At 43.5% G+C, this 130,000-nt stretch overlaps 7 protein-coding genes across 17 annotated transcripts in view; 2 read left to right on the top strand and 5 right to left on the bottom strand.

Annotated features, from left to right (window-relative positions):
* Positions 1–15,466: 15,466 nt before the first annotated feature.
* atp2b1a (ATPase plasma membrane Ca2+ transporting 1a) lies at positions 15,467–50,660 on the top strand. 4 transcript variants are annotated; one of them, XM_031583301.2, is made up of 22 exons: positions 15,467–15,631; positions 25,044–25,617; positions 31,718–31,915; positions 32,178–32,435; positions 33,051–33,176; positions 34,356–34,496; positions 36,306–36,344; positions 37,827–37,982; positions 38,093–38,307; positions 38,618–38,860; positions 39,610–39,851; positions 40,245–40,482; positions 41,182–41,361; positions 41,515–41,602; positions 41,716–41,822; positions 41,983–42,174; positions 43,130–43,343; positions 43,576–43,787; positions 44,002–44,109; positions 45,057–45,245; positions 45,936–46,022; positions 48,405–50,660. In XM_031583301.2, the coding sequence occupies exons 2-22, from the start codon at positions 25,422–25,424 to the stop codon at positions 48,798–48,800; spliced, it is 3,825 nt and encodes a 1,274-aa protein (XP_031439161.1). In that variant the 5' UTR covers positions 15,467–15,631; positions 25,044–25,421; the 3' UTR covers positions 48,801–50,660. The 4 variants fall into 4 exon arrangements, with proteins under 4 accessions (XP_031439161.1, XP_031439164.1, XP_012679928.1 ...); XM_031583304.2 differs by having other exon boundaries at positions 15,468–15,631; positions 45,936–46,101; positions 48,405–48,670; XM_031583302.2 differs by lacking the exon at positions 15,467–15,631 and adding an exon at positions 15,669–15,923.
* Positions 50,661–59,621: 8,961 nt separating this feature from the next.
* On the top strand, positions 59,622–66,347 carry mest. The gene is made up of 12 exons (XM_012824451.3): positions 59,622–59,811; positions 60,171–60,366; positions 60,468–60,547; positions 60,695–60,772; positions 61,421–61,557; positions 62,279–62,337; positions 62,662–62,702; positions 63,559–63,629; positions 64,034–64,135; positions 64,707–64,783; positions 65,683–65,746; positions 66,039–66,347. The coding sequence occupies exons 1-12, from the start codon at positions 59,791–59,793 to the stop codon at positions 66,154–66,156; spliced, it is 1,044 nt and encodes a 347-aa protein (XP_012679905.2). The 5' UTR covers positions 59,622–59,790; the 3' UTR covers positions 66,157–66,347.
* Positions 66,348–66,468: 121 nt separating this feature from the next.
* Positions 66,469–77,968, bottom strand: copg2 (COPI coat complex subunit gamma 2). Its single transcript, XM_012824509.3, has 23 exons — positions 77,761–77,968; positions 76,900–76,952; positions 76,726–76,806; positions 76,558–76,629; positions 76,356–76,435; positions 74,695–74,770; positions 73,709–73,801; positions 73,530–73,616; positions 73,074–73,231; positions 72,672–72,805; positions 72,385–72,452; positions 71,986–72,174; positions 71,058–71,153; positions 70,189–70,432; positions 69,882–69,957; positions 69,603–69,706; positions 69,334–69,459; positions 68,980–69,048; positions 68,495–68,806; positions 68,163–68,260; positions 67,851–67,989; positions 67,287–67,385; positions 66,469–67,025 (listed from the first exon to the last, which is right to left on the bottom strand). The coding sequence occupies exons 1-23, from the start codon at positions 77,795–77,797 to the stop codon at positions 66,895–66,897; spliced, it is 2,622 nt and encodes an 873-aa protein (XP_012679963.1). The 5' UTR covers positions 77,798–77,968; the 3' UTR covers positions 66,469–66,894.
* Positions 77,969–79,822: 1,854 nt separating this feature from the next.
* On the bottom strand, positions 79,823–81,280 carry ucn3l (urocortin 3, like). The gene is made up of 2 exons (XM_012824472.3): positions 81,034–81,280; positions 79,823–80,715 (listed from the first exon to the last, which is right to left on the bottom strand). The coding sequence occupies exon 2, from the start codon at positions 80,704–80,706 to the stop codon at positions 80,260–80,262; it is 447 nt and encodes a 148-aa protein (XP_012679926.1). The 5' UTR covers positions 80,707–80,715; positions 81,034–81,280; the 3' UTR covers positions 79,823–80,259.
* A 1,496-nt stretch (positions 81,281–82,776) lies between these two features.
* On the bottom strand, positions 82,777–91,996 carry si:dkey-117n7.5 (uncharacterized protein LOC559444 homolog). Of its 4 annotated transcripts, none has more exons than XM_031582870.2 (18): positions 91,925–91,996; positions 91,287–91,322; positions 91,133–91,189; positions 90,607–90,776; positions 90,412–90,483; positions 90,244–90,279; positions 89,873–90,157; positions 89,669–89,722; positions 89,528–89,590; positions 89,333–89,395; positions 89,122–89,238; positions 87,901–87,978; positions 87,756–87,809; positions 87,582–87,630; positions 86,755–87,003; positions 83,804–83,866; positions 83,295–83,480; positions 82,777–83,169 (listed from the first exon to the last, which is right to left on the bottom strand). In XM_031582870.2, exons 7-18 carry the CDS (start codon positions 89,918–89,920, stop codon positions 83,153–83,155), a joined length of 1,041 nt encoding a protein of 346 aa, XP_031438730.1. In that variant the 5' UTR covers positions 89,921–90,157; positions 90,244–90,279; positions 90,412–90,483; positions 90,607–90,776; positions 91,133–91,189; positions 91,287–91,322; positions 91,925–91,996; the 3' UTR covers positions 82,777–83,152. The 4 variants fall into 4 exon arrangements, with proteins under 4 accessions (XP_031438730.1, XP_042566046.1, XP_042566045.1 ...); XM_042710112.1 differs by having other exon boundaries at positions 90,370–90,483; positions 90,705–90,776; XM_042710111.1 differs by having other exon boundaries at positions 90,705–90,776.
* A 146-nt stretch (positions 91,997–92,142) lies between these two features.
* LOC122133591 (collagen alpha-2(VIII) chain-like) lies at positions 92,143–94,655 on the bottom strand. Its single transcript, XM_042710078.1, has 8 exons — positions 94,538–94,655; positions 94,306–94,341; positions 93,472–93,498; positions 93,271–93,330; positions 92,775–93,092; positions 92,585–92,620; positions 92,417–92,476; positions 92,143–92,268 (listed from the first exon to the last, which is right to left on the bottom strand). The coding sequence occupies exons 1-8, from the start codon at positions 94,649–94,651 to the stop codon at positions 92,215–92,217; spliced, it is 705 nt and encodes a 234-aa protein (XP_042566012.1). The 5' UTR covers positions 94,652–94,655; the 3' UTR covers positions 92,143–92,214.
* A 2,913-nt stretch (positions 94,656–97,568) lies between these two features.
* col7a1l (collagen type VII alpha 1-like) overlaps positions 97,569–130,000 on the bottom strand; it is a 41,564-nt gene continuing 9,132 nt past the window's right edge. Inside the window, exons 13-78 of one of the 5 annotated variants that reach the window (XM_031583165.2) lie at positions 129,793–129,906; positions 129,549–129,698; positions 127,573–127,710; positions 126,998–127,144; positions 126,709–126,828; positions 125,192–125,338; positions 124,630–124,839; positions 124,354–124,493; positions 124,086–124,209; positions 123,629–123,772; positions 122,668–122,858; positions 121,755–121,835; positions 121,599–121,616; positions 121,365–121,391; positions 121,161–121,229; positions 120,536–120,616; positions 120,296–120,322; positions 120,020–120,064; positions 119,786–119,854; positions 119,329–119,424; positions 119,209–119,235; positions 118,912–118,965; positions 118,595–118,666; positions 118,452–118,511; positions 118,264–118,299; positions 118,125–118,169; positions 117,856–117,891; positions 116,928–116,972; positions 115,278–115,313; positions 115,088–115,123; positions 114,962–114,994; positions 114,527–114,598; positions 114,275–114,334; positions 114,148–114,183; positions 113,956–114,036; positions 113,779–113,814; positions 108,291–108,335; positions 107,863–107,934; positions 107,593–107,628; positions 107,240–107,269; positions 107,093–107,134; positions 106,841–106,894; positions 106,658–106,696; positions 106,443–106,502; positions 106,084–106,116; positions 105,517–105,582; positions 105,218–105,262; positions 105,070–105,105; positions 104,803–104,829; positions 104,632–104,700; positions 104,220–104,282; positions 103,816–103,833; positions 103,694–103,729; positions 103,495–103,533; positions 103,354–103,389; positions 103,086–103,220; positions 102,462–102,569; positions 102,168–102,281; positions 101,710–101,814; positions 101,293–101,337; positions 100,646–100,711; positions 99,331–99,390; positions 98,962–99,015; positions 98,745–98,807; positions 98,370–98,435; positions 97,569–97,818 (exon numbers count right to left, since the gene is read on the bottom strand). In XM_031583165.2, coding sequence (XP_031439025.1) covers positions 97,807–97,818; positions 98,370–98,435; positions 98,745–98,807; positions 98,962–99,015; positions 99,331–99,390; positions 100,646–100,711; positions 101,293–101,337; positions 101,710–101,814; positions 102,168–102,281; positions 102,462–102,569; positions 103,086–103,220; positions 103,354–103,389; positions 103,495–103,533; positions 103,694–103,729; positions 103,816–103,833; positions 104,220–104,282; positions 104,632–104,700; positions 104,803–104,829; positions 105,070–105,105; positions 105,218–105,262; positions 105,517–105,582; positions 106,084–106,116; positions 106,443–106,502; positions 106,658–106,696; positions 106,841–106,894; positions 107,093–107,134; positions 107,240–107,269; positions 107,593–107,628; positions 107,863–107,934; positions 108,291–108,335; positions 113,779–113,814; positions 113,956–114,036; positions 114,148–114,183; positions 114,275–114,334; positions 114,527–114,598; positions 114,962–114,994; positions 115,088–115,123; positions 115,278–115,313; positions 116,928–116,972; positions 117,856–117,891; positions 118,125–118,169; positions 118,264–118,299; positions 118,452–118,511; positions 118,595–118,666; positions 118,912–118,965; positions 119,209–119,235; positions 119,329–119,424; positions 119,786–119,854; positions 120,020–120,064; positions 120,296–120,322; positions 120,536–120,616; positions 121,161–121,229; positions 121,365–121,391; positions 121,599–121,616; positions 121,755–121,835; positions 122,668–122,858; positions 123,629–123,772; positions 124,086–124,209; positions 124,354–124,493; positions 124,630–124,839; positions 125,192–125,338; positions 126,709–126,828; positions 126,998–127,144; positions 127,573–127,710; positions 129,549–129,698; positions 129,793–129,906 — 4,577 coding nt within the window. In that variant the 3' untranslated portion in view covers positions 97,569–97,806. Of the gene's footprint in view, positions 97,819–98,074; positions 98,436–98,744; positions 98,808–98,961; positions 99,016–99,330; positions 99,391–100,645; positions 100,712–101,292; positions 101,338–101,709; positions 101,815–102,167; positions 102,282–102,461; positions 102,570–103,085; positions 103,221–103,353; positions 103,390–103,494; positions 103,534–103,693; positions 103,730–103,815; positions 103,834–104,219; positions 104,283–104,631; positions 104,701–104,802; positions 104,830–105,069; positions 105,106–105,217; positions 105,263–105,516; positions 105,583–106,083; positions 106,117–106,442; positions 106,503–106,657; positions 106,697–106,840; positions 106,895–107,092; positions 107,135–107,239; positions 107,270–107,592; positions 107,629–107,862; positions 107,935–108,290; positions 108,336–113,778; positions 113,815–113,955; positions 114,037–114,147; positions 114,184–114,274; positions 114,335–114,526; positions 114,599–114,961; positions 114,995–115,087; positions 115,124–115,277; positions 115,314–116,927; positions 116,973–117,855; positions 117,892–118,124; positions 118,170–118,263; positions 118,300–118,451; positions 118,512–118,594; positions 118,667–118,911; positions 118,966–119,208; positions 119,236–119,328; positions 119,425–119,785; positions 119,855–120,019; positions 120,065–120,295; positions 120,323–120,535; positions 120,617–121,160; positions 121,230–121,364; positions 121,392–121,598; positions 121,617–121,754; positions 121,836–122,667; positions 122,859–123,628; positions 123,773–124,085; positions 124,210–124,353; positions 124,494–124,629; positions 124,840–125,191; positions 125,339–126,708; positions 126,829–126,997; positions 127,145–127,572; positions 127,711–129,548; positions 129,699–129,792; positions 129,907–130,000 lie in introns of those variants that run through there. The other 4 variants (XM_031583161.2, XM_031583163.2, XM_042710073.1 and 1 more) reach the window with 4 other exon arrangements.

The following is a 130,000-nucleotide window of genomic DNA, read 5'->3' as shown; positions in this document are numbered from 1 at the left end:
ACACATAAAATTCAGTCAGTTTTGAACACGCTGAGTCTGAGGTAGCTCCTGCTGCTCGCAACCCCCCAACCCCCCAACCCCCCCTCTTGAATCGCCAACCTGATCCTGCTGCTCGGGCGTTTATTAATATCTCTGATGGTTATGTTTTCAGTCGGCGGCTTGTTTAATTTTAATGAGCTTTGGGTATGTGTCTCTCGGTTATTTATATCGTGTTGTGTGCCCGGGGGCATCACAAACACTGCCATATCCCCTATCCGGTTTCACTCTTCCCATATCCCCTAGAGCAGAGAAGAGCTCGACTGAAAGTGCAGAGAGACTGAGACATTGCTTTGCTTTCCAGGGTTTTCCTTTTCTTCTCTTCTCTTTTCTTCTCTTTCTCTTCTGTGGCTTGTGTTCAGTCGTTAATGGGAATAACAACCAGAGAAGACATCTGTTGCTGTGAAAGCATCTCCTTTAGCAAAGCACCTAATGAGCGCTTAGGAGCTCTGTTGTTGACGTGAGAGGTGTTCGGTTAAATGAAGATAGGGAGGGTTCTCTCCAAGGGAAGGGTTTTATGCCGGCAAATATGCTCGGATAAAAAAAAAGGCTATGCAGTCATTGTAACGTGGGATGAGATTATGCACTCTGTGTCGTCATCGCCAGCACTATTTCATTACTCGTGGATGAGGCAACGCCGAAAAAATAGGTCACTATTGTTTCATACACCAATCACATCATCAAGGATTATCGAAGCATATCCCATGAAGCCATTAGATATTGAAAAGTGACCTGAGGATTTTAGAGCAATGACAAGACGGGCCCCCACCAAGGTTATATGCCTCTTCCAAAATCTCAGGCTTTGATGGCCCCATTTTAAGTGAGCATTATAGAAGTAGCTGAAGAACACAGAGCACAACAGTCCCTTTATCCAGCTGTAGACCCCATGAAATATGAGGCTAGTGTGTTTCATTTCATGCCTTCGTCTGGATTTCCCCATTAAAACCTCCTCTGCATTTGTGTGCTGACTGAATGATCCATAATGTCTTTGGCCTTACTGGTATCGCAGAAGCCCTGTGCTGAGACCTGCCCATTCCCATCAAACTGTTATGCACACAGTTTACAATGCTTAAAATACATTTATACATTTTACCCGTAATATAAATGAATGCCATCATTGACATAGTTTTCTGCTTCATTGCTCTGTTTATCCTGTTAATAGTAATCCATTTTCATCCACTATCAATCTCCTAGTCTCATGTATATACTGGCTTGTATGCATTGTGTATATATGGCGCATGCACGCTAATACAAAGCTACAGTAGCCTATGTATTTATTTATTTTTTGGCCAATCTATCATGAGTGCTGGGCTTAAGATGGATGAAGTCAATACGAATATGGACAATATGAAGTCATATTTCTCCCTTCCCAGACTAATTTTTGAGTGTATGTGTATATTTGTGTGTGTTTGCCTTGATGGTTGCGTGCAAACGGGTTCATAAGAAGATTTAGAGATTAATCGGCTGTGTGTGTGTATGTGTGTGTCTGCTTCTGTATGTGTGTGTGTGTGTCTGTACAAGGATCTTAACCTTTTTGTCACAGGTCTCGTTGTAAATTCAGTGTTTGGCAAATAAGCTGTCCGTCAGGCCGTAGCAGGTGGCCATATGTAATGACTGGTGTTGAACTTTTTGCGGCAAGGTTAAGACAGATTTGTGTTTCGGGCAGCAGAGCAATGCCACTTCCGACAGGAACCTTCCACCACTTCCTCGCATTTAACACACAGTCTGCCCAAGTCCCCCTCAAACTCCCAGGTGACACTGGTGTTTAATTTAAAGCAATCAAGCCCGAGGCCACAGCAACAGATATTTCCTTGATGAGTCATCTGTCACTGTCACAGGGTCAAGTGTCCAATCACCGGGGACCTTGCTTGTGTCATGTCCAATCAGATTGATGGCTGATGTGTCCCACGCCCCTGGCCGTTCAGAGCGGACCCGTGATGGCCTCGTACACTTCATCACAGACACACTAGCACACTGCTCCCGCTGTGAGGATGCCCTGCAATACAAAATGAAGGTAATAAACCTCCACTCGAAGAGTTATCTCAGGTTTGCCATTTTAATCACGTATTGGTGAGATATAGTAATAACTTCTTCCTCAGTTTTGCTGTTCCTCTTCTAAGTGTGTTAGCTGTAAACAAGGCAATGAAGAGTGTATGGAAACCTGTTTAGGGGTGATGGATATGGTCATGCTGGGATACCATTTCACTCTTAATAGATTCTGCAGAAATCATTTCCTTGAGGAGACACCTCCATGCAATCAATGTATGCAAATTCAGCATATGCAGAGGATAGTGTCACAGCCTGAGTGGCATGTGTTTCAGTCACATGAATAACAACATGTCCCAATCACACTTCAATAAATATACACGGTTCCTTATTGATATGTCTTTTTGAAAGGCAACCATGGAAAATCACCCCACACACAATGAATCATTTTTCTACTCGTCCTTGACTTTTCTGTGCTGTTTTGTCAAGCGTGATATTCCAAACACAATGTCATCACAATAAAGAGGAGTTCTCACACACCTACACACAAGGACGGACACACACACACACACACACATGTTTGTCGCACGCACAGTCATGCTGAAGATGATCTTGTCCCATAGCTGTCAGCACACACACACAGAGGCGATGAGAGGGGGAGAGACACAACAAGAGTGGAGGAGCTCTTGACATCCCTCACACTTTTCAAATTGAGGGGTGGCGGCGCTGTATGTGATGAGCGGGGAAAAAACGAGAACAGAGGACCAGGCAGAGACAGATGGAAGGGGGATAAAAAAGAGAGAGGGAGGGGGGGAGAGAGACATTGAGAGATAGAGAGAGAGAGAGAGAGAGGGAGAAGAAGAGAGAGCTAGAGAGAGGGATAGAGAGAGAGAGAAAGAGGAGAAGAGAGGAAGAGCGAGACAGAGAGAGGGATAGAGACAGAGAGGTGACAGGGGGCTCCCCAGAGAGCGGGGGACGGTGGGTGAGCGGCCCACCCTGCCGAGCGAACATGCCACAGAGCTGCGGGATGGAGGCAGACAGACGGGATGCATCCTCCCCTGACCTTTCCCTTAATCCCTACAACCCCCCACCCGCCTCCACCTCACTCCCAGCCTCTGCCTCAGCCTCGGTCTTCATCCGCATCCCCCATCCTGCCGGCCCCCTCTCAGCCCGCCGAAACATCCCTGCCATCCGCCGTGTCGCCGCTGTGTTTGAAGTCTCCACATCAGAGGCCATGAAAGGGTCTCCTCAACAAACCATCCCACGCACAGATACGCTGCTCAGTGTTTATCCCCGGCCACTCATCTCTCCAAACATCCACCCACCCAATGCTCCCCCCCTTCCCCCCCCCCCCCCATGCTCATAACTTCAGAGTCCTTCAAGACTTGCTGAAAGATGCCTGTGGCACTGTGGCCAGAAGTCTGATTGATTCGCTTCGCCCATTGGTTGGCATGGGACTGCGCTCATGGCATGGTGTGCCAGCATGCCAGGGTAATCACCCAAAGGATGATGGATCATATTACACCCTTCCTCTTGGCCCCAATCGCCTCTGGCAACATCTGCGCCCGTACGGCTTCCATCCAGAGATGTTGTGTCCTTGACATGCAGAATCAATGGTCATCTTTGAGGTGTGGTGCCTTTAATAAATTGAATGAAGGTTGTTTATTTATTCATTTGCTTGTTGTTGTTGTTGTTGTTGTTGTTTTCCTGGGTATCAGAAGCGAGCACTGTGAGCAGGTGCTGCACAGGTGTCAGGCCTGCAGAGGACAAATGTGGTCAGACTGCACTGACTGCAAAACTTTCAGACCCCTCTCTTTCAGATTTTGGTTTAGTTTGTTTTCTTTTTGTGTGTGTGCGTGTGTGTGGGGGGGGGGGTGCTTGTATTAGTGTTCTAATCTTGATTTAGAATACTTTTTATGATGTTAAGGAATATTCTACTTATATTTATAGAAGAGAAAAAATGGCTGTGTAGGAAAAAAAAAAAAAACCCAAAGTGGTTAATTATCAATCATGTGTCCAAGCTAAATCATTTATTTGTTTGGCTTCTCATATTTAAAGTGAATGACTTACACCTGAATTGCTAATCTGTTCGTTACCCATCTCAAGTAAATGTTATGGAAGTGTAATGATGGACTACACCTCAGACATTAGCTCAATAAAAAAAGGGTTTTCACATGCATTTGCATATTGCCCATATGGGGAAAGGAATGCACCAGTCTGAAGCTAGAAATCCAAATGTGACGTTTTATGCCTTTCCACATGTGTTTAAACACAATTAGCGAGCATGCTGGGACGCCCTTTGAACTGATTTTTTTAATGGATACCTCTCCTGCCCTTAATGTTTACCACTTTCCATGAGAAAGTGTGTGCCTGTGATTTATATTGCGGTGAGGCTTGCATATGAGTATAGTACTTCGGTCAGCTTGTAGCAGTTATTAGCGCTAGTAATGTGCAATTGTGGTTAGGCCCAGCTTTCAGAATAGCAACATCTTTCTGCACTCATTAAAATTGTGCACCGTTCAAAAAAATAGCTTCAGAATGGTAGAAGCTGTAGTCTTTTTTGCTGTGAATGACTCCCACGAGAAACTGAGAAGCAATGTGAGACGGACTTCTGAAGTGCTATGCATTACAAACCCCAGCTGATTTTAGGACGCGTTTTCAACGTTCGTCACAGTTTAATCCAACAGGGGATGTTTGTGTTTAGGCAACCAGCTTCTGCCAAGCCTCCCATCAGACACTGACATTATTTCATGGTCTTTTTTAAACAGGGGACAGTCTCTGCTGCCTGCATCTTTGTTTGTTTGCTTTATTGCTTCCTTTCCATGTAGCTCAGCTGCTTGGCCTTTTCCTGGGTTTCGATTGGGGTGGAGATGGCGGACAAGGGGAAGAAAGGAAAAGAGAACACGGCAAGCCAGGCCACCGGGTTTGTGTGTCCCACCACATCCTCGGGTTACTCACCGGCCTCATCACATCTATTATTTGGGCCCTCGTTCATTATTGATGGCCAGGTACAATGCATACTGCTCCAGACTTACTCACTCTGACCCACATAAGCAGCACCAAAGGCCCAGCGAGCTACCACCTTATATGGGGCACAGAGAGATTTGAGATGATGGTTGATGGTGACATTGATTACAGCCCATCATTAAAAGCAATATGGAGCTCAAAACAAACTTAAGCACGCTCTCATTTTGGCATGCAGCACCACTTAAGGTAGTAATGGTTGAACACAGCGCTCTGTCTGTCTTTAAGTATTTACAGTGGACGCGGCCTGGGTCATATCTGGAGATGACGCTTTGCAGAAGCCTATGCTCCTCTGAAACTCCCCTCTGATTTCTTGCCTTATATAGGAAAGGTGTTGTTTCCAGCCAGAGCCTTAAGGAGTGTAGTTTTTGTCACCTCTCCTCAACGTTTGACAGCTCCGAGGGCTCTTGTTTGACTGAGGTGAGCGGCCGCCAGATTCCAGCCTGTGCTCTGCGTCACAGAGATGGACATTCAGCAGACCGGGGCCTGGAGCTGGCTTTCCGTTCTCCGTTTGGCCCGTCTGACTGGAAGTTTCATTCAGTGTTGCCGTGACACTCTGGCAAGGCTTTTTCCTCCCTAGTGTGGAAGGTTGTGATGTGTGTCTTGGGATTCACCTGTTCCGTTTGACATCTAGCAGGCACTGGACAACATCTGAGGTGTACAGTATGTCAGGTAAAGCATGTACATTACGAAAGGTTGTGTTTTGTGAGGCAAATGTAACAAATACACCACAGGCTTCCCTTCAATCCCCAAAAAGTACTTAATCTCTTCCTGTGCCAGTTGATAAATGGCAGGAAAACTCAAGGAATAAACACATAATTCTACCCAAAGCACTTACTCTCAATCTCCATCTCTCCCCACAAAACTGGATCCCCACAAACGCATTCTGTAATTTTAACATTTTGTGTTGCAGAAGTGTTGACTGGATGGAAATTCAAAGTGGTAGCCATTTGTGGTCCTATAAATGGATGTAGCCTACATTCAAAGGGAAATTTAGTCAAAATGTATTTTTAGTGAACCAGGAGTGTGTGAGCTAGTTTTGCGCTTAGCGATGTTTTTCTGAACGGGTGTGTCACTGGCACGAGGCCCTCCTCCTCATGAAAAACAAAGGGCCGCCTGTTTCTATGGTTTCACACTTATGGGTGATCGGGATGGAATTTTGCATGGAGGAATCCATGCATGCGTTGAGACCATTTCCTTTTCCAAAAATATTATAGTACCACATACTGTTGTGACTTATGTAATGTCCCAAATATTATTGGTTTTTACTTTTTTCCCTTATTTTTCAAATTTTCATGACGAAAAGAGCAGAATTGGCCAAATATATGTCCTATATGTCACCATTCAGGACTCTGGACATCTACCAGTCCTGAAATGTTAACTTCAAATGCTTTGTGCACTCATCAGTGGAAATGATGCTTCTTAAATGTGCACTGGAAAAACTCTTAGGCTCAGACAAAAAGAGAGAGAGAGAGAGGGAGAGGGAGACTTTCCACAAGTTGTAGGCCAATGGTAAGCATGGAGGCATCACTATACCCAGGCACCAAACCCAGTACACTCAAACCCACCACACTCAATCCCAGTAACCAAATATGGCGGTGTGAAACAGACACCCATGTCCTGCCTCCCTGCTGCTCACTTACCAGTAACCAAAGGTAGGTAGGGCTAGTCTACTAACGTAGGATGCTACATGCCAGATGTACAACTAAATCAGATAAGCAGGGGTTAAAGTGACAGCTTACCTAACTAATATAAACAGAACATAACTACATGTTACAGTATACAATACATGGCAAGTATCAGTACATTGGCTAAAGAAATGCTTTCGTTTCATTTATAGTAGTGAAATACCATTATATCAAAACAATTATGATCTTAGTGAATTTTGACTACACAGTCATCCAATTATCCATTGTAGTTGCTTTATGCACTTGGGTTACTTGATTAATTCTATAATATATTTCAGCAAAGACTCAACTTAAATGCAACATTTGGGTGTTCAAATTCAAACATTTTGCATGGTCTTCATCAATCAGGCACGTTCACTGTTAGTGGGAGTTGGGTTACGGACACAAGATTCATTTTACGTCCCATTTTAAATAGGCTTTACCCTGTAAACCCACCAATGACTGAAGCAGAAGTGCTACATCATTGCTGTAGAAGCTGAAGCCTAACCCCAGTGTAAATATTTTCACATCTAAGCTATTTCATGCACAATAATTTGGTCATACTGCTGTATCTCGTCAGTGATGTTTGAAAAAGCCCCAGTGGCCCTGGTGCAATTAGTTTCTCATGGTGTTAGTTAGTTTCTCTTGGTGGTTCTTATGAAAGGCTGGCCGAAGCGACAAATTTATCAGCGCTAAGCTAACAGCCTGCCCTGGACTGAGACCACCACGGCTTAATTTAGCTTTAGCTAGTCTACATTAACAAAGGTAGCTCACACAGTATGTATACAGTGAGCTACCTTTGTTAATGTAGACTAGCTAAAGCTAAATTAGGCTGTGGTGTGTCCTCTTTTTCACAAACTCAAATCTGGTCACCCTACCTGATCACACAATCACTTGCATTCATAGGCGGAGATCCCGGGGGGGACGGGGGGGACGTGTCCCCCCCTACCATAAAGTTGTCCCCCCCAACAATCATTGACATTTTTTAATTTTTGAAAAAAAATAAAAATACGACAACACAAGCATTGCTAATTATAGATGTAAAACAATGTGTTTTTTAAGTGTTGAAAAATCATGTTCCCCCTATTCCTCAAAGTGGTTTGGTTCACATGCTGTTTCCAACGGGCAGGGCTACCGGCAGCTCCTTGTTTCAGTTAATCAGCCCAGTAGCCTACACGGTCAGATTGTCAGACTGTTTCCTACTCTGTCCCCTGTCGCTGCCGCTATGATACACGATATGTAAAGAGATTTACCTCATTCTCGAACGCAGTAAGAACATGTAAAGAAGACGTTTTTTTTCTAAACTCCATTTACGAAGTTCCAATCGATATGCACAAGTATACATAAGTTTATTAATGGATTGGCATGACAACGTGAACGTTTGCCGATAACACACGCATGCCGGTAATTAACACAGTTAAGATAGCTAGCTAGACAGTCTAGGACACTGTCCTGTCAGGGGCAGGTTCATGCTAGTTAATAAACGTAGGTCTACATCTCAGTGCCTCTCCAGATTTGTTAAATTATCTGAAGTTAAATGAATGTCATCTTTTTCTGCGGTCCATGAACTATGCTAGTATTATAATATGGAGTGACAGTGGCGCAGGAGGCAGAGAGGTCGTATTATAATCAAAAGGTTGCTAGTTCGATTCCCTGTTGAGATGTTTTATAACTTATTTTTGAGCATCAAGTTCTATTGGACTTTGGACATTATTTGTCTGTGAATAGTTATTTCGTGTTAGTACATTTAATGCTGTTTAGATCATTCTAAAATGACTTCGAATTTCTGTTTGTAAATGTGATAAGAGAATTCGGTATTTAGCAGTTTATGCTAGCACTCGTGAAAGCAATTTTTTCATGTCCCCCCCCCCCCGGAATTACACTCTGAAATTTGACCATGTATTGTCCCCCCCTACAATTAAATGGGATATCCGCCCCTGCTTGCATTCATATAATTCATCATCAGTGGCACAGCAGTCAAATATAAGGTGTAGTAGGAGCACATTTTCCAACATATGAGAGTCAACAATTACATTGCTATAGATTTCAATCCCTGATACCACTACATAACAAAGAGAAACCTGTACTCGCCCATTAGAAGTTCTTCCTATGGGCCTTGCGCTCACCAAAGTCATTAGCAACACTGTTCAAGTCCAAATGCCTGGCTCTGCTGTCCTCTTTTGAGAGTATAGCCAATCCGCTCCGTCTTTCTTGTCCCGTTGCTTTTAATAACATCTGTCATTTTGGAACATTTTAATTAGGACAAATACAAATCTATAAAAGAAGCCTATGACTCAAAATTGTGTTATACACAAGGTTGGAAGGTGCAGCATATAATCACAAGTACTGGCTCTTGTGGTGATAACCTCAAATGGTTATTTGGAAGACTGAAACAGTCAATGTACGAGAGGGTCCACCCACAATAGTAAAGCAGCAGAAACCACCTTCCTAAACAGGCCCCTGAGAGCCTCTCACCCATCTATAGTTACGCCAGTGAGTTTCATTGAGGTTTTGGCTACGATGTTTATCCATCAATTAGTAGGGCTCTGAGTAAATGTCAGATGATTTTCAGAGTGTGTTTCATGAATCGCGGGCAGCACTTTTGAAGGCTTCCTCCGCGCTCCCTTGAGGACTCCGTGGGGTTTGAGCAATGGGGACTGGGTGGGGGGTTTCGCTCCCAGTGAATTTCCGCTCAGCTTTTTTTTTTTTTTTATGGGTTGTTAACCGCACACGCTCCCTCGCTCCCCGGTGTGCAGCTGTGGGCTGGATCACTACGGTCGTCCTCCGGGGCAGGCCGGGGAAATTCGGCCAGTTTAACTGAGCGAACTGTGCAAAAACAGGCGCTGACAGCCTCGGATTGAACGTCAAGATTATCTCTCTCTCTCTCTCTCTCTCTCTCTCTCTCTCTCTCTCTCTCTCTCTCTCTCTCACTTCCACAGAGGTCAAGGCCACTACCTGTCGGAGGATGAGGCGTTCAATATTGGGCTCAGCATGGGGAAAGCAGGGTCTTGTGTATTAGCCAGTTCGCCCTTCCCCTCTCGATGCCCTCAGTTCCCCCGGGGGCAATGTGGTCCATGTGAAGAGGGAAGACCTAGGGGGAAAGGGCATCCAGTCCCCCTTAGATCACCACTTGCTGGCTCAGTTCCTCCGGCAGCTCAAAGCATGGCCCGGTCCACCGCTGTAATTGATGGTTTTAATAAAAAGAAGTTGCCTTTGATGTGCCAATCCAGCTCTGTTGACTCTCAGCACCAGGTACGCTCATTTAATTAATCGCTGCTTTTCCTCCTGGCCTGTAGTTACATGGGGTTGAATGATGAGTTGGGGGATGGGGGGGGGGTGTTTATGGGCCTGAGCTGTATGCTTAAATGAACATCTGATCATGGTGAAAACGATCGGTAATTATGGGAGTTACTGCCAATTTAGAAACCCTCCACCCCCACCACCACCCTCTACCAACGGCACACCCTCTGTATCAGTGTTATGAGTATATCTCTCCACAGCTTAGCTAATCCAGTAGGTGTCGGTCTGCAGACAGACCCATTAATTTGGCCCTATTTCAGCCGCTGTGCAGGAGTGAATGTAAATATGCTCTGTATCAACGGAAAACAGGCCATGGAAAAATAGGATACAAGTGGGTGGGGTGCGCAGCATGGCCCACTCTGGCGGTCAGGGCTGTGGCTCTGTCCTCACAGGCACACAGTGGGCACTTGAGGTGAATGATTGTTTGCTAGTGGAAACTTGGCCCTGCTGAGGCTCTCCTCTCCTGGCCCCCGTGCTGAGTAAGAACACTGTCTTCTTTCTGTACATCACTCTCCAACTCTCTCTCCCACTCTCTCTCTCCTTTGGCCGCTGTCTCTCTCTTCCACTCTCTCCCTCTCTCTTTCTCTCTCAGTCAGTCGGCCACTCTTCTCCTCTGTAATACTCTCGCACAGTTAGAGACACACATGCACGTGCATTCACACACACACAGAAACACAGACACACACACACACACACACTTGCAGATTCAGTACAGCTGCAGTCTTTATCCTCTGGGCTGTTCACCTCTCTGCTCATGCGTTGGCCAGCTCCTGCTGTAAATTCCAGGAGTTGTTGGAAACACAAACATGCCGGAACCTAAAACGAGCAAATGCTGTTCCCTATGGCTCCTCTCCCTCTCTCTCTATCTCTCTCTCTCTCTCTCTATCTCTCTCTCTCTCTCTCTCTCTCTCTCTCTCTTTCATTCTCTCACACTTCTTTGGCTTTTTATGCTTCTCCTTGTGACGCTTCTTCTCCCAAATCATACTACCTGCTTCACTAACTTATTGGCTTGGCCTGATTACTCCACTGAGAGGGCCCTTTGTGAGTCTGAAGTTTGAAGGACCTGACCGCCCCCTGACTGAGTGTTTTCATCACTGTGCTGGCTGCTGCTGCAGTGGGGGGAGAGACCGAGAGGGGGGCGTTCGTGCTCATGTTGCCCTGTGTCAGCACTGCATGAGAGTTTATTGTGGGAGTTAATTGGGGGAGTCTTACAACGCACAAACCCCACACACACCCCCATTCAAACATTCCAGGGGGCAGAAGCCATTATGGCAATTACGGCTGATGATATGGTCGCTGTTATGAATGTTTTTCATTAAACCCTGCACTCTCCTCGAGCAACCTGTACACATTTTCACTGTGAGATGGCATTTCCAACAGTGGGTCACCAGGTCACCTTTTCAGCTGTGCACTCATCTGGTTGCGTTTGACAGGCATTACTTTGGGCCTACATTGTGTCTTTTTTTTTATCTAGGAGGGGTGGCTGTGTTTCATTTGTCTTTGATTTCATGTGACTTTCCCTGTCCCTGTCTCTTTATACCCTTATTCTTTTCCTCTCCTTTTCTCTCTCTCTCCCTCTCTCCGAGGTTCTCTAATAAGGAGGAAGTTCATTTCTGACATGCTGACAGAGTGGAAAATGCCGGCTCAAGAAACATAGTGATGAGGAGAGATTGGTGGCCAGAGGAAGTAATAATACAACATGTCCTGACTGATAGTGCCCTTGCGTTTCTTGTGTGACATGGCTAATGAGCAATTTCCAGCCTCACAGCTTTTCTGCTTGCTCAACATTGATCAAGTCACATGATCTGCACAAGCTACATGGAACATGGCACCTTGCCACATGGTCTGCATTTCAGCATTTTTTCCCCTGCAGAGGTTGGAAAGTTGCTCAAATGCTTTTCTTAGTCACATTAACAAGTGTGTTTGTGTGGACATGTTTGGTTGTCTGTAGTTGCCTTATCAGTCTTACTACATGTTGTGGTCAAGGCCAAAATTGCAAGAGAAGAGAATTCATCCTCTGTTGTAATTCAAGTCTGCTCAGTTGATCTAGTCAGAGGTCTGCCATTTTACTGTATGTTTGACCAAGCTCATCCAAAACCTTTTCATGCTCATATTTAAAAAAAACACACACTGGGTTGCTTTGCTAGTTTATCATCTGCCATCTGTGGTGTTACTTGTCATATCCCCAATACCACCCTCTAAGTCCACTACAACCCTCATTCACTTGCCTGTAAAGGACATCAGTGAGTAAGGGGGTCATATAATACCAACAGTATTTAAAGACATTCTGAAATATCTCGGGGAAATAAAACTAGTATAATGTTGTTACTGGTGTTGATGCTGCCCACCAAAAGCTCAGTGGTATTTACTTCTATTTTGAGCTGTGAAATGAGGGCCTACTGCCATGCATTACATTCAGCAACACTTGACATTTAGCCATTTTCTGTTAAATGCAATAAGCTCAAAGGACAAAAGATCAAATCACAGAGACTGGTGCTCACACAGAGAATTTAGTAGACCATTTGGGTTCGCATTATTAAATTATTTGGCTATACGACCTAAATCAAAAACTACATTCATTGCTCTATTAAAATATGGAATGTACTGTTATCTGACCATTTTCAAACTCTTATATGGACTGAAGCCATTTACTATTTTTGAGATAACAAGCAAGTCTTAGCCTAGAATGCAGTTCAGATTGATCTCCAGTCAGGCCACGTTACACGACAGAGATCACGAACATAGCTGTCCGTGTCAGTAATAGAAACACAAATGACATTAGAGGGAGAATCCTAGAGAAATCATGGTATGGATTAGAGAGCATGATACATCACAGTGAATATTTGACTTGATTTGTCTCACTTAATGAACAATTAATGACTTTTCACTGCAGCCATTTCTTCCAAACAGCTCAATAAAAGACTGAGAGGGGGCACAGTGAATGGGTTTATAGATGTCAGTGAGGCACATGGGTATAACCTTGCCTGGATTGAACCATAGGAAAGCTGTTGCATAGCAGCCGCCTCATCATTGCAGCACCCCACAGTGGAAAGGGCTCTTGAGAGAACAGAGCTGGGGCTTTGTGCATGGATGTGTGAGTGTGTGTGTGTTTATGTGTGTGTTATGCACAAGCGTGTGCCATGCTGTGTCTGTCTGACAGGGTGTGTGTGTGTGTGTGTGCTGTGTGGAGCTCATTGGCAAAGGGGGACGGAGGTCAACCGTGTGGCTGTCTGCATTAGGGGGGACATCTGTTCCAGGACCAGGGACAACAGTGCAGGTCACCAATGACAGAGACTCCAAGTGAAAAAAACTCAAAGCTGGAAAATGCACTAAGAAATATAGGATGTATGTTGTGCCCTTGCTTTGGAAACCAGCGAGGAAACTTGTTTGTCAGTCTCCTGTGGCAAAGCAAAATGTACAAATTGGTTGAAGTCCAATGCAGCGCTGGCTAAGGAAAGCTATCCTTACAGGCACTGCATTTTTACTATTATTAATAACACTAAAATATGTTTCATCTAGCCTTGGATTTCAGTTCTCTAGCTTAACTTTACACAGCCAGTGAACTCAAATTATATGCGTGTAAGGAGGTTAAACATTTGTGTTCACAAGCTGAGTGGGACTAACACACTGAAAACATGCTTCTGTTTAGAGATGTTCCTTGTGTTAATGTTGAAACCCATTACATGTCAACTGGTCAACTGCTCCCTGCGAGAAATGTTGTTCTCTGTTTATCATCAACTTCTCTCTTCCCACCATTACCTCTCTAAGGATCCACTCACCAGTAATAAAACGAGGACAGGGTAACCCTCTCTATGAAAAATAATCATTGCAAGAGGGTTCAACACATGGCTTGGAAGAAGTGAAGTGGACAAGTTAGCATGAGAAAAGCCATGTGTGGCATGAGATCTGTGTCAATTGCATGAGTTTCACGCTCAGTGTGTGAGAGTTTGCAGCCCTGTAAACTACGCAATGACAAAAGTGGTAATTTAGTTGAAGGATCAATCTTCGGCTTTCTCTTACATATTTTTAAAAAATATGGCTGTTATAAACGCTGATACCGATAGTTCATCAATTAGCTTATGTTGGGCGATAATATGAACATATTGATTTACCTATTGGACTCTAGATCAAATCCATTTGAGGGTTAACTCTATCATTGCTTTGATCATTGCTTTTCAAGATGTTGCCATGATACAAGCTAACTAACAACCAAATCCTTACCGAATTTGTCAATAAAACAGGGCATGCCTTTTAATAACTGAAAATCATATTCATAAGCACCTACTCTTCAGCAGCCCAATTATATCTACCTCCAGCATAAAGACCGTTTTATATTATTCACCTCCAGTTAATTGGAAGCTGATACATGAGTCACGCCATTGGCTTTCTGATACAGCTTCGCATAGAAAAACCTGTTGATGCAACTGTAGCTTAATTAGCAATTTTGCAGGCATTAAGACAGTGATATTCATATGATATACCTAAGCTTTACCACAAGAGTGGTCTGGGTTAGCTTGACTGTGCACTGTGGAGACAGAGCAATTAAGAGAAAGCCTGGCTGAAGCTGTGTCCAGCAGCGCAATAAATGCATAGATCAATATAAGCCAGATGACAGAACAGGGAAAACAAAGATCAATGACGACCAGATGTCATCACACTCATTCACTCACATACACACACACACAAAGAGAAAAAGAGTTTAACACTAGACTGAATGACCAGTATTCTGTTGTGAAATCATCTTGAAAATATAAGAATAAGAATATAGCCTATGCCTAAAGGCTATATGCAAACAAATCACATATACTTCAATCTGTCATAGGCTAAATTCAAGTAGGTAACACTATAGCAATTAAGTACTTTCTGGTCATTGCAACATTTTAAAATGAAAATCTTCTTCATCTACTTGTCATACTAAGTGTCATGCCTGCTCCACCGAGTAGGGTACTGTCAGACTAGGTTTTTTCCGCCAGTGACGGCATACATGTCCACTGCTTTGAATGGCTATTGCATATCATCTTGCAAAAGCGTCCCTCTGGCTGTTCCACTCGGGCTGCAGAGAGAAGAGATCAGACCTGAATAGCGAAAATAAAAACGCTACGTCATGGAAAGAGTGACGTCAGGTTTAATTAGCCGCCGGGGAAGACTTGTTCCGGACTGTGGTATCGGCAGCACACCACGTTGAAACGATCACAAATAAATCATTAGTAAAATATGTATCAAATCATCCGAATGCAAATTGGTGCTTCACTTGACCTCAGCAAAGATTATTGCAAAATCACATCTATGCTTGACTCACAGAGCTAGAACAAGAGATTCTCCATCCAGAGCGACTGATGTGCGAGTTCAACCAATCACCAGCAGAACTAAAGACAGACAGCCTCTCTCCACCAATCTTCGCAGATTTTAGCGTCTACTACACAACGTCCCTTGGGACATGTGATTCACGTCAGGGGGACGGACGCCAGCCTCGTAACGTGAATCACATGTCGTAGACTACGTTGTGTAGGGGGCGGGATTTCTGTGCAGATTGGAGGAGGGAGTCTGTCTGTGGAGAACGAGAGAGGTTGGGAGAAGAACGAGAGTGAGGGGGTTTCAGGGCACCATTCGAGAGCGGAGTGAGTATTGTTCTTCAACAATTTTGCCTCAATGTTTTTTGCTTTTGCCATGTAGCACATTCAGTGTCTCCGTGCTTAACCTCGACCTTGCGTAAAGCACCATCTCATTCTGATATGAAATGATTTTCTGTTCACCGCATCGGACGTCAGCAACCCTACGTTAACGTTAGCCAACTTGGCTAACGTTAGTTAATTGCCGTTAGTTCGTATTTCTTTGGTAGCTAAGAAGACGGGCAGGGAAGGTGTGCCTTCCTTTCATATCCAGCTGTAGTGAATGGATTATCATGTCAAGGTAAAACCATACAGATTTGTGTTCACCCACTACGATGAGCTGCTCTGGACAATAGAGTTTCGTGCACAATGGAAAGTTGCTGGTTGGCTTATGAATATTTTGAAATGTGTTACGTTACACTGCACGCGGTTCAGTTCTGGAAGAGCTTCGTTATCTGAATGTGGAGGTTGACGTTGCCCGTGGAAGGGGAGAAGAAAGTCTGTAGAACACATATCAACTAGTTAGCAAACGCTAAAACCTGCGTTAAAATAGCCAAATGTGAGTATACATGTCTTGTCAGTAGACCCCGAACACTGTAATGTAAAAAAGGTCAGATAACAGTAAACGTTAGGCAAAATAAGGCCAGCGAGCGAATTTAACATAAGATAGCTATCGACACTAGGCAACCTCAACGGTAACGTTATTTTTGAACCAGCTCGTTAGTTAGATTCGCATTTAGAAGCATGTGAAGGTCTATGGCTAACATAACAGTACGTTAAACTGCCAACCAAGTCGGCGGTGAAATAACTGATAACTGATAGATGAACTGTAACTGGATAAGCAGAAACGAAGCTACAAATATTTTGTCGCTAGGATAGCTTGATAGGTAAGTAAACGTTAAGTTAAAGTTACGTTAACTTTGTTAGGAGCATGGTTTGACGTTAATGACAAGTTAACAATAGTTAGCGTTTCCATAATCTGGATACGAGAGCAATATGGTTGTTTTAAAAATATCAGTCACCGACCAAAAATGTATGGATCAAAATTGAGGTGCTTCAAGACCGTTTGGAGTTGATAAAGAAGCCCTTTCATTACGAACATGTTAACGTTAACTTACATGCATTCAGTTAGCTGACTGACATTTTCTTAGCAGGAACACTTTCTTACACAACGGCTAACGAATCAAGCAGTTGACAGGAGACAGTTTGTCTGCGTCGGTGGGTCAGTGAATCGCTCAACTTGTTCCACGGTCACTCTGCTGACATTAACGTTAATTCAGCACCGTAGCTATTAAAAAATATTTAACGTAAGCTAAAATCAATATTTATATATAGATGTAGATATACCACATGCTCTGTTTACCATCAGCATAACGTTTATGAGCCATGAAGTTAAGATGTAGGTAAAATTACATTAGAGATTCATGGATCGACGTCCAGTTTCTGATATTGTGAGTTCACATCAAGTCTCTGATCTAGCTATGGGGAAGACCTCTCCACATAAACGGGCTAACGTTTATGTGCTTCAAACCCACTCATGGTCACTGACATATTAAACCGCTCTAGCTTGCTAGTGTCCATCTAAATGAACTCTGTGGGACAAGCCATTCATTGAAGACATCAGTTCTGGCTGCCGATCTATCTACTTACTTAACGTTAGATAGCGTTATCTGCAATGAATGAAACATTAACGCCGGATGGCAGAATTATCTTTTTTACTTTGATAAAAGAGTGGTATTCGTCCTAGTTGTTAGCTGAAAGACGGTCCGGTCACCAGTGCATTTGATGTGCAGATTACTGTGTTTTCTGAAGTCCAGCATATTCCATAACGTTAAGTACTAACGTGACTAACGGTTCCTGTCATTGGAAGTAGCTAGTGGCTTCCCTAATGACATTTTTGCGGCATTTCTGACGTCAACCTCAATAACCCGTATCTGTGGTTAAAACTGTAGCTGCAACAAACCGATTTTCATTTTCATCAAACTGATGTATAGACAGCCTGCGCAAGTCTTGAATCATGCGATGACAACATTCTTGACTCCCTGATTGACTTCATACATAGGGTGCCATCAGTCCAGTGAAGCGTTGTGCAGTTGTTTTAGTGTCTGAAATGTCAGGCAACCATCAGCTTCTTTTGTCTACATACCATTAGCCTACAGACCGCAAGAAGCTTACAGTTTCTTGCTGGAAAACACTTTGTGACATTTTGGTGTTTGTGTGTTTGTGTGTGTGTGTGTGTGTGTGTGTGTGTGTGTGTGTGTGTGTGTGTGTGTGTGTTTTATGAGGTTGCATGGTGCTCTGCATGTAGATTCTTGAGAGAAATGTTTGTATTTCTATAAATTCAGACATAGGTTTAATGATTTACTTTATCTATGAAATAAAGTAACCTTTGACTGTGTGTCAAATAAGGTTCTGAGGCCTTTGGACTACTGTTGAGGCTGCACAGGAATGAAACTATACCAGTTTAGAGGACTGCACATGACCATTTGGAAAGGAGTGCTTTTTCTGAACTTTCTCGCCTTGCTATACATTATGGAGCATGGTCTTGATGGTGTACCATGTGCAGTTAGGATTTGTTTTCCTAATGCTCAGATGGTGAATGCAAATTATTTATTTTGCACTATACAAGTAGTACTGTGGAAGAGTGGAAGGCATACAATGAAGTATGTTCCTCAAAGGCATAATATGGAAAGTTTGTAATTGAGCCTCCACACAGTTGTACTCGTTTATGTAAGAGGCAACAGAGTCTTTGTCACATTAATCTGAGGTGACATTCAACCCTACATTGGCTATCATGGAAAGCTAAATATAGTCTGCTGTACTATTAAGTGCATTTGAATCATGTATTGTAGCCATTAACTGCACATGGAGCATCTTTCTTTATGTCTCATTACATTTATATCAGTTATTGTCGGACTATTGTCAACTAAATTAGCCCTACTAAAACCTACATCAGATGTTGTCTTCAGTTTAGCATGGCTGATTCTGTTGGTTTTATTAATTTTTAAAAAGTGATTACTTTTAAAATAAGGTTACAGAAAGAGGATACTCTCTCTGCTGAAGCTGGAATATATGAATAATGGAACAGTCCTTGTTCCCTTTGCAAGCTGCCATGGCATGGAACCTGTCACAAATTCCAGCTGAGTTGTGGGACTGATCTGCAGTAATATTTGACTCAGTATACCACATATGCAGTTACATTTAACACGTCTAGATCAGCCTCCTGATTCTCCTCTTTGTCAAAAGTGCTAGATCCGCTCCTTTTTGAGATCGAATGGAGTGTGCAAGTGACAGTCGTCTTGTTGTATGCTGCGGCTTAGCATTTTTGCGAGTTACCCTACCAGAGAATGAATGGGGTTTTGGAAATTTGACAACATAACGCCTGTGGAAGTTAAATAACTCCTTAAGAGACCCCTCTATAGACAACCTGTTATATCTAAAATATGTCTGTTGCTATCCCTCTGCCAACGGCGAAAAATTACCGACTACAAGGCAAGTCACTTAGCTAATGCCCTACCAGTTTTTTTTACAAGGTGATCAGAAACTAACCATAGCTAGCTTTACTGATTGGGAATCACAAGTGTTCCCACAACAACCACACACTGAAGACATTGATTACTTAAGGATTTGACAGCCACAAGCTGTTGCATAGAATAAATCAGATGTTTTAGGTGCTAGAGCTATGATGTTAAGTTTCATAAGAAACTGTGTGGTGTGATGTAAGAGTTATCTGTAACCATGGCTACCACTCGAGTCCCACATGCTGCTTGAGGAAAGTGACACGATGTAATCCATCTTTTTTCTACTTGATCATATTAGTAGCAACATATACATTTTTACGAGACGAGACAAGTAACAGTTACAAAAGACCCACTAGACTAGATTTTAACCTGATAAACGGTTTGCTTAGGTTTTCTACTGGCAATGTTTCACTCAGACCTTGTTTTTGCAGATTTTGCGAAAACTCTTACACTTTTCCATAGGGATTTTTTTTCTTTGGAACCAGGAATTGTTACAATGCTAACACTGAAAACTACTAACTTCCGGTCGACATGTACACTCTATAGACTATAATATGGTTTTGGAACAGTGTGTGATGAATAGTAAATGGTATTGGGTGGTACAAACTTTGCCTCCCATCACAAAAGATCCCTAAGGTCCTCTTTCAGGCTTGGCACATGAAATCGTTGGACTTTTGGGGCAGAAACACAAAGAAGGCTCTCTTTATCAGTGACCCTTCCTGACGTCAAGAGGATATTTTTGCCTGTTTTGATTTTGTGGAACTAGTATCTGACTATGTAGCAAAGTGTCAGTATAAATAGCTATTCTCCTGTTTTAAGCCCTTGTCCTGGATTGAAGTACTCTGGAGAGGTGAGGGGGATGACGTGTGTGAGCTGATGTGTGGTGTTGAGAGTTGGCAGGCTGGATGGGGTAGAAGTACTCAGCCACCAGTGTGAAGTGAGGGCCTGAGAGCACTGAGCTGTGTAGAGCGGTGTGTGGCTGCTTTGTATCCTTCACAATTACATGCCCTGACCCACTTCATTCGTAGCTGGCAGAGGGGAGGGGGAGAGGGTAAGAGCAGAGAAGAGAAGAGCAGAGAAGAGAAGAGAAGAGAAGAGAAGAGAAGAGAAGAGGAGGGGGGCAGTCTGGGGGCCACTAAAAATATACCCAACCCCTGGCAGCTCCTGAGTGGAGGGATCCCTGGAATTGCTGTCCTTGACACACAGCATTGGCACATACAGTAAAGAGGAAGGTCTTTTTAGCAAGCAAGATGACAATTTAATGATTTCTATGCATTGACACTGTCAACATTCTGCCAAGTAGCATAAATACATTCCATCAACTCTGCGCATCATGGGGTATCTGTCAGCCGATGTAGTTTAGTCTCCCCCAAATTAACAGGCTCACTTGGTCATTTATATTTTAGGTCTTGTTTGTGAGACCCTGAACCAGTTATATGCAACTCTTCAACCTCTTTACACCAGGCCTGGTTCGTGATGCCCCTGCATGGAAAGGGTTAAATCGCCTCCTGTCGTTAGTCAAGCAGACCATGCCAGCTGTTAGTCCAGAGATCCAATCACAATGATTTTCCACTGTTGTGACATGTGACCTGCGTTGCAACCCGAAACTGTCACTGCGCAGCAAATGTTGGCACTTCCCTCATCTTGGCATTGTGGCTGCTGTGCATGGAGAAGGGGAGCATGAGACGTGTGGACTGGCTAATGGAGTCGGCAGAGCCCCTTTCGTTCTGCAGACAGCTAGCCAAGCACTTCCCCCAATGCTCCTTACACACCGCCACTGCAATTTTGATTTCATACCGATATAGGTGCATGTGTTTTTTTGTCTTTTTCTTTCTTTCTTCATTTTCATTTTCAGACCGAGGCCATAGAATGAGTCACAATGGAAAGGTTTGTAAGGGTTGTACACGAATTTCACTTCTGTCTGTTTGTGTGCTGAAGTCAAGGACACGTCTTTGGAAGTGCATGAACTGTGTGACAGCTGGAGAGAAATAATGATCGTTTAAATTGTGAATCTGAAATGTAGAGTTTATATGTTCAAACATTAGGCTGAAGCGGAACAGTTTAAGGTCTCAGAAGGAATCAAAAATGTTTAGTTGTTTTGAGTGTGTGTGTGACTTCTTCTTCTTGCTCTTCTATCTCTCTCTTGTAGTCTTCTCTTATTTAGCATGTGCACAGACATTCAGGCAGTGAGTAAAACGGACTCCCCAGCTGGTGGTGTCGTGTTAACATTCCCTGTGCAGGAACTGTGTCCTGTCTGCACTGGGTCAGTCCTGGAGGGAGCCATTATGCAGTGAACCCCCCCCCCCCCCCCCACACACGTCTGCACTGCTAGTCCACACTAAAGTCACCCAAAACAGTTGTCTCATTCATTCCCGTTTCGCCAGCTGTACCCTAACACACATCTCCATCTAGTTTTCAGTGACACACACCACTCTTCCGTCTAGCATGTGTGTTCATGATTAATCTGACATTGTATGTTTTGTTGCGACAATTCAAAGGAACTGATCATATTACATCCCCTGTATGGAAGATGGAATACACAAGAGCCTGCACCATTTGAAGTCAGCAGTCCTTTTACATACTACATAGAAAGGACTCTGAGGCAGCAAAGTGGCTCTCCTGGATGCCACAGTTTGTCTTATCAGATGAAATGGATGGCTGTCCTAAAAGAATGATTTAGTGAATGAGTTGCATTCCAGGAAAATGGTACTGATGACCATGTAGATTAAAGCTTCCAGTTTAGTTTTTCTCCAAAAGGTTAATCAGTTGTATCTGATCTAATCACTGCCAGTATTATGTAAATACTGTACATTCAAAGATCCTGAAGTTTTGGGCCTACCCACATATTCTACAGAAAGTGAATACCATTTGCTGGGAGGTCGTGGTGACTTCCACTGTGGAACTTTGCTCAGCAATGATCATCCCCTCCACTGAACAGTCTAATCTGCTTTAAACAATACTCTTGCGTCATAAAGACCACCAGAACAGTCAGGCGATATATTTTCAACGACGCAGCTCACTTGTCACAGATGCGCAACACACCACTCGACTCGACTCGGTGCACAGGTAGGGAAACGGCGAAAAAACATCGGTATATAAACATACGGGATGCCGGGGACAACACAGGTTTTGACTTATCTGAGCTGTCGTGTCGTTCAACAATCTATTAGCCGCAAGGGCGACTCGATCAAATTGTCTGGGCTACGCGGTGCCATGTGCCAAGCGTGACAATCTTCTCTAACATCCAACGTGTGCCATTAGACGTTGGAGATTGTCGCTGTCTGTGAAACTCCTTATAAACTCTAGATCTGCTGTAACGAAACGTAATGTGTGAACGAACTGCAAGTGCCCTAATGGAGAACGAAAACGCCCCTGGTTAGCATTGTAAGTTTAGGACAAGAAATAACCTTAGCATAAACAATTGTAGGTGGCCTCTGGGTCCAAAGTAAGGCAGCTAAAACAAATGTCTGCTACCAAAGTGCCCTGATTAGCTAAATATGTCTAAGCTGACTTGAATGCAACACAAGTGACCTTAGCTACCAAGGTAAACTAAAAAAGTGGCGAATATTATTTCAATTAGTTTTTTTCCCTAAATGATCAAACCATGACTAAGATCAGAGTATGGGTTTATTCTTTTCTTAACAGTACTGGATACTGTAACAACACCTGAATCTGAGTTATTTGCTAGTGATCTTCTCCCGACAAGCACATGGTATAGATGCACTGCAGTGGAAAATGCTCAAATGGATTCAGTACTTGTAGTTATGGTAGGGAACCGATGACGTGAAATTGTCCACCATTTAATTGAAAGTGGTTGGCCAATGCCGTCGTTGAAATTGGTAAAACGGGATTGATTGGCAAGCTAAACTGTAAAGTTATTCTTTGAGTTTCTCTGAGCCACGGATTGCTTTACAGGCAAAGGGTAACCAAGACACTTTAGAAGGGAATATCTCTAAAGCTGCCCAGATTGTTTAAACAAACAAAAAAACATGCATCATTTACCTTAATTTAAGTTTAAATTTCGCTCCGACCCAAGTTAATCTAAAGGCATTATTAGACCTAATCGTTTTATTCGATGTTTTTCATTGAAATACTTGTTATTTGCCATTAGTATTTATTGTTGTCATTGTTGCTAGTGCCCCAGAGCACTTCTTATAAATAGATAGATTACTCTCCTAAACCGTGATTCCTGCTTCCAAACTAACTGATATGGTCTTGTATAGTTATATTTTACTTATTTACCCTATTACCTTACATTTTTTATTTAACATGTTTATTTTCTCCCATAGGTGATAATTTCCCCTCCCCTTTTAAAATCTAGCCTACAAGTGAGAGTGTGGCAGAATGGTGCACAATGTGCTTCTTAGGACCTGCTGTGGAGTGGAAGGCAGCCTTGTCTCCACCTGTGCATGTGCTCTCTCTCTCTCCCTAGACCGTTCCAATATTGATATTGCATAACCCTCAATAACTGTTTAGTCGGCTCCTGGTTAGGATATATGCGTCATAAAGTGTGTAGTGATAATACTATGACAGGAAGATTAAGAAAGTGAAGGCAGTTGGTTTTGTCGTGTTAACTCATTTACAACTTTGTTAAATCAGCGCTGTTTCCCTGTTATAATATTGCGTTCATTGCCCATCTGTCTTCAAAGCACATGTGCACACATACTTTGTTTAACAGAATATACAAGAATACAGCAACAGATTGCTGTCATACTTACATAAAATGTACTGATAACTAAAATCAGTTGTGTTTTGGAGAGACAAATTTATGTGATGGGTGTGTGTATACTGCTGTCCCTGCAGAGGAGATTCTGTCTGATACTGAGTGACAGATAATCTCATTATTACCATCTGATTACCAATGAAATCTATGCATCGATATGTGTACTTGTATACTAAACACAGCTCTGTCACAATTTTCCTGTGCACTGCTATTATTCCTGTGTATGATCCAGTTACTGTTAGTGACCCTATACTACTGCTGAGCAATAAAACTGAATTTTTTTTGTGGCAGTGCATTTTAAGTTTTACCTTACTGTTCATTTTGAACTGACGTCAATGTGTTTACTTAGAAAGAGTTTGGTCTTCAAGTTCAGTTTCAGTTCAAGTGGTATTAAAAAGGTTTCAAAACGTCTTAAATGTAACTTGTTTATACCCGTAGGCACCGTGGCCCACTCATTTGTGTACTCATCCTGCACGCCCTCATTTCTCTAGACTTGTATACCAATGGCCATGTTGCTGATGCCCTCTCATAATAATAATGGAAGGAAAATATTTCTAGTCCTTTTGTAGAGTTGGTTTTGTTGCAGCTCCTCTTTTGATCCAAGCCATTTTCAGTGGCATAACTTGAGGGACCATTAGAGAATTTTTTTGGATTTTCTCTCTCCTACTAACTGGCCATATTTTGTCCATTTTGTACTGTATGTTAACTGTGCTAGCTTGAGAGAGCATGGAGACCTCCAGAGTGCCAGGTTGACTTTGTAGCTCCTCTCGGGGCATGCCTCACATGCATAAGAGTCAAGATGGCAGAGTGGTTCCCACGCTACTCCTCAAATAAGCCCAGACCCCCTCACCCCAGCCCCCCCACTTACAAACACTAGAAAGGGGGTAGCGTATCATATTGAACCCCAGCCAGTGACCTGGGGATCCTGCCATGCTATTTTAAGAAGTAGTGGCAAGCTCTCCCGTTTTATTTGTTTTTGAAGACCTAAACGTAGGTGTTCCATGTTTGTGCTTTTTTTTTTTGGCCATCTTTTCTTCCATTAGGTATCTTATCCTTTGCAAGTGTTAGTGACAACTTGCACTGTATTATGTAAATATTCACTGAATAACCTTGCACCTTCTCTCTCTCTGTCTGTCTGTCTGTCTGTCTGTCTCTCTCTGGTCTGTCCGTCTGGCAGGTCTCTGAGGGCTGTGTTCTCTGGATCTGCGACGCGCTGCTGGACAGGCATGAGCAAGTAGGCATGTGGCGGTCCAAGGGAAATGGCTTCTGAACTGCCTACATCTCAGCGCCTGCTGCACGGCCTCCTCCTCCTCCTCTGAACAGCTACTGCACAGCCGTTTATGGGATCTACTGACTTCCCCTCACTAAGGATTTAATACTCCCCTCCCTTTTTTCCTTTACCCCCTTTTTTTTTATTTTCCTTTCCCCATCCCTTTCCTCCTTGCCCAGTCCTTTTGCCCTCTGTACTATCCCACACGGGAGAGGAAAAGGGAGACGGGGACGACATTTCCATCCACGCACGCTTGAAGCGGGGCGGCCAGCCGAGGAGGGCCTGATGGCAAACAACTCGTACAGCGGGGTGAAGAACCCCGGGGCTCAGGCCAACCATGATGCCGCGGACTTTGGGGTCACGCTCAAGGAGCTGCGCTCGCTCATGGAACTGCGGGGGGCTGAGGGACTTACCAAAATCCAGGAAAGCTACGGTGGCGTTCACGAACTCTGCTCCAGATTGAAATCGGCGCCCATTGAGGGTAGATATTCCTTCGTCACATTTTGTCCTGCCCGCTTTTGAAATAACCACATACTTGCTTTAAAGGCATTGTTAAAAAAGGAAAGTACACTAAGAATCAGTGCTGGCATTTGCACTTGTAGGATTGCAGGATGTGTAACGGGAAGCGAGGATGCTCAAGTCAATATTACTGCCTGGATGACCAGCCACACTCCTAGAGCTGATGATGCAATTTAGAGTGGCAAATCGCACTAATCTTGGTCTAACACACTTTTATTTTCTATGGATGCCTGTGTTAGACCCCCTAGCTGATTGTGGAAGTGACCTTTATGAAATGGCTCTTAGTGTGCACCTTTGTGATCTGCTTTATCTCCCCTCAGTGTCTGGTAAGAATTTAGCAATGAAGACCTATGCATTTGTAGTGAAGCATGTCCTCGAGTCGCATGTCTGTGACCTCCACCTCTGCAGTCATTGTAGGGTTAAGCTTGGACCATCTCCTTTGAGGTTGGAGTATCCCTCCTCCCTCCATATAGCTCTGTCATATATAGCAACTGTGTAATGGCTGTGCTCTAACCTAGATGATTAGGGGTGGGGGGTATGAATGGGAGGGGCTTTTCCCCGGTGACTGCAGTGCCTCAGCAGGTAGGGGGGGGGGAGAGTGTAGAGTGCAGAGTCAGTCAGCTCGCAGTGATAGGGGTCCATGGTGGAGAGGTTCCCGGGCGCTTTATTGCCTCTTCATAGACATCCAGGCGTAATCGCAGGCGTGACCTTGATTGAACTCGTTGAGGGAAGGGATTTTCACTTTGATCCCAGATTAAAACAGCACCCTGTCCACAGCAGTTCAGCTGGTCTCTCCCTCTCCCTCTGTCCCCTGCAGAGAGGAATGCAAATAGACGCATCGGCTGCAGCTGCTATTCTTATTTTCTTTCCATTGCATTGAAAAGCACCTTTGGGGGTAAATGGCTGCAATGCTCTTTACTTGGGCGTAGTGTCAGAAATGTTGTTTTAGGATTAAATGTTGCTCCCTGCAACAGGGTACAATACAAGGGCTCTACTCATCAGTTCAAGTGAGACGCATAGGGTATTATTGGACATAAATTTGTATACTCTAATGCTATGCAAACTATTGTCCGCTGTGTTCTTTACACACTGACTCTCCAGACGGAACAGGATGGAAGAGACTCTCTGTTGCTCATACCTCAGGTATGGAAACCGCTCGGCTCCTGTGTCGGGTGTCAATTCCTGTCCCGTCCTGCCCTTACACGTCTTTTTATTGTCTGCTGGTGAGAGACACTCACCACACACGTCTAGAATCCCAGTGCGAACGGGTACACACGGGGAGACCAGATGGCAGTATCCACCACAGCTTCTTGGTGGTGAACTCTGCGTCCTTGTTCTGGTTCCTCTGCGAGACTCTCACTGAGTCACTCTCTGCCGTTGTATCGGGGGTGGTGTGCGGTGATAAGGCTGTAATGGAGTCCTCATGGGTGCCCTCGGCCTGTTACAATAGCCCCCTGGCCGGTGGCCTCGCAGTTATGACATGTTTTATAGTTTTAATCAGCTCATTCAGCTTTGGCGTAGGAAATTAAGCAGTCATTCAAGATTACCGCAGCTTTGACAATTGAAAAGGGATTTCTAATTAGTAAGTAGGCCCTTTCTCCATTCTAAAGCAAATCCTTCCCTAATCTTTTCAATCACTTCCAGTGTGAAGAATTAGTAGCAGCGCTTCGGGTGGAAATGATGGGGGGGGGGGTGGGTGTGTAGAAACCTGCTGCTATATATCCAGATTATTCCTGAACATAGACATAGGAAGACCTAGAATGTCAAAGTCGGTGACGTCAAGGTTCCCAGCGAGTTTGCTTAGGTGGGAGAAGGAAGTGTTTTGCCCCATTTAAATTAATGTGACTATGTGACTGTGCTCTTCACTTCATACCTGCTATGAATTCACAACATACAGATGTATGTGCGTGTTACTTCAAAGAAGAACCACATTATTTTTTAAATGACCAACACATGGGGGATTTTATTGGTATTGATGCTTAGCTTAGTTTAGCAAGCTTGCTATACGCTAGTAGCCATCACGTACGTCTAATAGCACACTAAACTAGCAGTTATTGCGCTAACTCCCAAACACTCTGATATGTTGCTGAAACCCACTTAATGCTAGCTACCGTCCCTGCAAGACCCAAAGCTCCCTGGCACAGTTGGCCAGGTAGTTAGCTATCCTGTTATGCTAATCTAGGATATAGTTGACTCTTGTTCCCATGCAGCTACTTTGAGTTTGCTTGTGACAAAAGTGTTTTTACTGAACATCTTTGAATCCACTCGGCCACGGATAGCAGGGTAACATCAGAATCAGTAAGCTGCTGAAGGGCTTAACCACGTTACATGACTCCATAATTAGATCTAGTTGGTTGGCTTGTTGACTGACGATGACTTTGTCCAATCAGAATCCCAGAAATTAGTTTAAGAACAATTTTTTTTTTTTTTTACATTTATGTAATAAAACACACCAAACATCATAGATTATGATCAATTACGAACTATACAGCTAACCCAGACCAGTGAATGGCGACATTATGGCGAAATATTTCCGGTCCAGGTCTTTCTATGTCTACATACCCGAACTGATACATTTACCATTTCCTGTTTGTGGTTGTCAACTTCTGACTATTCTGTTAACCACTTTTATGTTCACATGTTCACTTAGATGTTTAAGTATTGCTACAGTACTATATATAGCCTTGACATTGGAAATGGTATGAAGTTACTGACCCGCAATCCTTTTAAAACTTGCAGAAGAATGTAATGGAACTGTCCCCCTATCCATCACAAATTTCAGAAATTAAGGATTTTGTGAATACATCCTAGTCGTAGTTCCTCTCTCTCTCTGTGCTGAGATTATGGGAGCATTAGGCTCAGTGTAACAGCCGCACAGCCTGTCTCTGTTTCTCTTCCTATCTTTTTCTTTCACGGTCTCTCTCTCTGAAGTTTGAAAAGGGGAGGACAGTGTACCTGTTGTTCACTAATCCCTCCCTGCAGTCCACAGAGGCAGGCTGAAGTATCCTCTACTCCTCTGCCCCGCACTCCCTCGCTTCATTACGCCGGCCTGGCCTGGCCTGGCCTCTGCAGTGCCCGCCACAACCCCCTCCTGTGTCTGTGTGTCTGTGTGCGCACGCCTTAACAGAGTGTAGTGTAGTACCAGCAGAAGGGCTCAGCATGTCTGGAGGCCGGTGCAGTCCGATCCCTGGGACTCGCGCCAAATGTAGACCTACAGCAGTGAGATGCAGAAAAGCACCCCCACCCCCGCTTTTTTTTTTTTTGACTCCCTTTTATTGTAGCCAGCACTTTCAGGTGTCCAGTCAAGAGGAAGCAAATCGATACCGTGGCTGGATGATTTTAACCATGTGTACGGGGGAGGCCGTTGGTGTGGAAAAGGTGGCGGTGAAGCACGCTTTAAGATGTGAAACTATCCCTGCCTGATGGCGAATGTTTACTCCCCTAACACCAACAGTTGTCTGGAGAGCGAGGAGCTGCGTAGAGGGGAGGGGTGGTGGTGGTGGTGGTGGTGGTGGTGGTGGTGGTGCGTATGAGAAATTAAATGGGTATTAGCTGTCAGCATGTTTTCATTGGATGTGGTGAGAATCAAAGCAAACTGTGCAGGCCGGCGTGGCAGGCAGGAAGCGGAGCCCTCCAATGGAGCTGTCAGCCCTGAGTCATCAGCACCTCATCTCCACACAGACACACACTCACAGTCCCTAATCCGCTGTGTGACGCACACACACAAAAACACACACACACACACACACACATGGTCACACCAGTCTACGAGCAAGCACACACACATGCTCACTCTTGCTGTCATACATAGTCATACACACACACAATTACACCAGTACACCAATTACACGAGTAAGCACACTAACACATATGCTCACTTTTGCTTTTGTGTGTAGTTGCGCGCACACACTCAACACTGAAACCATGAGGATTTGAGAGGGAGACGGAGAGAAAAAAAACTCCTGCAGAGACTGCAAGCACATGGTCACTGACCAGGCACCGAGAGGATCAGCTTTGCTTGTGGAGGGGGAGAGAGAAAAAATCTCGAGAACAAACAGTGCAACCGACGCGATGAGGAAGCCGCCACTCAGCACTTATCAGCTGGCGCGAGTCCGTCTGGATTAATGCGGCCTAATCAAATGCCTGTTGGCTCTCCCTGCCTGCTTGTTTCCCACTAACAGAGTCTGATGGTAGTTTCTTTTGTTCTTTCTTTGTTTCTTTAGTTTTTTGTTTGCAAGTCCCCCTCTAACACAAGTAGCGATTTTGTCTGGCCCTGTCAGAGTAGAAGGGTCAGGGGGGCTGCTTATTCAACCAGGGGTTTGTTGTGCCACGGAGCGCTCTCACTGGGCTGGACACAGTGGGGGGGCTGGTTGGGGGACAGTGTGTGGTGGCAGGCACACCCTTATCACTGCTTGCTTGGCCTGGCCTGGCCTATGGACAACTCAATGGCACTCTGCCCTGCCTGTCCCCGACGCTGTCTGTCACTGTGGCTGCTGAGTAGATATGATGTCAGTAACGTGTTGTGCTGAGGCATCATGGTGTATGTGTGTGTGTGTGTGTGTCTCTGAATGTATGTTGGCGGGAGACCAGTGGCTACTGCTGACCAAGCTTCAGTGCTTCTCACAGCAGCTAGGCCAACTCAACAATGGACCTTTGAACCAAAGGCCAAACTGACTGTCATATCCACTCATGTGGTATGGTATAGTAGTGTACCTCAAATGGTGGCTGACTGAACCACGGTCAGACTTTAGTAACCTATAGTCTGGTTCAACTTTTTTTTTTTTTTTGACAAGATGAGTCCTTCCTTTCAAATTATTTGTCAACTTATTAAGTTTCATTCATTGTTATTACTTGAAGACCCAGAGTCAGCATTGAGTAGCAGTTCAAGCCACCAGTGCTTGTGGGTTAGCTTATTTTCCATCCAGCCTTTTTTTTCCGCTGTCTTTATTTAGGCCTTGTTCTCTGTGGCCTGTTTGTTGCTCTTCTGTGGGGAATAATGCATAGCAACAGTGCAGACTCTTTTGAATGGAAGCACCAGTCATTTGAATGAAGCCGTTGTGCGCTACATTGCCCAGCCGTCACAGCATTCATGAACAAAAATGTCTCAGTCATTGTGTGTGTGTGTGTGTGTGGTGCAGACAATGCCCTTTTTTTTCCCCACTGTCTTGTGTGCTCATAATTCACCTGGTCACGGCAGAAGAAAGCCATATTGTTTCAGTGGCCTCACTGCTGCACTGGCCAGTGACAGAGGAAGGATGTGCATTGTCCCAGGCTGCTTAGTGAGCCATGAGCCGTGGACAGAACTGCTGATTCTGGTGCAGGCTTGTTGTTTTTGGGAAGCCTTCTTTGCATAATGCACCCGTGACCTTTTGGGCCCTTTCCCCACTCAACAGCACACTATATCCCACTGTTTCCCATGTAGCAGGAGGGACGGTGGAAAGCATGTCAATGCTACTGCTGGGCCACTTTACCTGCCTTTTGCGTTTTACTTCCTCAATTTCTTATCTTATGCTGAGACGCTAAAAGAGCCATGTTAGTTGAAGAATAAGTGAGGTCCTGTTTATTGGTTTCCGTTGTGGAAAGGCTTAGCTACGTTGACTGAATGGTGTTCATCCAGTGACCTTCTCTGACTGCTACCCTCTGCCCTCTAATAAAGAAGTAATAGGAGTCAGTATGTTGATGTGTCCAGCTCTGATATAATCCTTCGACTGTAGATGTTGTACACGGTAGTAACTTGTTTGTCTGTTGTCATCTCACTCTTGAGTTGTGTGGTTTGGCATTTGCTTGAGCAGCCATAAGGTGGGTTTAGGCCTTTGCAGATGACCCCTTGATTCCAACTGAAGTCACAATAGCTGCAGGTCTGACTGTGTTATGATGCTGCTGGCTTCAGGCCAGTGTGTGTAGCTGTGGAAAGCCACATTACAGCCCCGTATCTTTATTTCTAGCAATGGAATGTGTCTGCATCAAACAGTAGAGTACATAGCTCTCACACAATCATGGTAACATTTTTGTTTCTCTCTCTAACCCTAATTCTCCCCCCCCCCCCCCCCCTCAAAACACAGGTTTAAGTGGGCAGCCTTCAGACATCGAGAAGAGACAAGAAGTGTTTGGGAAGAACAATATACCTCCAAAGAAGCCAAAAACATTTCTTCAATTAGTTTGGGAAGCATTACAAGATGTGACGTTGATTATCTTAGAAGTGGCAGCCATAGTTTCATTAGGCCTTTCATTTTATAAACCTCCCGAGGCCGAGGATGTAGGTAAGCACACCCTTTCTGTTCTTTTTTGCCCCCACCATCAGGCACACTCACACATATGTTTGTGATTTCACCCACTCGCATAAATGTAGCACTACTATTTAGCAATACAACACCACTGTAAAGTGATTTTCATTGCTCGTTTACAAACGCCCCTTAATGTGTTTTTAAAATGTGAAAATAAAGTTATAGTTAAAAACTGTTAACCTATGATAGGGATACGGATGACATGTATTTTGCTGATGGTACATACTTGCATGTGCAGACTGCGGGAAAGCAGCTGGTGGTGCGGAGGATGAAGGCGAGGCGGAGGCTGGCTGGATCGAGGGCGCTGCCATCCTGCTGTCGGTCGTCTGTGTGGTGCTTGTCACAGCTTTCAATGACTGGAGCAAGGAGAAACAGTTCCGTGGCCTCCAGAGCCGCATCGAACAAGAACAGAAGTTCACCGTCGTACGGGGCGGACAGGTCATCCAGATCCCAGTGGCCGATATAGTGGTCGGGGATATAGCACAAATCAAATATGGTGAGGGCAAAGTCCTTATAAACAAGTCTCGCCACTCTGCAGACATTTTGGTTATGCCCCCAGACAGCTACAAGATCAGGCTCCTATCTAAATTAATGGGGAGAAATACGTAAGTTGGGATGGTTGAACAGACGTTAAAAGCACATCACGTGAATCCGCATTTAAATCTGACACAAACTGCCTTTTTCTTCCCCCAACTACTCAATTAAGGCAAAAAATACTTTTTCATGATTTTTCATGCTGTCTTGCTCACTGGGCAGGCAGCAAATTAGTTACAAATCTGCTGTTTCGCCATTCATTTTAACATTAGTTATTTACCTCCTCACTTCTAATGTCTAATGTGAGAGCCACTACTCTTTCAACTCCTGAGATTGCATTCATGTGGCTTACTACCATTTATGACTGAAGTCCAGGTTGCATTTATATGTCCACTTTGAGTCAAGGCTTCCGGCTTTTATTCCTTGGTGCTATACAGAGATTTTCGGGTATTTTTCAGGCCAAACCATTGGATGGGTTGCCACAGTGGCTCATTTTCACCACGTCTCTTAATGGTTATGGTGTGCTTGGCTTCAGTCTGCAATTAAATTGACATGTTGTAAATGTAACGGTTTCCAGGTGACCTTCTCCCTGCTGACGGCGTCCTCATCCAAGGGAATGATCTGAAGATCGACGAGAGTTCGCTGACGGGAGAGTCTGACCACGTGAAGAAGACGCTACAGAAAGACCCCTTGCTGCTCTCAGGTATCTTGCGCTTGCCCTTCTACCACCCACCCCACCCCCCCTTCCACTTTCTAAACAAAATGGTAAACAACCCTGAGTGTGGCCTTGGCCGGCCGGCTGGCTGGCTGCAGGATTCCTGACTGGAGACTCGCCCTGCTAAAAGGTTTCACCAGACCCAAGCCTCTCTGCAGTGCTGCTGCTGCAGTGATGCAGAACCAGGTGGAGGGGGGTGCTGAGGGGAGCCGGAGGCTGCAGAGCACAGAGCTGGGGTTGCTGTTCTGTTTGCTATTCACCCCTGCGACTTTGGCTGGTGCTTGTCGGCCACTAATCCCATTTTATGAAACAAGTTGATCCTGTGCTGAAATGGCTCTCTTCTGTCTCTTCCCAACCCCCCCCCCCCATCCTCACTCCTAGAGGAGTGCTGGGGGGATTTAAGCGCTTGTTTGCTTCTCCCAGCCAGTGTGGGCACTCCTCCAATAGAACACAGCACCGCACAGCACAGCCTGTCTGCTCCTGTGGAAGCCCAACACACCCTTTGCAGATCCCCCCCCCCCCCCCCCCCCCCAGCCCCGCACCCAGTCTATGTAGCGGTGCTGATGAAGCTGCTGGTGCCATGATGACCTATTGGCCCCATACTCACAACTCCAGTAGCCTCTCTCTTTCTTCTGTGTTCTCTCTCACTCTTGCTCTCTCATGCTGTGTCTGTCTCTGTGATTTAGTGGTAGGTTCAGGTTAGCCTTCTCATTGCTCTGCCTAACAATAATCCGTTGATTAAAGCCCATATTTATTTGTAGAGCTATCTTTGGCATTGTGCTTTCCCCATCATTATTCATGATACTCCCTGCAATGAGGTCAAAACAAGTTAACGTGCGTGTGTACGTACGTACATACGTTCCAGTCTCCGTACCAATATGGAAGATTATGGCCTTTCGGCTAAGGGATGTTTACTATACCCATACAATTGTAATAATATACTACAATGATTGCAGTTATTATAGGGATTATGGTTATTCTAGGATGCTGGAGAACTGGGTATGGGCATTACGGTTTTGACAACGCCAACCTGTATAATAAGTTAATTAAAACATCACATTTTTCTGCGGAATTGCTGAGAGTAAGGTTGTCCAAGGGGGGGGTGTGTGTGTGTGTGTGTGTGCGCGATACTCTAACTCAACCTCATCTGGCCAACATCTTCCACAGGAACCCATGTCATGGAGGGCTCTGGAAAAATGCTGGTCACTGCCGTGGGAGTCAACTCCCAAACTGGAATAATCTTCACTTTACTGGGGGCTTCTGAAGACGACGAGGACGAAGACAACAATAAGAAAGAGGACAAGAAAAGTAGGTCACGCATTGTTTTGTTCCCCTTGCCATTTTGCTTATTTCCTCTTGAATGGAAGTTTTTAGCCAGCATTTTCCTGTGACACATCTTTGTGTTTTGTTAGGTGCCAAAGGCACAGTCAGGTGAGGCCAGGCAGACAGGCAGAGGTATCTGTGAATACACACACACACACACACACACACACACACACACACACACACACACACACTCAAAACATTCACTGTTAGGAGGTGAGAAAGCCATGGAGGAAATTAGTCGTTCATTAACCTTATGTGGTGGTCCATGCTTTTTTCAGTTTCAGCTCAGACGTCAGAGTTGCTATTTGACCTTGGGGTGAATTGAATGGAGTGATATTGAATCAGAAAGACACCAAAGTATGAAAGATTTGTCTATAGTTTGTTTAGACAAATGTCGTGCTGAGGTTAATTACATTAATTATGTCAGACACAAAATGAAGGCCTCATAAACCTGGAGCTTTAATCAGAACTGCTGATTATAAAAGTTCACTACAGCAAATATGAAGGGAAGATTCTGCTGGCAGAATTTTTCTTAAGGACAACATCACAATTGGTCACACTGGATGGGATATTTTTCAGTATTATGTTAGAACCGATATAAGAAATGGCTACGTTTCCCGAAGCCTTCTTAGCGCTATGTCATTAAGTAAGTTATACTGTAAGCTATTCCTTAATGTATATCCTTATGTGGGAATTGTTTAATTTTTTTATTTTTGATAGTCTGAGTCATGGGCATCAAAGTAATCACACACATGCTCAAACCTACGTGAAAGACAAAAAACGATGTCAGAAAGATAGATAGATGGATACTTTATTAATCCCGAGGGAAATTTAGGAAACATCGATTCAGCATCTTAAGGTAAACGTAGGAAAGTTTTTTTTCTAGGGAACTTTGGGAAACAAGCATAGAAACGTAAACACCTTTGGAAAGGCATACCTGTGGAAGTCTTCGTCAAAAGCTTAGAGATGACATATTCGTAATATTGAGAATGCTTTAACAGGCTACGCCGGTTTAACAGGGAAGAACGATGCAGCTTTCTCTCTATCTCTCTTGAACACACAGATTATTGACATTTTTCCTCAGCATATTGATATTGAGTTTCAGATCTATTACATTAACTGGAAATGACTTGCCAAACCACCCTCTTTAGATTGACAGCTTATGAAAATGTCTGCAAATGCCAGATTCTGCCCTTGTGCCTGTCCCACACAAATACCTTTCTTCTGATTCCTATTCAGTTCCGTTGTCTTACTATGTACTTTCTGCCTATTTATTTTTCTTATGATGCTGCTGGCCATTGCACATTTGCCCAGTGATTCATAGCAGTGGTTACATATACAGTGATTTCTGCAGCGGTTCATTAGCTACCAGTGCTGTAATGACTCTTTATCGGTTCACTGGTAACTTGTGGCAGGAGGTCAAATTAACACCTGCAGTTATTTCAGCAGGTCCCACTCCGCACTCATTCAAGCAAGACGGCAAGAGCAGCGGGTGGATTTGTGCTTGAAATGGACATGATCTATGTGTGTGTGTGTGGATTGGAGCAAGCAATAGCTGTGGATTTGCATGTCGGAGAGCCGCCGAAGAGCCCACATTCGTCTGTTTGCATGCTCATAAAAATTCCAGGGATCGTCTCTCACTCTGTTAAATCAATGGGAACATTTACATAATTGAAAATATGTTTAGACGCTCGCAGCCTTGCGCTTTCTTGCATAATGGTGTCTAATGGCTAAGTTACTGAGTGGACTGTGTACTTCATGTTTCTCTCTCTCTCTACCTCTTCTCCACAGACAAAAAGCAGGATGGCTCGGTGGAAAACCGAAAGAAAGGTGAGTGGCCCTGTTGACATGGCGGCTTAACAAGCTCTTGATTAGCCCTGCTGCTCTCATGTGGTGCAGCCTGCACTTAAAGCCGTCTCTTTAACCCGTTAGCACTATTGGATCTTCATTAAAGCTGCCCAGATGAAGTGCAATAGGCCCTAATAGGTTGTGCGTGGGAGAGAATAAGAGGGACAGTGTGGGCATATGCATACATATACATATACGTGTGTGTGTGCGCTGCGCGATAACTTGTTCCATGCATGTGTTAGTGTGTCATTAGCGCTGTGGTATGAGCGTTAACACCCGTGTGCTAGACAGGTGCCGCTGAATCCAGTTACGGTGATTAGCGCCCAGCAGATTAAAGCTCTTAAAGCATCCTGAGGGAAAAGAGCAGTTGCCTCCCCAGGTCTGTGCTCCAAAATGATGCCCAAATCACACAGGCACACACCTCTGCAGCCCACTGGTGTGTGTGTGTGTGTGTGTGTGTGTGTGTGTGTGTGTGTGTGTGTGTGTGTGTGTAGAAACAAACTCACTGCACCAAAGTGCTACTTGTTCCCTGACAACAGCAAATTTGAAGCTTAATTATTCTCAGTGGTTAAGGCCATTTGGAATGGAAAAAAAAAACATGCAAGCATATGCCCACAATATCCTTTTCATACACGCGCACAAAATCTGTACACACTCTTTAGACATGGTTTGGGTGGATCCCAATGCTGTTTGTGCCACTGAAGTATGAAATGAGTCTTGTCATGTATGAGTGTGTGTTATATATGGGGAATTTGGCTATATTGGGTTGTGTGTGTGTTTGGAAGGCTGGCTGGCAGTAATGATTTTTCCACATTGATGGATGGTGTGGGCATCAGCCCTTTGGCCTCAGCAAAGAGGGCTTTGTGTCTCCAAGGTTACTTGGTTTGATGCGAGGGAGCGTGTGTGTGTTTGGACAGACTGAATTGAGCTGGAAGGGAGACGAACATAGCTTTAGAGGAATTTAAATGGTGTCTGTCTGGCCAATGTAGAAAGCCACAGCCCGAACCGCCAGCAGAGTGTAGACTGGAGTAATTAAATTTCCACCTCACTTAATTACATTTTTCGCTCAGTGAAATATACTTAATTAGTTTAACATTCCCTGAGTCCTGGGGAAAATGGGTCTTCGTTCTCTCCGTTTCAGAGGGAGAAGGAGGGTGACTGGGCTGAAAAGATTCGCCCCGCGGTATTGTCCTCTGTGCCCGTGCTGACCCAACCCGCAGTGACAGCTTCCCAACGCTCACTGCTCACCGAGCATGACGACAGTCAGACTTTCTGCATTTGTAATGTTAACATTTAATTGCAATAACTTGGGTCCAATTAGCCAGTAAAAAAGTCAGATCCAATTATCTGAAGCTACAACTTGTAGTACATCAGTGTTATAGAGAACGGAGATGAGAGAAAGGCATCCATGCATGGACCTGTTTGTGCTGTGGCTAATAGCCCTCTCAACACCATCTGTTTCAGCCAAAGCCCAGGATGGAGCGGCCATGGAAATGCAGCCCCTCAACAGCGATGAAGGAGCCGATGCTGAGGAGAAGAAGAAGTCCAGTATGCCAAAGAAGGAGAAATCTGTTCTCCAGGGGAAGTTGACCAAACTAGCTGTCCAGATCGGCAAAGCTGGTAAGACCAGTTTATTTTGGGCTTGTTTCCCCCTTTGTTGATGTATAAAATAATAGCAGTTGTGTAAATGATGATGAATTAGAGTTTGTATTTGTGTTTGTTCTATCCAGGCCTGTTTATGTCAGCCATCACAGTCCTCATCCTGGTTGCTCTCTTTGCTGTGGACACCTTCTGGATCCAGGGACTGTCATGGGCCAAGGAGTGCACTCCAATCTACATTCAGTTCTTCGTCAAGTTCTTCATCATTGGCGTCACAGTGCTGGTGGTGGCCGTGCCTGAAGGCCTTCCCCTGGCCGTCACCATCTCGCTGGCTTACTCCGTTAAAGTAAGAGCCACGTCACGTCGCCTTCTGAAGTTCCCTCTTTAGCGGCTTAGCACGGCACCCTTGTGTCCGTGACCAATCCTCACTAAAGTGCCTTAAACCAACACTCACTTATCCTCCTTTGCGGGGCCACACCGACTTATCCAATAAAGAGCTGACTGCCTTCTGCTGGCGTCAGTAATCAGCTCTTTCCACCACGAAAGACACTAAATATGTACTGATTTAACTTACAATGAATAAGTAATTTTACCAAGTGCAAGTTAATAAGTAGTGGTGTGTGGTTTTTTTGTGTGTTTGTTTTGTTGTTTTCCAGAAAATGATGAAGGACAACAACCTGGTCCGGCACCTTGATGCTTGCGAGACCATGGGCAACGCCACTGCCATCTGCTCCGACAAGACGGGCACGCTGACCATGAACAGGATGACTGTGGTGCAGGCGTACTTGGCTGAGAAGCACCACAGGAAAGTGCCCGAGCCTGAGGCCATCCACGCCCATGTCATGGACATGCTCGTTCTAGGCATCAGTGTCAACTCCGCCTACACTACCAAGATCATGGTGAGGATCCCTGGGCAGACTGGTATCATCATGGAAGCTGTGGTTAATTATCTGGGACTGTCATCTTAGCTAGAGAGGGAGAAATCCAGCACCAACTCCTGAAATATTCAAAATGCAGTACTTTCAGCTTTTGTGTTTATGCACGTACCTTTTTGTATTTTAAGTTATGCAGGTAAAACCTTGGACCTGTCCCAAAGTGTGTTTGGTTTGCGCTTCAATTAAAAACAAAATAGTTTACAACATGAACGAAGCAGACGATTGCACAGAGAACCAGCCACTCACTTTCTCTGTGGGTGGGGCTGGTTGTTTATTTAAATATTTAGTTTATATAACATGGTACATTGTGATTGACACAGTATTTTGTCAATAATTATTTCCTGCCTTGGGATGTGTGTAAAGCTGCTCAGTAGTCATTTTCCATATCGAACAGAGCCGTGTACACCTTGCATGAGTTGCATATTACTTATCCTCCATATCTTTGAGCTCAACTGGAAGCAAAATATTCAATCCATGCTATCGATCCTCATTCATCCTTGCCTTAATGTGCTGTCTGGCCTTGTTGGTGCCTGTGTTCATCTTCCACCACCAGAAGAGCTAGTATATTAGTTCCGACACACTGGGTCTGAGATCCTAACGGAGCATTAATGGACTGAGGCATGTGGAGCTCAGAATGACTGACTGAATCACCTCTCGCTCTCTCTCTCTCTCTCGCTCTCGCTCTCTCTCTCTCTCTCTCTCTCCACTCCCAGTCTCCGGAAAAAGAGGGTGGGCTGCCTCGTCAGGTGGGCAACAAAACGGAATGTGCCTTGCTAGGCTTCGTGATGGACTTGAAAAAGGACTACCAAGCAATACGCAACGAGATCCCAGAGGAGAAACTCTACAAAGTCTACACCTTCAACTCTGTCAGAAAATCCATGAGCACTGTGCTGAAAAACTCTGACGGCAGCTACCGGATGTTCAGCAAAGGCGCCTCAGAGATTCTCCTCAAGAAGTAGGCAGCATTTTTTTCCCCCCCTTCTCTTTTTCACATCTTCACGTTTCACCTGGCTACTTACTCTTTGCTACTGTGAATTTCACTCTGAATATCTGCTAAAAGGCCCAAGTAGGTTGTGTTTGTTTACACTAAGGAGCTTTGCAGCAAGGCTTTGCACTAAAGCCTTTTCCTCCAGGCTTGGCAAAGACTGCAATGAGAGCAGCAATTTCCCCCAGAGATGTGCTGGTCAAATGCACTCCTCTAACGAGGATGCTGCTGCAGGGTTTCTGTCTTATTACCTCAGGGGAAATGGCCGCACGCACACACACACACACACGCACACACACACACACACACACACACACACACACACACACACTTTAAAACTCTTGCCCCTCTCTGATGTGCCAGGTGTTATAAGATCATGACTGCCACGGGTGAAGAGCGGGTGTTCCGGCCAAGGGACAAGGACGACATGGTGAATAAGGTGATCGAGCCCATGGCCTCTGAGGGCCTGAGGACCATCTGCATGGCCTACCGTGACTTCCCCGCTGCCGACGGCGAGCCCGATTGGGACAACGAAACTGACATCCTCACCAGCCTCACCTGCATCTGTGTGGTGGGCATCGAGGACCCGGTCAGGCCAGAGGTAATTGCCCAGACGTGGCCATGGCTTCCACAGACTTGCACACAAACTCAAGACACTGTGTTAGAACATAGTAAGGTGGTGCAGATAAGCCACGTTGCACACCCAGGTGTTAGCCTCCCTTTGAGTAGTACTGGAAAATGTGTTGGTTACCAGTGATGGTATGGGGATTTCCTTACCCGAGTCACCCACAATATATTGCAATACAATCAGCTAAACTTCTAGAGTCCTCCTGTTTCTAGGTTTTAAATTCATGGACTATTAAGTGGTCTCGCTAACTGGGTCTGTGGTGGGGCAGAAGTGATCTGTTATTCACATGCTTAGGAGGCTCTTATCAGCCATGGCTGCAGTGAAGCACCAAAGATGTCCAGCAATTTAAATGTGAGAGGGGGGATTTGGGGGAGTCATCATAAACTTAGGGGAGCGTGTTTGCTTAAAGGAGCACCAGTTTGCTATCCCACTAATTGGCAGTATATCCTTAGATATTTTTCTGAAAAAGCTTTTAGGTGGGGCATAACTGCACACACATAAGCCTTTTTCCGATCACCAGCCCTTAATGCTTTGATGTGGCTGTAATGCCTGTATGTTAAATGTTGGGCTATTGAAAATTGGCCTTGAGAACCAGTAGTATTAAATCCTGTTTTCAGTGACTTGATATTTACATGCTGGTGGATGCTAAAGCCCCTGTGCGCTGCTCTTCAGGTCCCTGATGCCATAACGAGGTGCCAGCGTGCCGGAATCACTGTGCGCATGGTCACAGGGGACAACATCAACACGGCCCGCGCCATAGCAACCAAGTGTGGCATCCTGCTGCCAGGCGACGACTTCCTCTGCATGGAGGGCAAAGAGTTCAACCGCCGCATACGCAACGAGAAGGGAGAGGTGAGGGCAAAACAAATGACTGTTTAAAATCAGCTAGAAATTGGTTAAATTACTACTACGTGATTTAATTATAACTATTCCCTTAATTGCAGTTAAAGGGCTAAATGTTGACATGGTCTGAGACTTGTGTTGATATATAGCTGTCTTTTCCAGATTGAACAGGAGCGCATTGATAAGATCTGGCCCAAGCTGCGAGTACTGGCTAGGTCCTCCCCCACAGACAAGCACACGCTAGTGAAAGGTACAGTCATTTTATTCACTCTTATCTCTCGCTAACACACCAGGGGTGAATTTGGTGTGCTGTTGAAAAACACTGTAATGGCACTGTGTTGAAGATGGCGATTCGTTTCGCAGGCATCATCGACAGCACTGTCACGGAGCAAAGGCAAGTGGTGGCGGTGACAGGAGATGGCACCAACGACGGCCCCGCCTTGAAGAAAGCCGACGTTGGATTTGCCATGGTAATGTGCCTGTCTGCAGCAAATCCCCTCTGGTCTCTCTCCAGCATAAGGACTCTTAGAAGAGGGCATGCTCTGTTGTGCTGCTAGGGACATATAAATGATACGCGATGGGCATGTTTGCTTGACAGGTCTGACCGTGTGTGTGTGTGTGTTCTGACAGGGCATCGCTGGGACGGACGTGGCCAAAGAGGCTTCGGACATCATCCTGACAGATGACAACTTCAGCAGCATCGTGAAGGCAGTGATGTGGGGGCGTAATGTCTATGACAGCATCTCCAAGTTCCTGCAGTTCCAGCTCACCGTCAACGTGGTGGCTGTGATCGTGGCCTTCACTGGAGCCTGCATCACACAGGTGCAGTCCCAGTACATTTCAGTGTACATTAAAAAAAGTCCATATACATAAACACACACACATTACGATGCTGAATGAAGCCCTTATATCCTAAATTAGTGGAAGAAATGAGTGTGTAGCTGTCTTGATCTGGATAATCAGGTCAACATGCCTGTGCGACACCATAGTAGGTAGAACCATGCATTAAATTATCATTTGGACCACAGGCAGTCAGTGAATGGACATCTTTGTTCTTTTCCATTGAGTTTAGTTCAGCCTGTATGCTGGTCCGGTTCTGATTTCCGAAGACAGTTCAGTTATCGCTAAGCGGAGTCATCCATGCAGCCACATTCTTTCAGAGGGAGTGGGGTGGGGGGGGCCTGTGTCTGTCCCTTGCTCAAGGTGGCAGCTGCTAATTACTGCTCAGCCAGGCTAAAAGTGATTGGAAATGGAGGCTGTGAAATGGTGATAGATGACAAATAGGCGGTTGGCTAGCGACCTGTGCGCTGACACAGAGCTCCAGCATGGCGTGATAATGCTTGGGCCTGGTGGGAAGGAGAGCCGAGGTCAGAAACGTATTTATTTTTTCTTATCCAGCCAAATCGTTGTGACATGATGTAGGTTGTGAGGCTGCTGTGAGAATTACTGATTGCTTTAGTGGAGTTGCATTGAGGACATGAAATAAGTCTTGACATTCTGCTGAAAGGGAGTGCAGGGATTTGAGAACCTCTGGGTTACAAGCTATAGGGGTTGTGTAACACACTATTTACATACGGTTACTTCAAGACCTCTGTTTGCACTACAATTGAAACTTCCTAGTCCCTAAACACAGATCTTGTTTTTAGATATATATTAATTCTATAATAATTAATGCTGTTAATAGTGTTCCAGCTAAATTCCTTGCTACTCTCTGTAAGTTGAGGGCATGTACTTTTTACACTTTTTGTGTGAAACATTGTCTGGGTTCCCTGTGCAGGACTCTCCCCTGAAAGCGGTACAAATGCTGTGGGTGAATCTGATCATGGACACCTTAGCCTCCCTGGCGCTAGCCACCGAGCCACCCACAGAGGCCCTCTTGCTCAGGAGGCCGTACGGACGCAACAAGCCTCTTATCTCGAAGACCATGATGAAGAATATATTGGGCCATGCCGTCTACCAGCTAACCATCATCTTCTGGCTACTCTTTGCTGGTAAGGTCCCTGCAGCACAGCTCATTACCAAATCACGAAAGCCATCATTTCATGTATTTCATGTGGGAGAACCCACTTCTCAGTTATTAAGTTATCCTTACTTGTGTTTGGTTTTGACTTTTATGTAGAAACGTACTCACTCCAGAACTCTGTATAGTCTGTTCAGTAGTGACTCCCCTTCTCTTCTCCTTCCACGAATTGAGTTGTTCTCATGACAACTTGTGTTTCACAGGTGAGAGGGTCTTTGACATCGATAGCGGCAGGAACGCCCCTCTCCACTCCCCGCCCTCTGAGCACTACACCATTGTCTTTAACACGTTCGTCATGATGCAGCTCTTCAACGAGATAAACGCCCGCAAGATCCATGGCGAGAGGAACGTCTTTGACGGAATCTTCAACAACCTTATCTTCTGCTCCATCGTCTTTGGGACTTTCATCATCCAAGTGGGTGCCTTTCTTGACTCTTCAGCTGAACTTGTTAACCACAGCCCTAGTAAACCTCTTAGGGGACGATTATGTGTTTTTACTGCAGAATATTTAATTTTTTTTGCGCAGAATATGTAGATTTTAGCTCAAATTGAACAATTTAATTATTTACATTCTTCCAGCATTGTTTTCCCTCTTCCCCTTTAAAAATGAGTCATCTTCCTCTTGGCAGATTGTCATTGTGCAGTTTGGAGGGAAACCCTTTAGCTGTGTGAGTCTCACTCTTGACCAATGGCTCTGGTGCGTCTTCCTGGGCTTTGGCTGTCTCCTCTGGGGTCAGGTAAGCCTCCAGACACGCTTTTCATCATCACTGCTGGCCACACGTTGTTGACCTGCAAGGAGTGAGGTTTTGACTGTGGTAGTGGTGCCCCCCCTTGTGGCTAAATTGTGTCAAGTGAGGACAAATGGCAGAAATGCTCCAGACTTAAAAATAAACATGGCTGGCAACCATCGGCAAGTGTTCAGATCTTCTAAGCATCTGTAGTATTATAAACACTGTATTAGATGTGTTTTGGTTTACAGCACTATCGCTTTACGGCTATTATTAGTCGTCGAGCCATGCGTTGGCTGAACACAAGGCAACACTATGTTCTCTCAGTGAGCAGACTGAATATGATCATCTGATCCTTTGTTTACAACCTGATTTTAGTTTTCAATATTACACAAAATATTGCTCCCTAGTTATTGGTTCAGATGTGGATCTGAACAGGCAGGAGGAAGAACACTGATGGCCTATTTGTTAAATTAAGGCTGAAGCCTAGTCTATGATATTGTGCCTAGTTGTCTGCATAGCGTTAGCCTAGCGGTTTGCTTAAAATCCTCTCTGCATACCTTTGTTGTTGTTCACTAGTTTTATTGTGGTAAATGGATCTAATGATTTGTATGAGTGAGAAGGTTAGTACCAATGCAAAATCAAGCAATTCTAGTAAGTAATGTTAAGTTGAAGGCATCAGTAATTGTATCAGTTACTGCTAGTGTTACAGAAACATGAATGCACTATAGCCTGTTACTATTCTTAACAGTTGTGGTATATACACCTGTTGCAATGGTATATTCATGGTATACTACAGTCTCTTGGTTTCTGTGACTGAAGACTTCAACAATCTATAAGTTGGTCTTTGATCTTTTGTTTACCCCTATTTTATTCTGCACAGTGCTGCTGTCCTCAGTGTCCAATTGTAAAGTAACTACCTCACTCCGTTCACTGTTGTATTTGCTTTCTGATAGATCATCTCTTCAATTCCCATGAGCTGGCTGAAGTTCCTTAAGTCGGCGGGCCACGGCACGCAGAAGTGTGAGATTCCCGACGAGGAGCTGGACGGAATGGAGGAAATGGAGGAGATCGACCACGCTGAGCGTGAGCTGCGCCGCGGCCAGATCCTCTGGTTCCGCGGCCTCAACCGCATCCAGACCCAGGTACTGCCTCCTGAGACAACCAATAGCCACCTCTCCTCTCATCTTCAGTAGCCCCCCTTTACCCAAGCCCCCTTCCACCTCCACCTCCTTTCCTCATCTAGCCAAGTGGTTTCTCTACAAACTACAAGCTAAACAGTATCCCCCCATTTGTTTATACCCCAAATCTGTTACCCTCCAATTCCTCCTGACTCCTCAGTATTTTGTGCCACTCTGTACCTTTCATTTTAACATGTTCCATGTCACTGAGCCGGAGGTAAAGCCATACCTGTAATGAAAGTTTGAAAGCAGCCAGCAGTTACCCATTTGGACATGGCTAGATTGAGCAGAGCTAAGGGCTACCCTCCTGGTCAGACTCCTTAAGACTGTTAAGCAGTGCCTTTTTCCCCTCTCTCTCTTCCTCTTGACTGCTGTTGTCTCGTACTTATTTTACCCTCTGGGCAACCACTTTAAACTGGGTGCCTTTTTTTCTTCTCTTCTGTGTTCTCTTCTGTGCTTCTCTCCTGCATCTCTCTTTACTCTGATTTCTATTTTCTCTTTGCTCCTTTTCCCTCATTTCTTTTCCTTCCTCTCGATCTCTTCTGGTCTACATACCACTTTTTCTCTTCTCCGCTCCTCTCTTTTCTTCCTCTCCTCTCCTCTGCTATGTGTTGTGTGGGTTCTACCCCTGTCACGCTCTCTGATTCCTTGCAGATGGATGTAGTCAATGCGTTCCAGAGTGGCTCTTCCTTTCAGGGGGCCCTTAGGCGCCAGCCCTCCAGCGCCAGCCAACAGCACGATGTAACCAATGTTTCTAGCCCTTCACATGTAGCCTTTTCTACTGCCACTGCTGCCAGCACCGCTTCTGCCACTGTGGGGTGTGAGTGCGTGTTTCCTTAGTGCATGAGATTAACAATGTCGCCCCTTGGCGACATTCGCCTAACGTTCTACATATTTCTCCCTAATGCCCCACTCCCATCTCCTCAACCATAGCACCCCCCCCCCCCCCCCCCCCCCCAAAAAACAAATACGCAAACATGCTCCACATTGCTGCTAGTGTGCGACGGCTGTTATCTCTCTGACTGTATGTACATATAAGTGTGCGTTCCTGTTCTGTACTGTGCCACATGGACGCCCCTGACGTCTGTCTATCGTTCCGCTCTCTGGCTTGTGGCTGGGTCTCTCTCCCCCCCTCTCAGGGCTAGATTGACTGTGTGCTTATGTATAGATATAGATATATAAATATATACCTCCCTCCAGCGGAGTGACTCTGTGTCTAGTCTGTCTGCAGCTGCTGTGCCTCGGCCATCCCCCTGTTGCCGCTCTCTAGTCCCTCTGTTTTTTAAATGTATTTGAGTATACGCCCATGATCACCTCCAAAGGCTATGGCTATATATAAAAGATGAGAGGAAAATGAAATGAAATTGGTTCTCCTGTGGCTGTATCTCTTGATTGTGGTCAGAACTAAATAGAAGTGTGGGGAAACTCTGCGTGTGTGCGTGAAAGGCCATGATGGCTGGTGTCTCTGATGGTCACCAGATTTAGAATGATGAACTCAAAGAGAGGATGACCTGCCGGGACTAATAGGTTTCTCCTGGGGCTGATATCCTGAATGCTGTGTGTATTTCCAGTGAGATGAGTACTGGAGGAGTAGTAGATAGTTGTCGTAGATTTTGTTTGACATTTTAAGTGGTTCAGGAATGTCTGTGGTCTACTTCTGAATAGATTTTTTTCAGACATAGTTACATTAATCAGTTTATCTGAGTCTTCCCCAGCTCCTCTCTTTTTCGTTCTTCTTTCTTTTTTAAAATCATGTTATCCTACACAAAGGGCTGTCAGTTTTGCATTAACTGTTCTCTTGCAGGTTTGGAGATGGACACGTTGGACGTAGTGGGGTTCTGTTTCACTTTGTTCTCTGTTCAAGTCTTGATAGAGATTTTTACCCTCAAAAGACTTCTGTTAATACAGTCTTATTTTTCTCCCCCAACTCTCATGAAGCTCCTATCCCGAGATGTAACTGAAGTGCTAAAAGTGTTTTCTTCTAGGTACCCTGCTGATCACTACATGTTGATTCTGACTGCTAGCCTTGACTCTAATATAACCATGTTTCATCATGTAGTCTTAGTGTGTCCTGCTATAAAGTGAACTGGAAAAAGTCAGTCAATCAATCAATCCCAACCCGCATAAGCCATGACCACTGACTACGCCATATTCCTCCTTAGATTCCTCCTTAATGCAATGTGTCATGGGCTATACTCAAAGGTTTACTACTGTTGAAGGAAAAGGTAGCACCGCTCTGCATGGGTCTCTCACTTTCTCTCTCTCTCTCTCCCTCTCTCTCTCTCTCTCTCTCTTTGTCCGAGTCTCGTTTGTCAGTTGTTGTTTTTTCTCCGTTTGTGCTGTACAGCTTTAGATCTGCTTGGCTGCTCTCTGGAAAGTTGTTGTTTTTCTGTTTTTTTTCTTCTTCTCCACAACCATAATCAAATGGACTGATCTCCCTCCCTTATCCTCTCCTTCTCCTCCTCCTCAAGCATGCCTGACAAATAACTTCTGTCCTCTTCCTGACATTTACTCATTGGTAGATTTCACTCTGTCTCTGTCCTTCTCTCTGTCCTCTTCAAGCTCTTTGAATAAATTTGGCCAAGACTCTGAGTTTCACTAGAAATTACTTAATTGAATGTATCAAGATTTATATATTTATTTTATTTGGATCAGTCTCACGGTAAGAAGCAATCTTCCTTTCCCTATCCAATTCTCTTCTTCTCTCTGCCTCTGTTTTCTATCTCTTCTTTCTGTCATTGCTTTTGCTCTCTCTTTGAATCAGGGTATTCTGTCTCTCAAAAAAGAGGAGTAGCATATGATAAAACATAGGAAGTTGTTTCAACTCACCAGCCTTGGGAGTGTGTATGGGTGTGCGTGTGTGTGTGCTCATCCTTGCATACTGCATGAGGTGGCTCTAGCTGACACTTCACACACCTTCTGGGAAGTTGTAAGAGTGGAACAATAACTCACAGATTGTCCCAGCCAACAATATTAATTGTGGAACTAATATTAATAGTACTGAATTTGAAATATCACAGTGAGTGTGTACACGTTTGTGCGTGTGTGTGTGTTCGTAAATACAGTACTGAGCAAGAGATGACCGATTACTGATTATATGCATTTACTGCCTCCCCCCTGCAGATCCGCGTGGTGAATGCATTCCGCAGTTCCCTGTGTCCTTATGACGGGCTAGAGAAGCCAGAGTCGCGCACCTCCATCCACAACTTCATGAACCACCCAGAGTTCCACATTGAGGACTCCGAGCCGAGCATCCCCCTCATCGATGATACGGACGCCGAGGACGACGCCCCCACCAAGCGCAACAACAACAACAGCGGCAACACCGCCTCTCCTAGCCCTTCGCCTACTCCTACTCCCACGCCCCTGGCCACCACCCCGCCGCCACCCTCGCCCAACCAGAACAATAACGCTGTGGAGAGCAGCCTGCACTTTTTCCTGGATGCCGGCAGCGGCAAGCCTCAGGCCTCGCCGTCGGCCCCCGCCAGCCCTCTGCACAGCCTGGAGACCTCCCTCTGATCTCGCACCTAGCCGACCCACGCCGCCCCTCCACCAACATGCCCTGGGAGGCAGGACTAACTGAGGCGGGTGGGAAGGAGGGATGGAGGAAAGGGAGTGGGGCAGAGAGAGGTCAGAGCGGAGGGAAACGCAAGCAGAGCATCCCACCTGGAAAAGCTCAGCCCATGCTGGACTGAAACCTAAGAACGCATTCAGCAGAATGTAGAGTCTCTTGTTTGGATCTCACTTTATCGTTAATTTGTTTCTTATTTTATTTTTTATTTTATTTTGGCATTAATTTTGGTCTGCTTAACACCTCCAAGAACTAAGGGTCTAAACTCTCCAGCTCCCTCTCTTGTTCTATCTGCCTCCACTCCCCTCTCCTTAATAAATCTGTTTTAACTGCTATTGTTTTGTTTTTTTGTTTAGTCTTTTCTTTTGGTGTTATGGGAAGGATGATTTTAAACTCAGAGTGAAAGTGACCTGATTTTTGTTTTGTTCGCCCCCCCCGCCCTCTTATTAATACTATTTCAAACGGGGTGGGGGGTGGCAGTCGTCTTGGTGACATAAGGACGGACTGTAACAAATGACAAAAAAAATCCTTTATTGTTTTCTTTAGCTGGATGGTGTACATTTTTCTCTGGTCCTTTTGCTCATTCAACAAACACTTTAATCTTCTGCTCTGTTGGCTGTTCATATTTTGAAATATTTATGTTTTTTGTTTTGTTTTTTAAGCAGGTCTGTTTACAAAGTTTGTAGATACTTTTCGTTTTTCCTTCCGTTGGTTGGTTGATAGAGCTTTTCCTGTTTGTGATGCAGGAAAAGTAAGAGTTTAAAATGCATTTAAAAAAAAGAGGAAATATTTCAGATACTGCTGTATTTTCAGGAAAAAAGGGTGTTTCTATGGAAACTAAACTATTTTTGCCTGCAAGTTTTATTCGTTATATATTTGTAGATAAATAGAAACCTTTTAGCCAAATAGACAACACTAAGGCTTGTACAGCATTGAGCAGAGGTGAGCAGGTCCAGGGAAGGTTGTGGTGATGTGGTAGCGTGAGGTTAGCATAAGGGATTTTTTGGACCAGGGCCTCTGTCATTTTACATTTCTATAGTTATCCATCGCTTTCAAAAGAAAACATTTTAACATTAGCTTTGTGTTCCATGTTGGTGGGACCCACCGCCCAGTTTCTGGTTGTTTTTTTTTTGTTCTCCTTTTCCTCCAGTGGTGTGGAGAGGATCCAAAGGGAATGTCACGGACACAGCCGCAACAGGAGTCTCCTCATGTTTTTAAAAGAGCTTTTTACAACACAGGACTCTTACATAAGATGGCTGTCATCGGCGGGGAAAGTATTCCTTTATAGGACTCTTGTTTTCCCCCTCTTGAAACGAGACTAAGAATAGTCCACATTTCATTTGGTGATTCATCAATCCCTGCCAATGTACCATATTAAGGTTTGTTTACTCAGGCTTAGGAAAAGATTGAATTTGGAAACAATATAAAAAAAGGATACTATGATATAAAGAGAATTTTAAGTTTTAACTTCAGGAGTTTATGTCTTTAGCTAGTTCAACTGTCGTCATGGTCAATGAAAAAAGCGTGGGTTATTTTTTCGAATATTGTTTCATTGTTTTATTATTTTTATATTTAAGGTTTCTTTTCGATGAGAACTTTAAAGCTCCCTGAAACGTTCTGGTTTGTTGACATAGAAAAAAAAAAAAGTAAAAACCAAAAAAAATGTATAATTTCTTTCCCCCTCAGACTCCGACCAGTCATCCAAATGTTGCTGCAGTTGATTTGTTTGTAGAATTTTGTTTTTCACACCTGATATACTGGAAAATGGCAGAATAATCTACATGAGTTTTTTTTTTTTTTTCAAGCAAGGAGAAATCTTAAGCATACACTGGTAGCTCTGCACAGGGTACTTTATTGAACTACACCTCCCTTGGAAAATAAAAGCAACCTTTTGATACAGACAAAATACCACATAGATGAAATGTATCTTTGTATTTTTATGGACAAACTCATGACAACTTTTAACCTACTGAACCAGAAGAGTGTGTATGGGGAGGGATGGGAGATATTTGATGAAAAATTAGTCACAATTGGGTTCCGGGTTTCACTACAAACGTGATTTGGTTCTGTTAGGAATCTTTTCTACTCAGGGTGGAGGATGGTATGAAAGGAAATGGGCTTTCTAAAAAAAATGCCTATGGTTATAATACTACCACACAGTTCTGTTATGTTGTGTTCCATATTGTGAAGTAGCTGGTAAACTACAGGGGCGGCTTTAGAGGTAAATCACCAGGCTACATGTTTGGACTGTTAGTCCCTTGTTCAGCTGGTTCTTGAAGGGAAAGGTGTGGAGGGGGGTGGGGGGATCGAATGAGGTAAGGGATATATTGTTCAGCAGGTGGGGTAATCCCACAGCTCTTTGGGGAGGGAATACATTTTTTTTTTGTTTCCTTGTTTTGTTGGATAAACAAACAAAAAGCAGCTTGAGATTTGCAAATAAAAAGGAAATGGAATGAAACAGGAATCCATACATTTTATTCTGTAGCTTTCTTCCTGTCATGGGAATGAATGTTTATCCATCTGTTTTATGGATTTATTATTTTTTTATCTTAACATTTGGAAAGAAAATAAAAAGTACTTCATGTCTGTTTATCTTGAGCAATGTAAATGATTATCGTGATTTTGATTTACATTTGAAACTTGTTGAGTAATGTGTATGGTTTTTAAGAATAAAAGAAAATAATAGCCTATTTGCAGGACCATGGCCTTCCTTGATACAATAGTACAATTGTTTTATTGCTGTTAATTGCAAAAAGGATTTTTAAGCACACATGGAATAGAACTTCACTGATCTACCTCAGATTGTCGTAAATGCTGGGTTCAACATGGGACACTACAAACCAGAGTTTTCCGTTGGCTAATTGTCATGATTGTGGTGGTTGTGCAATTACCCAGGGAAAACCACTGCTTTCTTTTTATGTCTGGGTAGGCACAAGTTATGTGTAGGAAGTTATAGTTTCACCTAGAACAGTCTTCCACAAATATTAATTATGGGACCAATCTAATTCAATTCAATTTTATTGATATAGCGCCAATAACAATTTCAATTTTCCCCAGGCAAAACCCAGAGCCTCAACCTCTCAGAGCAATCATTAGGGCGACATGGCAAGGAAAAACATGCATGCGGCAAATACATGATACATACAAGATTGACTGGATAAATGAGAGAGCCAGCATTCAAAGTGTTGGTTGTAGAACAGCTTAGTGGGTAGACAGTGTGCTCATAAGGTTACTATTATAAGAATAAGCAGCTATGAAGCAGAAAACTGTCAATGATGGCATTGGTTTATATAACAGGCAAATAGGCTGCCACACAAAATGTATAATTGGATATTGGATATTTTCCACTAGACTTTCCTTACCTGAATGCCCATTGTCATCAGTCATTCATGTGGTGGTGGACAGGTAAGTGTATGGAATGGGGCCTTTGATAAGAATTCCCGCTGCGCAAGTGAATGTTAAATTCCAGCAGGTGGCACACGTAAACCTTTCCAGATTGAAACGATTGTTGAGGGTAAAATGATTTTAAACACAATTGTATAGAATTCCTTAGCCTCGTAATGTCGAAAGTATATTATTTTTCTCCAGAAGGTGTATAGTTTGTTGGTGAAAATAAAATGGTTTTCAGAACGCTTTAAGGCAGTTCATTCATTCGATGAATTATAGACATTATAGCTTGTTCAGTAGGGGTTAAACAATTTCACGAAGTGCGATTATGCTTAAAACTGCTTCTGTATCACCCTATGTCACCAATGGGTTTATGTTTGAAGCGAGAAAATGGGTCTACAACAGTTCTATTTTTGAAGTGAGCAAGTAATAAACGTATGTAAGTGGTCACATCCAGTGTCATTTTATTTAATAGAAATTGAGAACAGTACAATTGTCAAGATGCTAGCAGTCAACTGCGAATTCGTGAAATCGAATACATGGACGAAATGGAAGTTCTCTGAGAATAATTGCCCCGCAGATGGACAAGGATTCATCAAATCACCTGAGGAGTCAATTTCAGCAACATTCTAAGCAAATGTTCACAGGCCCCGCTCAAGAGAAAAAGTACAAAAGGAAAAACTGAAAGAAACCGTTAAGACTTAACGGTAAGTTGGACACAATACTGCACTGCAGACTGCACAAAATACCTTACATCCAAAGCAAACCCCATAAATCGTAATTTTTTAAATTTTTTATAAAAGTATCGGTTCCGGCACCGTTTAGGCACCGGTATCGTTTTAAAAGTATCGGTTATGTACCGGTATCGGATAAAAACCAAACGATACCCATCCCTAGTCATGAGTCGAGCTGAAGCTATCTGCCAAGACTGGTTATATAAACAGTCAGTGATGAGATGATCCGAGACTGAGTAGTAGTGCTGACAAATGTATTATGAGTGCGCGAAAGGCTAATTAGCCATGGGTCAGAGCTAACGCTAAATCAGGCGATATATAGGGCGTTCTCCTGAGCTAGCTCAGCTTAAGTGAAACGGTAATGACAGCCTTGAAGTGCCTGCTGCATCTCAAAGGCTATTCTGATTGTTGAGCTGCCTCAATACTGTACACTTAAGTGGCTTTTCTGCCTGCAAGTGATGCGTGTGTGTGTGTGTGTGTGTGTGTGTGTGATAGGATATGAGTTTGGTGGAATGTGACACCTCCCCACAGGACTTGTGAAGCAGTTCCCCTCACTGCATACTGCATGAAATTTAAATTGGCCAGTCGATAGCTCAGCTTTTACAACACAGTATTATGGTAGGCTACTAACTGCCACTAACCAAAATATCAAACCTTGAACGAGTGGTTTCCAACATGGGAAATTGTGGGAAACACCAGGCTATCTCTCCACACTTTTGGGTTGTAGTTTGGCCAACACTAGCCATGCACTCCGCCTCCATCGCATTCATCACATCCATCATTCAACGCATCCAGCGCATTTATCGGATCCATCACAGAGCCGCAGTGACCTCCACACTGAGGCAGAATCAACACATAAGGGGCTGTTTTGGGGTCTCTGCAGAGCCACACTTAGGCAGAATCAACATATAAGGGGCTGTTTTGGGGGCTCCGAAGGGCCACACTGAGGCAGAATCCCCTTTGTCCCCCCCCCCCTGGCTGCCTCCGCTCATGCTCCGCTGATGACGGCCGCTCCCGCTCCTGTTCCGCCGATGACGGCAGCCCCCCCTCCTGCTCCGATGACGACAGGCGCTGCCTCCGCTGTTCCCGCGGCAGCCACCGCCTCCACAGTTTCCGCAGCAGGCGCTGCCGCCGAAGTTTCCGCCACTGTCGCTGCCGCCGTGGTTTTCGCAACAGCCGCCGCTGATGCCGACAGCGCAACAACCATATATACATGTATACATGTATACATGTATATATGTCTATGACAACAACCCCAGCTGCTGGTCCGGCAACCCTAGCCGCCGCTGACCCTCCAGTCCCAGGCGCCCCAGTCCCAGGCAATTGTGAAACTATGCAAATTACTCTGAAAGTGAAGTTTTGCTAACTCTAAAATAACTAGACTGGGTAACAATCAAATGGCTGTAAATGGCTAAATGAATGTGCAAATTTGATATAGAGGCCAATTTCTGGCAAATCTATAATACGTCAAGTAATACTTGGGTGCCACCAGGGGCGGCCCTAGCACATTTGGCGCTCTAGGCGAGCTTCACTCCTGGCGCCCCCCCCCCCCAAATAAAAAATATTTTTTTCCCCCACGAAAACGGAATTGCAACTTTCAAACGCTATTTTGCCCTGTAAGACTGAATTTCTTTCACATAAACACAACAACGATCGCGACGATGAACAAACATTAATTCAAGAACAAATCACTGAGAAAACGTCACGCCTGTGCTGGACTACGCTCCGGCCACGCCCCCTGTTCAAATGTTTATGGACACACACACACACACCTCCACGTCATCTTCCCAATCGCCTGCAAATAATGTTTTCTTAGTCTTCTAGAAGTTAATCTAAAATGATATAACAAAAGTATGTATTATCATCATTTGTTAAATGTAGCTATTAAGCATTTTGGTATATTTGGACAGCCTGGCATTTTTTTATTCCAAGATGCATAGCTCTTGATTAGTTTAATCATGTCTAATTAAACTGGCTAGCTCGCTCCACCAAAACTAAAGCTGTCCAAATTTGATTACTCAAACTTTTATGACGCAAAATTACGCAAATTGCGGTACAGCTGAACTTGAACTGATGTTTCGACTGAATGGCAATAACAAGGAACGTCACAAGTCACTGGCTAGCTAGCGTTAGCTAAAGTTGACAATACAACACTTGGATTTTTACCAGTATTCCTCACTGAAGTTGCCGTGTTTGGCTTCCTTAATGGGTGTGCTATGCAACGAGTAAGATATGTGTAGTGTTGTTGCATTGGCTATTGGCTTTATATGTGCGCCCCTATTTTAATCATGTCTTTTTTGTATAATGTAGAATAAATGGACATATCATTTTTTATATACCGCCTCTGTAAAATCCTTAAAGAACTATGTGACAGGGAGTAGGAAAACTTTCAATGATAAGGTACATCTTTTCTTCTTAACTCCACTAAAGTGCCGGGGCAATTCACGCATTCGTGAACGTTTTCTTATCTGGAATTCATTCTAGGCTAGAACAGGATTTAAGGATTTACCTTTCTCCTTGGCACGTTTCTCTTTTCTTCATAAATTGCGCCCCGGATGGCTTTTGCCTCTTCATTATTTTGTTCTTCAAAGTTTCTTGAACACACACACACTCTAACCAAACGCCTCACTGTGCTCGCATGTTCTGACAACACAAAGGACGTACGTACCTCTTCCGTTTTCGATTTTTGGCTCATTTTAACCTAATGTTAGATTATTTTTTTTATGTCAAAATTTTGGTTGGAAATATAGAAGGGGGCGCAAAAAAAACTCTGTCCAGCAAAAAAAAAAAACACAATTCTTTTTTTTTTTTTTTTTTGCTGGGCGCAGTTTTTTGCGCCCTAGGCGACCGCCTATAGGAAAAACCGCCCCTGGGTGCCACAATAGGTATGACTGCATAAAATGCAGCCAAAGTTTTTGTATTATCATTTTTTGATAGTAATGTGGGTGTCTCTACTGTCAGATATGTAATTGCAATGTTATTTCTAAAAGACAGTCACTGCCAAAACAGTAGAAGATGACACCCAGATGAAACCACATACATAGCCAATGGTATTTATGGTATATATCTTGTATAAGTTATAGTATGTCATACCACAATTGGTTGTCATTATTTGTGCAGCATGTAAAAAGATAATACATGTAATGGCTTGATTGTTTGTACTGTAGGCATAAGGAAATGTGACGTTGGCGGCGCGTAAACACGCAGCGGCTGGGGGCTCTCCAGACTAGGATTTTGTTTTTGTTTTTAGTAATTGTTTAGTTGTAGTTTTAGTTTAGTTTTAGTTAAGTTTTAAGTGTAATAGCGGCTCGGGGTTCTCCCGATTATAAGATGCCATTGTTTGTAAACTGTTTCGTTGTAGTTTAGTTTAGTTTTAGTGAAATCGCTTAGTTGGTTGCCATGGCGACATGTACACAACTTGTACACAACTTGACTGTCTACAGTCGCCAGGATCTCCTAAACATTGGAGTACGGAGTGAACAATCTGTAAACAGCGACTTTACCCACACACACAGCATACCAGAGGATATAGCCCGGACAGCAGGCTCTCCGTGGATTGTCATTCCCACGGGCAGGAGGAGGAGGCGCCGAAATGAAAGGAGACAAAAGCGAGGCTGCCGGGCTGGCGTTTACGCGCAGCTGAGAAGACGACCGCATAAACTGCCACTTCCTAGCATCTTCCTCTCAAATGCCAGATCCATCACAAATAAAATGGATGAGCTGAAGCTACAGATGGCAGCAAACGGACTCGTACAGGACTGTTGCATTCTGCTGATAACGGAGACCTGGCTCCACTCATCCATTCCAGATACGGCCATAGAGCTAGCAGGACGCACAGCTCATCGCCAGGACAGGAACAGTAACTCCGGTAAGAGCAGAGGAGGGGGGCTATGCATTTATGTCAACAACAACTGGTGTACCAACGCCACGACCATCGATAGCCACTGCTCTCCAGACCTCGAGTATTTAACTGTTAAATGCAGACCCACGTACCTCCCACGGGAGTTTACTGTTGTCATGGTGACTGCTGTGTATATACCACCGGATGCTAATACCAAGTCAGCCCTTAGTCACTTGTACAATGCCATCAGCCTTAAACAAAACACCTATCCAGAGGCAGTACACGTGATAGCAGGCGACTTCAACCATGCTGATTTGAAGGTAGTGCTCCCTAAGTTCTACCAACACATAAAATGTGCTACCAGGGGAGAAAATACACTGGATAAAGCCTACTCAAATATCAAGCATGGTTACAGGGCTACACAGCTACCCCACCTTGGCTTGTCTGATCACATGTCCCTACTACTCTTACCGGCATACACCCCCCTTAAGAAAAAAGCACCCACAACAAAGACTATTAAGACTTGGCCTGATGATGCCTCTCAGCAGCTGCAGGACTGTTTTGAAACCACCAACTGGGATATTTTCAAGCACCAGGACCTGGAAGTGTACACCTCGACTGTTTTGTGCTACATCAAACACTGTGTCGACACTGTCACAGTGGACAGGCGCATCCGGGTGTATCCTAACCAGAAGCCCTGGATGACAAAAGAAGTCAAAGTGCTGTTGAAGGAGAGGAGCGGCGCCTTCAGGTCTGGGGGATGAGGCACAGTACAGGACTGCCAGAGCCAACCTGAGGAGGGGCATCAGGGAGGCCAAGACAGCATACAAGAGGAGGATTGAGGACCACTTCAGCAGCAACAACATACGGCAGGTGTGGCAAGGGGTCCAACACATCACCAACTACAGGTCCAGCAACCTAACTGCAGCCGACGGTGATGACTCGCTGGCTGAGGGGCTAAACTGCTTCTTCACACGCTTTGAAGTTGATACACCGGATGTGACCACGCCACTTCCACTAGACCCCTGTAGCCACACCCTCACAGTGCAGGCACAGGAGGTAAGGCGTGTTCTGCGGGCAGTGAACCCAAGAAAAGCTGCTGGACCAGACGGTGTGACTGGGAGGGTGCTGAGGGACTGTGCAGACCAACTGGCTGGTGTGTTCACCAACATATTCAACCAGTCCCTATCCCAGTGCTTGATTCCACCCTGCCTGAAGTCCTCCACAATCATTCCTCTACCAAAAAAGACCACTGCCAGCACCCCTAACGACTACCGACCAGTGGCACTGACACCTATCATCATGAAGTGTTTTGAGAAACTGGTCCGGAGTCACATCACAACAAGCCTGCCACCCACTTTTGACTCCCACCAGTTTGCATACAGAGCAAACAGGGCTACAGAAGATGCTATTGCCACGGCTCTCCACACCACACTTACACACGTGGAACAGAGAGGGAATTACGCCAGGCTGCTCTTCATAGACTTCAGCTCTGCTTTCAACACGATCATACCAAGCAGACTGGTCACCAAACTAATGGACTTAGGGCTCTCACAGCAAATCTGCTACTGGATCAGAAATTTCCTGACAGACCGCTCCCAGAGGGTTAGAGTAGGATCCCATCTCTCCTCAGCTCTCAGCATCAGCATCGGCTCACCGCAGGGCTGCGTGTTGAGCCCCCTACTCTACACCATCTATACCCATGACTGCACTCCCACCCACCCGAGCAATGCCATCATTAAGTTTGCAGATGATACAACCGTGGTGGGGCTCATCTCAGGAGGAGATGAGACTGCATACAGGGAGGAGGTGCAAAGGCTGTCGACATGGTGCACCTTGAACAATCTTGTCCTCAACACCTCCAAGACAAAAGAGCTGATAGTCGACTATAGGAGGAAAAAATCGGACATGCAGCCTATTGCCATCAATGGGGAGAGAGTGGAGAGGGTATCAGACTTCAGCTTCCTGGGCACTCACATCGAGCAGGACCTTTCCTGGACCAGAAACACCATTGCACTGCTGAAAAAGGCACAACAGAGGCTGTATTTCCTGAGGTTACTCAGGAAGAACAAATTAAAAAAGAAACTGTTAGTGTCCTTTTACCGCTGCTCTGTGGAGTCAGTGCTAAGCTATGGCATCTCGCTGTGGTTTGCCAGCTGCACGGCAGCAGAAAGAAAGGTACTCCAGAGGGTCATTAACACAGCGCAAAAAGTAATTGGCTGCTCTCTTCCACCTCTTGAGGACATTTATAAAACACGCTGCCTCAGAAAAGCCCACAGTATCCTCAGAGACTCAACACACCCTGGTTACCACCTATTTGAACTGTTGCCCTCAGGGAGACGCTTTAGGACCATCATAGCAAAAACAGACAGGCTGAGAAACAGCTTCTATCCCAGAGCCATCATAGCACTTAACAATGCACAAAACTGACCTGTATTTGTCTCTCTGTTGTGTTATATGTCTTGTGTTTTTATAGTGTAAATATGTATATATATATGTTCAATCTATATTTTTATTGTTTTTGTGTCTGAGAGCTGCTACCTCAATTTCGTTGTACTTGTGCAATGACAAATAAATATATTCTATTCTATTCTATTCTAAAAGGCATTTAGAATTTTCAAGATTTGATTCAAACAAGTGAGAACTAATTATGTCATATTAGGCTACGTCTAGTTTATATTCATTCCACAAAGGCTGGCTACATAAAAAATAACAAATGTGTATCACCACAAAGTAAGTTTATCAGAAGGATTCTCCTCTCTCATGCTCCTTTAAAAATACGAGGCGGGGTTTGCAGATGAGCGCCCTCGTGGAAGTGCACACACTGGAGAACACGCCCCTTGGAACGTCACAGTGTGAGATGGGGTTCCTGCTCATGGACCTGCCTCACATATGCAATGGGCAGTAACACGCCTGTAACCCAGAAAAACTCTGGTAGACACGCTGCTAATAAGTAACCAGGAAGATTAGAGTAGGATGACCCGTCGCGACTCAACCGTACGTATTGTCCGTTTCATTTTTGCATGTTAAACTCCATAAAAGGCCACGAAACCAGACTTAACTTAGCTAGCTCCCTGGCTAGCGTTGAGTGGCTTGACGTAAACAATCCCTTGTTTGCCTTTGTTAGCTTTTACCTTAGTGACAGAGGTCAGTAAGGTGTGACCTACAGCTAGTGAACACTGAATATACTGAGAACGAGGCCAAGTAGCCTGTCCCTAAACCCCTTTCATGGTCACCTTTGCACTTAGTTATCGCGCTGGCTAGCTGTCATGATATATGACTCGACAAACGAAACGAAACCCCATTTAGACAAACAGTATAGACTTATTTTGTAAGCTGTTGTCTACTGTCTGCAGAGTGACGAGAGCGAGGACGACTGCGAGTCTTCCCGCAGTACCATGAAGGAATGGTGGGTACATGTGGGTTTGATTTGCGTGCCGCTGGTGGCGGTATACTTGCATGTCCCTCCGCCTCAGTTGTCTCCAGCGTTGCAGGCATGGCGCTCGACCGGGGACTTCTTCACTTTCAGAGGCAGCAGTGTATTTTACAGAGGCAAGTGCTTCGGGTCATTTTGCTTTATAGCAAATACTTTTCGGTAGCGTACCTTGCAATTAAATATCGAACGAATTGGTGTTTGCTTTTGTTCATAACAGAGTCTTTTGGAGCTCGTGGAAGCTCTGATGTTGTCATACTATTGCATGGGTTTCCTACCTCCAGTTTAGACTGGTATAAGGTACGTTTATTGTATTGTAGCTCGTACATCACCATCTATGCACAAAATTCAGAATTCGTGAAGTTCCAGTTGGCTGCCTCACATTTGGCCTATAATAAGTATTCATCTTTTTTTTACGTGTGTTTTTTATTTTATTTGTGTTTGTAGATTTGGGAACCTTTGAATCAGCGTTTCAATAGGGTGATAGCATTAGACTTCTTGGGCTTTGGCTTCAGTGATAAACCTGTGAGTACCTCCCCCTCTCTTACACGTATTACATGTGTGAAAAAATAGTTTTTGTGGAACTGGTATTTTCATAAAGGGGATATTTAGGATATAGAACAAGTTTATATAAAAATACACACCTGTTTATAAAAACCGATTTAACAGTGTTAGATTTACAGTGTAGATTTTTTTGTTTTAGACTACTAGTCCATGAGCAGTAGGGATTGGGTTTGCGTAACAACAAAGAGGACACACACTACCATTTGAGTACGACAGTATTGCTACGGTTTAGGGAAATACTGCACTGAAATCTGTTTTATTAGGACTGATGTGGATAAAGTCATGCAAAACAGAGAGCAGAGAGTCATAGACTCTTATAAGAATGGTATGGCTCATCTTCTTACTGATTCCATACCACAATGAACAGTCATTATGGGTTTGCTAGAGACAGGCATGTACATGGACAAAGTGGTTTCTGTGGGAGAGTTACTCCCTCTGGTGTGTGCTATGGGCTTTGTAACTTTGCAGACCATTTACATGCACAAAAGGCTTTATAACACACTGAAAGAAAGGGAGCAAGTGTCAGAACTAGAAAAGCATAATAGGTCCCCTTTAAAGTGCCACATGAATATCAAATCGTCTTTACACTGTCATTATCCTTTGTGACAGAGACCCCACAGATACTCCATCTTTGAACAAGCAAGCATTGTGGAGGCGCTGGTTTCTCATCTTGGCCTTAATGAACACAAAATCAACATTCTGTCCCATGACTATGGAGATACTGTAGCACTGGAATTACTCTTCAGGTAAGATCACACCTGCATTCCTGTATTAGTGAAATGAAGCAGGTTGGTTATTGGGGCCTAAATGTTACTTAAGCACTCTCTAACTAGACTACGTCTTGGATTTTGGTAGTAGATTATAATACCAGCTGCAGCCAAGGTTAGCTTTCCTTTTAAAACCTGCTTGCAATTCGAGAAGCCCAATATACCATTGTATATAATTTTACTAATTGATACTGGCCCTTTTAGCTTAGACTAAGACACTATACACACTAGACACAGATATTTCAAACTCTGTTAACCCTCTGCTCACCCACATCTAAACTTAAAACTTCATGGCTTTCCCCAGATGTACTGTATGTCATAAGCGTGGTAATATGTGTGGCCACTTGAGAGTAGTTTATAACTGACTAGCAAGAACATTGGGTAGACACAGCATGGGACTGTTGTATGGGCTGTGCTTAGAGGCACTTAGGAAGACGCAAGTGTACAGACGCTAGTGTATTACACCTGTGATTGACACACAACTAATTTTAAGACACCCACACACATCCCCAGCTAGTATGTGTTTGGTTATACCACCGATTATACCACTTCCTTTACACAACCCTTATAGTTAAACTGTATGCATTTTTAAGGGTGCTTATAGGGGGAAGGAGATGTTACATAATACCACTTGGTGTGTAAGTTTCTCCTTTTCTCTCTTCCTCTTTTTCCCCAACCCATTCTGTGTCGACATATGAAGGAGTGACCACAATCGAACAGGACACCTGACAATTAAAAGTTTATGCCTCTCCAATGGAGGTAAGAGTGGTAGTGTGTAAAGGTTAAGAAAAAAAAATAGTATAAAACAAAATATTGTGATTGTGTTTGAGTTTGTGGCTTGAAGCAATGCTGACAGCAGTTTTCACAATGTGTCAAGTCACTACCATTACCCCTGGGTTTGTGCATTTAGCATTAAAACTAATGGAAAGGAGTCTCTGAGAGAAGACTGGAATGATGTTTACTGTGTCCAAAACTGTGTCTTCCGTGTGATTTCAACGTTTTCTTTCACTATGGGAAGAAGAGGAAGTGTGTAGAAACACCAGTGTTAACAACGCTGTAAATGTCTCTCATGTTCTTTTGTAGGGATATTCCCCGAGACACACCACCCAAGATTCCTGCAGAAGGTTAGTCTGAAGAACTTCTATATTTCTCCTCAGTAAGCCAGTGGGATCACGTAAGCATCCCAACCATGCGTGGGTCTGAAGTGCCCACGGATGCCCGGATTTGAACCAGACCTGCAGTCAACCCTCAATCCCACTCCCAATCTCTCTCCCACTCACTTCCTGTCAATCTTCACTGCCCTATCAATAGAAAAACAAAAAGCCCTAAAAAAAAAGGCACCGGCTACAGATACGGAACCAGACTAAAGTTAGTGCTCTATTGCACTATTGCAGCAATAGTTTGAATACTATCAATCCGGAATGGTATTTTTTTGCCAAAAGTATATCTACGGTTGCCACAGAGGAATTTTCCGTAGATTTCTTTCTGTATGGTTTATTCTCATTCCGTCGCATTAGAGAACATGGTGTTTGTCAGTGGAAAGGGTTAGAAGAACGGTTGTCTCCCTCGCTGTGGTGAATTCTAGTCAATGCCGGGGCAATAGGGTACTGCTCGGCATGGGCCCTGTCGAAGCGCCCCCATGACATGACTTAAGATTTTATATTTTTTAAATGTTACCGTTCAGCTATTCTTCCATCAAATGGGGGTCTTTCTGATTTTTGTTTTGTTTTAGACTTGGACATGTGGAGGTGCAGTAGTTTGACTGTCATTGTAGATTATGTCATATTGTTTGTTATACGCTGAACTGAATGGTTTGTGGAGGAGTGCAGTCTGTGTCGGACTGCTCACACACACATGGGAGACCTTTCAAATAGCTGTTTTTCACAGTCGCCCCGAGAATCCAATACTAATCTTGTTATTGCACCTGAAGCGAAGCTAGTGGCCACACACCTCTATTCAAACATCCATTCCTCTCCACAGGTGTTGAAGGATGCTGGCTGCCTTGCCCCTGTGCTCACTCGCCTCATGAACTACTTGCTCTTCTGTAGAGGGTGAGTGGCTCCCACATCCTCCATCTTCTGCAGCCATAGTAACCAGATCTGGATAGGGCCTGTACAGGTGAGGCACACTGAAAATGCTGCCACAGTGTGTCACCACAGAGCCTAAGCTGCTGGTATGTCTTTGTTATCTGCAGAGCAAAGTATGTTGTGATTGCAGATAAGTGGAAGTAAATTAGGTCAAGCCCATGGAACAGGGCCCTACCCAAATCTGCCAGAATGCATGCTCGTCAATATGTTCACAGCAAGAGACCACAAATTATACTTAGAATCATGTGTGCTTTCTGGAGTGGTATTGTTAAGAGATGATTGGTTGTGACTGCTCTTGTCACTGTTACTGTAATCACTGTGCTGCAACCGCAGTGGAATGATTTCAGTGCACACCTTTCTTTTTCCAGCATAGGGGACGTTTTCGGGCCCTTTACCCAGCCCACAGATCAAGAGTACTGGGACATGTGGACAGGCATCCGCTTCAAGGATGGGAATCTCGTCATGGACAGGTAGAGCTCTGTCCAGACTAATAAACTAAAGGTAAAATCCCTCAATAGAGATAGTTGAGGGATTGTTGATAGTTGTGGAATGGAGATTGGTTGCATATGTAGTCATCAACGTAATATTTTACATTTCGGTCATTGGCATACATGGCAAGTGCGTGTTTAGCACAGAGAAGGCATCATCATAGTATCAGGAGATAAAATTGCCTTAAATATGAGTGGGTTAACTGAGCTTGACATTTTTTTTAACCTGTCCCTTTTAAAGGGGTAGAAAAAGAAGCAGCATTAGTTCTTGTCCACGCAGGTTTGAGAAGGAAAGACAGCCTTTTTTGTGGTGGTTTTGCCTGAATCCACCTTAAACAACTGAATTTGTCCCCAAAAGCCCTTTTCACGATGCTCCACCAGAGAGCCATCTGTGTGGCAACAGATTCTCTAGGCACAACACTTATCTAACACCAGCACTCTGGGACTCTTTTATGACTACAGGCCACTACTGCCCATCTTGCTGATAGCTCATTAACACATGATTTTACTGTTATTGTCGCCAGGGTTTGATCATTTGCCTCTCTGTCGTCAGTATCTTGCAGTTCATTAACCAGAGGCTGAAACACAGAGAAAGATGGGTGGGAGCTCTCACGTCAACACTTGTCCCTGGTAAGATGGCAGAATGCATCCGCAGGGTTGGGATGAACTTTGGGGTACCTGCACATCTAAAGTGATGTCCCTTATCCAAGTCCCCTCATCATGAAAGGAGGTTGTTTGAATTTTAGAAATGGAAGACTAGAACATATTGAGAAATCCTCTAGACTGAGGTACTGCTATATGTATTTGCCTTGGTGAATGGCAGGGCATTTTGGCAGTGACATGTGTTACAGACTGCAGATGTACAGGCATTTCTGTTGTGTATGATCAAGTAGCTCTCTCAATGTCTTGCATTACCTTGACCATTTTTACTCCTCACACTTTATGAAACATATAGCTCTCATGATTATGCTCATTTTGCTCATTATCCTCAGAAGAAGAGCTACATCACACCATAGCCTGTGAATTATTATAGAACCTGTTGAGTGTGTTTCACAGTGATGTCATCGGCCACATCAGTCTATGAATCAATCACAAGAGTAGTTACTCGTGAGCTTTAGCATACCAGAGTAATGAAAGAGAAACTAAAGGTGGCGTTTCCTCAAACTCTTCAAGTGCTAGAGTGATTCATTGAGACTAAGCTGCTTGCCTGCAGGTAATCCCCCAGAGCCTATTACCCCATCTGCAGCCTGGTGACTTAACCACTAGGGCACTTTGGGGCACTGCGGCTCTTTTTCCTTTAAGGATATACACCCGGGTGTGTGGATTTATGAATTAAACGCAAGAATGCAGGACTTGTAACTACCATGGAGGTATTACACCATTCTGTGTGGTGCAGTAGGCTAAGTTGTGGGAACAATGAGGAGGAGCATAAGAGGAAGTCTATTAAAGATACTTTAACATGCACTTTAACAAGAACTTTCTAGAAACCTCCTCTGTGCTTACGTATGTGAGCCTCTTCTGTCCTCCAGTCCATATGATCTACGGCCCACTGGATCCGGTCAACCCTCACCCAGAGTTCATCCGCCAATACCAGTGAGTTCATCCTCGTAGCCTAATCCTCATCTTCCCCCTCCTCCATCTCCAGTACTGCAGTTTTTTTTTTTTTTTACTTTTTCTTGAATGAACACTTCAATGATTAAACAGAAGGCATTCCCTGTCAACACTGGGATCATGTATCTGAGTGTTCCAAGTCACATTAAATACTGAACTAAATTAAAATATATATATTAATTGTAAAAGACTTTAGGTTCTGTGTTGAAATACACAGTACTGACTTTGCCTTTCATAACCTCTATCTGAGCACAGCTTCTCTTCCTCTGCTTAGGAAGCTGGTTTGGAGATCCACAGTGTCCGTGTTGGATGAGCACATCAGCCACTACCCGCAGCTAGAGGATCCCACAGGGTTCACGAACGCATATCTCAACTTCATCAACTCCTTTTGAGGGTCGGGAAACATTTAGCCACAAGTGGATTTGACACCAGCAAACTCCTCCTTTGTGCAAATCCTCAGTGCTAATAAGGATGAGCAGCTCACTTTTGTTCCCTACCAGAATGCCCAGTGTGATGTGGCTATGTACAAATCTGTTAATGTAACTGATCATGATGCCTTTTATTAAAAACATATTTTCTAAAAGTGTGATTTTGATGTGAATTCTTAGTTTTAAATGGGGGAGAACACATTTAGCACAGTTCAAGGCAAAGGACTCCCCTGTTGCCTACTACACACAAAAAAAAAAAACAATCCAACACTTACATTTATACGATCTTCATCATTTATTTATGTGTTAATATATGAAAATGAAGAGGCGTAACAGCCCACAATGAAGACCAGAATAGGAATCCACAATGCACAACAAAAGGGAACATACAGCCCTGACAGAAAGGCAATACATAGATCATTTGTGAGGCATTGAAAATAACTGTTGGCCAGACACAAGCATGTTTTTTTTTTCAGCTTAAGACCGACTTGATTAGAACTCGACAATTTTTCTTTTACGTCCCATTGGTTCTCCCTTTTGTAGCCGATTGCGCTGAAATAGTCACCTGTGGGTGGAGAGGGGAAGGTAGCAGTGGAGGATAAGAGTCCTTAAAAGCACGACTGACTACACTTTTGCTCTCTGAGCAGAAGAGGAAAACAAAACGATCGCCCTGGGCCCAGTCAAGACGTCCGGTCTGGTCGTCTAGCCCACAGAGGCCAAGATGACGTCTACGGCGTTCTCATCTGTGCTCCTTACTGTCACCTGCATGGTCACGCCATCTGCCAGGGCCAGACGAGCTCGCACCAGCACGTCATGACCGCCCCGGAACACACCTGCCAACAGAAAATCACACACACACACACACACACACACACACACACACACACACACACACACACACACACACACACACACACTCACTCATCAGAAGCTGTAACAACAGTATATCTAAAATACGCACTTGAAAAAGTGGAGCTCAACAAAGTAAATTATACGATTTTGCAAGTAGTCAGTGGAATACTGCACTTGCATATGTTCATTAGAAATTGAGAAAAGGGGGATGTGTGTGTCAGAGATGGAGTGAGTTCTCTCACCGCCGAGGAAGAGCACGTGTGAGTTCTTGTTCTCTGGGACCTTGTCAGAGCGTTCGCATGGCTGCATGCCCAAGAAGCTAATGATGTTGTTGACGGCCTCTGTGGAGAAAGACACAGACACATGCAGTGAGTCTAGATGTGCAGCAAGCAAGCAGTTGATACCTTGTCGTCGCATTCCAAGTTGACAATACAAGTCAATACAAGTCCATATAAGGGTGAGTTACTACAGCGCCAGCTCCTGTAGGGCATGAGGAGTATTGAATGATACGGCATCACAAGCCACTACTATCCAAGTAGTGACATTTGTCCTCGTAATCTATCACTTTTTCCACAGTCCAATGCGTGACGACAGTGCACCTTAAATTCAACTAAGCAGTGTCAAGTTGAGACACTTTTGGTTGAGGTGTGCAATTTGCATATCAAAAAACTATGATAAAAAAAAACAATACAATTGTATTGCTGTCCCAGTTGATCGAGATAATATATTGTGGGACCCAGAATCAGTTCCCATCACTAATGTATGGTGTACAAATACTGTGCATTGACTTGTTCTGTGTTACTTACCATCCAAAGTTCGTACGGAGGACAGCGCAAACGTTTCCTCTTTCTCAAAGTCATCGCCCACCTCCTCCCAGGCGGCGCCGAAGTTGGGTTTCAGAACCTTCTGGATGTGGTCCGCCACCGTTACCTCCAGATCCTCCAACTAGCAGGGAGGAAAAACGAGAGACAGAGAGAGAGAAAAAGAAAAAGAGTGGAGGAAGGATAAAGAAAACGATGTTACGTTAGATTTATATTGCTTTGCTTTGAATAATACATTGTGTGGCAATTCTGATGGTTGAAACCGTGTAATACGACACAAGGCTTTTGTTCACGTACCACATATTCATCATCGTAACCGTCATCATCTGGCTCTCCTGTGTTGGGGTCACAGTCGCGCACCAGGTACTTCATAGTGCAGCTGAACGTGCAAGAAACTAGAGACAGAGGAACATGTAGGGAACTCAATCCACATGACTAATGGAAAAGTGACTAGAGCTTTGCCACAATAGATGAAATATTCTTCCAAGTCTACCAGTTTGAAGGCCGACACTGAGGATTACTTCTGGAAATTTCAAACAACTGATCTGACCACATAAACACACCCATACACCCCCCTACACCACACAAAACACCCATAATTCCCCTGACAAAGACACGCGTGGTCTGACCTGCGGTGGGGTCGTCCTCGGGCAGGCGCACCAGTGTGTAGCAGGAGCCCGGCTGGCTGTAGGGTAGGTTGGCGGCGGGCACGTAGCGCATCACCTCGTAGGCCTCCGACGGCTCCATCTGCACCATCACGCGCTGCAGAAGCTGGTCGTTGAGCGTGTTGGTGCAGTCGAACTGGAACACCAAGTGGCCGGCGAACGTGTGCTTGACGCAGCGCACCACGTACTCCGTCTCGGCCTCCGTCAGCTGCACGGGGTCTGACGACTTGAAGAGCGGACCCAGGCCCTGGAACTCTGGGATGCCCGACAGTTGCTCTGTGGTTGGCGGGGGGGGGGATGAGGATGGCAAGTGGATGTAAGACAGAAAGATGTAAGAGAAAGTGAGAGAAATCCAAAAAAAAGGATTTTATTGTTAGTGACAAAGCAATAGCTTAGTTTACTCAGAGCTGTAGAGCTAGCTGTAGAGCTTATTCTGGGAATGAGCTAACCTTGGTAGATGTCCTGACGCGATGGGGCCATCTTCTCTGGAAGCTTGCTTGTAGCGACTGGTGCGATTTCTGGAAAACAAACGCCAAACAGGGGTTTGGAAATCATTTCGAAGCACACTGAGCGTATCTGGGTAAATCTCAAGTTAATAACAGCTTAGGCAACAAACAATGAGCAACTTGCAGACACACTAAAGACCCCCTAAAGCCTGCTTGTCACGGCACCAAAAAAGGGTGCACTGAAGGTCATATTGTTGTGAGGTAATTTAGGAATTTGGCACAGTGCCAGTTTAACCGGCTCCAGGCACAGTAACCCTGGGCCTACTAGCTGTTGTGTTAGGAGCTTTATCAGTATACCGGTTTTCTGTTCGGTGATGGGCTGGGTAGCCAGAGGGACAGACTTCATGTCAAACGGCTTCTCTGCTGGGTCCAGTGTGTACTGGTGCAGAGACTTCTCTAGGCCAGGCACAGACACCGACAGCCCTAGAAAAAAAGAAAGAAAAACAAAACCCCACCACAATGAGATGTACACATGTATATACACAAAGCACAAGTATAATGTTAATGTGTGTTCACACATTTGATTGATTTGCCTTCCAGGCAGGTATGCACACTTGGGGCCTCACCGTTAAAGATGTAGGCAGCATTCAGGGCCTTCTGCTTCTGCTGCAGCACGTTCATATAGAAGGTGGCTCTGTCTCTCACCTCATCATCACTGTCCATCATACACCTACACACACACGTAGGGATGAGTCACACTTTAGACACACACACACAGACCGCTTCCTTTACCCCCTATAGTCGTCCCTGTGAGTGTCGATCTAAAATCTCTGACAATCTGTGTAAAACATGATCATACAATGGCCGTGATTACACTGAAGTTGTGTAGGGAGTCGGGTACGTACCTGTGCATCAACACTAGCACACTCGGCAACAGGTCGTCGTTTTGGGCACCGAATTTGGCCAGGGCGCTTACGGCAGCTGGAGCGGACACACAAAGACAAACACAGAGTGACTCAAATCCGTGAACTTCAGCATCTCTAAATCGGCAATGAACTGTGGAAGGTTGGTGATGGCCAGGGCCAACAGAAGACTTGTTAACTGTCAGTGGGGCACAAGCCAAGAGCAGGTGGCACTTGAGGTGTGTGTGTGTGTGTGTGTGTGTGTGTGTGTGTGTGTGTGTGTGTGTGTGTGTGTGTGTGTGTGTCTCACCAGCGCGGACAGCCTCGCTCTCCAGCACCACGCGGTTGAAGATGAAGCGGATGTATTTGGAGGGCGAGGGGGTGCGCGGGCCCTCCTTGCCCAGCAGGTGCAGGATCTTGGTGGCCAGCACCGTGTGCTCGCAGTCCTCGATGAACTCGCACAGGTGGGCCAGGCCCGTCTCCTTGCTCTCCGGGTTCTCCTCGATGATGCTGATGATGCAGTCCACGATGGCCCGCTTGTAATCAAAACCACCCTGGAGGGACCGGAGGGAAATTTGAAATTCTGTTATTTAAATAAGGTTTCCAGTTATCATTTCCATGCATTCAGATTTTACTTATACACAAATATAACAAAATAGAGGTATCGAAACGACTTGCAACCCAGACATTCACAACACACATTCTAGGTCTTTCCCCAAAATGTACCCAATTGTAGCATGGAAAATATTGATACTAAATTATCTGTTGAACAAACTGGTATTGTTTGAAGGATTACACTGTGAACAGCACAGTCCTGTTGAAATCTCTTGTATTAGTGGACGTATTGTGCAAGTCCAAACACAGAGGCCCCCTTCAGGTGCTTTTCACGGCGCGTGTTGGTTATAACGCACTCACAGAACGGCTCACCTCGCCTGACACGGTGGGCCCGCTTGCTTTTATTAGCGATATTAGCTGGCCTCTCTTTCGGGGGAAATGTTGTGGAATTAAAGGGATAGAGGCAGATTAGACGCGGATTAACATTTAACCAAAGCTCCTGAGGAAAGAGGGGGGGTTTGTGATGGTGTGGGTGTGTGTGTGTGTGTGTGTGTGTGTGTGTGTGTGTGTGTGTGTGTGTGCGTGTGTGTGCCCCCTACCCCCTCCCCCCATACACACACTTACATCATCTCGGAGCATGTTGGACAGGAAGTTCATCATGACGCTGTGCTTCCGGGGGTACTTCTGGCACAGGGCACTGATGGCCTGGACCACCACCACCTACAGAAACCATAACACACACACACACACACACACACACACACACACACACACACACACACACACACACACACACACACACACACACACACACGCACACACGCACACACGCACACACGCACACACGCACACACGCACACACGCACACACCACACAACTCAGAACAGAACAGACATCTGCTGGATTCACCTGAGTCTACACACCCACTCAAGTGGCTGGTGATGGGATGATATACCCACATGTGCTTCTTACTCCACACGACTAGAGGAAAGCAAACAAAAATAAAAATGTCTTGAGTGTTCCTCCGACTGACCAGGAGCCAGCTCTACATCAGCTCTGCTCTATGCCTTGCATAACCCAAGCTTCTCCTGCAACTGATCCAGCAAACACACCTAGAAGCTTATTGTCCTTTCTAGCTTACTGTATTTATTGCATGTAAAACTAAACCGATGTTTAATACAGCCCTAATTCCAAAAATGTATTGAAAATGATGTGTTACGTCCCTGATTAAAGTACTTTTCTAAAGCTTACAAGTGTCTTTATCATCAGCATTGGGTTTGCCTTTTGGTATGAAATGTGCTATATAAATAAAGTTTGATTTGATTTGGTCAGAGAATGAAAAGCAACAGGGGGGGTTTCATCACTACTGACCACTATATTTTCTCATACAGTACTGTATAAAATGGACCCCTTGCGGAGCACCAGAGATGTGCCTGATGTGCTTTTGAGTAAGACTCAGAAATGGGAGGAAATCTTCCCAAGACTAAGGACGCTGTCAGTGAGAAGTGGCCACAGGAACCCAGAGCACGGGCGCGAGGCAGGGGTGGCTCACCTTGAACTCATCCGAGATCTCCGAGACGAAGGAGGAGATCTGCTTCATGAGGCGGTCCACGCTGCTCTCGCTGCCCGTCTTCAGCAGCGTGGTGATGGCCAGCGTGGCAATGCTGCGGTTGGAGTCGGTGATCAGGTTCTCCAGGTCCAGGTTGCAGGCAGTCACTGCAGATGGGTGTTTCATTGCCACCTAGTGGCCACAACAAGTATTGTATTTTTTTGGTCTGCAAAGTAGCTTGCATCAATCTTTCAGTCCAAAGCTTAATAAATATTTTGGATCGAAATGAATGAGAATTTTAGACTAACTTCATGTAACAAGACTGTGTGTGTGTGTGTGTGTGTGTGTGTGTGTGTGTACATGCAGGCATTTGTACATAGAAAAAATGTAATAATGACTTACCTTGTTGAGGGTCCTGACTGCAGCATAGCGCAATGCAGCCTTGGGGGAGCTACAGAAGAGCTGGAGAACTGTGGAACACACGAACACACACACACACACACACACACACACACACACACACACACACACACACACACACAGGTCATCAAACAGAGCTCTTACAGGTAAATGAAAGCCGGGAAAAAGAAAGATAGGAGGTATGGAGTGACAACAAAGAGGCAAAGCATAAGTAGTTACAGAGAAAGACAACCCCAGAGACAGAAGGAGGGAAATGAAGAGGCTCTCACCTGACACAGCGGGCGCTAGCTCCCTGGCAGTGCAGTTTGGCATGTGGACAATGGCAGAGGCGGCTTCATACACCACCATCTCATGCTTGTTCCTCAGACAACTCTCAATGAAGTCAAACAGTGGACTGTCGTGACTATCAAACAAACACACACACACACACACACACACACACACACACACACACAGAACAATAAGACTCAAAATACCTCCACTCAAACATGGTGCACAATTGGCTCTATAAATCTAACAGAGATGGTCGTATATATATTCACTGGCACACAAAAATGTTGGCTAAATGAATGTAACTTAATTGATTCAGATTATTTTTCTGAAACATTGTTTAAAAAAAAAATGAAGATGTTTTGTATGGTTCATGCACATACTACAAGACTGATACGCACCCTCCCTCACTCTCCTCCAGAAGCTTGCTGGCAATGCGGATAAGCATGCAGTAGGCAAAGGGGGACTTGAGCCCTGATTTGGTGAACTTGTTGAGCATCTTGGAGACAGCCAGGCGGTCGTTCTTCCTCAGGTGGTAAAGAAGGCCCAGTGCATGGTACTAGGTAGCCAGATGGAGACCGTTAACATATCAACTCTGAGCACCACAAAAGACACAGCACTGCTCACAGATGGCCACCGTTTCTTTTGGTACAGTTACCAGTGACTAGTTTTCTAATGTACGCAGCCGCATTCACAAGCCTGACAACAATGGCAAATGACTGCAAATAGATGCCTGCCACATGTCACATTACTCTTTCTGTGTGTGTGTGTGTGTGTGTGTGTGTGTGTGTGTGTGTGTGTGTGTGTGTGTGTGTGTGCGTGTGTGTGCGTGTGTGTGTGTTGAGTAGTTCCCTCACCTGGACCATGATGTTATCACTGGATGCTGCCTCCTGTGCTTCGTTGACCCAGCGCTTGACCACGTCGTAGCTCATCTTCACCATGTGCTGCACATCAGGTCAAACAATTAGCCTGCACCGCTAAGACAACCATACAAAAACAAAACCTCTCCCAATCTTAATGTGTGTGTATATCTTACCAGAGATGAGACCAGTGCTGAACTGGACACGCTGGGCACCTTGTCAACAATAGCCTGCTTCATGTATCTCTCAATTCCCTGCAGCATGGTTGTCTGTTGTAGAGGATGAACATAAACATGAGCATTACATCACTATTTCCACAGAATGGGACTCACAGATTATGAAACTTTGGTCTAAACAGAGAGGTGTGATCAAAAAGTTCCGGCACTGTTCCTGTAGCAAACAAACGGAGCGCGGCATAGTAATGTGCAGGTAGCAGGTGCTTGCCATAACTTTTGTGAGTAAATATTCCAAGTTGTTGTTCAAGTTCAAGTGTTTTATTTGTCACATACAACAAATGTAGTGAAATGTGAAAGGGTCTACGCTCCACACTGTGCAAAAATAAAATTTTGTTGAATAAATATAATTATATGCAACTCTGGAGTCCTGAGGTAACTTGAGCGAATTGTCACCTAACATAAGTATTCCAAGTTACAGCTTTATTATCATCAGCATCTGTGTTACACACGTTTTTGTGATCACTGGTACATTCGCATTTGCAATTTAAACATGGACCTCAAAGTGGAGTTGAGAGCAAACAATCACATTTTGTGTCAAACTTGGGAAAGTCGGCAACGGAGACTCTTGAAATGCTTCAGGAAGGCTACGGTTCCAAGAGTGGCAGGGGAGCTGAGAGCGCTGCCCAAGGTGACTACTTTGAAGGTGATGGCGGCCAAATTTAAATCAGGTACGTTTTTCTGCTTTCTATTGGTGCAGTCCCGGAACTTTCTGATCGCATCTCGTAGATGCTTGTGCAACTGTGTGGTTTCCTGCAGCTGTAGCTAGAGGTATAAACTTGTCTAACAGCTTCCTTGAAGGTGTCAGCATGAACACAAAACTAAACAGTTCACCTTGTAACAGAGACAGTCTTCAAATTATGTGAATCAAACAGACAGTGGACTAACAGCTGGGGAAAGACTAGAAGAAAACAAGAATGTACACTCACATCGGTGATCCTGCATAGAGCTCTGATGGCAGGCCCCCTGTACACGTCCTCCTTCCCAGTCATGTCCTTGGTCAGACTGAAAACACACACACAAACATCAATATCCTCAAACATGGTACCACTAATGCATGGTATGCAATCCAATGTATGTTTAGGCATGAATAACCAAATAAACATAACAACATTACAAAAATAAATATGTCAAACAATAATCTAAACTAGAAAATGCATTTCCTGAAGGAAATACCAGTGCATGAAATGCAAAAGTTAAGAAAGGACGAAGAAAAGAAAGAAGATTGAAAGAAGTAAAGAAGAGTGAAGAAAGGAAAGAAGAGTGGAAGAAGGACAGAAAAAAAGAAAGAAGAGTGAAAGAAGGAAAGAAGAGTGAAAGAAGGAAAGAGTGGAAGAAGGAAAGAAGAGTGAAAGGAAAGAAGAGTGGAAGAAGAGTGAACAAGAGTAGCTATGGATAAAGACAGTAAAGAGAGAGTGAAGAGGGAAAATACTGAAAGAAGGAGAGAAAAAAGGACTGAAAAAAAAGTAGAGTATGGAAGGTGTCTCTTAATATATAACAGTTGAATAGAGAGGGACAGAGAGAAGAGGAGCCTTGGAACCTTGGCGCAGGTGTCAGTGAAGCACAGGTGCAAGCCAGTTTAATGACCCTATTATGATGTCATAATGGCCCAATGTAAGTCACTGTGAAAATTTGTATTCGTTTTCTTTAATATCTTAAAAAGTATTAGGTACATAGCATAAGTGTCCTTTACAAGACCTACACGCCCAATTTTGAACAGAGTTTCTAAGTTAAGCGGTTCGAGCTGAATTAAGTGCAGAAGTCGGTACAAAGAATAACTAGAAAATGCATTTCCTGAAGGAAATACCAGTGCATGAAATGCAAAAGTCAAGAAAGGCAGAAGAAAAGAAAGAAGAGTGAAAGAAGGAAAGAAGAAATGAAAGGAGAGTAAAAGAAGGAAAGAAGAGTTGAAGGAAAGAAGAGTGGAAGAAGGAAAGAAGAAAGGAAAGAAGAGTGGAAGAAGAAAGGAAAGAAGAGTGGAAGAAGAAAGGAAAGAAGAGTGAACAAGAGTGGCTCTGGATAAAGACAGTAAAGAGAGTGAAGAGGGAAAATATTGAAAGAAGGAGAGAAAATGGAGTGAAGCAGAGAGATGGAGTGTGAGAAAAAGTAGTGAGAGGGATAGAGAGAAAAAAAAGTAGAGTATGGAAGGTGTCTCTTAATATTCCTAGTTATACAGTTGAATGGAGAGGGACAGAGAGAAGAGGAGCCTTGGAACCTTGGCGCAGGTGCCAGTGAAGCACAGGTGCAAGCCAGTTTAATGACCCTATTATGATGTCATAATGGCCCAATGTAAGTCAATGGGAGAAATTGTATTAGTTTTTCTTTAATATTTTAAAAAGTATAAAGTTTGGAAAAATGTAATTTACAAGACCTACGCGACAAAGTTTGAACGAAGTTTCTACGTTAAGTGGTTCAAGCTGAATTAAGCGCAGAAGTCGGTACAAAGAATAAGAAGAAGTATAAGAAACGAAGGAATAACAATACAGGGCATTTCATGCACTGTAATAAAATGTTACGAGTAAAAGCAAATGGAAATGCTGAGGTTCACAAAACAGATGAACTTCTGTAGAATGAAAGGTAGACTCCTGACCTGCTGGTCACAATAATTACATCCTCAGAGATGTTGGCCATCTCCTTGATTGTCAAGTAGCACATCCTTCTGAGTGTTTGCTGATAAAAAGACAAAAAGAGTTTATGTCCAGAGTAACACAATGTCCATTGGGTAAGAAGACGACAACTTGACTGGGTGAAGTAATTAAGGCGTATGCATTTTAAAAAGGTAGGGTCCTTACATCATTGGATTGGAAGAGTCTCGTCATGGCAAAAAATGCCTCAGTGGCCTCAGTCGTTCCAAAGTGCTCCCCCTACAAAGGGAGACAGACTTGTGTAAAGTTGGCATCCATGACAGCTATGTACAAAAACATGTGACTGACAGACAAGGCCAGAACAAAATCCTCAACCTGATTAAGGAGGTAGATAATTTTGGTGAGGATATGGAGACATCTTCGTGGGTTGATGGGAGTCTCGTTGAAAATACGAGCCTACAACCAAGGAATAAAGGAATGACAGTAAGCCCGTGCAAGCAAAACTGTAAAATATTAGTGACAGCAGGCAACTTGGCAATTTAAACGTACCTCCTGCAACACAGCACTCTTCTCCAAGTGCTGAAATGGATTAGAGCCACTTCCTATATGTTGTAAAGAAAGATATTTGTTATTTCCCATGTTATTTGCCTGCTACCAAGTTTGCATTTGATAGATAGATACATGTTTGCACGGTGACTCAACCAACTGTCAACGTCATCTAGCGAGCGAGCTAGCTAGCTAGCTAGCGTCATGATAATGATAATTCCAGGCAAACATGTAATGAATTTCCAGAACAAACAGGGTAGCATCTGTACATAATACTTCACCACTGATAGGAGGTTCATGTTAACGTTAACGTTACGGTACCTCAAGCCAAATACAGCAATAGACTTCCGTGGACTTATGGACTTCAAACGAACTATCCGCTTGATAGTCAACATTACTTGAATGGCAGTCGAATTACATAAACACTTGGTTCTGCTCTGGTAATATCACTTAAAATATGTGGACTACACAGAGTTCGCCAACGTTTAGCGTATGTTTACAAAGAAATCCAAGATAGGCAGCTAACATTAGCTAACATTGCTGTACGTGTTTAAGCAGTTCGCTAGCTTGAGAGCAAATGCCACATTCACGGATGAGCTGTATGTAAATATTTTACAGTATGCATTATGGCAAAACGGTGCATGAAACGACTCATCCTCAACCTTTACCCCATATAGTATAAGTTAAGTGATTGAATGGTCGAGGCCTGTAACCTTTTCCTTCACTAATTTAGCTAGCATATGCTACGTATCTAGCTGAGATGGGAGCTTCAGCTAGCAGTATCAAGATTGTTGTGGAACTGATACAAGGCATAATTAAACATAACGTTGTATAGCCACTCTCGCAAACCGCCAAATAACTTACCTGACTCCTCATCCTTCTTGTCAAATTTCTTAATCATTTTGCGGAATGTTGTGAGTAACTGTTGGTCTTTGTATGCACTCCTTCAGATCATAGGTGTCGACTTCCACGTCGTCAGCTGGAGCAGCTAAATTTTTGCTACACGTCAACGGAATCAACGTCACCACGTCACACGCAGCGTCTTGATTTCTTCTTCATGCAGCCAGTGCATGTGAGTGAATGGTAACCTACTGCGTGTTACACCGCCACCCCTTAGAATAGCGAAGGAAATGCACTCAACTCATCTGATTTTTCACAATTACTTGTCTTGCCCCAGTTCCAGCACATATACGCTGATTTCAAGCATATTACACATTTGTAATCATAGATTAAATCCTCATTTGAGAGGCCAATCAGTTCCCAAGAGACCTATGACGGTAGCAATATGCTCAGATAACACCTTGTTTAGGATGACTGGGCTTTTTTTTAATAATAGCTCCAATAAATAGTCTATAAATAAATAGTCTAAGATAGATAGAGTAGGCCTACTTTATTGATCCCCAAGGGTAAAATGTAGAAAGAACATCTCTGGGACCTCCGTGTGTTTAAAATACCTTCCACTGTAAAGCCACGTTTAAATGAAAACACTCACTCTCTCTCTCTCTCGCGTCTGCCCATCACTTTTTAGGGAACCTTTAGGGTCTCTTTTACTCCGGTTATAACATATAGGCACAGCTTTATGCAGGTCGGTTATTGTTCGTTGACAACTTGACAACAGCAAAATTCAGTGTCTGGCAGGGATTTTGCAGTACCCCTACATTTGTTTCATATTGCATTTGTTTCACACATTCGGAGCATTTTATGTTTTTGTAAACGACCATGGTGTCTGAAGTATCTTATCTTCTGATATAGCATCTCCGCGTATATGCTCAAACCATAACAAATCCCACCCCCAGGTTGTTGCTTAGGCTATATTACTTACTAAATTACTCTAGGAGTGTCCACTGAAAATAATTATGCATTATACAGATACGCCATAAAAATTTCACTTTGCTTAGTTGATTAAATTCATTAAGGACACAATTAATGCATTCATAATGTCGGCTATACTGTGGGTTTGATGTTGTAACTTAATACATTTCCCTTGATGATCTGCTGATCTGTGAGCCATCTCGACTTCTATACATTAATTGACTTAATGACAGAAATGTTCAAGATACAGATACAGAATGAGATAGTCAAACGTGAGATGGACATGAAAATGAGATGAAACTATGTTTATTTCATCTGCCTTTATTTATTAAAGGAAAATAAATAGTCCTTCCAAATATAAAAATATTCGATGATTTTCCTCCGTGCGCTCATTTTACTTAAGTATAGCCTACATTTATTATCATATTACACATTGCGCCATCACCATTGTTTGCGCCAAGTAAACAACTTTTGTCAACTTTTAAGTCATAGGGTGGACTGTTATGAGATATTTGTCTCTCTGTAATCCACAATAGAGAATCGAAATTAAAACGCAAAAGTAATTCGTGTTTATGTAACTTCATACACATGAGCAAAATAGCAAAACGTCTAATAGTATGAGACTTATGGATGAGTACTTCAGCGGTGCAGATGGGATTTTTGAACTAGGGGGGGACGCTAACATCGCCTAATCAGCTGTGCAGAGTTATTAACTGATAATTGTCGCCTTACGTAGGGAGAGTGGTGGGGACGGATCGGGGTCACTATGAATCTGGGGGGGGCATGTCCCCCCCTGTCCCCAGTGCCATCTGCGCCCCTGGAGTACTTACATTTTATGTCACTAAGCAACACTATGCACCAATCTGTCACTTTTTAAGGTGTGTTTTTTATGAACAACTACTTTTGGTATCAAATTAAGTTTGATGGAATCTGAAAAACATCTGTTGTTCCAAATATGTTGTTCTGTGGTTCGGGTCGGTACCCCGCGAAAATGTAAGAAAAGCCTTCACAGCACATCACCAACAATATCTCCAAAATGCGCCAACAAGTGCCAACTGGGCTGTTGGTGGTGTTTGCAAGGTTTTTGTATGCTTTTTAGACCAAAACTCCATAATGCTTCCTTAATATAAAGTTTATTTCCATATACCCAAGCAGAGCCGACTGAATGGCCACATTATTCTTTGTTGCCCCTTAATAAGATTTGATTTCAATTATTCAGATGATTTTATTTCCTACCCTGCTTAGGCAGAAAACAATAGTCAGTGTTATTCTTCATAACTTCAGCGCATTATTGCAAGCATGGAGATGGACTACAGGGTTTATGTCCGTTTTAACAACGAAGCTGAATGTCCATGAATAATTTTCTCTTTTTCTTTGCGCACATGGAAACGTTCACAGACGACATTTATCAGTCAGGATATGCCTGTCTCTGTAGGCTAACGCTTGTCGGTCAAGCAAACTTGTGAACTCAGAGATCTTCGCCAGGATAAGAAAAATGACACAAGAACGAATAAATGAACTATCATTAAAAGTCATTTGGTATCTATTGATTCACTTTCTCTTTCCAATCTTTGCCATCAAACGAGCGTTGTCTGCCGCCTTGGCTCGCAGGTTCTTGGCTTTGGCAATGTCGAAAAGGATGTTCATGATGTTGGTCGGAACATCTAGGGAGAGGGTAACCTTACTGCGCCGGTTGCCCTTTGCGCTGTTCCTGTACATCTTACTCCTCAGCTGTGTGTGGCTGAGGAATCTGTAGTTAGGTGCTGGGTATGTCCTTTTTTCGCGAGATTCCGCAGATTCGGCGCCGTTCTCTTCGGACCCAATGAGGAAGCCCCGTCTGTCTAAAAGCACGTTGTTGGGCTGCTCATTACTCTTAGCTCCGGAAAGGACATCATTGCTGCACAAAAAGTTAGATTCGGTTTCATACAGTCGGAAGCATAGACTTGAGCTGGGTGCGCAAAGGACAGCCAGAAGGAGCAGCGTTCTCACGAGCGGCATTGTGCTGTTCTGTGGATTAAATGCAGCATTGCAGTATTAGATTTCTAGTGATTTTATAGACCATACCGCAATAACAATAGAAGGTTACAGATTTGTAATATTTTTTAAGATGTTACCCTACTGATTATGTGCGTAACAGTAAAACATCAACTTAACTGCACCATTGGGACAATGCGCACATGTACCCAAAGACGTACAAATGGTTATCTACCCAATCAGGCACATTTTTTATAGTCATCGCTACAATAGCACCACGTCCATTTGCTTTACAACAGTACGTGTTTAACCTGTTACAACTCAAATCTTGGTCAAATCAACTCAACTTACCTTGGTGTCGCTCCTCTAGTTGCACAGTACACGTTGCAAACAGGCTCAGAGATGGCAAGATGACTACAAGAAAATAGTGATAAGTGACAATCCCAAACTGAAATGTATGCTATCGTCCTTTCAGAACTGTTTCTCAACTGTATTTACCAACCAGTCTCGGTGGCATCCATTTAGTACTGTTCAATTACACGGCGCCCGTGCGCCAGCACAAACGTCATACGTTATTGGTTACCTCCCAATACAGATTGACGGCGGTAAAACGAGCTTGCGTCCAGCAAGTTTAGTTTGTTCGTTTAGTTTATCGAGATAAGCTATAGTTATACGTAATGTTTAGAATACAGTGGCCCTCAACTGCGTAGGCTAATGTAAGGAGAAAATGTTTCCGGCGCCAAATATAGCACTGGACAGCTCCTTGCGCACGAGACTGAAATCTCCTGGGAGGATATTCAATCGAGCAGGCAGAATTAAATTGGCATATCGACGATATATGTTTCTTTAGACCTCATAGTGTGAGTTTATGACAAGTATCCGTTACCCTCTATAACATGAAGGAGAAGATAATTACTTTTTATGTGTGGAGAAGTACCGGTGACAGCCGGACAATGACGACTCAAACTTGCCGATGTGTAATTATGAATTACTGCATTAGTCTGTAACATTAACCACGGACATAAAGTGCCCATGATTGAGTGTTCTGCTTTGTACCATTTGCAGTGGTGTCATCGCAGCATTAAACATACACTTAGTAAAACCGTTTTTATCAGTAGCAAGCATAGCATCTTTGGAAAAAGTGGGATAAATGAAACCAACTGATATTTGCGCGTTTTGGGAATGTATATTGCGACTTTAACAGATCGTGGAGGTTCTTTGAGCGTATTAAGTATCATATCGTTCTAATATAGAAAGATTATTCAAATGTACACGCCACTGTCCCATATTAAATTGCCTCTCTTGGCACAGTCAGGTCTCTCCGGGAACGAAATTTCTTGTGGTGTGTGGTGGCATGTCCTCTGAAAATGACATGTAGCTCAGATCACCTACTGCGCTCTAATCTGGAGAACAGCCTGCCACGGCGGCGCCCCCTCCTGATAGGACATATGCAGACGTTAGATGCACTGCACTCTTCAAAGAGGCCATTATGGTCAGGGGTTATATAAGCGAGGTGACTGTGAAGGTGAAATACACAAGCTCGGGAATATCATTAAGGTGAGGACACCACCACAGCAAAAGGCACCAGAGAAAGCATTGATAGGCTTAATATAGTTATTTTTTCTGTACAACAAGTATTTGGAGCACCGTCCCATGAGGGTTCACTGTGGTCATAAACAGACTGCCCAAATAATGCCAGCAAGCTGGAGGGTTCTCCCACAAGCTAGCTCTCCAGAGACTCTGTCCAGACACGACCCAGGAACAACATGCTGAAGAGGAGCCAAAGTGGCAACCTCCACACCATTAACAGGGCCAAGCTTGGATACGACTGTCCAAGAATGAGTGTGGGAGAGGTCACGATCGCATCACACACACACACACACACACACACACACACACAAATTAAATTGAACGTGGGAGAGATCACGATTTGATCACATGCCAGTTCACAAACTCACACATGCGTACGCACATGCTCACAACAAACCAAAGATGTGCCATATCATTGAGTAAATTGATCACACAGGCAGTACAATGTATCACTAAAACACCACTGACTCATTCATATTTGCCTTTATTCATTAAACTGATGATTTCATCCACACCCACGTACGAATGAGGTAGGGTGCAAGGAAGGCAAAGAGTTGATCCCGAAGGAAACATTGAAATGAAGTGCCACTTATTTGAGTTTTAATTTCAACATATTCAGACAGTCAAGATACAAAATATAAAAGAGATAATACAAATAAAACATGAGTACCAGAGTACCGCTGACAAATTAAAGTGTAACAAATTCGGAAGACTTTAATTGAAACGTCATATAGTGCAACAGTGCAACGAAAACATAACAGTTCCATTACAGTTTCTCATATTAAGTGTCAGTGGAATTCAACAATAAGACAGACCAAGACCGTAAGGATCATACAGTTATTATTTACATAGACTGTGAAGTCTATTCGCAGGATTATTTTCACCTGGACTCTGAAGCTGTGAAAGAAAAGACACAAGCAGTAATGTAAAAAGGGGTAACTTCTTAAAGTCCTAGCCCCCAAGATTGGAGAACTCATTATTAAATCTTTATTGGGAAAACACCACTCATCTTCACTGCTTACCTTTCTGACCCTGGACACAAAGCATCTGACATTCCTGTTTGGAGGTAAAACGGTTTCTTGTCCCCCCACAGCCACCGTAGACGAAAGGGCGGCACCCTCCGGAGCGCAGGTGGTAGTACCACAGCAGAACGTACTCAGAGCAGTGTCCCTCAGACATAGGCTCCAGGCAGGCATCTGTGGAGACGCCTGGGAGGAAGGGAACAGATTTGCCCTTGTTTTTGCCTTTACCATTGCTTTGCCTTTGTCTTAGCTTCCATCTCAATATACAAGCTGCCCAGAGGCTTAATTCTGAAATACCTCATTTGTCTGCCTGACTTATATATTTATAAACCTACATATAATCATTCTATTCCTAATTTATATTTCTATTGGATTATGGTAAGTAAAACCTTAGTGTCATAGTTTCTCTCCCTCTCGTTCTTTATCAGCAAAACATCATCAGACAGGAGTGAGAGAGTGAGAAAGAAAGGAGGTAAAAGAAGTACTCTCCTGGAGGATGTCTGGGCTACCTGAAGTGTGTCGGAGGACACGTCTCTTCTCTCCTCGCTTCTTCCTCGTCCTTCCATTGACGTCTATAAAAGAAAATGTGTGAGTTTAGCGCATTCAGAGTGATTCAGTAGGTTAAGGCTAAGTGTGATGTGACGCAAGCCTCTCACACAGTCATGGTCAGCTCTGCTGGCAGGTTAATAAATAATGACGGAACGTCTGCAGAGCCTTCTCACGACTGGCTATAATGTCATTAGAGGCACTGTAGGCTTTCCCCTTCACAACATCACAGTGTTTGAAAAAGTTCTTAGACATGGAAATCTTTGATAAAAGACTATATAAAGAGACATATCTCTTTGGAGGCTATCAGTTCAGTCATTTTATTATCCAAGGTGCAAAACTTGGCTTGCCGTCGGGTGCACAAGATAAAAGACAACAACAAAGTACAAAAAAACAACTACACAAATACAAACCAAAAACACAAATACAAAAAGTACTATTCACAGTTGATATTGCATATATAGAAATCTGGTACCTGTTGAGAAGGAAATAGATATCACTATGCAAACATTAAATACCTTGCCAAAGACAGAAAGACTTGGATTGGATTTATCAGTTAGATACAGACTATTAGAGGTGTTTCACCATACATGATAAATGCATTGAATTATGTGTGGAAATGGGGACATCCAGTGTAACTAGCTGTCTAGAAGGAAAACTCTTTGGGCTTTTGGTACATAAACCACCACCACAGCTCCAAAAATAGTGCTCACGTATTTGTCTGATGACCAACATCAATTTGCTGAATAACTCATATGTTATTTCCAGTCTAGTTAATAATTTTTACACTGAACAGACATGATGCCATATGCAGCTATTACGAGTAACTGTCCCTAGATTTGTGAAACAGGAAATCTAACAAGAAACAACAAAGGGCTGTGAGTGTTCCTGATGAATGAACATAATGTACCTCTCGAACATTTCTATATTTCTGTTTCATTTCTTTTTTCTCTCCAGTCAGAATGAGTGGAGGGGGATTGGGGCTGTCACAGACTGTGCCTGAAGGCTGGGCTCTCCATTGAGCCATGCAGACACTCAAGCAGTCGGACTCCTGCTAATCCAAAGATAACTCTCCCTCTTCATGTCTCGGTCTCGATCATTCACACAAGGGGCCCTAACGTAGTGCCAGGGCGGAAACGGCTGGTGAAAATGGCAGCACATGCGTACTTTGTTGCACAAAAAAGAACACGTGGTAACACTTTCTATGACGCCTAGCTTTATAAAGCCCTATAAGGGCATTATAAGGGCCTTAATAATGACTTATAAAGTAGCTATAAGTCATTGTAGCAATCATTATAACTACGTATAATGTCTTCACAATGACTCATAACCACCTTTATGATACATTATATCAGTTCATTATGAATGGTTATAATTTAAGATGGAATAATGCATTATAAATATGTGATCGTCAGTCTATCTGTCAGGTAACACTTTCTATGAAGCCTGCCTTCATAAGGTCCTATAAGGACATTAATGATGACGTTAAAAAGTAGCTATAAGTCATTGTAGCACTCTTTATAACTATGTATAACATCTCCACAATGACTCCATTATACCCAGCTGCTGGTGCAAACCCTGGTGAGTTCCCGCCTTGATTACTGCAACGCCCTCCTAACGGGCCTGCTGGCTTGCGTGGTGAAACCACTACAAATGATCCATAACGCGGCGGCGCGTCTGGTGTTTAACCAACCGAAAAGGGCACACGTCACCCCGCTACTCATTTACCTCCACTGGCTGCCTGTAGCTGCTTGCATTAAGTTCAAGTCACTTATGCTTGCCTACAGAGTGCTTGATGGTTCTCCCACCTACTTAAATGCTCTTGTAAGGGCAAATGTTACACCCAGGATGCTGCGCTCTTCTAGTGAGCGTCGTTTGGCACTGCCGTCTGTGCAGGTATGATTTTTTTCATTTTGTTATATTTCTTATGTAAAGTAGTATTTATTGTTACACCAGGTTCTATTGCTCGTAGCTTGACTATTCTCTCCCTTGTACGTCGTTTTGGACAAAAGCGTCTGCTAAATGACTAAATGTAAATGACTCATAACCACCATTCTGATACGTTTATAATGCATCATTCTATCTTAGATTATAACCATTTATAATTAACTGACATAACGTATCAGAAAGGTAGTTATGAGTCATTGTGGAGATGTTATACATAGTTATAAAGAGTGCTACAATGACTTATAGATACTTTTTAACGTCATCATTAATGTCTTTGTGGTGCGTGGGAAAAATTATCTGAAGCTTTTACTGCAACAGCATATTAGGATGTTAATTAGATTACAATGTTATCCTTAACATGGCTTTTTTACTTAGAATTATTCTGGGAACAAACTTCAGGCTATTTGGTGCAGTCGATGCATTCAGCACTCCAGCAGAGCCAAACAGGTGAGTGGAAGTGCTGAGCACTGGATTAATGGGAGAGAGTGGTCATATACAAATCTTTGCGTTTGCGTAACACAAGGCTACAGTCACGTATGTGTCGATATACTGATGATATGGGATATCCCAGAGACAGGGAAAGAACCTGATGCATAAAACGTAACAGCAAAAGTGACCAGTAGCCTACATGATAGGGAATGCATAAGATATGGGAGGTTGCGAGCTAGGTTTATGTTGATACATTTGAACACTTGGACCAACATGAATGTAATCTCTTTCTGCATTTCATTGTGACCAAGAAAAAATGTCTTTTGTGCAAAATTTGCTGGTGTTGTGTGGCATTTCTCTTTCTGCCTTAGTCTAATCAGACTACAATATGTGAACAGAAATAACGAGATATGTCATTATAGTGTATTTACATCATGCATGACTGTTGACTACAGGACTGTTCCTATACCTATAGGACTGCTCATTAAAACAACCCAGTGAAGGGAAGGCCAAAGAAGGAGTCCTTCAGTCGGCTCACCTGTTAGGTTAGAGGAGGCTGTTGATGCCTCTGTAGCTGGGGTGGTTGGACTAACAGTAGTTGCCTCGTGGTCTTCGTTGTTCAGTCTGGCGTCTGTCTGCTCCTCTTCCTCTCCGTCTTCATCATCATCATCATCATCATCTTCACCAGGCTCGCTGCGTATGAGAGTGGAGAACATGGTCCCAGGCAACCGGTCACTCTCCTCTGCATCTGGGTCCTGGGAGTTCACCAGCACCAAAATGTCCTTCCCTGAAAGAGTTAATATTAATCACACAAAATACACACAAACAGTGAATTTCACGTTTTAGAGACAGTTATATCTCTCAGTTATATCTCATATCTCAACAAAGTTAGCATAATAAAAATGACACTCTAAAAACATCTGAATTAATGATGACATCTCTCTGTAATACTTTTTTTTTAATTTTTTTTTTTACATTAAAACGTACACTTTCCAGTGTTTAAGATTGTCGGTTATTTGGTGGAATGTATGTTTAAGTGACAGCCCTTAGGCTAGTAGTTGTTTAGTGCGAATGGGTTTGTTTTTAGTGAGGTCAGTCTTTGTGAATGGTTGCAGCCCCCCTGGTTTGGGCAGTCTGTTCCACAGTGAGAGAGCTGAGGAACACAACAGATGGCGCTTCTTGTGGGGTTTCCATGCAACATCAGCAGGGGTTCCAGAACAGACACAAACACACACACACATACAAACACACACATACACACACACACATACAAACACACTCACACAAAAATAAAGGCACACTTGTGAACTGACCCTCTCACACACACACACACACACACACACACACACACACACACACACTCACCACACTTTTTCACCACCTCATCGGTCACAAGCTCCTTCACCTCTTCCACCTAAAAAACGAAAAATTGTAAACATCTCTCTTAGCTCTCACTCACAAGACTAAATCCTACGGAACAAAGTGCTACAGGTGGGTCTCTAAAATTGAACCATCTGTTGGAAAAGCTGAGATACCTACAGAGAGTCCTGTTTCCCCTTTTTCTCCTTTGGTTCCTTCTGGTCCAGGTTCTCCCTGTCGAGAACCCCAGAACACACAACACATCAATCAGCCATCCTTCTTTCCATAGCCACACTACTATGATGAGAAAAGACTTCATCCTTACATTTTGCCCTCTTTGTCCCGGAGTCCCAGAAAGGCCCCTCACGCACGCCTTGCCCCGGCCTCTTCTGCCCTTCTCCCCCTGAGAGAGGAGAGTTTAAGAGAGACGTTACACACCACACCAGACAGCTACGAAGGACAATATGGACGTTCGGGGAGCACTGCTGGGTGCAACAAACACATTTTGTCGGCACTGCAAACTCTGATTAAATATGCCTGACCACTCAACAAAACCAAACTGTTTGCTTGGTCCTACAGAGAGACACTTGGAGAGTGCTTTTGTGATCCCACTTTAGCAACCAGCTTTACAGAATTTCCCCATGTGGAATCACCGGGGTGAACCAATAGCTAGAGCATGCGGATAGCAATGGCATGGTGGCTAGTGATATTTCAAGAGAGCAGTAATATGTAGAAAATGTATTCCTTCGCTTTCCTCTTTCCTCTACTTGGTTACAATGTAAATATGGGTATTAAACAAAGTCAAGTCTTCGAGGAACACAGAGACAGTCTACTGTTTCACAAACTTCAATGAAATACATAACTCAGCTGCTGCTAAACAATAACAACTGATAAACACAGCGCAAATGTAATTTAGTAGGTAAATATTGTTTGAAACAAGCAGACCTAATGAGCCTCACAGGACTCCCAGCCATTAATTATTCCTCTCTGCACTGTAGATGAACCTATAAATACACATTGCTGCATGTTTTTTTCTCCCTTCGATCTCCCCGAGACCGGAAACCATGATCCACTTCAATCAGCGTCAGGAGGCTTCTAATTGTTGCTAAACAGGGATGTTTGTCCACTGCTTTGTCAGGGATTTCAGTACCCATCTCTTCAGAAATAGCTGATTAATGCCACTATGTTAATTACAATGTCCTACTTCTCCCCTTCGCAACTGCCATACGACGGGCTACTTTTATCTCCTCCCATCCTACTGGCAATCCACTGTGACGTGAACACGGCCGTAATTAAGTCTGCCTTGCTTCGTTGCCATTACGGCTTCTTTTGTGTCAGTGAGCTCAAAAAGTCTCAGAGACTGGTTTCTCTAGGTCAGAAGACTGACTGGTGGGCATGACTATGGATAAGTGAGCTTTTTTTCTTAGTTTTGTGTGCATGTGTGTCCATGTGTATGTCTCTCTCTCTCTCTCTCTCTCTTTCTCTCTCTCTCTCTCTCTCTCGCTCTCTCTCTGTGTGTGTGTGTGTGCAAGCGCGTTGGCACTACCTTTGGTCCTGTGTCTCCTTTGAGGCCGAGTGGCCCCGGGCGACCCCGTGCTCCAGAGGCCCCTGAGGCTCCAGCAGATCCCTTGAATCCGGGGAAACCGGGAAATCCTCTCTCCCCCTGGGCAGGAAAAAAAGAGGTTAGTGAAAAAGGGGAAAACGGGGAAGGAAAATCCATACAATACCCAATACTGTGCCACTCGTTTAGGCTGTACCTTCGCCCCTTGCTGCCCAGGTGATCCATGAGTTCCATTAAAACCCTCATCTCCTTTTTCACCCTACAGAACAACAAGGGAATTAGCATCCATCCACCAAGACATTGAGGTTTCTACCTGATACTAAGGATGATAGTGATCACACTGTGTCTTCTTCGTCACCATCATCACCATCACCATCACCATCACCCTTACCTTTCGCCCAGTAAGCCCATTGAGGCCTGGAAGGCCAGGACTGCCTGGCACCCCTAGATCACCCTAAGACAGCAAAACACATGTTTTCAAACATGAACTACTGCTGCATTTCTATGAACCTGACCGTGTGCAATATCTCACCAGATGTCCATGCATGCCTGGACTGCCCATGCGACCAGGTAAACCTCGCATTCCCTGCAACAATTAGAGCCCATTAGAAACAAAATAACCCAAGATTATAGTATCATAAAGAACATCTGCTTGTCGAAGACAGCCTAATAAAGCCTATAATTATTTCTTAAAAAGAAAATAAAAAAAACTTTGTTTTTTCAACAGTTTTATTACTTTCTCTCCTTTCTCCCCTGTGGCCCCTGGCAAACCAGGCTCTCCCATCTCACCCTGTTTGAGAACATATCACAACAAAGAAAGTGTCGGCTCTTCTCTCAGTGTAACAGACTATTCAATATGGTATGAAACAGCAATGACATTTCATAAAACAACTAATCTGGCTGTTGTTAACTTCCTTAAACACTAGCCCCCCACACTCACCTGACTCCCCTTCAGTCCCTCCGGACCCATGTCCCCTTTGTCTCCCTTCTCCCCGTCCAATCCATCTACTCCATTACGACCCTGCACACAACAGAGGGGGCACCTTTTAAATTCCCATCACTGTCGCCATCAACTTTAAAAACCACCAGAATTCCATCAAGACTTACCGCTTCACCATCGACTCCTGGCTCGCCTTGGTCTCCCTACGAGAGCAAAAGAAATGCCGTCATGCTTTTGTGTCGAAACAACAAACAACACGTTTGTAATTATCAGCAACTGAAAGCCACCAATACCAGATGGTGCTGGATTGATGGTTGTGCTGTTTGCTCACCAACCTTCTGACCTACGGCTCCTCTGGCTCCAAACGGACCTACAGCACCTTTGGAGCCAGTTTCTCCCTTTAAGCCCTTCAGTGCAAAAAGGAAATGACACAATGATGAGGTAATGACTACCTTCAATTTTCTGACTCCCTTCACAATATGTATAATTATAAAATAAAAAAATAAAAAATTATTGAATGGGCAGGAGACCTGTCATACTCCTTGTATCCACGTCATTGCGTAATATTCCCGCTTTATCTCTAAATACAGGTGCGCCATTCATTCTCATGCTCTGAGGTGAGCCATACCTTCCCTCCTGGAGGACCATCTTCCCCTTTTTCTCCTTTATCTCCATCGAAGCCCGGAGGTCCTTTCTCACCCTAAGTAACATACAGACATTCACAACTATAGCTTTCCATAAGAGCTTCTAAGAACACTGTACACAAATAACAATGTTCACAAATAACAGTGTACAGAAATAACAATGTACACAAATAACAGTGTACAGACATAACAATGTACACAAATAACAGTGTACAGAAATAATACACAGTGCCAATAACAAAGAGAGACATGATGTGAGATAAGCATAGAATGTACTCGCACCGTAAAATAAACTTTTACCAGTGGGGAGTTACCAGATTAGGATACATTTAACAAATAAGGATAAATAAACAAATAAACAAACCCTATGATGTGTTTTAATCATACTGCACCGGTAGAACAGATTCCTTACCGTTTCCCCTTTGAACCCTTTGTAACCGCGAGGGCCAGGAACTGTGAGGGGACTGCCCTGAGCAGAGAGGACACATCACACAGACTAATGCTTCCCATGCGAGTTTAAACTTTTTATTCCACTTTTATTATTATTAATGCAGTTTGTTCTTTACCCTCTCTCCCCTGATCCCAGGAAGGCCACGGCCACCCTGTCAATGAGATTCAAAATGTATGAAATGATTACTGGGAATATTATGAGTGAGACAGAAGGGGTATAAAAATATATTAGGTGAGTATACTGAGAACATAATGTTGCTTGGTGGAAAATCAAATACCATTCACCATCCATAACCATTACTGTGTCATCATTTATAGTCTTAAATAAATAAAAGTGGCTTCGCCTCACTATCTGTTTAAATGCCAAGTCAGCTTTACGTTCATATATAAAATTGTTATGCACACTGGCTGTGCGATATTGACAGCAAGATATTTAAAAATGGAGAGCAAGTGACTTTAAGGCTTTTGAAGAGACTAAGGGTGGGGAACAGCAGACGACTCAATACAGATGAGAGGAGTGAGGTGCTTTTGATGGCCTCCATTCAGACATGCAAGGTAACCCAGTCAAAGTCATGGAAAAACTCCTCTAACTTTTTTCATTCTATGCCCCTTTTAAAGTTTAATACTTCCACAGGAGTCAAAAGGAGACATGACCTCTAAATCGAATGCCTGCCTAGCGACTGGCTGACATCTTAACAGACATGAATCATCATCATCATCATCATCATCATCATCATCATCACCACCATCTTACCTTTTCTCCTTTGGTTCCCGCTAAGCCCTTGGGACTCTGTAACAATGACGATAGAGGGGAAAGTCTCAGATCAGACAATCCCACATGGGAGGACATTCAGAATATCCATGAGCTTGAGTCCTGAGCGGGGTACCAAACTATGCAGGGTCTATATCTACAGGAATGCATTCTCATTCAACTACAGTTTAAAAGATCTCAGTAGCATCATGTCTACTATCCTTGCTCTCTTACATCATGCTAAAGGTTACATGTAACTGTAAAGTAAAAAATAAGCTCAGTAAGTGATAGGCTTAACTGACTATGGGTCCAGGCAGTCCATTAGCTCCCGTTGTTCCCTTAGGACCCTGTGATTTAAGAAAAAAACACAGCCGTGAGGAACAACTTCAGACTATAACGTTTCCTGCAACAAAGCTACTTAAAAGTGGTCATGGAAATTATTAATTTTTCTCCTAATTTAGGAAATTCCCCATCTCATGAATGTGACTGTCTTACCCGACGCCCGGGCAAACCTGCCACCCCCCTCTCGCCTGGCTCTCCCGGGATGCTGTCACCCTAGTTGGGAAAGATGCAAGGGATACATGAAAGGATATTTAAGTATGAGGCACAGATCCAAATAAACTCTCTTACACTGTAAACAAAGAGTGCATCACTTAATGTTACCTTGTCACCTTTAGTCCCTGGTTCTCCCGGGGCACCCTTTAAACAAGAGACACACATCATCTCTACTGGATATACAAGCGAGAATATTCCCTCTCTCTGATTGTTTCCCCTCCTCCTAATTCTATCCATCTATCCCTTCATTGCTCTATATCTCTCTCAGACACAAGTAGAGGGTAACTGTTGTAGCTACCGGCTGTCCTGGAGAACTAGGTGGTCCTGGAGAGCCTGGTGTTCCATTTTTTCCCCTCCTCCCTTTGTCGCCCTGTGTCCATTGAGAGATGTCAATCATTACTGTATTATATTCACAGTTTTCTGAACAAAACACATTGTCACAGCCACATTCTGAATAAAGCCCAAATCGAGGAATGAAGTGACCCCTGACCTCTCTGCCTGGCTCCCCAGGGTTTCCTGGTGGCCCTCGTGACCCATGGGAACCCGGGATTCCAAGGTTGCCTCGGATACCCTGGATGCCCTGAGCGCCAGGAGGTCCTGGCTCGCCTGGCTCACCCTGTTCATAGGGAGGAGAACGGGACAGTTTTTTCTCCCTGCTTTTGGATCGAACTGTGTATAATCATGTGATGTGAAAACATACTTTTTTTTTAGCAGACATTATAGATAACTAATTTTCTTCTAAGGATAAAGGAATGGTATGCTAACAGTTCAAGGTAACTGAAACCAGAGATCACCTTATGACCAGGTGGACCAGCCTGACCAACTGGACCACGATGACCAACTCCTGGTTCTCCCTACGGACATAGAATGTTAGCACTTGCACTTATTTCTTCCCTCACAGGACATTTCTTTTTGCTTCATTTAATGTGATAATTCAATTAACTTATTAATTCAACGTAACAAAAATCATTTCAGTGTAAAAAAAAAGCTTTCACCTTCTGTCCACTCTCTCCAATTTCACCCTAAAGAAACACAAAAAAGGGGACAGCGAGCTATTCAACACTTTTATTGTGCCTTTTTCTCATCCACGTATGAAAAAGACAGACAGAGAGGCAGGGCTAAGAAACTCTCAACTCAGAATCACCATTGAAAAAAAAAGAAGTCTTTACAGAGAGAATTATTAATATCCAGATTAAGCCCATTCGTCATGCTTGAGTAAAAATAGAATTGAGGAGGACATCAAAGGCCAACTCAGGGGCTGTGCCTGTGCCCAGCGCACTTTGAGTGACAAGGGTAAATTTCCCAGAATTCCGAGTGAGCATTCCGCCTATGACGTAAGAGGTGGAGACGTGGGTGGACAGGGAAGTGACACATCCGATGAGGATGAGATGCTTGGCACCTCACAAATGAAGCTCTAACCAACTCAAATTTGTACTTCATTTACAGCTTAATATGACACATATGTTGTGTTTTCACAGTTTACATGGGTGTAGACTGGGCACAGACAAAGAAGTGGTTAGCTCCATTTTCAACTGAGGAATTAAGCTCCAAGATAAATGGTAAGGCTGCTAGGGGTAATGATTTTATACTGACAGCTTTACTAGTGGGTAGAACAACCTATTACCTATATGAATAGGGCAATAATCTTACTGGGGTTCTAGCACTTTGTTTTGGTTTATTTGTCCCAAGCTGATTCTGATAACTTGTACTTACCGGAAGAAAAGTTAAATTACCCAACCTTTGGGATCCCAATCCATTAATACAGCGCTTGTGTTTATTGGATAACTCCCTTGTATGAATGCATAAAGTGATTTTCACAAAAGGATTACCTTTGGGCCAGGTTTGCCATCCTCTCCTGGGGCACCCTTCAAAAAGACAAACAGCAGTAAGTCAGAAACTCATTTGACCTAGTACAGTTAGCTAGAGGGAAACCAAAAATCTACTATACGATGCCACATGTAAAATGGATGCCATGTAAAGTACAGGTGACCCCCTCCCTAGGTAACTGATGTGTGCAGGTAAAGGATTGAGGAAGGATGTGTGGCTTATCTGCTGTCTCACCTTGAGAATGCCCAACTGAAACAGATCATCCGTCTCTCCATCGAATCCCCCCATCCTCGCTCTCTCGATCATTTCCTGCCTCCTTCTCTCCCACTCTATCCTCTCTAGCTCCATCTCCCTCTCCCTCTCCCCCCTCTCCCCCTCAGACTCTCTGTCCAGTTCCTCCTCTCTCCTCCTCTCGGCCTCTGCTCTCTCCCTCTCCAACTCCTCCTCTCTCTCCCTCTCCAGGCGATCCATCTCTCTCTCGCTGTCTGTCTCGGTGTGGTCATAGTCTGGGCTTCTGTCGTACTCCTCGTCAGGCTCCAGTCCAGAATTATACTCCGCATCTGGCTCGATCACTGTGTCATCATCATCCTCCCACTCCTCCTCTCCCTCACTCTTGCTGTCTCCTGCTCCTCCGGATTGCACTCCTCTGTCTTTATCTTGTTCTGCCGTGGGTACAGGATCTGTTCCTTCTCTGTCGGTCTCCTCCTCTCCCTCCCACTCTGCCTCTCTTTCTCGCAGAGTGTCAGGGTCAGGAGCAGAGTTGGCATTCTGCCGCGTCTTTGTCTAGAAATAAGTCAACATGGCGAAGAATGTGATAACTGTGGCACAACTTGAGACATCTCGCCTCTGAGGTCATGTTTTTGGAAAGGCCCTGTTAAACTCACGTTTAATCGTTTTCTCCCCTTTATTCCTGAATATGACTTGAAGAAATCAAAAGAGAAACAACAGTTTTCTCAACACAGCCACAGCTTATTCATGTACAACTGTGAAGCACTTCATCTTAACAGGAATGCTAACAGGAATGACTTCACATTAACATCAGTCTGTATGTGGAGAACGTATGGTTAGGTACGTTGGGTTTTCTGTTTGGATGACCATGTGTATGTGTATCTATACTTTCAAAAGTTGGCTTCTGTTTAATGGAAACTGTTAATGTGTTTGTTTAATAAAATAAGGGCTTTTTCTGTAGGAATAACAGTTTTGGAATGGATTTAGCAACATGTTAGAACCTCAAACGTCCAGTTGTCGTCATTTACCCACAAAACATGCTGAGTGATGGACTGATGGTAGTGTGAAACAGTTTTAATGAAATAAAAGAGGTAGTATAAAAATAAAACGTTACTTTTTCTCTGTGCTTATAGCGATTTTGTCCTCCAGCTGTGCCTGGCATGTATGCCTACGAGATAAAGTGCTGCAGTTAATGTAATATATCCAATGAATGTTTTTTTCTTCTAATTTAGCATTCACAACCTATACAACGTGCTTGATGATCCTTGGAAGTGATCCCAATTCAAAGTCTCTAAGTTGCCATTGATTGTCGGAGACATATAAGACATATAATATAATGTAACACGAGGACAAGGCTTGCAGTGATTGAATGCGTTCTGGTATCAGTGAGGTGAGGAAATGAGGTGTCATTTACCATGTAGTCTGGCCAGGGGGCGCTCTTCTTCACTCTGGTCTTTGGTGGTGCCAAGGGACCCCTCTGCTAATAAGCAGTTTATACAAGTTCATGCCTAGGCCAGTGAAGCAATGAATATTCTTTCTGATACTGTATATTTGAACACAAGTATGGAAGTGCAAATATTTGCAAATTGTAGTCTTAAATCTAGAGTTTCAATGATAAATCAGTCCACTTGAGTTTGCCTGTTTTTAAAACTGCTGATGCACTCTCCAAATGTGTGCACTATTATCAGTGTTATCATGTGTAATGTATGCAGTAAGTAAGGGATAATGTATTGTCCGGAGGTCATTATCCAAAAATAAATCCCGACGGGGCGAACAGCACCCCGACGCGCAGCGGAGGGGTGTTGTTTCGTACTGAAGGGATTTATTTTTGGATAATGACCGCGCTTATTATACGGTTACTTGCCAAAAACGATAGAAGACATTCCTCCAAAATACCTCTTTTTAATGATTTAGTTGCCGTTTCGTGATTTACGCTAAGAAATAAATAGTTCTTCAAGCAAATAGAACTTTTAAGTTTCAGGTGTTGCGTAGCAACCCATTACTTGCTGACTTCAAATTACAATGAGTCTGTTACGTTAAATGACCGGACTACTTGCGGAATGATATGAAAGATGTGAATTAGAAGCACAAAACCCGTTGCCAATGACAGCGGTCAATATCTTTTTGCAGCGGTGAATATCAGGAAATATTCACCGGCGAACGTTGGGATGGCCCATTCAAATCAACGGAACTGTCTGGAACATTCTGACGAGCCGTATAATAATGTTGGGTAATATTCAGTGATGTTAAGAATCAAATTTAAACACAAAAGTGGAAGCACAAGGATGACGATAAAAAAGACACACAAACACTTGGTTTAGAAGGAGGATTGAACATTTACTCCATTTCATGCACAGTGAGGTTAAAATACAGAGGAAAACTGAATTTCACCAGTGAAAACAGGTAGCGATACAAGAATACAAGAAACAAAACCAATACATCTGAATAAATGCTATCATACACAGGATTACAACATTTCATAATGTAGAGAAAACCATGACAATGACAAAATACAATCTTTCAGTCTTAATAAATAAGGAAAAGTTGAAAAATATATGTTGGTATAACTGAGGGATTTGTCAAGGCAATCTGTGGTCAGACAAATAAAAAAAAACACTATTTGTTTATTGTTTGTTCATGAACTTTATCCCTGGGGAGACAAATGCATCATTACTATAAATCAATTATGTTATTGAAAGTTTATCATTTTATGGGGTTGGATTGTTCTCTGTAGGAAATGTAGCATATTGGTGTGGACTTAAAGTGATGATAAAGGCCCATTCCTTTAAATGTGATACAAGATGGCTTCTTCCTCTTTACTTTTGAATATCTGCTTTAAATGGTGTCACAGAGCACCGGTCATGACATCATCACTGGAGGGATGAAAAAATTAGGCAGGTCCAGTTCAGGCAAATCAGATCCCCACCAATCTTCAACACTTTAGAGTAAACACCCATATATGTGCACACATACACACACACACAGACACAGACACAGACACAGACACAGACACAGACACAGACACAGACACACACACACACACACACACACACACACACACACTCTATCTGCTTTCTCTCTCTCTGGCATATACATAAACACACACCAGCATGTATACTAAAACAAATTCACTCTTATACACACTTTCACAAACACAAACACAGGCACGCACACAGGCACGCACGCACACAAACATACACATAAAACTTGGCTCTTGGAGGTGTTTAACCACAATCTTGAGTACAAACGTGTCCTGATTGTCAATCTTACAGAGTTTAGGAGTGCTCCTGTGTTGAAAGTTAGAAAAGAAAATGGAATTAAAGTCTACCCTTGGTTTCTGTCACAAATAAACATGTGGGGTTATTGCTGTATGCTATATTTGACATGCCCATATACATAGATAACTCTAAAGGCAATGTGAATGGCCATGCTCTAGGCATGCTGGGTTGGCATCCATATCTTCCATGTCTCTATATTTTTAAAAGGAAAATGGAGACTAGTTTATTGTTTGTTAAAATAGTTTATGACTATTTATAATATTGTTTATCTCTCAGCTTGACTGTTTAAAAATCATAATTAGTATCTTGATCATGTCTCTTGTACCGTTTACACTGGTGAAACTCAAAAGAAGTTAGTCAAAGAAAAACTCAGCAAGCCAATGGCGAGTGCTTGGGCCATTCGCTGTGTAGGCAACAATGCGCAGGCGAATCGACTGTAGTCATCAATTCTTCATGCTTTGTTGCCTGTGAGCGACTGCCAAGCACTTGTCAGTCCATGCAACCTGTAGACTGCCTCTGATGACAAACTGACAGCATGCAGGTCTAGTCTGTATTCCTACCTCCTCTTGTGGAGCGTCTGTTGTGCTGACTGACGGAGACGGTGATGGGGTGAGCTCACCCTGATTCTGTGGCGATATATAAAGCACATCATATAGCCCTCCAGATCAAACCATCCAATGCAGTGCACTACAGTCTTTTTGTGTAGCTTACGCAGTGTGAGTTTTTTGCAAATAATGTCGCAAACGAGTTGTAAACCATGATATCATTTGTCAGTTTAAGGGTTTCTTTCTTAGCTTTCTTTATGGATTCAGAAGACAGACCCTTCGGCGAAGTCATAAAAATAAGAATAAATACAGGTTTACAATGACATATATTTCAATGGCATGGGGGAACTCATTGCAGGTGTAAAGTCATGAGGTGAATAAGGGCCTTACCTGATCTGGCCCTTTGTGTGAAGCCTCTGTTACAGGGCTGCCTGTAGGTGCTGAGATTACCTGCTTGACAACGGATGTATGAATGAATCTGTTAGTTGTTCTCAAGTCATTCACACACCCACACATACAGACACACACACACACACACACACACACACACACACACACACACACACACACACACACACGCTTAACAAGAAACAGCTGTTACACTTACCAAATCTAGCGGCTGGTCTTGATGCTTTGTCACAGGAATAACTGTATGTGACACCTACAGAACACACAACATCAATCAATCAATTAGTAATGAAATACACATTGTTGTTAAATGCTATATATTCCTACTTCATTTTCTTCTGTTCATTCAGCAAGAGAATCAACTGTGGCCCTGAACAAGCTAATATCCTGATCATGAGGTGTCATGGCACTACCCAGACTTGCCCCAAGATAAAGTAGAGAGAGAGTAGAGTGACATCTGCTAAGCAAGCAGACTTGACCATATTTCTGAAGTATTTGGATCTGTGATGGAGCAGAGATGCCATACATCTTTTAGGTGGAGCGTGACCTGCTCCTCAGAGAGACTCACCACATTCACTTTATTGTTTGTGTGGGGGGAGAGTGGGGGCGGCTTGGTGAACCGTTCATCCTACAAACACAGAGAAACAGCAGTTAAATCAACAATCACAGAAAGACTTCCATTGCTGCTTCTTGTAGTACTAGCGTGGTGATGGGGGCATGCAATTGCACATCGTGTAGCCTATTTCCCTATATACTATAAAGGTCGCTTCACCAGGTTAGAAGTAAGTGTATTCATTAGTAGAGTTCTCAATGTATGTTCCAAAGCCACAGAATTACAATGTTTATAGTTTCATACCTTTCATTCATGTCCTTAAATATAGTTCACTTAGAGACACATTTGCAGGTCAGGCTATGAAGTCATGAATGTAGCTGCTCGCATTAAGTTCAAGTCACTTATGCTTGCCTACAGAGTGCTTGATGGTTCTGATCCCACCTACCTAAATGCTCTTGTAAGGGCAAATGTTACACCCAGGATGCTGCGCTCTTCTAGTGAGAGTCGTTTGGCACTGCCATCTGTGCAAGTACGGCAGTCCAGACTATTCTCATTTGTAGTTCCACGTTGGTGGAATGAACTACCCAGCACTACCTCTCTACCTTTAAGAAGATTTTGAAGACCCAACTCTTCAGAGAGCACTTCCCGTCCTAACTGGCACTTCAACTAGTGCATAACTTGCAATTACAGCAGTTACATTTCTGCACTTCTTTTTCTTTTTTATTTCATTTTGTTATATTTCTTATGTAAAGTAGTATTTATTGTTACACCAGGTTCTATTGCTCGTAGCTTGACTATTCTCTCCCTTGTACGTTGCTTTGGACAAAAGCGTCTGCTAAATGACTAAATGTAAAATGTAAATGAATGAATGCCACTCCTCATAAAGACTGTGCCGGTGGTGGGTGTGTGCGGGTGGTGGGTGTGTGCGTGCGGGTGGTGGGTGTGTGCGTGGGTGGGTGTGTGCGTGGGTGGGTGTGTGCGGGTGCTGGGTGTGTGCGTGGGTGGGTGTCGGCGAGCTTGTCTATGTGCTGTGACACCGTGGCGCGTGTCACACGTGGGCGGGGTAAAGTCCCCAGCGGGACTTGACGACTAAGCCACCTCTTGTCAGGTCAACCACTGAAGGCGCTAATTACACCATTGAACGTTGAGCAGGGCATTATGAGAATGACTTTAATACTCTTAACGGCCCTTAACTCTTAAGCTCATCATTTAACATCCATAAGGCCCCACCACATGTTGGCTTTTAGGATTTATTCTTATTCACCTCAGGTTTTGCACAGTGTTTATACTTGGATACTAATCAATAAGTTAATAGTCCAGAGTCGTTTACCTCATATTCATAGATGTACTCTTCAGCTTCATACATATCCTCTCCAATCTCTTCATCTTGGTCCTCCTAAAAGGTTTTTGGAAGACTGAATCAGACTGTGTGTTTGTGTGAATTTTTTACATTAAAATGAGGAAATACAATGTAGTGTTATACAGTGAAATACTACACAAGCACTGTCAACCCACTGAAATAAATAGCACAATAGACTGACACACATGGGTTAAGACATGACACACAGAATGATTGACAGCTAGACACAAAAGGACATCCATGCCGAGAGAAAGTGGTGAGAGGATAGCGTGGGGGATTTTAGAAAATTATATCACAAAGAATACATTTAATAGTGAATTATTGGAGTTATTTGCAGTATCATTAAAATCAATACAAAACAATTATTGGAGTGAAAAGAAATATAGATTTATTGATAGAGGTTGTGATTTTAGATATTGATAATTAAGCTGAGAAAACAAAGAAAGATTAACACTTTATCCAGTTAGCATTCTGGGCTTGTCGGAGGTTACTGGTGTGTGAGATTAGAATATGTAATGATTAGATTATTTTATGAGAGGTTAGGGGGACAAAGTTAGACATGTAGTTTGGGGGTTAAAAACGTGCTTATAGGATCCATGTTTCAAGTTATCTTTTACCAAACGCTTCCGTTGTCGTTTATGTCGTCCTTTGTGTCCTTTACCCTGGTTAGGAATTCAGTTCAGTTGTTAGTTTTCATTAATATCAAAATCCAACATTAATAATATATTGGTATGAATAGTTAAAATTATCTTTGGTTACCTTCCTGAATGTGCAGTTTATAATATTTTGCGGAAAGATCGAAATCAGCACAAACGGTAATGTTTAACCTAACTCTCATTAAACTTTTAACTAAAACTTGATTGTTCATTTAGCTATTATTTTGATTAAAACTGGTGGTCTGACAGCTGGTTTTCAACCCATGCATATGGACATAGCCTACCACTCTCCTGTGGATAAGACTGTATTAGGATAATTTCCTGTATCCATGTTTGTCATTGGCAGCATGTGCTTTGTGGAGTCATGTGGAATCCCACCTTTCCTCGGTCTCTGCCCCTCTTCCTCTCCCCTGAGCTCTTCCTCAGTGAGTCCTCCTGGCTGCTCAGGATGTGCAGGTTGTCTTCAGGGGGCTCAGGATCACTCTGTTAAGACCAGTGGGAATTCCTTTACTTGAAGCGACCATGTTCACTATTATGTGTACATAGTTAGTGTCTCTAACATCCTCAAATTGATTTTGATGCTACACAGTTATGTGAAGGGTAGATTAATGTAGCTGTTAACCACTGACTATTAACTGTATAGTTAACTGTAAAAATGGTGAAAACCGGCTTTACAGCATTCCACAACCACCTATATATATATATACTGTATATAGTATATATACATATACACCAGTTAGAGGAGGGAAATGATAATTTACGCTCTCTGAGGGATTCATGACAAGTTTTGTGAATGTCGCCCTTGGTGTTTTACTCAGGTTTCTCTGCATAATTACCTCATCTCCTGTCACTCTGAGTTTACTCTCAACGTCTCCATCATGGCCAAACTCTCCATTCAGAGTTACGGCATCCCATAATGCAGGACCCCCCTTTGTCTCATTTATAGGATCCTTTGAGACAAAGACACCAAGGGAGAAATCAACGGGCCATTCGACACTTATTTGCTTCCGATGCAAGATTACCCTTTGCCTTTGGTTGGCTAGCAACAAGTTCAAGCTGCTACACATATTGAATGGCATCTGCAGTACAGAGATGTGCAAACTGATGAGTGGAAGTCAGACGAGCCTTACAGCCATGTCTGGTGTCTGTAGCGGCCCCTCTTCTCCTGCCTCCTCCTCCCCTCCATGCACCTCAGACTTGGTCAGCACCTCACTGGGGACGTCATACTTCACAGCGCTCTGGTTCAGAAAAGAGAGCCAGTTTAATACAAAAAAATAAGCTAGCTGAGAACAATCATAATTGCAGGCCTGATTTGTTACAAGCTACTCCTCACGAAAATAAAATCTCCCAATATTTCCTATAAATCCATCCCCCTTGTCCTCGTCATGGGAGGTGGTAACAGACAACGTATGGATTTGCCAAATAAGGCGATGTATGGAGGGTGGTTTTCTACCCGGGCCGCTACGGTTGCCATGAAGGCCTGCTTGGAATAACCCAGAAAGATGCTGGCTAAAGGGGCGCTGGTGAAGCTGGGTGGGCCAATCCCTCGCTCAGTGGATTTATTGGATTACGGAAACATCGAGAATATTTCCTTGGTCCCTTTATAACATTTGTATGCGTCTGACTGTATCCTGGATAAATGCATTGCGTTTTAGGAGGAGTGTCGCTGAGGGAGATCTGGACTCTGGTGCCTAACTGTGTACTCTGTGATGGGGTTGGAGCTGAGCTCCTAGTCTTTGACTCTGGTGCCTTACTGTGTACTCTGTGATGACGTTGGAGCTGGGCTCCTTCCTCTCGCCCTTGTCTCTCCTGTTGGTGTTGAACTCATGCAGCAGCTCCTCCATCCCGTCCTGAAGTAACCTGTCAATCAATGCCTTCAGCAGGGGCAGCTGGGAAAGGGATTTTTTCTTAGGTGAGCACTGAGGACTGACATTTTGAGCGAAACATACTTTTGCACTCTACGACCTGGGTTATATGATGGACTGTGTCGAAGTTGGTGGAATGTGACCATCTAAATCTTACCTGGATGCCATAGGATTCAAATAGGACTTCAATGTCCTGGGAAAGCATCCAAAAGAAGCACAGTCAGTTCTGAGTTCATTAAACCCAAAGGGGAGATATGAGTGTTTCACGATAATTAAAGTCATGATAATCCCACAATACCCGCATTTCAACTGCTTTTCCAGGTCCTCCAGCATCGCCCTGTGTTAAAGCACATATAAAGTCACTATAAAAACATCACAAAAAGTAATTTATTATTTTATTATTATAAAATAATCATTGCGCAACATAGCTTTTTTCTTCTTAATTCTGTAATATTAATCATGCACATTGACATTGCAGGGAAATGCCATTATCACACCTTTTGCCCCTGGTCACCCTGTTCACCCCGATCACCCTGTAAGTACAACAGACATACATTACACTCGCAAATAACATCAGATTTGACTCCACATCTAATGAGAGAACTAATGACTCGCTCACCTTCTTGCCTGGGGGGCCCTGCACACAACAACAACAACAACAACAAAAAAAAAACAAATGAGAAAGATTGGGAGGACGAGAGGAAGCAGAATGTGAATGAGAAAGTCAGAGGCAGAGAGAACAGCACACACACACACACACACACACACACACACACACACACACACACACACACACACACACACACACACACACACAATGAACACATGGTTACAGTAGGCTTTCACCGATCACTGATGTTCAACAGATCTCAGATGAAACTAGCGGTTAATCTCTTAACATCTAATGGGCTCATGGTCTAGATAGGATTATAGCTAGACGTGTCAAACTACATGTTGTGCAGTGTTTCCTGAGCAATGAATGAGCCCATGTGAGAGCACTATCTATACAGTAAGCTAACTCACCATCACTCCAGGAGGACCCATCGGCATGGGGAAAGCTTTCCTTATATCATCTACAGAGGCACCCTGGAGAAGACATCATTGAAATCATAATGTCATAAAGTCACTAACCAATATAAACAGAGCAACCAGAAAAGCCAGTCAGTTTCAGCCTTCAGACTGATATATAGGCTGGATGTTATGTGATTATGTGACAGCATAATGCATATTTACTAGCAGACAGATAATGCCACTCAATCACACAGTAGACGCACACGCACACACACACACACACACACACACACACACACACACACACACACACAAACACACAAACACACACACACAAACACACAATCAGTCTGGCCACAAAGACCTCTTGACATTTATCTGTGTGTGTGTTAGGACAGACGATGTGAGATGGGGGTGGACTTACGTCGTCTGAGACTTTGATGACGATCGGTGGTCCTGGAGGCCCTTGGTCTCCCTTGCCTCCTACTGGACCCTGAGCAGAGCACGTGCAGTACAGCAGCGTCAGCAAAGGCTGAGACAATCCCGGCCACACTTATATACATGTTAGGCATGCAGACATGGCACACAGTCTTACCTCAGCACCAGATTCACCCTTGTCACCCTACAAACAGAGAAGACAGTGAAACACAGTACCCCTTCACACACTGGTAACTACACACTACTTAGTCACGCACAGCTAATACAGCTGAAGATGCATCATCACTGTGCATTATATATTATGTGTCTATGCAATAGACATGCATTGTGGTTAAATGTTTAGCAGTACTGGAGTATATGGTATATATGGAGTATACTGGAGCTAAGTGGCTAGCCAAGATAGCTCCAAACTGGCTGCACATACCTTCTTCCCATCATTCCCTCCTGGTCCCTGTTCACCCTGAAGTGAGGGGACATGAGCAGAGTGTCCGTTAGGAAAGGTTCTCTTAGGACCATATTACCACATCACATGTGCCGAATGAAGAGTAGGGTACCAGCAGTGGAAAACTCACATCTTTTCCTGCGATGCCCCGCTTTCCATCGATGCCTGGTCTGCCCTGCATGGAGAGAATATGGAAAATGGAGGGGAAAAAAGGGAAAAGGGCGGATCAATAAATGTTGACTGACTGACTGACTTAAATGCTGCAGTGCTGACTGAAAATCTGCACTTCCAAAGGCTAGATGTTAAAAGAAAGAATACATTTATCATAGGGTAGATGATGTCTCTGTTTTACGTGGAGAGTCACGGTTAGATTCACTGTTATTTTTCTGGTATTTGAGGGTGAAGAAATGGGAAGGCATTCACACTCACAGGAGTCCCAGGAAGTCCGGGCATCCCAGCAATTCCAACTCGTCCGACTTCACCTTTCTCTCCCCTCTCCTCACACAAAGACACGTCAAATGTAAGGGCGAACACACACTCCCACCCCACCATATACCCTCCCACCCACACTGGACATGCACACATCCGTTACATGCAGGCATATGTACATGTAAATGAAATGACAGCCATCACCATATCATTTGCCAACACATCTGTGCTATGACGGCCAGTAAAGCACTATTTTGACAGCTGAGGACGGCTACTGTACTGTGTAAGGACTAAAATGGCAGCGCTCCAATCAGATGTCTTAAAAAAAGCCCAGGGAATGCACTCCCCTCCGGAAATGAGTAATGAGAGGGAAGTGATATTGTGCGATGAGCGATTCTTCCTGGCCGAGGCGGACACCTTTTTCGCAGAGCAGAAAACAAACTCTCATCTACTTATCCGCTGCGCTACACACATGGAGGGACGCGAGTGTGTCGCGTATGAATCATCAGTGTTTATGACATGCAGAGGAGCAGATGTGAGGGTTGATGTGTGGAGGTGTGAGCTCACCGGTCCAGGCTCTCCTTTTTTCCCTGCTTCACCCTGAGATATTAAAACAGCAAGGTTGGAGGTGGAATATTTAACAGTGTGAAACTAACTAAGGTTTTCAGCTTCCTATTCACATATTCATGCAGCCCCTGGAGCAAAGAAAAAGTCTAAGATACTAGCAGTCTTAGTGCATACCATTAATTTGCATAGAGTTCGATTTTTGTGTGTGTGTGTGCGCGTGTGCGTTCGTGTGTGTTTGTGTGTGTGCGTGTGTGTGTGTGCGTGTGTGTGCGCGCGTGTGCGTGTGTGTGTGTGCGCGTGTGCGTGTGTGTGTGTGTGCGTGTGCGTGTGTGTGTGCGCGTGTGGTGAAAAGACTGCACCTTGGATCCTGGTGTGCCAGGTAACCCATCCAGCCCATCTGTTCCAGTGCCTGACCCACCCTGTGAAAAGAGCATGCAGCCATTTTAAAGGCCACCATGAATCTGATATTAATGGAAATAAATTGTAAATTTAAATTGTAAAATGATGTATTGATGCCTTTATTTGAGATCACAAAGTTAATCAATGGGCCCCCAGTTGGACTAAATACACATACCACTGATTTCCCAGGGGGGCCAGGTGGTCCTTCAGGACCCTGTGGAGATGGAGAAATAGACGATGAGTGAGAGACAAGAGATAACTGATGTGTTTGTCAGAGAGGGGGAATGAAGGATATCTAGAGCCAGAGTGACGGCAAGAGAATAAATGAAAGTGTAGAGGCAGAAACTGAGAGTTTTACCATTGGTCCAATTTGACCTCTTAGGCCAGGTACACCTTGTTCTCCAGGCTCTCCCTGATAATCCCATACACACACACACACACACACACACACACACACACACACACACACACACACACACACACACACACACACACACACAGACACACAGACACACACACACACACAGACACACACACAAATAGATCAGATACCATGTATGGCATTCAATACAATTCATCTTAAATGTTATTCTTCATATATTAGTGTCACCTTAATGACTCTGGCCAGGATGTTGTCACCAGATGAGGTCGCCTATGGAGCAAACAAAAATATCACCACTTTCATTGGGACAGAGCTTGGATTGGCAAGGAACATTTGATCAGATTCAAAGTTACTAATCTACTAATCCTAACTCACGTGAATAGACCCAGGTGGTCCTGGCTTCCCCTGTGTCATGAAATAGATGAAACATCAATGACGAAGAAATCAAACATTAGACCAGCAACAACAGAGCATTATGCCTTCTTATCCCCATGGCTATACTCCTGCTTGCAAGTTTAATAGACCTACATGAATCCATTTGAATACTTCACTTTCACGATTCACTATCCACTTCTAACCTTGCATTGATTTTCATCGTGTCCTGCTTTGAGCTCGGACAGACACATTAAAAAAACACATTTCCCATGATCCTTAATAGGACTTATTGCAAATGTGTAAGGGTAGAAAGTGTAGGGTGTGAAGTGCAGAAAGAGATAAGCGAAGCGTACCGTCTCTCCTCGTTCACCTTTGAGTCCCTCTGGGCCCTGAAACGCATCAATACTTAATGACTACAAACTCATCTCCGTACGATGGGAGAGCAATAGACATGCAACTGAGCTTGCTGCAGTTAGACCTCATTCGCTACTTTGATTTGTGCAAAGTCATAAAGTGTAGCTCCTTGGATCGATGCAGTGTGCAGTGTACTGTGTTGTGTGTGTGTGTGTGTGTGTGTGTGTGTGGGGGTTTGGTTGTGTTAACGTGAAATATTAATTTCTTACCGGCAGGCCAATCTTTCCCATCTCGCCCTTTTCTGATGGATCTCCTGGCCGCCCAGGCAGACCAAGTGGGCCCTACATTAACAGAGAGGAAGGGCATGAAAACAGGAACAGGAAGTTAGCAGCAGGGTTAGTGGATGGATACCAGGAAGACCTCATGTTTGAACTAGATGCTGGATTTGGTGTCTATCAAGAACAAGACCCAGACTTAGCAGACGCTAAGGTAACTTGGTATGTAGCAGAACAATACTAAACACCCCTAGGCTGTGACTTGAATCATTTACTGCATTGCATTGATTGAGATGGCCAGATATTCTGCCTAGTTTATTTTTTTGAAACACTACAAACTCTGAATATTGATCTGAAGTTGCACCATCTATGTATCCACGCTCCGTGAGAACATTTCCCAGTGTAAGGAATGACGTCCTTACCCTCACGCCCCTCTCTCCTGGTTCCCCCGAAGCTCCTGGGTCACCCTGCAGGAAGACACATCCATCAAACACAATAAGACAATTAGGCCAACTTTGTTTACTCGCACAGAGGGCACTCGAGCTCACGTCATTTACTTGAAGTAAATAATTTAGGAGTGGAGGAGAGATAGGGTTCACTCGTTGTTACATGGTACGTGGGCGGTGCAACAGGTGGGGAGCTTAGAGAGATTAGGGGGTAAGGAAGAGTGATTTGCTCTGATAATTATATTCAAAATCTCCCTTTAATAACATTTATTAATTGGCATTGTTCTGACTGAAACAAATTGATGGAGATAATTTCCAAACACTGTTAATGACTTAAGAATAATTGAATCAAGTGCCTTGTATTAATATATTCCTTGTATGAATCATGTGCTTATGAAAGCAGGAACATGGCTTTTCTGTGTTTCTGCGTGTGTGTAACTTAGAATATTAGGTGCCACTTAGTCTGCATATGTACAAGAGCATGTTTAGACCAGAAGTGATAAGAAGGTTCGAACTGTGCTTCTTCCGACCTTGCAAAACTTCCATCCTTGCCTCGGACGTCAGAAATCCACCACGTGGTTATCTCTGTTGAACGCTAAACTTCTGTCTATATAAACCTTGTGCGATGTGTTTATCATGGCTTCACTTTCAGCCTTGTGCTGGGAGTGAGCCGATTGCAATTGTTGTTTGTCTAATAAATATACTTATATGCAGCTCCGGATGCGCTCCATTGTATGTTTGATATGGAATAGAGTCATTCAATTGACTGAAGCTGGATGCGCTCCATTGTGTGTTTGATATGGAATAGAGTCATTCAATTGACTGAAGCTGGATTCGCTCCATTGTGTGTTTGATATGGAATAGAGTCATTCAATTGACTGAAGCTGGATGCGCTCCATTGTGTGTTTGATATGGAATAGAGTCATTCAATTGACTGAAGCTGGATGCGCTCCATTGTATGTTTGATATGGAATAGAGTCATTCAATTGACTGAAGCTGGATGCGCTCCATTGTATGTTTGATATGGAATAGAGTCATTCAATTGACTGAAGCTGGATGCGCTCCATTGTGTGTTTGATATGGGAGTGAGAGACTAACTTCTTTCCTCCTTTCCCTTTACCTCGTGTTTTCCTGTGGGGTTGATACTAACTGTTTTAGATATACTAAAGAATTTACTAGAGTTAGAGACACTCCTGGGTGCTGAGGTACAGCCCAGTCTCCTTAAAAGGCAAAACATAGTTATTTTTATGTGGAGTAAGAGACTAACTTTTGTGGAGTCATTTAATTGACTAAAGTTAGAGAGACTCCGTTGTGTGTTTTTTGTTTTCCAGGACTCTTGGAGACTAACTTCTTTCCTCCTGAAAGAGTAGTAGAGACGTTCCTGTGTGTTGTGTTCATGTGTGTTCATGTTTTCTGGGAATGATAATTCTGTAGATAATGGATTCCTAACTACGCGTTAGAAAAACAAATGTTGCAGAGTTTACTTTTTGTTTGGCCTTACAGCCTCATATCACCATTGAGCGCTGCGTGACATTTAACCCAGCTACACTTTGACTTACAGCAGAGGATGGTAATCAACATGATTGTGTAGCAAAGACCAGAGCTGACCTACAAGATATGCCTTTTCCAGAAGCTGATTTTACTTTTGTTTGGTGATGGTTCAAGCAAATAAACCTTGAACGCACAGCCACTACTTACACACTATTCTGTACAGGCAGCGGAACTAATTGCCCTGATTACTGCTTGCTTTTGTTTATTACTTTTTTTTCCCTTTTATTATGATTTTAGTAATCCAAGAAGCCTATCAGAACATCAGGTTCTGATACGATGTTGACCATTATTTTACTCCATATATTGCTCTTGCTGCTTGCTTTTATTGATTTTATGTAAAGCACTTTGAACTGCAACAACCGTCTGACACATACACAATTGAAGAATTAGATCTCACAATACTAAAAGATATGCTGCAATATTGAGCCATGGTGAAAACATGCCTCAATAAGTGGGGATAGTAAGCATATATTTGTACTTCGTATATATATTTTTACTTCTGATTTATATTTTATGAGAAAGATGTTTAATCATTCATTATTGATTTTATTGAGTTAAATCGAAACGAAAGAAAGAAATATTGTCTAGCCATAGATAAATCATTGTTCATACAACCCCCAGTCAGCAGGACTGGTAGAAAATAATGAACCGACCTATTAAAAGCAATTTGAGAATCTTAGAGTGAAATTTGTGATATTAAGCATGAATGTTGTTATCACTGTTTGAAATGATGTATGGAAGAATCTACACTGCCTCAGCACTCAAACCATTTGCTGAAACAGACAAGAGATTGAATATACATTTGCAGAATAAATGGCAAAAATGTGAATTAGCAAAATGCTCTCAGAACTCTCTGCTTCACAGGAACCTGTGAGGCTGAAACCAAGGTTGGGCCAGGAGATTGGGTACTAATCAACAGCCTCAAAAGAAAACACTGCCACTTGCCCAAGTGGGACAAACCATATCAAGTGCTACTGTCAACATCTAACACATTGTAAACGAGTAAGCCTTCCTTAGAAAGAGACAGAGGATAGGAGCTGTCTTCCTCTACAGTTTTCCAAGGCCGGGCCACTGTGACAGAAGTCCAGCTACAAAGGGGATTCTTTGCGTTAGGCAATTTTTCGTCTCAAACCTGGTGAAGAAAACTACACTGTCCAGTGGGGTAAAAGAGCCTAGTGGATACTGGGAGGGCGGGGCGGTCCTATCTCTGTGAAGTCATGGGGAGTAACAAGGGAAAAATTAAACAATGTGTGGAACTTTTGATAATAACTGTACTGCTCTACATTTTGGTACTGTTAACATATTGATCACAACAGGCACCGATCTTGGTCAAATATCCACAATGGGGCCTGGCCAAAGATCATCCGTGATGGGAAAACCAGACTGCCCAAACACACTTTCCACAAAGAGACTGTTTACATTTTCCTGCCCAGTAATATTCAACAGCCGATGTGATCTGCAGGATGCAGGACACAGCAAAGAGGCCTTGTTAGAATGTTATCTGAAGCCTAGGCGAGCTAATGACACACACACAGTCGACATCCACTGTGTTGGCCTACAAATGCAAAGTATACAAATGTGTGATGAGAAATATGATGACATTTTAAATGATTGACTTATGATGATATGGAGTGATGCTCACTAATGATCTCTGTTCCGAAAATCCATGCGATGAAGCTCAGAGTGATGACTTTGAGGTTATCCATTGAAATTGATAATTGACGAATTAAGAAAGATGATTTGTGATTTTGATTGTAATTTTAAATTATCCATTGAAACGGATAAAAGGAGGGACTGATGGAGATAATTTCCAAACACTGTCAATGACTTAAGAATATATGAATCAAGTGCCTTGTATTAATACAGTGGGGAAAAAAGGTATTTGAACCCCTGCCGATTTTGCAAGTTTGGCCACTTGCAAAGAAATGTGTGATCTATAATTGTAATGGTAGGTGTATTTTAACAGTGCGAAATAGAATATCAACAAAAAAATCCAGAAAACTGCATTTTATAACATTTATGACTTAATTTGCATTTGATGCAGAAAATAAGTATTTGAACCCCTAGCAAAACATGACTTAGTACTTGGTGGAATAACCCTTGTTGGCAAGCACAGACGTCAGACTTTTCTTGTAGTTGGTCACCAGGTTTACACACATCTCAGGAGGGATTTTGTTCCACTCCTCTTTGCAGATCCTCTCCAAATCATTAAGGTTGCGTTTTCAATGGGAGGGAATGAGGGAATGAGGTTCAAGCCCAATATTCCACGTTACATGGCCCCATCCATAGTCCCCTCGATGCAGTGAATCGTCCTGTACCATTGGCAGAGAAACAGCCCCAAAGCATAATGTTTCCACCTCCATGCTTGACGGTGGGGATGGTGTTCTTGGGGTCATATTCAGCATTCTTCCCCCTCCAAATGCGGCAAGTCGAGTTGATGCCAAAGAGCTTGATTTTGGTCTCATCTGACCACATCCTGTCTCCCAATCCTCCTTAGAATCATTCAAGTGTTCATTGGCTTCAGACGGCCCTGTACATGTGCTTCCTTGAGCAGGGGGACCTTGCGAGTGCTGCAGTACTTCAAACCATTACGGCGTAGTGTGTTGCCAATGGTTTTCTTGGTGACTGTGGTCCCAGCTGCCTTGAGATCATTCACAAGCTCCCCCTGTGTAGTTCTGGGGTTATTCTGCACCTTTCGGATGATCACCGATACCGCACAAGGGGATATCTTGCATGGAGCCCCAGACCTAGAGCGATTGACAGTTGTTTGGTGTTGCTTCCATTTACGAATAATCGCACCAATAATTGTCTGCTTCTCACCAAGCTGCTTGCCGATGGTTTTATAACCCATTCCAGCCTTCTGCAGGTCTACAATCTTATCTCTGACGTCCTTGGTCAACTCTTTGGTCTTGCCCATGGTGGTGAGGTTGAAGGTGTGAAGTATGATTCTTTGGACAGGTTTCTTTTATACACGTCACCAGTTGAGATCAGGTGTACCTTCTTAGGCTTAATGAGGACTAATCTGTGTGCTTATTGGGCACATAACTGGTCATTGGGAGCCAGAATTCTTGCTGTTTGCTTGGGGGTTCAAATACTTATTTTCTGCATCAAATACAAATAACGTCATAAATGTTATAAAATGCAGTTTTCTGGATTTGTTTGTTGATATTCTATTTCTCACTGTTAAAATACACCTACCATTACAATTATAGATCACACATTTCTTTGCAAGTGGCCAAACTTGCGAAATCGTCAGGGGTTCAAATACTTATTTTCCCCACTGTATATTCCTTGTATGAATCATGTGCTTATGAAAGCAGGAACATGGCTTTTCTGTGTTTCTGCGTGTGTGTAACTTAGAATAGTAGGTGCCACTTAGTCTGCATATGTGCAAGAGCATGTTTAGACCAGAAGTGATAAGAAGGTTCGAACTGTGCTTCTTCCGACCTTGCAAAACTTCCATCCTTGCCTCGGACGTCAGAAATCCACCACGTGGTTATCTCTGTTGAACGCTAAACTTCTGTCTATATAAACCTTGTGCAATGTGTTTATCATGGCTTCACTTTCAGCCTTGTGCTGGGAGTGAGCCCGATTGCAATTGTTGTTTGTCTAATAAATATACTTATATGCAGCTCCGGAGTCCTGAGGTAACTAGGGTGAATTTTCACCTAACACAAATACTATACAATAATTTCCTAGATCCTTTTACCCACTGTTAATTACACATCAATGTGCACATGACCTTTTCAAGGTTTTAGTCAGTTCAGTTTCATCTGAGGACATGTGAGTTTGTGCCTATGTGTCGAAGTGAGTGCATGTGACAAAGAGAGAGTGTGTGAGTTTAGTTAGTGTTAGTGTGTAGTTTGTGTGTGTGTGTGTCTGTGCATATGTCTGGGTCTGATTTTCAGCTTACCTTAAGTCCTACATCACCTTTAGGCCCTGATTCACCCTAAAATGTAAAAGAAACATTATTTATGTCCAACGGTCGTGGTGTCCTTCAGCTTAACTCATATCCACTCTTTATTTCTTCCCTCTGACGTGCGCATGGAGGAGTACCATAGTAACAGCAGCCCCTTCGGATCTTACTTACATCTTTACCTCTTAGTCCAGGGGCTCCAGGGTTGCCAGGGAATCCAATGGTGCCCTTCTCCCCCATAGAGCCATCATTGCCCTGGGAGAGAAGAGTAAAGCTTCCCTTCAGTAGGTAGCAACTTAAATGAAACAGGAGGGAATAGGATGGTCCCCTTTGAGTGTGAACTAAAAAGGACCTTGATTCGCTTACCTTGACTCCCGGTTTTCCAGACAGTCCAACATTACCCTGAGAAAATCAATGGTGCATTAAAACAATATATTTAAGGCAAAGAGGTTTGAGTCATTGCTTCAGCAGTTTCCAGAGTCCAACAACTCACCCTCTCTCCTGTGTCCCCTTTTGGACCCGGCTGCCCTGGGATGCCAAAGCCAGGGCTACCCTGCGGACATCCACAACCAAGATGATATTCAGAAAAGACCAACAACAAACCCCAAGACAGACAACATAGTGTTAGCTCATGTCTGACATGGTACAATAGACTAACCAATCCATGAAAAACTGTTCACTGGAAAGTATGCTATTAGAGTTAACAGACCCGCTGTCCATTAAATAGTGAAAAAAGGTAGCACACCTTCTGTCCTTTGTCTCCTTGCTCTCCCTTTATGCCCTGCAGTCCAGGAGGCCCCACAGGCCCAAGGTCACCCTGTCAGGCAACATCACAGGAACATGCATTTCACACAGAGATCAAATCACAACTGAAGTATTACATGACCGCCGTGATATGAATGTGAAATGACCACACTGGTAGGCCGCTAGAACAATAGCATAAGGTATGGGGCACATTACCATGGACTGTTCTTAAAACAAACATGATGATCGAATAGGGGCCTAATTACACAAAAATAGATTCCATTTGTCCGCAGGGATATTACCCATGCTGTTGTTATTCCATCGTTCACAAAGAGAGCATGTGGTGCTGTGTAATTATTTGAGTGAATTTAACAAATGTGTACTCTCTCAAGTGTGACGCCAGTGGTATACTATGGAAGCCCATTGAGCCACTTACCCGAACACCCTTTTTCCCTGTAGGCCCAAGAATCTGTTTGAGGAAGACATGAATGCAGTCAGAAAAGAAGAGAAATGAACGGAACGATTTCAAATTATCCTATATAACCCTGAATGTATCTCTTACCCCTTTAGCTGGGTCACCAGCAGGTCCTTGTCGTCCCTTCATAAGGAAACAATGACATGTTAAGCTAGGCACACAGAACAACACAGCCAGTGCTACAGACACAGACAGATGCAAATTACCACTCGTCCGACTAGTCACAGTTGACAAAGTAACCGAATTTATAGTATCTTCAAAAATCACTTCACCGTACCTCATCACCTTTGGATCCAAATTGTCCTTGCAAGCCCTTAAAGAGAACAGACACAGTTTGATATATATGTATTAATGTATTATATATATAATATATACTGAACAATCAACGGTGTACACCTGTCTTTAAAAGGACTTGACTTACGCACCAGTGCAGTTGCTCCAAGACCTGGACCGAGGACAGAGTCTACACCAAAGACTCTATAACCATTTCTACTGAATTGTTCTCTTGTGACTTCTAAAATCCTAGCCTGGATGCCAGACGAACTTAGCCCCGCCCACAACATTTTAGGTCGGGAAGTTCGGTCTGGCATTGCTTCGTTGGGGAGAAATTATGCCCGATCAAAAACTTGATCAGACCAATCAAATTGTCAGGGCGGGCTTTATACGATGATGGACAGATGATCAACCATAACGTAATCAACCACGTCACTTGGGTTGAATTAGTTTTCAACAAACATGGCTGCCGCTGGAGAGCTGAGATATGTCTAGATAGAGATGTTTTAGAAGACATCGACAGCGCATTAATTTTGAAAGAGGAACAGAGAAACGCGATCAAGGCATTTGTCGATCGAAAATATGTTTTTGCCGTCCTTCCTACGGGATTCGGTAAAAATTGTATTTATCAGCTGGTCCCGATGACGACTACGTTGATCCAATTGAGTGAAGAGGCATTTTTTTCCTGGTTCGGTTGAAACACGCCCCATAATCACAGCCCAATGGAGCAGTATCAGACTCATATTCTGACTAGAATTATGAGTATGACATTGTCAGGCTACTAAAATCCCATAAAGGATTAAAATTGTTTAATTTCTGTCTTTCTGGTAGAACTTTCATTTCAGTTTATGAAACATAAGATCCCAACTCCACATGTTGAGTTTATATTTGTGCTCAGTGTATTTTATCCACATCAGCTTCATTTATCTCCAGCAAACCAGCCCCCTGTCAATGGCTCTCAGTCTAACTTTCACACCCTAATTTAGACATCGGTGGGTAATGACCGTTAATGATCATGCTAATCAGCCAAGACACTCTTTCTCACACTCCTCATTAAACCTTTTAAACGAGCGCAGAGTGGGAAAGTTAAAGCGTAATATTTACCACAGGTACTCTAGCGGGCACATAAGCCCAGTAGAGCAACCTCATCTCTATAATCCTACTAGCAAGTGAATTATGGACTTTGAAAGTCCACCTAGGTGAGTTTTTCACTTTTCAGCTTTTCAGTGAGGGGGAAAAAGAGCATGTTTTTTAATTAATAAGGATCTACAGAGACAGATATCAGCCTCAACCTGGGGCTAAAATCCATAGCTGGTCAGTAGTGGAGGTGGAGGCAGCCTCCCCTGCACTAATCAGAGGCCTTAATTTCCCTGGGGACCCATCCGCCCACCCACTGTCTATTTTAATAACCCACAGTTTTAATCACACATCTATAAAAGCAGGACAGAAAGTTGAAGGGCTACTGAACTAAGTGTGGAAGTACGTGTAAAAGAGTGTGAGTGTGAGCGAGTGTTTTGAGTGTGAGATAGTGGACGCTGGCATTTATGTCTTCAATGTATATCATACTTTGTTAGGCTGCTTTGAAATCAGCGCCCATTTTACTATGGAGTGTGGCAGACTGGGCTTTGCGGGTGATACATTCACTGTTACTTACTTGGATGCCTTGAGGTCCGACAGGCCCTATCTCCCCTCGTTCGCCCTGGAGGAAAAAAAACATGTTGTTCAGAGAAAAAACACTCATTAACATGACAGGCAAACAGACTCACAGGCTCACATGACAGACAAACAGACTCTTACAAATTGTGAGTGAGCAAAAGCCGCAATGTGTTAAGCATGTCATAATCCACGCAGTAACATGTCAGTGCCATCACCAACAATCCTCCAACTGCTATCAGTACCTCTCCAGCATTATCAGTGATACTGAATCAGTCGTTGACTTGAATGCTGTAAGCTGAGCTTCACTTCATTGGTTTCCTGTCAAAATCACCCTGGAGTATTTTACATGGAGATGTGGCTTCTGCTAAGCAGTGCTGATGAGCAACGGACTGGTGACTCTGCCAACAATACCCTATTATACCAAACCTATTGGGGGAAACCGTGTTGAAATACTCAAACCCAGAAAATGCGAAACTGGTGGCCAACACTACATTATTCTGCTGTATATAAAAAAAAAAACATCTGTTCTTTATCTTTTATTTTTTCCCCCTCCAATCAACTTTGGGTTATCTTTACTCCAAGGCTTAGCTCCACCAGCCAATCAATTCCCACTGTTCTCTGACGCATCTACTGATTCCCATCAATTCCCTTCATAACGCACTAATGATGCAGACAGCGGACACCCGCACTGGAGAGAGCCGCGTGAAGAGAAAGCCCACGGCAGCTGAAGGGTACAGATCCGTTGCTAATTATATCTATCTATCTATCCACACCCACAAAGGATGGACCGGTACCGCCGTACGCCTCTGAAACAAATGGATTTCTTTTACGGCTGATTTCTATATGCATATGGGAGCACGGGCCTTTGTACTTGTATTAGAAAAAAAGCCCACAGAGACATGCAGAGGTGTGTGGGATTCTCTTACCTTCTCCCCCCCGTCTCCTTTCAAGCCCCTCTTCCCCTATTTATGGACAGAACAAAAATCAAATGTGAGTCCCGACACACACTATGAACTCAAAGAGGGACAAGATGAACTTAAATATCCACAATGTAAACATTACCGAGCTATATCATGTCCTATGAGGCATACAAATTATCCATACAACTCATGGTAGTATTTGACAGATACAGGGAATTGGTATACAATGTACTGTATACAATGCCTTACTAAGAAAAATCATAGACCCAACATACCCGTGGACCAATGACTCCCTGGATCCCCTGATTTCCGGGCTCACCCTGGGAGAGACATGAAAGATAGGGCAGTGAACACACTAAGTATTCACTGAACAGCTATGAGCTACAGCTTGTACGCTTTCTACAATCAACTTACCTTTGAACCCACAGGACCAGATGGACCAAATTCTCCCTAAGAGATGACACGGGTCATTATTTCAAAAGCTGTCGTAGAAGTGCTCAGAATATCAATAGGTTCATTTTGATTAGCTCTTTCCAGTTCCTACCGAGTTTTAAAGCGTGGATAACTTATTGGAATCGGTTTCTACCCGAGAGAACGTGTACCTTTTCCCCTTGAGTCCCCTTTGGTCCCTGCACACCTTGAATTCCAATGCCTTCTTCTCCCTAAAGGAAAACCATGATCATTAATTATAATGATCACTAATAATTGGCATGTCATTGCTTATTCATTAAAATAACTGCAGCACCTTTACTCCTTTCTGTCCTGGAGATCCGGGGATTCCATCCACCCCAATCGGACCAGTTAGACCAGTCTGACCCTTAGAGGGTAGAAAAATAGGACATCAAATTAAAATGTAAACATCAACAGCAGTATGAAATTAAGTCATGTCATTTAGAAATCTGACTCTATACAGCCACACATTCCTTCAAGCATAGGTGCCATTTCCACTCTGCAGCATTAAGTAGTATGTTACATCCTGTATATGTGGACAGCGGGATAAATGTGGTGCTGTCCCAGTGATATAGGGTTTACATGCTACAGTGTCCTGATAAGACTGCTTACATCAGAGCCGCCGTCTCCTTTGTCTCCTTTTGGTCCAGCTTTCCCCCGCAGTCCCTGACAAGGACACAAAGTGTCAGTATTATATGTGAGGCGTGTTAGTTGGTATGACATTGTAAAAGGACACTGTAAAAGGATCATCATACACTATGAATTTGAGAGTTCAGTTCAATTTTGTTCAGTGTGAAAGTGAAACTCAGTATGAACTCAGTGAATCTCAGTACCCTCAGCGCAGCCATATTGAAATAGAAAAGGGGCAACTATTTATGAACAATAGAGAAAATATCAGCAGTCTCTTACTTTAAGACCTGGTACTCCTGTGTCCCCCTGAAACAGCCAGAAAGAAAATGCATATCAACACCTGTCCCAGGAGCTGTAGCTAAGACCTGACCTTTAGATGCACTGATATTGCTCCCTTACTTTGACCGAAGCTCCTGGAGCCCCTGGAGGACCAGACTGGCCAGGGAGGCCTGGGGGCCCAGATACCCCTGATACTCCTGGAGGACCCTGGGGGCCCTGTGCGGGATAGAAGCCATGTTTTACAAGACCAGTGGGCAGACAGTAGCAAACAAATAGGATGCTCAAATAAGATAAATTAGTTATTGGATGTGGTATTCACAGCTAAGCTACTTTAACGGCTCTGAGAGGATTATCCGAGGCCTAATACGATCACACACTGACTTGGATGCCAACTTTAGGTGGTAAAAGTTAAGAGTTCATACACTGACAACAAACTGAACCAGTTCTTCTTCAGTATCTCCCCACATACCGTTAAAGTTTCATCAGAATGTCAGAAAACATATCGAGTGCTTCAGTCATATTTAATGTGAACTCATTAATTCATCTTTTATGTCTATAGGCAGCATGAGCTACTTGCAGAGGATCCAGGTTCTCCTTTACGCCCAGGCGCCGCATCCAGGCTTCCGACCACGTACCCCGGCTCTCCCTGCGAAAACACAACCCCCACCGCCCAGTACATCAAGACGCTGAGTCACATGAGATCCACACGGGTCAAATGCAGGACAGCAGTCACTGTGAATGTGAAGAATCATGCGTAATTAAATACACAACACATGTAGGCATGAGTAATGGCACAGTTGGCTGAACTTACTCTCTCTCCCCTTTGGCCCTTTTGTCCCGGTATACCAGAAGGTCCCTATGAGGTGAACACACCAATTAAGTTTACTGAATGAATGAGTGAGTGGGTGAATTAATGGCTAATTATGTCACAGGCTAGCTCGCTCCTACAGGAAGTGTGTAGGCCATGCATAATTAACCTGCAATCAGAGCTCTGCTTGCATGGTAAATGGGGATGTGTAACATGGATAATCATAATGTGTGTCAGAATTGAAATGAGGATACTAAGTAAATGGGGGTGTTTCCTTACAATGTCACCAGGGACTCCAGATGGACCCTGAAAACAACACAGAAATTTCACTCAATCTTACAAGCAGACGTTGCAATTTTACAAGCAGACACCCTTCCTACTCGATGGGATTTGGTGATAAAATTGACTCAGTACTCGACTCTAATTGGACAACAGTTAATAAATATATAAATACATGACAAAGGCGTGAACACAATGACTGTGCAGACAGCTGCTTGTGTATGCTGGTCAGTATTTTACCCTCAGCCCAGCCGAACCAGGAGGTCCAGTCCTTCCTGGTCGTCCCGGCAACCCAGGAACACCATCTGTTGAAGGAGGACCCTGTGCAAAAATGTGCAGACTCAGGCAAAAAAAATAGACAAATGGGTCAAAAGTCTGGCCAGACTATGTTTTTTTTTTTGCACACGTGCCACATCTCTTGAGCCACAACACACAGACACTTTGTAAGAAGGAGATAATGCTATCAGCTTTCCAAGACAAAAGCCAATGCCATGTGTGCACTCATTAGGGGGACCTGTCACCCGTCCCCTTAGAGGCTGCCGCTCTCTGACTTTGATAAAGGCAGTGCCTTTCATGGTTCACAGCGGGGCGACAGATTTGAAAAAAAAGAACAAATAACAAACAGAGCAAAGGACAACAATAGATGCCGCACACACTAATGACTCTCTTAAATCCCTTCATCCTGTAACAAATGAGGACCGAGCTGTCAAAATGACACACTAATTACCTGGGTTAATCAAACACAGAATTAATTCAAACAGCAATTAGCTCAATGCGTAGCAAATAAGTACTGAATACGGAATCAGTGGGTTGAGTGGGTTGTGGAGTGGTAGGTCTCCACACCCCACAGGTTTTGTTCGCTTACCCTCTCTCCCTTCTCCCCCTTGACATTGAGATTGAAGGGGTCGTACTCTCCGGACACCTGCTTCAATCTCTGTGCAAATGAAGTGAGAAAATGAGCTCAGTTTAAGCAATCCTGTAGGGGCCCTTTCAGCGGAATGAATGAAAGATTGAATCAGGGAACCATCAATGAGTTAACGGACTGAGCAAATTACGAAGTTTGACGTACCAGTCCACCAAGACCAGAGCCATCTCCCTGCACAAAGGATGAACAGATTAGATGAAATGCAAAAAAATGAGTTGGGAATAAAAAGAAAAAAGAGAAGCACACTAAAATAGTTTCTATCTTCTGAATGTAAATAATTAAATTAAATTCATTGTGATATTGCAGATAGACAGTGAGAGAAATGGAAAGAAATAGAGATAGAGAGAGAAAGAGATGCAGAATGTTACTTTAACTGACCTTTTCACCCTTCTGACCCTGCAAAAAGAAACAAACAAAACCAGATTCAGTCAGTCTTTCTGAGGCTCTCAAGGTCTGAGTGGCTAAGCTGAAGAACGGGCAGACGACAATGATGAAGACTACGATAGGGGGCATGATGAAGAGGAGCTACTGCACCTTCATACAGCTGGATGGGCAGGGTCCCTCAGGCTTGGCCAAAGCCTCTGGGTCTCTGGTGGGGGTGTCCAGTTGTGCAGACTGGAAATAATTAACTCTACTATTAATACATTCAACAGGCACACACCTTGAATAGTGGTTAGTGACTACTGCAGCAAATCTATGTAACTAATCACATTTTAGTTATTTTGAGTGTGTCTTTGTGTTTATGTGTCTGGTTCATGGTCATGCTCTCTTGACTACAAAATTGATAAAAGTTAAACTTCAAAGCCTCAGTGCAAGTCTTTGGACGCTAATAACGACCTTGAATAAAAACACTGAATAATATTTTTAAATACCCAGATAATGAAGGTCCTGGCTATCACATACCAACAAATTAAAGGTGTCTTTCCAAGTTAAAGCTCCTTCATGCATATTAAGGGCCACTGCATGGTTTCAGAGAAAATTAAACAGAATTTAAGTGTATTTTAAAGAATTTAACAGATCTTGTGTTTGCCGGTGTACAAGATTTATGACTATAAATAGTTTCAAGAGATGATTTTTAAATACCTACCTTTAATACATTTTGTTGTTATTTTATGTAAATTCATTACTCATTACTATATAACAAAATAGGTTTTAGGCCTTGATAATTTGGATAAACAAAAATAAACAACATGGCTATAGTAAAGACAACAAAACTATTCTGGAATTTTGGACAGCATAGTGGATAGCATACTCTTTCCACAGTATTGAAAATGTGCAATGGCTGTAAACCAAACATAGCCTACATAATGTTACTTACTGATTCAACGATAACTTTGAAACTAAAACATAATCTTGATTAGACCTCTGCCAGCCTTTTTGTTCCACAACACATTTTTAATATGCTGTAGAAAATATTGACACTTTCTCAGAGCTATCTCAACTATACCTCATCATCGTGCTGCTTGAACTCAGACATCAGAGCATCACTGCAGAGGCTAGCAATGAACTCCCGTTCGATGTTGGGGAAGTCATCGAAGGAGCTGGCAAAGAAGACGTTCTTGTAGTTGGTGGGAGATGCCATATTCTGCAGCTCCTCTATGTCAGCACGTTCCACACCAATGGCTAACACACTGACACCTATGTTTAACAAAAAGGGATTAATAAGACTCATCTGACAGAAATACAAAATATTGCTATAAGATGTTTATAATGAGGTAATAAATCAGAAAGTACATATTACGGTACTGTAAAGAATTCTTCTTCGAAAACTGTTGTTTTTCATCTATGCCACATCATGTTGTCATTTACAAGAGAAAATGTCTAGATTTATTCATCTGAAAAACTGATCGAAGTCTTTTTTAGTCTCAGAAAGACTCAGAAAAGGCCATGGCTAAACAGAGTTAATATTTTCAGTTTCGTCGGGGTTATGCAAACAAGGGTTAGAGTAAAACTGAATATAGTACAAATATGATTAGACATTAAGAGGAGTGTTAAATGATCTCAGCACTGTGCAGTAAATTAAATGAGATCATGTGAGCTTTAGAATATTTGATCTTTTTATATTTTCAACCACATATTACTGTACATGATCAGCTAGAACTTAGAATACTTAGAACTTAGAATGGAACGTTGCTATCCACTCGGAAGACAAAGTTTGTCATTTCTTTTCATGCACCACGTTTCCATAGAATTCCCATTCTGCTTCGACCATCTTTGCACAATTGCATGACACAGGGAAAGCGAACAAGGAGCTGCTGCTTCTTGAACACATATGGATATCATGGCCTAAATGCACAACACCATTTTTCTTGGAATTTCAACTCTTTACGCAATTTCAACAACTGTTCCATTTGACATGCTGCAAGTGTAAACAACTGGGTTTGGGTGAGACTGGACTGTGGACTGACCGAGGGCGTGTGCAATCCTGGAGGGTGGCAGCACGTTGTCCTGAGCTCTGCCGTCCGTGATGACCACCAGGATGTGGGGCACCTCCTGCCTCATGCCCGCCGACTCATGGAAGAGCTCCTTCAGCACGTAGCTGATGCCTCGGCCTGAGCACAAGGACAGGGAGTGTAAGAACCTGAATGCATGTGTGTGTGTGTGTGTGTGTGTGTGTGTGTCTTTGAGTGTGTGTGTGTGTGTGTGTCTTTGAGTGTTTGTGTGTGTGTGTCTTTGAGTGTGTGGGGGCGTACATGTGAGTCATGCCAGATGTGAGCTTCTTAGTAAATATAGAACATGTAATAAGCATGTGTGCTGGCATTTACACATCTGTGTTTGTGTGTTTTTGGCATTTATACAAGAGTGTAGTGTATTGTGTTTATTGTGTGTGTGTGTGTGTGTGTGTGTGTGTGTGTGTGTGTTCACCTGTTTTGGTGTTTCCTCCTCCATAGCGAACTCCTCTGAGAGCTCTCAGCACTGAGTTGCGGTCTTTGTAATCGTTCAGATTGAACTCTATCCTGGGATTGTCACTGTAATGCACCACTGCAATCTGAGGACAAGACACGCAGAACAACTTATAGTTTCCAGCACCCTTTGGAAGATGATCGACACAAACGTACATTGCTGAGATTCTCGTGTTGTGCTCGAAGCGTAGCCAAAGATAACCAAGATAAGTAACAAGTGAGTTTGTTACCTGAGTGCCCCGAGGTCCGATAGATGGGAAATAGGTCACGACCCGGAAGAGGAAATCTTTCAGCTTCCCGAAGTTGTCGGCGCCGATGCTCCAGGACTCATCCACCAGGAAGACAATGTCAGCTTTGGTCTTACCACATCCTACAACAAATTCATGCCAAGAACCAGTTATTACACTGTGGACAAAATATATATATATATATATATATATATATCAAAATATGAATTAACAGGCATCTCCATTCCCATTGATGTTCCATTCATTTAGGTGTAATACCTGTCCCAGGAGGAGGGGTTGTCTCTGTGAAATCTGGATTCTGAACAGTGATTGGCTGACTGGGCAGCTTGTTGATGGGCGTGCGTGTGTTCCTGGCAGTGGTGCGAGACGCGGCTCCTTTGTTGGTTTTGGAAGCAGTGATGGTGTTTGCAGGGGACGGGGCCGACGTAGCAGAGAGAGTGTGAAGGGGAACCAGACGAGGTTTCCCAACTGCAGACACATCACACCAACCACAACTGTGAGCCCAAACATGACCATCTCACACTCTCTCACACACACACACACACACACACACACACACACACACACACACACACACACACACACACAAACCCACAAGCCACACACACAGAGCAGAACTTCATCTCAACTTACACTATAGCAGATGCTTCTGTCCAAACAACTAACTCTAGCTAATACATGGTGTGTTTCATGTCTGCTTTGTTTACGCTAATACATTTCCTTCACCTGCACAGGGACTACACTTATACACTATCCATACAAAAATGGATCATTTTACCAAATGCATCTCAAGAGTGAGCATGTATGTGGACACCATTACCTATCCGTTGGTGAATAGTAGTGACAGGCCCCTCAACCTCCCCGTAAAGAGGACGTATGGTGAAGACGTAGGTGCGTCCGTACTGCAGGTCTGCAATCTTATGCGAAGTCACAGCGGGGCTGAGAGTCTCCGTGGTGCTCTCTACCTCTGTAAGACGACACAGATGACCGTGACTTTAACGTTGACACAACGTTGATTCTTCGTTCAGTGTATTTTTACTGTACGTGTCACTTGCGTAAAGCCTGTCCTCTGTCACCAAGAGGGTAATTGCTATTTTACATTTCAGCTTCATCATGAAGCCACTCGTGGCAGAGCAGGCACACAGAGCGTAGCTATTTTAAGACAGTGCTTTTGAAAAGGCACATTTTGTAAGAGGCAAGTCAGGAAGTGTTTGCAGGAGTGAGGAAATGAACGCTGTGACTGAGGTGTGGGACATTTCCCTCCGATGAGACTCGGGAGCCTCATGCTCCCAGAAAGGACAGCCTCATTAGTGTATCAGCTGAGCCTATGGCCTCAGGCCAAACGGCACACTTACTGCAGAAACCGGACTAACACAAAGGGGCTATCCACAAACCATGCACACAGTCAAAATCACTGTGACCTTTTCATCTATTCAAAACCTGATGCAAGGACTGGGGCTGTCATGGCATGAGCAGACCTGTTTTCAATTTCAGTGTTTTGTTGTGGCTGAATCATCTCCCCTCGCAATCTTAATATTCACTGTAAAGAATGATATGCTGGAACTACTCCAAAAATGTCAGGCAACTTTATTACATGCAATAATAGTAAGAAAATGTATAGTCTTGTTTTTATTAAGTAAATACACTCAAAACAATTATTTTAATAATCATTATGTTAACAAGAATTGTGTAAAATATATTAATGAAAATTAGTACCTACCAAATTAGTCAAGCAGCTTTTCCTTATTTCAGTGAACAAATCCTAATTTTACACAATTACACGAATACTTTCACATAAAGTATTGTTGCCTCACTTTTTTTTAGTATTTTTTTACAGCATACACCATTGTTTTAAGAGAGTTTCTTTCCCTTCAAGTGTACTGATCACTTCTTGACGTAGTAATCATATTCACATTTACCCACAATCCCTAGAACCAGGAACTCATTGACATTCCTCACTGCAAAGTCAACTAATTTCTTTTCTTTGAAGTTATTAGGTTTTACAGTGTAAAGTAGGCAAATCACCTAAGACTGCCACATTCACATAGCAAATGTGGTTGATAATGTTAGGCTATATTTAGAACACCCTACAATCTTTATTAAAAAAGATGGTAAACCATCTCACGGCATTTTCATTTCAAAGGGAGATATCATGCGAAATGAATTTCTCTGGCAAAATCTTTCTTAGCAAAACACAAAGTCATGATTTTATTAGGTACATTTTTGCCAGATGAATATGTTTGCTGATATTTCTGATTAAATCTACTCGCTTGCAGGTTTAATTTCTTTCAGTGTATTAGTGGACTGGAACAGGGGTCCAGAGGCTGACTGACTTACGTGAGATGTGCCTCCAGGAGAGGAGGTAACCAGACGCCCCTGCAACACTCGTCCAGTTCAGGACAGTGCTGTTGTCTGTCATGTCCAGGGTGACGAAGTTATTCACTTTGGGCATGTCCACTAGAATACAGAATGACAAGCCAGTGAGTGAATATCAACATTTCAAATAAGTATGATTAGCTACTGAGGGTAGCTCTGTCATTCCAACAGCAGAGTGTTATGATCAGGTAAGATTAAGATCAGGTACGTTTTATTATCACCAGAGCTCCAGGTGGACAGGTGGACTTACGCGTTCGTGCCGTGAGCATGAATGGGCTGCCCTCTCGCTCCCCCAGCATGGGCGACACCTGCAGCTTGTAGGGTGAGCTCTCCTGCAGCCCCGTGATGGTCAGAGAAGTGGAGGAAGCAGGAACCAGCTGGCTTTTCTCCTCCCCACCTGCAGGGGGCGGCAGAGGGCCACAGTCACAAATGTGGGGACACACTGCTATGTCTGCCAGATGGGTGGCCAGTCAGGCCCACTAAGCAGTCAATTAACCGATCATAGTCTTTAAATAGTTGAGAGTATACATGTCCTCTACATTGTTTACCAAAAGGAAGACACATTAAGCCTTTGAGGATACTGGGAGACGTAAAGCATGGTGATAGCAATGCTAATCCCATGATGAAATATCTAGGGAACAAAATTCCTGTTAATGATGACGATGCAGTTGTTAATTCACAGTTCAAGACTTTTGTAATAAAACTGAGTTGAACGGAATAATTTAGCATAATGATTTAGCAAAATGTGAGATTGAGTCTGGTATTAGCATAGCGGATACACTGTCTGAATGATAAACTCTTAAAGTGCAAGTCTCTGAAGCATACCATGAAAGGAACTCCAGGACACCTTGTATCTGGACACCCCAGGCGTCCTCTTCCAGGCGAGCTTGAAGGTTCTGATGCCAACGTCCACCACCTTCACCTCCCTCATAGGTGGAATCTGCTCAGAGTCTGTGGGTGAAGCTGCAGAATCCCTGAGAGTAAGATTGCTGTCATCTGTAGCATTATTTAGACGACACCACTCATAAAACATAATCACCGGTGAGAGGTGACTGGCATCTGACAAATATGTTCTCTACAAGCAAGATTCCAAAAATTCACATCTGATCACTGAAACTGACATGAAATGCAAGTGACAAATGGCATTCTTCACTGAAATTCACTTTCTTTTTCCCTGAAAATCCCTACTGACCAAGCACCTGTCAAAAACATTGCCGCAAGCTGAAAATCATCTAGAACACTACATCTGTTTTTCTCCCATCCAGATTCATGAGCAGCTGTTTACCTGCCAACTATTCTAACTGAAAAAGACAGAACCTCAGCAACACCTACTAACAACTGACAAATGAGCAGAGATCCTCAGGTATATTGATAAGCTTTCCCAATATCAATTGAATTAGCAGTTGACATTGTCTCGGTATTTAACAGAGCTCTTTTCCTTCATATAACATTACCATCACAAAGAGTGATGTTGACTGAAAGAGAGGATGTGAGTGTTAGTGCTCATCATAAGGGCTTCATAAGGGCTTCATAAGGGCTCATAAGGGCTTCAGTGTAGGAGAGGAGCTGCAACATCCTGAGTCAGGACGAGTCGAGAACAGCAGTGCTGGTCAAGCTGCCACACCAGGCTATGGTTTGGACAGAGACCGCAGACAGTGTCAGTCAACTGCTGGCGCAAGGCGTCTCCATAGGAACAATGGGGATAGCCTCATCAGAGACATTATAAGGGAGGAGACATATCACTGACAGGAAAATGAATGGGGAACAAGGGGGGCGGGATGGAACTGGAAGTCCTGCCCTGTATTATAAAGAGCCAATCACATTGCTGGAAAAGGCATAACTGATGTTTCGCCTCACCTGAAGTTTCTGTTTATTTCTACCGCAACAACCGCACCATTAAATGTGGTGCATGCGCAATGAGAAAGTCAACATGAAGTCTTTTTGCCATATTTGAGCATTTGGTGGAAAACGTTCACACGTTTTGTGTCATTTTAACACAGATTCACGTGATGTCATTTTAATGCCTGTTGTACCATCCTATGTAGAGTTACGGATCTCTTCCAGCCAGATGTTGTTTGCCCGAAATAGCTGCCTGGGGGTGTTACCAAGATGGCTGCCGAGTGGCAAGACTTGCCTGTAAATACTTTGGCATCAAGCAGTCGTGGCCTGCTTGTTCTTGGCAAGGCATAATTAGTTGATCAGATCTTGGCCCACTTTGGTTTGTTAATGAGTAATTTATGAGAGGACATATTGTAAAAGCAGGAACCCTGTCACTTCACTTTAAACACACAGTGCCAACTAGTTTTAAGAGACATTTCTAGAAAAGTTTACAAGTTCAACAAGTATTTACCTGTAGCAAGTACACCAACTCCCTCCACGTGGTTGTGTTAATGCATTGAATAAATTGACCGAAAACTAGAGAGTTCTCCAGTCTCTCTGCCCTGGTAGACCCTGTGCCTACCATGTTGCCAGCATGGAGACAGATGTAAGCTACACATCCAGTTCTCCAGCATGCACAGACAATGACCAGCTTTCAATATTTACTCTCCATTAACCTAAAACACTTGACATAAGTGCATATGAGAACATTTTCCCAATCTGTCAATATTGTTTGAAGAGTCAATCAAAATGCTTATAGAAGCAATTATTCTACATCATTTCCAGGACATTTGTTAAGTACAGTCATTTTGTATCATGTGGTGTGATGGCTACTCGTTTCTTTGCACACATTCACACATTCATCTGGCAATATATTGGAATACTATACTGTCATACAACTGTATCAAACAGCATCAGACCACCTGTGTGTTGCGAGAGCGACACATCTGGCCCCTCCGTGTTGCCGTAAATGGCAGAGATGCTGACAGTGTAAACAGTCTGTGGGATGAGTCCATCAATGTGGTGTGTCAATGCACTACGCTCCAGGTAGCGGCTCTGAGTTGCTGTGCCGTCTGCAGAGTAAGACAGAGAGTAAGACAAATAGTGGCCCCAAGATTCACCATTTCAACACTGAGATGAGTGGAACAGGCACTGGCCAGCACTGACCTGGGCTCCAGGTGAGCTTGTACTCATTGGCTCCGACTACGGGGCTCCACTCTACGTCTATGGAGGTGCTCGTGTAGGAGGTGACCTTAAAGTTGGACACATAGCCAAGAGGAGCTGGCATTGAAGAAAGACAGAGAGAGAAAAAGAGAGAGAAAGAGAGAGAGAGAGAGAGTTAGAGCGAGTGAGTGAGAGTGAATGAGTGAGAGAG

The sequence above is a fragment of the Clupea harengus genome, chromosome 16 (genome assembly GCF_900700415.2).
Source record: "Clupea harengus chromosome 16, Ch_v2.0.2, whole genome shotgun sequence".
Classification (NCBI taxonomy): Eukaryota; Metazoa; Chordata; class Actinopteri; order Clupeiformes; family Clupeidae; genus Clupea; species Clupea harengus.
Note: the sequence above shows the minus strand (reverse complement) of the source record. Positions and strands in the feature narration are given on the sequence as shown.

Excerpts from the sequence above, each read along its gene's own strand:
- copg2 (XM_012824509.3), bottom strand. The coding sequence starts at position 77,797 with ATGATTAAGAAATTTGACAAGAAGGATGAGGAGTCAG. Across the intron at positions 76,953-77,760 it reads CAAGAAGGATGAGGAGTCAG|GAAGTGGCTCTAATCCATTT; the intron begins GTAAGTTATTTG and ends TACAACATATAG. Across the intron at positions 68,261-68,494 it reads CGAGGACGACCCCACCGCAG|TTTCTTGCACGTTCAGCTGC; the intron begins GTCAGACCACGC and ends CTCTGTCTCTAG.
- atp2b1a (XM_031583301.2), top strand. The coding sequence starts at position 25,422 with ATGGCAAACAACTCGTACAGCGGGGTGAAGAACCCCGGGGCTCAGGCC. Across the intron at positions 25,618-31,717 it reads GAAATCGGCGCCCATTGAGG|GTTTAAGTGGGCAGCCTTCA; the intron begins GTAGATATTCCT and ends CTCAAAACACAG. Across the intron at positions 37,983-38,092 it reads TGTCCAGATCGGCAAAGCTG|GCCTGTTTATGTCAGCCATC; the intron begins GTAAGACCAGTT and ends TGTTCTATCCAG.
- LOC122133591 (XM_042710078.1), bottom strand. The coding sequence starts at position 94,651 with ATGGAGCTAGAGAGGATAGAGTGGGAGAGAAGGAGGCAGGAAATGATC. Across the intron at positions 92,621-92,774 it reads CTAGTTCTCCAGGACAGCCG|GGTGCCCCGGGAGAACCAGG; the intron begins GTAGCTACAACA and ends TCTTGTTTAAAG. Across the intron at positions 92,269-92,416 it reads CAGGTTTGCCCGGGCGTCGG|GGTCCTAAGGGAACAACGGG; the intron begins GTAAGACAGTCA and ends CTTAAATCACAG.
- mest (XM_012824451.3), top strand. The coding sequence starts at position 59,791 with ATGACCCGTCGCGACTCAACC. Across the intron at positions 60,773-61,420 it reads TTGGCTTCAGTGATAAACCT|AGACCCCACAGATACTCCAT; the intron begins GTGAGTACCTCC and ends CCTTTGTGACAG. Across the intron at positions 65,747-66,038 it reads GAGTTCATCCGCCAATACCA|GAAGCTGGTTTGGAGATCCA; the intron begins GTGAGTTCATCC and ends TCCTCTGCTTAG.
- si:dkey-117n7.5 (XM_031582872.2), bottom strand. The coding sequence starts at position 89,920 with ATGGGAGAGCCTGGTTTGCCAGGGGCCACAGGGGAGAAAGGAGAGAAA. Across the intron at positions 89,591-89,668 it reads CAGGCATGCATGGACATCTG|GGTGATCTAGGGGTGCCAGG; the intron begins GTGAGATATTGC and ends TTGCTGTCTTAG. Across the intron at positions 83,867-86,754 it reads AGCCTCCTCTAACCTAACAG|ACGTCAATGGAAGGACGAGG; the intron begins GTGAGCCGACTG and ends TTTCTTTTATAG.
- ucn3l (XM_012824472.3), bottom strand. The coding sequence starts at position 80,706 with ATGCCGCTCGTGAGAACGCTGCTCCTTCTGGCTGTCCTTTGCGCACCC.